Raw genomic sequence first — 140,521 nt, 5'->3', positions numbered from 1 at the left:
AGGTAAAACGTGCGGCGGGGGCTGCTTCGTTAAAAGTCACTTCCTGTTGCCAGCAGGTGGCGCTATGACTGTCTGTGAATGTCAGCATGTACATGTGTTCAGGGCGGGACTCTCATCCTACATGTACAGTTTGGTCCAGATGTGAGCATGTACATGAAGTTACGACAACTTCCGTGTCATGGCGAAGAGCTGATCTTTGACGCCACGCCACGGACACGCCCATTGACGAAAACTTGCAAATAGCACAACTTTTCATCTTCAATGCCTTTAGAAGGCACAGCACAAATTTGAGGTCGGTCGGACTAAATCCCTAGGAGGAGTTGTTTAAAGTACTATGGCTCCAAGAGGCTTTTTGTGCGTCTGGACAGATACACGTACCACAGAAAATTCGTGCACGTAGGTGAAACGTGCGGCGGGGGCTGCTTCGTTAAAGGTCACTTTCTGTTGCCAGCAGGTGGCGCTATGACTGTGGGTGAATGTCGGCATGTACATGTGTCAGGGCGGGACTCTCATCCTACATGTACAGTTTGGTCCAGATGTGAGCATGTACACTGAAGTTACAACAACTTCCTGTTTCATTGCGAATCATCGACGCCACGGACACGCCCATTGACGAAAACTCGCAAATAGCACAACTTTTCATCGTCAATGCCTTTAGAAGGCACAGCAGAAATTTGACGTGATCGACTAAATCCCTAGGAGGAGTTCGTTAAAGTACGAAGTGTGTAAATCATCCAAAAATGGCCATAAAATTCAAATGGCCGACTTCCTGTTGACTTTAGGCTATGGGTTCTTGAGGCTTTTTTGTGCGTCTTGATACGATACATGTCCCCAGAAAATTTCGTACATGTAGGTTGAACGTGAACGAGGGGCTAATCATTTCCAATTTTCAAGGTGGCGCTAGCGAGTCATTTTGCCACGCCCATGTGCGAAACTTGTAGAATACGAAATTTTTCACCGGTTCTGACATGTTTGCAAATTTTGGTGAGTTTTCGAGTATGTTTAGGCCATGTCATTTGGGCCTACTTTGCAGAAAAAAAAAAAAAAAAAAAAAAAAAAAATATATATATTAAAGCTGCAAGCAGCGTTGGGCGGGCCCTCGCACTTGTAAGCGCGTCGCGCGTGTGAACCGGCCGAGTTGCATATTCTGGAGCTCTGCCGGTGCGGCTGTGAATTTGCTACGCGGTTTGACGCCGCATGAAGGTGTTATATGTCACTTCCTGTGTCCCCTATGTGGAGCTACATAGCACTTGCCGCTATGAATATAAATCGGTATTGGCGTGTAGATGTCTGCGGGGTGGGAGAGTTATCAAGCACGTAAAGTTTGTTTCAGATGTGAGCATGTACACTGAACAATAATGTACCCAAAGAATAAAATAAATTCCTTTTATATTTCCCTGCCTTGTTGTTTATGTGTACATACAGAGGAAGAATGTGAGAACAGCACACATTTCATCGTTACTGTGTGCTGTACCGCAGTTCTGTGTCCATGCATGCAGCAAACTGAAAGCACGTCTGTCGGAGCGTCTACGTGAAAAGAGAAGGAAGACATTGCTGGTAGTATTGTCTTCAGAGTTGTTAAACACCTCAGCGCACTGAAGGAAGCCATCTGACTGTGTGAGGGGCAAGATCGTTGATGTCTGCAGGCAGAGTAGGAGCTCTCCTGTCTGACTGGTCCACCAATAGCAGAGAAGATGACCCCTTGAGACACAGCCCCTCCTCATTTGCATAATGAGGCAGAAATGCATACAAAAATTTAAAAAGACAGGCAGAAATAAATACCATGGGTGAAAATAAATAAGGTAAATAAATACAAAGGAAGAATAAAACAGACAAAAATATTAAAACACACACATAAATAAATACATTAAAAAAATTGTAATAAATAAAGTTGAATAAACAAATAAGGTAATTATAACAAAGGTGAATAGTAAAGGCACTAATTAAAAATATACATTTATGTCTCCTTGTATAATTTAATTACTACCTACATTTATTTATTTACTTTATTTTTTTGTGTATTTAATTGGATGCTTATTTATTTATTGAGCATTTATTTATTTCTGTATTTATTTCTGACTGTGTCAGGATCGGTCCTCCATAACGGGGTGGGAGAGTTATCAAGCACGTAAAGTTTGGTTCAGATGTGAGCATGTACACTGAAGTTACAACAACTTCCTGTGTCATGGCGAAGACTTGATCTCTGACGCCACGCCACGGACACACCCATTGACGAAAACTCGCAAATAGCACAACTTTTCATCTTCAATGCCTTTAGAAGGCACAGCACAAATTTGAAGTCGGTCGGACTAAATCCCTAGGAGGAGTTCGTTAAAGTACGAAGTGTGTAAATCATCCAAAATTTGACGTAAAATTCAAAATGGCCGACTTCCTGTTGATTTTAGGGCATCGCTCCAAGAGGCTTTTTTGTGCGTCTGGACAAGATACACGTACCACAGAAAATTCGTGCACGTAGGTAAAACGTGCGGCGGGGGCTGCTTCGTTAAAAGTCACTTCCTGTTGCCAGCAGGTGGCGCTATGACTGTCTGTGAATGTCAGCATGTACATGTGTTCAGGGCGGGACTCTCATCCTACATGTACAGTTTGGTCCAGATGTGAGCATGTACACTGAAGTTACGACAACTTCCGTGTCATGGCGAAGAGTTGATCTTTGACGCCACGCCACGGACACGCCCATTGACGAAAACTTGCAAATAGCACAACTTTTCATCTTCAATGCCTTTAGAAGGCACAGCACAAATTTGAGGTCGGTCGGACTAAATCCCTAGGAGGAGTTCGTTAAAGTACGAAGTGTGTAAATCATCCAAAATTTGACGTAAAATTCAAAATGGCCGACTTCCTGTTGTTTAGGCTATGGCTCCAAGAGACTTTTTTGTGCGTCTGGACAAGATACACGTACCACAGAAAATTCGTGCACGTAGGTAAAACGTGCGGCGGGGGCTGCTTCGTTAAAAGTCACTTCCTGTTGCCAGCAGGTGGCGCTATGACTGTGGGTGAATGTCAGCATGTACATGTGTTCAGGGCGGGACTCTCATCCTACATGTACAGTTTGGTCCAGATGTGAGCATGTACACTGAAGTTACGACAACTTCCGTGTCATGGCGAAGAGCTGATCTTTGACGCCACGCCACGGACACGCCCATTGACGAAAACTTGCAAATAGCACAACTTTTCATCTTCAATGCCTTTAGAAGGCACAGCACAAATTTGAGGTCGGTCGGACTAAATCCCTAGGAGGAGTTCGTTAAAGTACGAAGTGTGTAAATCATCCAAAATTTGACGTAAAATTCAAAATGGCCGACTTCCTGTTGTTTAGGCTATGGCTCCAAGAGGCTTTTTTGTGCGTCTGGACAAGATACACGTACCACAGAAAATTCGTGCACGTAGGTGAAACGTGCGGCGGGGGCTGCTTCGTTAAAGGTCACTTTCTGTTGCCAGCAGGTGGCGCTATGACTGTGGGTGAATGTCGGCATGTACATGTGTTCAGGGCGGGACTCTCATCCTACATGTACAGTTTGGTCCAGATGTGAGCATGTACACTGAAGTTACAACAACTTCCTGTTTCATTGCGAATCATCGACGCCACGGACACGCCCATTGACGAAAACTCGCAAATAGCACAACTTTTCATCGTCAATGCCTTTAGAAGGCACAGCAGAAATTTGACGTCGATCCGACTAAATCCCTAGGAGGAGTTCGTTAAAGTACGAAGTGTGTAAATCATCCAAAAATGGCCATAAAATTCAAAATGGCCGACTTCCTGTTGACTTTAGGCTATGGGTTCTTGAGGCTTTTTTGTGCGTCTTGATACGATACATGTCCCCAGAAAATTTCGTACATGTAGGTTGAACGTGAACGAGGGGCTAATCATTTCCAATTTTCTAGGTGGCGCTAGCGAGTCATTTTGCCACGCCCATGTGCGAAACTTGTAGAATACGAAATTTTTCACCGGTTCTGACATGTTTGCAAATTTTGGTGAGTTTTCGAGTATGTTTAGGCCATGTCATTTGGGCCTACTTTGCAGAAAAAAAAAAAAAAAAAAAAAAAAAAAAAAATTAAAGCTGCAAGCAGCGTTGGGCGGGCCCTCGCACTTGTAAGCGCGTCCGCGTGTGAGCCGGCCGAGTTGCACATTCTGGAGCTCTGCCGGTGCGGCTGTGAATTTCCTACGCGGTTATGTCGCCGCATGAAGGTGCTATATGTCACTTCCTGTGTCCCCTATGTGGAGCTACATAGCACTTGCCGCTATGAATATAATCGGTATTGACGTGTAGATGTCTGGGGGTCAGAGAGTTATCAAGCACGCAAAGTTTGTTCAGATGTGAGCATGTACACTGAACAATAATGTACCCAAACAATAAAATAAATTCCTTTTATATTTCCCTGCCTTGTTGTTTATGTGTACATACAGAGGAAGAATGTGAGAACAGCACACATTTCATCGTTACTGTGTGCTGTACCGCAGTTCTGTGTCCATGCATGCAGCAAACTGAAAGCACTGTCTGTCGGAGCGTCTACGTGAAAAGAGAAGGAAGACATGGCTGGTAGTGTCTTCAGAGTTGTTAAACACCTCAGCGCACTGAAGGAAGCCATCTGACTGTGTGAGGGGCAAGATCGTTGATGTCTGCAGGCAGAGTAGGAGCTCTCCTGTCTGACTGGTCCACCAATAGCAGAGAAGATGACCCCTTGAGACACAGCCCCTCCTCATTTGCATAGTGAGGCAGAAATGCATACAAAAATTTAAGACAGGCAGAAATAAATACCATGGGTGAAAATAAATAAGGTAAATAAATACAAAGGAAGAATAAAACAGACAAAAATATTAAAACACACACATAAATAAATACATTAAAAAAATTAGTAATAAATAAAGTTGAATAAACAAATAAGGTAATTATAACAAAGGTGAATAAGTAAAGGCACTAATTAAAATATATACATTTATGTCTCCTTGTATAATTTAATTACTACCTACATTTATTTATTTACTTAATTTTTTTGTGTATTTAATTGGATGCTTATTTATTTATTGAGCATTTATTTATTTCTGTATTTATTTCTGACTGTGTCAGGATCGGTCCTCCATAGCGGGGTGGGAGAGTTATCAAGCACGTAAAGTTTGGTTCAGATGTGAGCATGTACACTGAAGTTACAACAACTTCCTGTGTCATGGCGAAGACTTGATCTCTGACGCCACGCCACGGACACACCCATTGACGAAAACTCGCAAATAGCACAACTTTTCATCTTCAATGCCTTTAGAAGGCACAGCACAAATTTGAGGTCGGTCGGACTAAATCCCTAGGAGGAGTTCGTTAAAGTACGAAGTGTGTAAATCATCCAAAATTTGACGTAAAATTCAAAATGGCCGACTTCCTGTTGGGTTTAGCCTATGGCTCCAAGAGACTTTTTTGTGCGTCTGGACAAGATACACGTACCACAGAAAATTCGTGCACGTAGGTGAAACGTGCGGCGGGGGCTGCTTCGTTAAAAGTCACTTCCTGTTGCCAGCAGGTGGCGCTATGACTGTCTGTGAATGTCAGCATGTACATGTGTTCAGGGCGGGACTCTCATCCTAGATGTACAGTTTGGTCCAGATGTGAGCATGTACACTGAAGTTACGACAACTTCCGTGTCATGGCGAAGAGCTGATCTTTGACGCCACGCCACGGACACGCCCATTGACGAAAACTTGCAAATAGCACAACTTTTCATCTTCAATGCCTTTAGAAGGCACAGCCAAAATTTGAGGTCGGTCGGACTAAATCCCTAGGAGGAGTTCGTTAAAGTACGAAGTGTGTAAATCATCCAAAATTTGACGTAAAATTCAAAATGGCCGACTTCCTGTTGGGTTTAGGCTATGGCTCCAAAAGACTTTTTGTGCGTCTGGACAAGATACACGTACCACAGAAAATTCGTGCACGTAGGTGAAACGTGCGGTGGGGGCTGCTTCGTTAAAGGTCACTTTCTGTTGCCAGCAGGTGGCGCTATGACTGTGGGTGAATGTCGGCATGTACATGTGTTCAGGGCGGGACTCTCATCCTAGATGTACAGTTTGGTCCAGATGTGAGCATGTACACTGAAGTTACAACAACTTCCTGTTTCATTGCGAATCATCGACGCCACGGACACGCCCATTGACGAAAACGCGCAAATAGCACAACTTTTCATCGTCAATGCCTTTAGAAGGCACAGCAGAAATTTGACGTCGATCCGACTAAATCCCTAGGAGGAGTTAGTTAAAGTACGAAGTGTGTAAATCATCCAAAAATGGCCATAAAATTCAAAATGGCCGACTTCCTGTTGAGTTTAGGCTATGGGTTCTTGAGGCTTTTTTGTGCGTCTTGACATGATACATGTCCCCAGAAAATTTCGTACATGTAGGTTGAACGTGAACGAGGGGCTAATTTTTTCCAATTTTCTAGGTGGCGCTAGCGAGTCATTTTGCAACGCCCATGTGCGAAACTTGTAGAATACGAAATTTTTCACCGGTTCTGACATGTTTGCAAATTTTGGTGAGTTTTCGAGTATGTTTAGGCCATGTCATTTGGGCCTACTTTGCAGAAAAAAGAAAAAAAAAAAAAAAAAAAAAAAAAAAAAAAATAATCCGAGCAAATTCAATAGGGACCTCACACGGTCGTGCTCGGGCCCTAAAAAAAAAAAATAATCCGAGCAGATTCAATAGGGACCTCGCACGGTCGTGCTCGGGCCCTAATAATCCGAGCAGATTCAATAGGGACCTCGCACGGTCGTGCTCGGGCCCTAACTATGGATTAATACAGCCACTACGTGGAGCCCATCATGTACAAATCATTTCCAATTTGCTGAACATGGAGCAGACGGTATTGGGTTAGTGTTTGGAATTTATCCCCTTGATATGTTAAAGTTATCTAACATATTTCTCCCATTTTATTCATGCTATAATGCAACAATAAACAGTATACTGTATATAGTACAGTTAATTTATTGTATAATCCAGTTACAAAAAAAGCATTTCCAGGCAAAGGGGAAAACAGCTAAAAACCAAATATGCAAAAGCCCATTTGAAGTATTCTGACTCACTTATTCTGGAAAAGAGCATCAGCGATGCCTGAAATGTAAATGTAATGCCATGAAAATGACTGTCGTTTTGTGCAGCGATGTATAACAATGATTCTGGTTTACTCTAAAAGTTCATATCTGATTACTTTTTTAGTTGTGTTGCAGAAAACCTCCATACTAGATCCAATAAAAGGGCATCCTGGGATTCATCTGTACAGTGTCCCCAGCTGAGCATCTGATGGTTATGTAAGACTAAGTGTGACACATACACACACGTGAATACACAGGCACACACAAACCATGCTCATATGCACACACAAGTGCCACCGTGTTATAATGAGACTCAGACAGAAGACACAAACAAGCTGTGGCAGCAGACAAACAACACTTTTTCACACGTCCCTCATCTCCTGTTCTCTCACATCACTCCTTCTTTACTTCCTCTCGACACTCTGAAGGACGCATCAGACACGAACTCCCACAAAATAGAAGCTTCTTCTAATTTCAGCCATTTTATGCGTCAGTGTCTTTGTGTGGTGAGCTGGTGCACCTATGCGTAGGCTTCTTGCGATGTGAAGTCATTTTTGGCTTTTCCCTATTTGTTCTAGGGCTAATTTAGGAACATAGTCAAGGCTTGGATTTAGCATCAGTAAAAATGGATCCGGATGGACTTCATTAAACCCACCAGTGGGTCCTGGAAATGTCTGTGGTTCTGTGTGTGTGTTGGGAGTCTGCTGTGCAACCCAGATTTCCCAAAAAAGCACAGATGAATGTATACAATGGACAAAGGTAGGGCTGCAAGTAATAATTATTTTTGTTATTAACCTGGAAATTGTTTATTGATAAATAATTTAGTTGATGAAAATCAGAAACTGTCAAAAATACAAGTTCACAGAGCCCAAAGTGATGTCTTTAAACTGCAAAAAACAAAGCAAATCATCATTAGAGCAACTGAACAAGAAAATATTTGCATTATTTTAGTAGAGAATGAAGTGAATGAAGAAAATGGTGAATGAAAACAATTATTTAAATATGAAACTTGTTGACTTATTACCTGTCAGTGGAGTAACAGATTGATTAATCGACTGATTGTTTCAGCACTAGACAGAGACGCAGGACAGAAATAATGCAAACAAAAGACAAGATGAAAGACTGCTACTACTAAGACTCGGCTAAAAGTAATGGAGTCCAATGCAACAGTCCTGCAGTAAATGATCTGTGTTACGTTATACGGACAGGTGTTTCAAACAATGAAAATTATAACCTTCGTGAAAATAGGTTTTATTGCAGGAGTGTTGTATTAGACTGCAATTGTGTATGGGTGTGCCTAATAAATGGGCAATTGAGTGTATATGCAAATAGCTTTTTGTCTTGATAGTAACTAAGTTAAAAGTGGGCATAAAACTACAAAGCAGCTGCATTCAAGTTTCATTTTTATGGAGTATATCTCCTCTAAACAATGAAAATGTGCTCACTTGAGACAAACGATGGGGAAGCTTTACTCTATTTTCACCTGGTCAGTCTGCCTGTAAACAGTTCAGCTGGTCATGTGTGTTTTGTGCACTTGTATCAAGGGTGTATCATTTTAACAGCGCTCTAACTCCAAGTGTAAGCACCAGTCAGAGGCAGATGGGCTCGTTAATGCAGTGATGTAGTTATGTAAGACCTGCTACTGCTGCTCCTGTCTGTCTGTACTGCAGTACAGAGAGAGGGAAAGAAAATGTAAAAGAGTGCTTGTGAGTAAGTCAGTGTGTGTGTGTGTGTGTGTCTGCATGTGTCTGTATGAACAATTATGTATGTGGAGACACACACACGTTTAGGTGTGTGTATAGGAACACTGTGGGGACAGATGGGAGTGATGTGGTAAATCAGGAGGAATTGACTTGTTGTCCTGGGTTTGATGAACTCTTCTCCCTCTTTAACCCTTCTCCTTCAATTCCCCACATGCTGGGTAACAGCCAATACCGATTCTAAACACTTTCTGCACAAAGGTAGCAGGAAAGGAGACCGAGAAAGAAGTCCAGAGAGCCCCAGAAGCCATGGGAACAAATGAAGAAGAAAGGTTGTAAGGCAGTTTTTGTACATGCATTTGAGATTTGTTTCAAGGGTAGACACAACAGTGTAAATAATTAATGAACAATTACTTTTAACAATGAAGTAACTCAATCACAAACACTTCTTCAGTGTGAGTGCACCATGAGGTTGAATGTCAATGTAAACCATTTGACAAAATTAAAGAGCTATGATCTGAGCATTTTAAATGCAAAAGCAGGACAAAAGGGCTCCATGGAGGCAATTTTTTTCATAAAATAACAAAAATAACACTGCCAGATTATTTAATATTAATATTTAATATGTCAGTAAAACTGTCAAAAATCAAATCACCATGGTAAACACAGAGACTAACAAGTCCTCCAAACTGAATGTCAAAATGCATTTACTAAAGTTTTGGCGGATCAACAAAATGTCATATAAATCAGGTGTCAGATCAGAAGACATATGGATCTTTGTGGAAGGCAATGATAATGTATGGGTATACACAAAAAATAATTCAGTTAGGGTTTGGTTCTGACTGTTTTCATGGTCAAAGAAGAACCACATTCCTCAGCAAGGATTGCAGCCATGATTAAAAGAATTTTAAGATTATCTATTGGAGATTATCTCGAGATTATATCTAGATTATCTCAAAATAAAGTCACACACATTCATAACCTAGCCATCCAATGTAATCTTAAGCAATGTGTGCTTGATCTGTTTGACTGGCCAATGCAGTGCTTGGCATTCCCACAGAGGGATCCCACTCAAATGAATGAGGGAGAAAATGAGGAACACAGACCAATGCATTTGAACAGACAACTAATACTGTTGTTTTTTTTGTGAAGACAGTCTCAAGAAACTGTCTTATCTCAGGGGAACGACAGTGTCAGGTTGAAACTAACCAACAGGGATATGATGGAGAGTGTAGTGTGTTTGTAAATGCTAAGTGTCATCCAAACTAGCTTTCTGAAGTTCAAATTCTTTCGCATGGAGGGTTTCTGTTATATTGTCTGCCCCCTGCAAACACCAGGGTTGAAGCTCAGATCCCGACTCAGATCCCATGCAGCAACCTGCATGTGATAGCAGGGTTGCTGCAGTATGAAGTTTCGGGAGACATGTTAAATACCTTATCGTATTTACTTTTTCCCTCTACAAGTTCTGTTTCCATGGTAATATCCATGAATAATCCATTTATTTTTGTTTGCAGGGTTGTTTGTAATCAGGAGAAGAAGATGGACATCAAGAGCTTATCTAGAATAAAACCTGGAATAGGATTTGTACTGTTAAGTACACGCATGTAACATGTTACAGATAATGTGTGTGCACTTCAGATAAAGTGCCGCATTTCAGAATCACTGCATGTGGAATAAAAAATAATAAAAAAGACAAGATTAAAAAAAAGGAGAGCAGCAGAGTGAAGAAGGGGAAGAGAGAGGGAGTGAAAGGATGGACTCAGCCGTGTGATCTGCCGTGAGGAAAGCAGCAAGCCCATATTGCTAAGAGCTGTGGACCCCAAACGCCTTATCGGAAACCAAAACAGCTATCAATTATTCAGCAGGTACAGAGCGAACCAGCAACAGAGGAGAAGACATGGGAGGAGAGGAGATTTGAGGGAAGAGGGGGGATAGAGGAGCTATATCCCGCAGAGGAGTTAGACACAAAGGATTTGAATTATTGTTTTTGGTTTTATTTGGCAATGTGTTCAGTGCTATGTGGTTTGTGTTCATCGATAATGCAGCCATCACTTTTTGACAAATGCATTAGCAACAATGAACAAATATGTGACTTTAAGCCCAGTGCCAGTTAACTGACAGCCATGTGCAGGTTGATAATGATGGCTTTAGTTTAAAGGAATAGTTCAAAATTTGGGGGGAAATTCAAATCTCTTTCTGAGATTGAAGTGAAAATATCAATCTGTGGTTTAAGGTAGTAACATGGTAGTTACATGTTGGATTGTTCATTAAGAAATAGATCACGTAACTCCCCATACAGTCACATATTCTTTAGTGTCTGTAGTGTGACGTATATCCGTTTACCACCTACTTTAGCCTACGTTAGATTTTCACAGCTTAGCTAATGTTAGGTTGCTATTGCTCTTTTTTTACACTATGTGCTTGGAAGAGCTACTCACTTTCACAAGACGATTATCAGTCACTTTCATTTTTGGCAGCTCTTCCAAGCAGAGTGTAAAAAAGAGCCATAAGGACACGTTAGCTAAGCTGTGAAAATCAGGCAAATGCTGGTAATCATCAGAGCGTTCTCATCTCAGGGCTTCCAATACAGATGCTTAGCGTAGTTATTAGACGCTAAAGGTACCCTTCAGCGCTCTGGGGAGTCTCGTATAGACAGAAGTGCTAGCTACAGTTTTGTTAAAGGTGTTGACAGCCACCTGAAGCCCCCTACCCTTACTATAACCATCAGAAATGTTAGTGTCTAAACCTAAGTCACTGACTTTATGCATGTCGACCGGCTAACCCTACCTCCTAGCACTTCGGCCGTGAGGCTCCTTTTTGTTGCTGTGACGCAGCAAACGGTGGCATTTCATACGGACGCTGTCTGAAAGCGTCGGTAATGAATGTATGTAATGATACTTCACTGAGTGACTAGCTAAACTAAACATTAAATACAAAAACAAATGGTAAATGCAATCAACAATACATAAAAATCTAACTTAAAAGTGAATGGTAACATTACTGTAGAGCTGACGGGAAGTATATATGCAGTTTGTAAAACGGATTTCAGGAAAGCTTCATCATATTCTTTATTTGCTGGCAGTAGTTACGTTTGGTGTGATGGGACCCCCCTGTCTCTCCACGTGCCTACGTGGACAGCCTGAGGAAGAGAGAGCAGAAGCAAAGACCCCCCCCAAGGGTACAGAACAGAGCAGCACCAATAAATACAGAAATACACTGATTGGTCAGGAATAGCCTGAAAGGAGGAGCTGGGGTGGTAGTGGGTTACAAGTGGCTCACAGAGAAAGTAGTAAGAGTAGGCAAGCTAAAGCGACTTAAATGAGGCGCCTTGTATGGCTTTTTGAGTGAATGCTAAGACGGAAATCAGCTGAGCCATCATCTGGTGTGGACTTGACATGACATGGGCTCCCAACAGCTGAGGCACATTTTTTAACTGTGGACAGAGCCGGCTTGCCGGCCTCCAGCTTTAATGGTAAACTAAGCTACACTATAGCTCTGCACTTACTGCACAGACTTGAGATTTATGTCTGTCTTCTCAACTCACTCTCAGAGAGATAGCAAATACACCTATTATCAAAAATGTCTATTCCTTACATTTTAAGTTTATGGCTTATGAGATAAGACATGCCAGCATTTACATGAATGATAGTGGCTCATTCATATAAGTCAGCAAACAACGATGCTGCTGCAAACCACTGATATGACCAACTGTCTCTCCCTCTGAAAACAGTAAAATACCAAAGTTCTTGGGCCAGAGAGGGAGAAAATGAAAATCAGCCCGAAACACACACAATCAGCTTGAGTCAGATCAGTTTTCTTTATCTCATTCTTTCTCTGTGCATTCCTTTCTCCTGCAGGTGAAGTCTATTTCCAAATAATTGCTAATTTCCTGTGTCCATCCAGCCTTTACTCTCTTTCTACATGTCTGCATCAGCATCTGCTCGGTATACAGAAGAACTACTCTGGTCCTCCAACTCTGACATTAACACTAGACACACACACACACACACACAAAATCCTTATGATCAGCATGTTCTTGCTATGTGATCACATGCATTTGTATCCCTTTCATCAAAAAACCTCCTCACACTCATGTATGCAGACACACCCGTGCATCTCACTGTCACACACACACACACACACACACACACACACGTACAGTACATGCACAACTAACCCTAACTGTTGCTATGTAAACCTGCAATCAGAGGCCTCTGCAGGGCTCCTGTTAGAGAGTAATGTCTCATTTGATTGGGCACTCTATTCACACAGGACCTTCATGCTGTGTGTCCAGCCGGCTCTCAAGGTTAACCGCAGAGATTCATAAGCAAATTATTGCACCCTATTTACCAACAAATCAGCAGTAACTTTACTGCAGTGGCAATTAAACAAGTAGTATGTCTAATTAGAGTATAATTAGAGGAAATGGATGTAGATAATCCTGTTCCCCCCCCAAAGCCTCAAAGCCCACTGTCTTCTGATTGGCCAAGACCTGAAACATATTACCAGGCTGTTGTTGTCGCTGAGCGGTAAGACAAACTGAGCATAGCTGTGGAGAGCAAATGACCATATATGGAATAGGCTCCATCTAGCTCCCTGTTTCGTCAAACGGAGATGTTGGTAGAAAAAGCTGTTGAAAACAGACCATTCAGAACAGGAGGAAATCTGAGGTTTTGGCTCACAGGGGTTTATTTTAAATACTTTTACCTCATTATTTGAATCTTTGGTCATGTTTAACATGAACATCCAACATTGTAACATTGTAGATAAGTCAAAGCATAATAGGTTTTCTTTAACTTGCACTGTGCACCTAGTGACAAATATTGAAAGTGCAAAACATTATGTTTATACATAAAGATAAATGTGTGATAGAGTTTTTTTTGGCTAAAAGTAGGAATAAAACACCACAGGGCCATTGTGAAATGTCATTTTATGCTCTGTATTGCATAATTTGTAGCACTTGGTATTTGTTTACTTAACATCAAAACAATTCCTACTCATTAAGCGTTTCATTTTTTCTTTAGCATTGTGTTTGTGAAAGTTCACCAGTTTAGAAGCTCAGAGCTGTAAAACATCAGTCCCTGTAATTATGTTAACACATTTCAACACAGTGAATTAAATGCTACACACGTTCCAGAAAATTGTTGTGCAACTTAATGATAAAATAGAATTCAGCAGGCAGACCACACTGAGCTCAGGATACAGCGGAAGAAAGACGGAGTCTGTGAGTGACCTTGGAGTCAGGCAGGAGGAGCGGTTGCAGAGGTCATTGATATGCACAGCCATCGCACGGACGCTCACTGTGTGTGGTGGTGTGTGTGGTGATGCGTTTCATCCTGTTCTCCGCTGTGACTTGCATTAGAGATGTAATTGATTATCATATGAATTCCATTCCAGTCATCAAATCCCAAGATGATTTAGTTCTCTAATATTATATATCCACAAAATCCTCACAAAGTACCACATTCCCCATCTTGTGTCCCTCTGTCTAATCTGTAAAATCTGACTGCCTCAAGATAGCAGCACCGCAAGAGCAAATTTGGATCAATCTCAGGACTCAATTATCCCACCATTTGGTGCTTCACGACCCGAATAAACATTTTGTCACCAATCCATATGTTATTATCATCTACCAAGGCTATCATAGACGCAAGTAAACACACACATACACACACAGCAACACAAAACAGCAACAGCAGCTTCTAATTGTTCGACTGTAGACTTGACAATGGCCTGCAGGCAAAATGTACGCATGTGTGCCAACTGTCAGCTCAGAGAGAGAAAGTAAGGATGTGACAGTAGTCTCTGTCACGATGCCATCAGATACACTGTATGATGTTTATAACTGTGTTGATCAAATGAAATTCATCCTATGAGAAAGCACGTTTGAGGATGACAAAGTATTTCAACCTCAATAGCATGAATGACTTCTATACAGGTCAACATGTCTGCATGAACATGCAGTATGTACTGAAATCAGGACATAGGTTTCATTCGTTTGGGCTCAAATTGAGCAGGAACTCCATAATATCACTGGAAAGTTTCATAATCAGGCCAGACTTTATTCATATTTGGTCCCAGAGAAAGCCATTGGCCCTCGAGCGAGGTTGAGGCTATAGTCTGAATGAACAGTGACTTGCAATTTTACCATCATATATTGATATTGATCAATGAATTTCAGCACTGACATTAGTTATATATTATCATGGCTCAAGGAAATATAAGAGAACATCTCACTATTTCAGATATTGCAAATTGGATTACAGTATATTCTTTGGCGGGGACGAAGAGCAAAAGTGAGAGGATGAAATCATATTAAGAAGTAATGATAAGAAGAGAAGAAGAAACTACCTTGTACCTTCAAAAGTCCAAGTTCACAATTTAAACAGTAAGAGTTGGACTGAGTTGATGAATATTTAGACACATTTCATGTCATTAATCCCCAAAAAATATCAATCTACATGGTCAAACTTGCACTGCTTATACCATATTCAACTTAAAATCATGCTGTTTTCCATACAAATTTAAGTGTCTTGACAAACAAACACCAGCATTTCCACATACACGACATACTGTTAAGCAGTGACTGTAATCTTTATGAATTGTGTAAATCAGATTTTGAAGGAGGAGCATCGAGGGAGGGACATGAGGTAAAGATATTGGGGGAGGTGAAAGGGACAGGTGCGTCAAAAATTGTACTCCTTTTCAGACTGATAATTCTAAGTCTATGTGAATAAAGGTCGATAAAGCCTCTTAGAAATCAGAGAATTTCAACTCATAATTTGCTAGAACTTGCCTGTGAATTATCACGTTTCTACGTTTTCTTTAGGATCAAAGTAATCCAGTGATAGTTTTCTACACAACCATGGGTATATTGCAAACAGGAACTCCTAATAGCTTGGCATACTTTTAAAGTTGTGATCCTTAAGATTTTAGTCCTGGTTGATTTAGCAACTCCTGTGGTTACTGCTGGTAGGTCTAACAGCAAGTACGGTTTCATACTACAGGTTACAGAATTCTTGGGCCAGCAAAAGAACTACTGTCATAAAGGAGTCAGGCAATAATTGGCTTTTTTCCATCATTCTGTAAGCAACCATTATCTGATTTTATGCTGCACACGACATGAGTCTGCGAAACAGTTGGTTACCTCACTGAGAAGTTGAAGGTGTATAGTCCATCACCTGTAGCTCTTCATCTAACCCCTAAAATCCCCTGACTCCGGCTACGGCCCTTGCCGGAGCTAATTGTGGCCATTATAGTCAATGCTTTTGAGTAAGCCAGATGCAGCCGTAGCGCGTCCCAGAAATGTCCCAGAAGTGGCTCTCCACTTCGCTCCACAGAGAATAGGTAGCAGGACTACTTTTACCGCTAGCCACGTCAAGCAGCACAGAGCAGATCAAACCAGGCAGGAAGTCTGACACAGAATGGCATGGAGAATAAATTTTCAAAATAATTACCCTGTAGGGTGTATAAACACCTTGTGGAGACTCCCGATCGTAAAACAACAATAAACATGGTTAAAACACACACAAAAGGAAATCCTTTTACTACGTAGCCTACTTAATCACAGAAGCACAAAATGCAAATACTGATTACCAAATCAGCAAAATCTAAACATGTCAGCAAAATCAGGCAGGCATAATGCTCTGATTCTGAAATGCAGCCTGAAGTTGACAGAACGAAACAGGGTCACAGAGAGCTGTGAAGAAGGTAGTAGAAGCACAAAAATGTCAAATTAATAACAAGCAAATTATGTGGGGCAGGCTACACGGTCCACTGCTAAAACGCTTCTTAGACACCTCCAGTGGACTTTGACGCCGGGGTATGGACGCATCAAATCCGTGGCGCAGCCGTAATTCCTGGCGTAACAGTTCACTGTTGCTGCACCTTTTTGTTCCATTACTCCCTGGAAACTGGTCCGCTGTCAAAAAATGTTGACCGTTGTCTTGATTACTACATGCATTTTTTAACAACAAAATGCATTGTGTTTGTCAGTTCTAAGGTCACTAACAAACACGTTACATTTCCTCTGAATACTTCATAAGAAAGGTCAACGCCTGTTTTGCCAGTTAAATGCTTTTAATGTTAAGCTGCAGCAGTAGGAAATGTTTGGTTTGCATTAGCGGTAACTTGGTACAGCATTTTTTCCAGGAATGTCTCCATCGACACCCAGTTCGTAGTACTGTATAAAGTATGAAGATTGCAATACTTAACATATGTGTACATAATGCATTTAAATACATTAATTTAAATTAAAATATTTGTCTTAGTTTGAAAACACTTGGTGTAGATAGAACAACACATTATATTATGTTAAAATTTATTTAATTAACAAATCTGAATGTAGTGTGAAGTGATAATAAGTTTAATTAATCAAGTACAAATAATTGATAATTGCTCACAACCACTGTTCAATTTGTGTTCCCTTTTATAAAATTGTTGACACAGCAAAGCTCTGTGTAGACCAAACAATAGATTATATTGTCATTGCTTAAACTCAAAATGCATTTGACCAACAAAATAACTGTATCTATTCTATCTTCTATCTATCTATCTTGCTCCAGTTCAACCACCAGCAAAAAGGTATCTCCACAGCCCATTTTTTAAATGTTTGCATAGTCTTATCTTAGGTATCTTATGAATCTTTCTAAAAACCCTAACACACGAAATTCCAGATGATATCAGCTTGCTGATGAACAAATCCTCTCAGGAGTCTCCCCAGAAAGCCTCAAAATGTATATTATATGAGATTATGTAGCCACCTTGAAAGTAGAATGATGGGGCTGCAACACAGTATGATGGTGCAGTCAGTGCCATTAAAACACTGTCTATCAAACTGCTTTCAAAGCCCTATAAACTTTATATTCTTTGGGTTTGGGGCTGTAAGTAGGATAAAATATTATTTTAAAGATTTCAGCATGGGATTTAGGAAATTATAATGGACATTTTATTGACCAACTGATTAATAGAGAAAATATCTGCCAGATTAATCGCGAATAAAAATAATCCTAGCTGAAAACCTTAAAATGCAAGTGCAACTCTGAGTGTGTGCACTTCTACAGACTGTGACAGAGCATAATAAAGCCTTTCGTTTGTGCCTTTGTTAACAAAAGAGCTTTTCTTTTCATAGCTCATTTTAAGGTTTGGCATGTTTTTTGTTCACAAAGCGTCAAGTGTGTACGTGACTGTGAAAAACTAGATAAAACAAGAGACAAAAGAGTTGGAGACAGAGGCAAAGTCAAGTAAGGGAAACAAATCCAGCTTCAAACAAGCTGGGAAACAAAGCTTCGGCAGCTGCCCAAACCAGGCATCTAGTAGCCAATCAGCCTGCCAGGCCTCTCTCCTCTCAGTCTGAGGCTGGCAGCAGGAACTGGCCAAGCAGAGAGATAGAGAAAGAATGAGAGACAGACAAAGAGAGAAAGAGAGATGGAGTTTTCGTTACACAAAAACACTTCTCCTCCCTCTCTTGTTTTATCCCACCACAGAGCGATACTGTGGGTAAAGGTGACAGACATAGATAACTGTATCTCAGGCAGACTGCACAATTACTCTGAATTGTATTATTGCTACTGACAGCCACATATTTGTAGGAGGAGATACAAAGCAAACGCATCAGCTATCACCACTGTGTGTCGTGTGTGTGTGTATGTGTGTGTGTGTGTGTGTGTGTGTGTGTGTGTGTGTGTGTGTGCATGTAGGTGGGTGGGTGCTATCCATCTGAAATTACAGGAAGATTAAAATTAAAGCTTGTCTCCCTCTAGCCAGCAAGCTCTCTGTGTCTCTTTTATGCTCTGTCATACGCGCACACACACACACACACACACACACACAATGACAGCACTAATCAGCCCTCTGTCAAGCCCATTAGGTCCCACCCTTAATGGGGAGATTGCCCAGCTTGTGCCCTGAGTCGGGCCAACCAAGTGAGCTAATGGTGTGCATGGATGTTTGTGTGTAGTTTCCCTCCTCTGCGTTGTGCTGCATTGAAATGACAAATGTCAGACTTCCCAATGTCTCTACTTAAAAAATGTTTCTATTATGTTCTCAGGGTTCAGTCAGCTGTGCTCTACACTCATCAGAAAGCAGTGGGCTTCCCTGACAATCTGCTATTCACTGGAGCCCCACTGTATCTTTTTGGGGGGGATTGGCAGATGAGTCACCACTCCACAAACACTTCTCTTTAAAATGTCTGTGTGTGTGTGTGTGTGTGTGTGTGTGTGTGTGTGTGTGTGTGTGTGTGTGTGTGTGTGTGCGTGTGTGTGTACTTTCATATTAAACATTATATTCTCAATTATGACCGAATGAGTGGTATATTTAACTTGTGAAATTGCTTTTCAGGATTTCTTTAAAGTGATGTTAATTGGGCCTCCTCTCTGCCACGCACGTGCACGCACATGTGCGCATTTATGCACAGAAAGAAGAAGCTGCCAGTGAGATTGGCGCTCCCCTGTGAACACAAACAGGCAAGGTCATTGTAGTAAAACTTAATACCGTTTCTCACCACAAAACAGTGTCAGTGTGATAGTTAACAGCAAGGTGTTTGTTATTATCTTGTCTACTCCTCCACCGGGAGAGCCACCCTCTCCCTTAGTGCAGTCGAAATATCCTGCCATTGGCAGGCGTCTCATTCTATCACGCCAATGTGACCACGCACACAAGCGCGCGCGCTCAAGCTATATGTGCCCAATGGGGTGAAAGTTTTGTACCAAAAAAGCACAATTGTCAACTTTTCCCCTAACAATCACATTCTCACACGCTCTCTTTCTATTTCCCTCTCTCACACGCAAACTGGCACGCGCTCAGCAACAACACCACCCTCGCGCAGGTAAGTCCCACAAACTGCAGTGCGGCAGCGGTTCGCTATTTTAAGAATCATTTTTACATGAAGTGGATAAATATTTAATTCCCGTTCCTTTCCCGGCCCCCAGAGCGAATAAACGACGGATGGTAAGTTGTTAAAGCGGGACCAACAGTCTACTCAGCGACTCCATTTAGCAAAAAAAAAAAAAAAACACTCCAAGATTTTTTACCAACTCACATACACACACACGTCGACACCAATAAACAGCCCAGTCACACGCGCTCCATGCCATCAGCAACAAAAACAAGTGAATCCCTCTTTCTCTTACCTCGCCTAAACATATTGGCAGCGGCTGTTTGGACCGTCTAGTAGTGTCTGTGCTGAAGTAGCATCCTTGTGAGGATCCAATCCTGTGCTGCTGTTGACTAAATTGTTATTTTGATTCCCTTTGACCGCTGGCAGGCAAGCTGTCGTCTTGTCTCTTCGTCGGCTGTTGTTTTATCAAGTGAAGACGGCTGGAGGAGGAAAAGGAGGTGGTGGAGGAGGAAGAGGAGGAGGCGGAGGAGAAGGAGAAGGGGGTCGGATATGAGGATGAAAATAGAAGGTCCGCCACCGGTAGAAACGAAGTTTTCTCGTCCGCAGTTGTTAAGAAAAAGGTGAGGAAAAAACACCTTGTCCCGTCCCAACACACTCAGATGTGTTTCAGTGATATTTCAACTCACCGCCATCTGGCGTTGGTGAATAAATAACATGCATTCTGACTTTATCTGATGCCCAAATATTAAGAGAAATATGCTGCCAAGAGAGGATTCAAAACAACCAATAAACCAGTTGAAAGTTCCTTTATGTCTTCATCATCATCCTCCTGTCAGGTTGCAGGTCAGGGAGAGTCTAAAATGTGCTGTGTGTGGACCGTCAGTATGAGTCAGTGCCGTCTACTGTCTCTGTTACCGGAGAGCTCCGAGGCAGTCGCTTCAATCCCCCTCCCACAGCGAGATGTGACTGATGAAAGCAAAGCCAGAGCATCTCTCTCTCTCTCTCGCTTTCTCTCTCTCTCTCTCTCTCTCTCTCTTTTCAAAATCAAATAGGCTATGCTGTATTGGTATAACAGGCAATTCGCCTATATGTTGATGAAGCAGTTAAAGGTTCCCATTAAAATCCTCCTTGTTTCATTTCTGGCACCCTCTCGCTCTTCCACTCATGTCCAAGTCTCTACCGCTCTTTTATCTCCCTCATTCAATTTAACTTCAACAATTCAGCATGCCTTAGGAGCGTGAGTGTTGCATAAACAATATTACCAAAGCCTCAGTTACAATTCAATTACTCCCCTTCCATTCTGATCCCTCTTCTGCTCCCTCTTGCTTTCACTCATTTACCTTTACTCTCTCCCTCACTGGCTCTCAAATTGTAAATTGCTTTATTTGGCATGGCCATAATTAGATTAAGTACAGTATTTCCAAAGCATGTGTACAAGGTTTACAATGTAAGTATAATAGTTAAGAATTAGAGAGCAAGATGGTAGCTTTCACCATAATGAAAGAAAAGAAATTGCTGCAAAGAAATCATACCAAAAAAGGAGATTGAAGTATTTGAAAATATAATGGTGCCATCTCAGAATAAACGAGATATAAAAATCAAAACGAGGAATTTTGAAGAAGATCAGTATAGTATTGTGCGACATTAACTACATTTACAGCTATAGCTTGCAGATTAAGATTTTACATACAAAACCTTTATGATCATCTTAAAAAAATACTTTGTATTGTTATGGATTGAACTACAAGGCACAATATAAAATAGTTAAAATGAGCCCCACCTCTGCCAGATGCAACATTAAAATGTTACCGTAGTTGATGTTAAGCTAAAATGTTATATAGCTCTCTGAAAGGGCACATTCTTAATTTCACTTTTTGGGGTTTTAGTTTGGTAAACTCAGTAAAGTTATGTCTTTATTGGGTGTAGTAAAGCAAGAAAAGTTGCTTGGTCTCTACTTCTTATTGTTGACAGCACTGATGCCGGCTGTTGTCTCTTGGTTGCCAGGTTTGTCTGTGGCCACCAGTCTCAATGGCCAGGTTGTGGTCACTCATTCTGAATTTACTTCATGTCTTTCTCAGTTTCCGGTCGCTCACCGTGGGCAGATGGTATTGTCACTGCCATTCTGTATTGTCTATTTAGTGCTAAATAACACTGAAGTTTATTTTGAATTTCAGCAGGACTGGCTGATATACTTTTCTTTTATCTTTGGCTATAATTTGGTTGGTTCAGATTGTGCGAGGCTTGTGTTTTCTCATTCTATCATATCCAACGCTTCCATCTGTTCTCCAGTTTTCATCCTAAGTTTAAAATTTAATGAACTTTACTATGAAACTGCCACAGCAATTACCCGCTGTCAACTCATATTTCAGTGATGTTGACACCTTTTATCAGGGAGTGCTCCTGATTGTGTGTTTGTGTGCATTTGAATGTGTAACAGAACAGTATAACAAAATTGTTGCAATCATGTGAGGAGTCATGAAAACGAAAACAAACAGGTTGATGTTGATCAGAGTAATTAGAGTTTTTATGTGTTTCTCAAATGGTTTCCCCTTTGGTTGTGGCACGCACTGATAAATTTAGCTGTCTCTGGGGAGGCTTTTTTCTCCAAGGAGGCATGGCATTTTGAGTTGGTTGGAAGAGGGATCATTCTCTTTAAATTTCAATTTTATTTTTGTGAAGAATTTGGTCCCTTTCTGTATCATATTTGCTACACTGGAGCAGAAAATGTTTGTCATCTCATTTTGAGGGCAGAACTGACACATCCTGCCTCCTCTCAGCTGCCAGCTTTGTCTTTGTGTCGTCCAGTCTTTATGCCCCCTGTCTGCTTGCTCTCTCTCACTTTTTGTTTTGTCTCTTGATGAGTGGTTTTATTGTGTTTAAGTTGGGACAATAAAGGTTTTAGAGTCCAGCATCTATTCTGTTCTCTCCCTCTCTTTACTTCTATTGTCCCACTCTGTTTTCCCTTTTCTCTGTTTCTTCAAAAGTGTTCACATATTAATACTGATGTTTTAACTGATGTGCCGTTGCTGGAGTTCATCAGTTAATGTCCATTTCCTCATAAATTGACACTTTTACCTGGCTGTAATCCTGACGTTCATGCCTTCTTTGGACCATCCATCAAGTCTTCTTGACCACTTAATATTTATATATGTCTTTTCACAGAATGTATGCAGACATGAAACATGAAAGCAGAAAAGCAAGAACAATAATGAAAAACACACTGAGACTATTGGTCTAGGACATGTGTACCTTTTATGTACTGCCCAGACAAGGGGTTTAGGAGTAAAAGACACCTACAGTTACCTATATGATTCTCTTTGAATCATACCGTGTGTTCAGCATCAGATCTGAAGTGAACTGTAAGAGATGAGAGAAAATCTCACAAAATATGATGAAACTGTCCCCTCTACACATTGTATCTGTTTTTATGGAGCGAATAATTGAACTGAAATCAAATGTTTTCAAAGATTCATTATAGCTCATAGTGTTACTGGCTAATGTCAAATCAACCGCAACTTAAATTTAATGAAGCAGGCTGATAACATATATTCATCTATCAGACTGAGCCTTGAACCCTAGTACCTATAAACTATCTGGCTCCTCATCATGCAAACAAGCAGAGAGAGCATGCCTTGTAAACTCATGTTACAGCAGAGAGCTAACATAATAATAATAATAATAATAATAATGATATAATGCGAAGTTAGCAAGTTACCATTGTGACTAAAGTGTACTGGATAGTCAAATCTGTGATGTAAGGTGCTTTAGTGTCACATTCTGTCTCTCTGTCTCTCTCTCCAGCCAGACTCCCACTTCTATTCATGGCAGTTCTTTACCTGTCCCCCAGATGCCCTCAGACTTTTCCACCCGCCCCAGTCACCTGACTCCCTCATCCTCCTGCTAACCTGTTTTCACTTTCCCCTGTCAGCCCTGCAGTACATACAGCAACTGGTCTGGTTTTCACCAATTCCCTGCCAGGTTGTTCCCAGTCACACAAGTTTCCATGTTTCTCATGTTGCCTTCACCATACCTGCATGTACATATATATACTTCATTGTGGCAATAAATCACTGAACGGGGCCAGTCTGCCCGGTTGTCTGCATTTGGGTCCTCCTTACTTTGTTGCAGAATATCACTGCCCATGCCAAATGGTTCCTCAGTCTTTGGCTGTGGTCAAAAAGTAAAAAAAAACTTCCTTTCCTAACCACTTTTCCTTGACCTCGAAGAAAAACTTCACATATAGGGCACATAGGGTTCATTTAACCATCAATTACTGTATAGGAATAAACAACAAAATAGATGGTTGTTAAAAATGAAAACAAAACAAATAGGGTTGAAATGTTAAAAAGAATAATGAAAAAAATCAATATACAGGAAGAAGAAGTTGAGCCATTTAAATAATAATTAAATAAAAATAAGGAATTGAGCAAGGAGTTTCCTGGTATGGTTGCTTTGACCTTTTTTATACATTTGTGAAGTAGAGAAAAAAAAAAATTTCATTCCAAAACGTTGGGGGTTCAGTGAAACAACATTTATGTAGCCCTATATAGTAGTTTGTTATGATGCTGATATTGTTAACTAGAAATTCAATATTCTTTTTTTTTCATGATTCCTCCTAACTGGATGGATTTGACAGAGAAGAAATCTCTATTTGTGGTTTTGGAGCTCAGCTAATCATACAAGGATTTCCATACTTTATTGGATAGTGTCACATGTATAAAATAAGTGCTCTGTTATTTCTACATTTAAGTGGATCTGCTGTGGTGAAACTGCAATGGTGCGTTGCTTTAAATGTTGCTGCTGCAAGGAACTGTGGGATGGCCTTACCTCCTTTTCTTTGATAAAGGACAAGGGGGTAAGCCAGATATTGAACAGTGAAGCCAACCAAAGCCAAAAAAAACCCTGCGACACCCTGTCGTACATGAGAGATGTAACCGTATTGCTTAGATTATAGCTCTCTATGAATCTAAAAAAAACTATTCGGCCATCAGTGACAGAGCGTTGGTGTTTTGCAGGTGAGCCTTGTAGGTGGGCTGATTAAACAGTGATGATCCGTGTCAGATAAACACACTGAGCCAGAAGACTTTTGTTTGTGCAGCCGTGCAGCGACCAGGACTATGTTTTTTTTGCCTGTGCTCTACATCATTTAATGATGCATCATCATTTAATGATGTAGAGCACAGGCAAAAAAAACATAGTCCTGGTCGCTGCACGGCTAACCATGGTTAATAACCATGGTTAATAACCATTGTTACTAATATACTGTCTATGGTAAAGGATGGTCTAGTGTACCCTATGCTAAGTAAGAAAGACACATTGGAGAACCTTTCCTTAGCTTTTAGAGAATTCGACCAGCTCTTATCATGGCTGCCACTTAAATGCTTCCGAGTCACTTCACTCAGTTAGGAACCTTGCTAAGCAAAAAAACTCTTGGTCTGGTGATAGCTGTAAATGTATTTAAAAACAACAAAAAGGGCATGGTCCCCATGTAAAAACACTAATAACAACAATGTACTGGATCAAAAACTATAGATAAAGCATCTGCTTTCGTTCACCAGGACAAGAGAGAACTTGAATGAACCTTTACACTGACCAGTACTATTAAACTGTAGCTAACCATACAAATAATTGTTCAGAATACAAACATGTTATTATTAAAATCAGTACAATTGTTCCCTTGTAAATGTGAGTGGTTGATTTCTTAAAGGCTATGCACACATCCATCGACCCAGGTGTTTTCAGTTACCCTGAATGATTAGACCTCTAGTCAGGTGGAGGTTGGATGGAGCTTAAAGATCAAATAACGATAATTATATCTCAGATGGGAATTACGTGATGTCTGTCAACTTTGTGTCCCAATAAGAATGATAACAGCGTAGGCTGGTCTGCCTTAACAACCACTCCCTAGGTGCAACAAAACCAATTGGAAAGTGAGGGAGATGTCAATCAACCACACTCACACACAGTCTTGTGAAGAGAGCTAATCAGGCAACATGAAGAGTGTGACTGTGTGGGTGGGCGTGTGGGTGTGTGTCAGAGCCCCATACTCTCTATTCTACCCCTCCCATCCCCTCTTTCCCTTCTTTCTTTAAAGAATGATTTTGGTATTTTTAAACCTATGCACTATTTTCACATATTTTGGTGTCAAAATGGCTAGTAGGTACAAAATGTTCTGGAATTCGTGCAGTAGATAGTAGCAGTAGCATCTGCAAACCAGCTGAACTGGCTGCAACAAATTCCTTCAGGGCAATAGTGCCCATCAAAATTACGTCCACAAAAAGGACTTTTTGCCACTGAAAGGCTCAGACTGTTATACGAGATGTAAAACGTCACGGAAAGGATCCCTACGACTCTCAGTGACACCCTTTGTTTTTAACAAGAAACTGAAATCAGGTGAGTTGTGCCAGGAAGACACTGGTGGAGACATGAGGCAGAGTTGAAAAGAGGATTTTGTTGTGTCAGAGTAACGTTTTAAAGTCTTGCTAGCATCTCCTCTATGTACACAACAAACTCCTTCGAGCCATCTTCTGCAGGGATTCCAAAACTTTTTGTAGTATGCAGGTTAAAAAATGCAGAAATTATCCTTTCATCATTCATTTCATTCCTCTGTATCTCACCTGTTTCCCACCCCGCTCATTCTGAGACTGGAAATCATTTTTCTATGTGTGGGAAGAGTTGAGCTTCATTGGTAACAGCAGTTGGATGTTTGTGTCCCAAATACTTCATTCAGAGTGATTTGGCCTAAATGAACATAAAGTTTCTCAATATGGCAGCATGATACTATAGCCAATTTTAAACATACATCTTTATAAACTCAGTGTGAACTAGCATATGAAAACAGTCTGCTCCTAAATGGAAATCATGAATGTTAATTCAACTCTGAGATATAAAAATAAACACTTATGCTGTGCTTGTATCAGTCAATGCCATCAGATTTAATTTAACTTTGCCCTAGAGTCAAATCATCTCTAAATGGACAAACAACTCTGCAATCAACAAAAAAAATATTGTTACAGGAAGAAATTATACTAGCAAATTTACTGTTTTGGAGCATAACAGCGTTTTGTTTTATTCTCGTTTGAGCTCACCGCAGAGTTAATTGATTGTGTTTATTAAAACAACCTTAAAATTTTAGGGGAAATTAATCTTGAGTTTAGGTCAAGAGACCCTCAGCTTTTCATATTTTAAGATTAAAATATCAAGTATTTATTAGTGTAAGAAGAGGAATATACTTCATGTAATTTTTGTGTAGTGCTGCAGCCAATTCTCCAGTGCTCCAGTCAATTCTCAAACCTCATTAAGTCGGGGCTCTGTTTATTTTATAGCTCTCATGATTTGTTGTTTCTTTGGACATTTTAAATGTAACACTATTGTAAATGGCAAGTTAAAGCATGCAAGAGTATTATAAGCACTCTCGAATAAACATGGGTCAAACATGTAAAGCTAAGATCCATGTGATACATTTATTTTGATTTTGCTATAGTGAAATAAACATGTATATTGATTGTATAAGTGACCTAATAAAATATGTTCTGTGTTCCCCTAATTAAAAAATCATTTTCAGCATTATACAGCCATAAAAAGACTGACTGTGTGTAAAATCTAAATTCCATGTGTCCAGGTTATAATGTTATACAAGTTCGGCAGCTCATCATGAGCCAATGGGGAAGTGAAAGTGATTTGTATGGGTACTGAATACTTGGCTTAATACATCAATTTTATACTTGAAAGTAATGTGCTTTTGGGTCCTATTAGAATAAATATGCATATTTTAATGAAATTAAGATGATGACAGAATTGAATATTTACTTGAGTAATGTAATATCTAATGTCTGATATATAGTTTTCAATACTTTATTCATATAGTCCAGTACATTGATACTGATACTGATATTGCTTAAACACATTTCTTGAAATTATGCCTCTTTTTCTCGAAGCTCTAAACACAAATCCACAACTTTTCACCCAATTCCCCAAACATCCTATTCACAGGTCAAAATGAAGCTCTCCACTCAAAACCATTCAATCTTGCAGAAAAAACAAACCTTTCCCTCAGACAAAGTACACACTAGCCCTCAAAAACACACACTACAACACAGTCTTACACACTGGTGAGATAAATTCAAAACAATAGTACAAAAACTGGTTATTAGTAATGTTGCTTGTGATTCTCCCCCTCAAAAACCTTTTCACATGATGAACACAAAATAAATATGCAAATGCATACATTTGTATTATTTTTATTCCTTAGTGTTCTGTACAGTACAACACACTAAACAACAAATTATTCTTTGGTCTGGGACAGGCCAGAGATTCTTGTTCTCCACCTACTGCTCATCTTCCTCCTATCCCATCTCCTCCTCCAACTCCTACTGTTCATCTTCCTTCACCTCTTACTCCTCTCCATACTGCACTTCTTCCTCCTTCTCCTCTCTGGTATTCTCTGCTCTTCCTTCAGATTTCTCTGGATCCATTGTTTCAAAACGGAATGAACTGACTCTGGCCCTTTTATCTATCTATTGAACGTTCAGATTGGTGTGTTATCAATTTTGACTATTTGTGTTCCTACCTGGGTAGCTCTGTGCTAACTGAGCTCAAGATTACTGACTTGAGTGAACAATATTATTCTCAATGACCACATGGTGCAGGCAATGAGAAATGAAGGGATTTGTGTGTAGAGTTTATGGAAATAGCTGTGCAATTGGAAAAATGAAGTTTTGATAGTTTCGATATTTTAGTTCAAAAGTCAGGTTATAGTGTTTAAGTAATTCAGAAAAACTGTAATGAACTGTAATATACTATTAAAAAGTGTAATAATTGTTCAACAATGTTTTTAATTGTGTGAAAAGTTGTCCATGCACGTTTGAGATCGGGATAGGATACATTGGAGGACTGAAATATCAGAAATGTAGTCTGGGTTAGAGTTGCATAGTAAATTTATAAAACAAATGACTGAATTTGAAATGAACTATGAATATAGTAGAAAGAATTATTTGTTATGTAAATACCTATGAAGCACAGAATTTTACACTTAAAGGGGACTTTAAGTGTAAAATACTGCGCACTGAACATACACTAAACATATGAAAAAAGTTGCATAAAAACAGTATTCGGCTCCAGAGGGAGACGCATGAAATCTGAGATATTGTCTCAAGTCAGCATTGGTTGGGGCTGCAGACTACAAGTTTGAAAATGCAGTTTAGTTAGAAAGATGTGAGGTTTACCAGACCTCTGTAGCCTGATCCTCGTCTGTGAAAGGCTACATTAACTGCTACTAGCATAACAGACCCGAAACTCTCAAACTGTCAGCGGTCGAATTGCATTGTGGGTAATATATACGCCAGGTGTTCACAAGGAAGAAGAATGCATGGAATAAAAAATACTATATCCCTAGTTTAGCTGATTGAAGGTTTCTCTGTGCTCAGGTTAAATCTCAGTTTAACACATATGAGCATGTATTTGTAATTAGTTTTGAAGGCTATCCTTGTCCAATATGCAACTTACAGTGGTGGAAACTTGAAACCTCCACTGCACAAAGACTCAGAATAGACGTTTCAGTGAAGTAGGAGACAAAATTTGAAAAGAACAGTATTAGTGTTATTAATAGATTCTGGATTTTTAATGATGGAGAAAGGAGTAGATGTAATATTAAGAAGTTTCACCATATTACACACTAATTGTAATTCAAAGCATAGTGTTTTTAAATTTCTTAAAACATATCTGGAGGGGATCTTTAAACATCCACTTCTTGGTACCTGACAGTTAAGCATCAGTCTGTCGATAAAGTACTTCTCATATAAAAACAAACAGATCATCAACATCCACACCTCCTGTCGACAGCTATTTTCTATCAAAATCAAATCTGCAGTTATGCAACATTATAAAGTGAATAAATTATCTCTGAACCAGGTCTCACTCCTGTGTGTGAAATCTTCTGGCCAAATGTGGTCTTTTTCCTGGGTTTGATGTCAACACCGGTCACCCACCATCTGTCCATCCAGTTCAACTCATCTGCCAAATGTTGTTTAGTTTATCTACTTAGTGGTAACTCTGGCAGGTAACCAACCATTGTTTGGGGATTGTATCCATGATTAAAACGGGTTGGTGGATAGAACAATCAAAATCTTAAGTAAATACCAGGAAATATCATATCCTGATCATACAAGGCTTTTTATATATTCTCTGTCAGAGAAATGTGGCCTTTTGCTCATGAACTATAGCAGTTGCTTGTAGCGCTGTATTATAGAGGTGAAAAGGCTCATCTTGGATCCTGTTTCAGATTACAATCAAAGTCCACAAGCCTCTCAGTTTGTCAGTCTCATACACAGCTTCATCTTCAATCCAGTTCTACTAACAGGCAGTTTGTTATGCTCCTGTTCATCTTTCCTGAAAAAGTTAATATTAGATAATGTGTCTGTCTGAACTCAGATAACATGCTGGACAAAAAAGGACTGAACAGGGCAGTCATTTTTTCCCAGCATGTTATCTGAGTTCAGACTGTCTTCTTGATTTGTTTAATTGCAAACATATTTTCCTTTTGCCCTCCCATGCGTCTTTCCAGCATCCCTGCATTGCTGCTATAAATGACTTGATTCCCTTCTTGTTATCTGCTCTTGTGAGGCTAATTTCTTTCTTGACCAGATGAGCTGTGCCTATTTTTGGTAAGTGGAGTGTAAGTCTCTCCTAAGCGAAATGTATGCAACACAGAGACATTAATAACTCCTCTCTGTCTCTCTCTCTTACTCACCTTGCAAGGATAGGTCATTCGCAGAGATGATGGACAGGTGATCTGTGCAGGGCTGCTGTGACCTCTATAACCTTTTAGTGACCTTTCACGACCTTCTGACCAGCCGATTAGTGTCCACCCCGTCCCTCTCTGATTAGCCTGAAAATTGGAGCTATTTGGACGACCTTTTCAGCTGAAAGGTCCACTCCCTATTCTGCTTTCCCTCTACACTCGTAGTCCTTTTCCACTACCTTCATTTGCAGCAGTCCCCCCCCCGACACACACACACACAAACACACACTCCACCTCAAGCAGCCCATCTCCCATCTCCCCTTTTTGCTTTTGAAGGGTAACATGATGAGACTTATCGACCACCAAGTTGTTAACCACAGCAAATTTGTAGCTGCGTTCTCCTACATTTCACTGTGTCCTCACTGTGGACTCCATCCTGAGCATGTCCTGCAATTAATTTTCAGTTCCCGTTGCTGCTGTCACTTCATACAAACACCGTCATGTCTTTCTTTGTTTAAAAACCACAATTCCATCATAAAACCGTCACTAATTCCAGAGACCGCAAAGAGGCAGTGAGTCACTTTTGCTCACTAAATGACTCACTGCTAAAGGGGGGAAATAGAGTCTGATGATTTTTATCAAACAATGATGATTAGAAAGGGTGGTCAGACAATATTAAAAGACCACCAAGGGAGCTCACAATGCAGCTTAGTCCTCTGTGGTCAATCGACAGCTCAGTTGGACTTAATTTCAGGTGGGAACAATGCCGCAGCAGCAGACAGAAATGTTCAATAGATTATATAAAGCTGTTACTATAGGCTAGATTGTAAACCGTCAGCAGTGCCTGCCCACACACTGCATTTATTCCTCTGAGACTCACCCCAAATGAAGGAGTTATTTTATCTCCCCAATCCATATCTTTCACTTGTCCTATCGTTTATCTTTCTCTCCCTGTTGTATTTTATCTCTGTCTATCTTGTTTTACAGGGTTAGGGGAAATGAGATACAGAGAGAGAGAGTGTTAGAGGGAGAGAGGAAGACAAAGTGGTGTGTTTACTGTGGAGCTTCGCATATAGCCTCCACCTTGAGGTGTGCACATACAGACAAACATGCTGGTGCTTACACAGTAAGTGAAATACATGTGTATGTGCATGACTGATTTAAATTCAGTCATACACATTGTACACTTCAATCTAGAAGGGCTATTGTTACTTAAAGCGGGTGTAATCAATATTTATATAATGACAATGTGAAAACAATGTTACAATCTGAACAGGGTCCTCTGTAGTGATGAACCTACTGAGAATTATCACCTGAATCTGCAGCTCACCTCGTCTTTATGGACCTTTATTGCTAAGTTTCAGCTCATTGTTTAGCTGTCCGGCCCACACCTGTACTCTTATGGTTCGCTCTCACCGCACTCCATGTCACTTATGACACTAAGCAGACAACTTTTTTTAGAGAAAAAGTTATCCCTGACATTTGCTGTTACCACCAGTAACTAGGTGTCGCCAAATCAAATTGAGGACCGAAAATCTTAAGCATCACCACTTTAACTATGTGTCTACTTTTACAAAGTCACCTGAGAGTTATGAGTTAACATTTTAAAAGGATTGATGATGCAATCCAAAAATTTCCCATATAAAACCTTTATTACCTACAAAAGGAGGGTATGTTTTCAGTGCTGTTTGTTTGTTTGCTGTCTGTCAGCAGGATTACAGAAAAAACTATTGCTTGATTTTCATGAAACTTGGTGGAAGGCTGTAGCATGGGCCAATCCAGAACCCTTTAACTTTTGGAGTAGAATCACAGGGTGGATACACAAATTATTTTTCACATTCGTTAACGTTGTGAGATAGGTCAACTGTAACACCCCAGTCTATGACAAAAGTAACTGAATTTGTCATGTATGCGCAAACCCATCCTAATTAGAGTGAAGGTTGTGAAGCGACCAGACATACAACATCTCTCTCCTCAAACAACACTGTAGAAACAAATGCAGCCGGTATGTAAGAAATAACCTATAAGGGATGTGATTTTTGAAATCGGAATTCTGACAAAATACATAATAATTGCACCGCAGAGATGAGACATACTGTCATTCTAATAGTTTTGGAAATACATCCAATCCTACAAAGTGGCTGCGCTTATAGATTTGCATATCATAGAAGAATGCACTATTGGCTTCAGAGTGCCATTCTAGTTTAAGCTAAATTTAGCTTATTCCATTTGAATGTTACAATCATTTAAAGGGTAAGGCTGGCATATACTGTAATTTTGTTGTGTCACCAAATTATACAAGTCCATTTGTTCCTACTAAAAATGTTGGTTTTGAAAAAAGGGGTCACTAAGTTTAATTTAAAAAAAAAGTTTCCTAAAACAACCGGGCACTCTAGTGTTTTTGCAAATGTGACTCAAACAGGAGTAAATGCTGAATTTGTTGGGGACAATTTTTTCACCTGCAACATGAATATATGTACTGCCAAGGTGTGACTTACTGATATGTTTTTAATAGTTTTTGGACTATAACTTTGTTAGGGCTTGCTAGACATAATGTAGTCCCATGTATACATAATGGAATACGTTCTTTGTTGCCCTTGTTTTTTTTAATGGGAGTTGTTCACCAGACGTACCATTTGAATATTTTTTAGGATTTTTTTAAAGCTTCCTTTTATTAAATTGATTATATCTTATCCATTGTATTTTCATGTGTCTTGGAGCAACTTTGGAGGCAAAGATGAAGCTCATGCAGATTCATTTTGACTTTATATTTGTAATTTCACCACCCTTCCTCTTTTATGTGTACATTCTGTCTACTTTTGTTCTATCCTTTCTGGAGCACCTGGTAAAAACACTGCTTGAAGGCCAACAGTGTCACCATTAAAGAGGAAGCTGAAACCAGAGTGCTGGATGCAGTTATCTAACTGGTATTAAAACTGCAAGAAAACATTTGTGAGCTGAGTACATCACCTGTCACAGAGCGCAGGGCTTTCCTTGCCAAGCGAACATTCTGCTCCTCACTGCGCCACACATTTATTCTACTCATAAACAGAAAAATATCACAGACCAGAGCAAACAGCTATAATTCACATAACTCCCATCTCCCTCCAGTAATTAGCCATCCTCACCATTCCCTCCTCTGCAAGTACTCAATATTTCGAGAATGCAAGGCTGTCTCACAAATTGTTTTAAATAGTGCATCTCATCCTCAACATTTTGAGCTTTTAAATGTCATTTTCACGATTCCTAAATAATAAGATAATAGTCTTCACTCAAACATTTTAGTAATAATAAGCTTCATGAATAATTGAAAAGCAGAGAGATATATAAATAATGTTTAATTGAATCTCATGGGGAGAATTACAAACCAACAATACCAAACAAAACACATAATAATCTCCTTGATAATTTCTATGTTTTCATTGCACATTCTTTTGTTCTTTTGTCATAATTTTGTAAAACCAATGAACTGATACTTTTGATAAACAGTCATATACAGACATGGCCTTTTTAAAACAGAATAATTATACCAAAATGTATTCCCAAAATGTCAGTACATGTTTTGGTGGTGCACCAAATATGTTTGGTACAAGCATTAGCTAATCAAATTTGCATATTTCCTTGTGGATAAGCTGTTAAAATATCCCATGCTCTTTTTTGGTGTATTAAGCAGTGCTTTGTTCCAGCTTTGATCCATGTTATTTGTTTAAGGGGTAAGCGCTGGAGAGGGTGGTTGTTAGGAAAATCATTAGAGATCTGATAGTGATAGACAAGCGAACATGGAGCTATTCATGAGAGAGATCTGAAATGTTAACATAAATGTAATGTTCCATTCAGCCGTCAAAACAATAGTTTGACAGTTTTGTGTCAATTAGCTGAGCATAAAGACTGGAAATGTTTTGAGATTTTCTTATCTGTGGACAGAGCTAGCAGCCTCCCCCTGCATCCAGTCTTAATGTAAAACTAAGCTAACAATCTCCTGGCTGTACAGACAGAGTGGTATTGACTTTCTCATCTAACTGTTGGCCAGAAATCAAAGAATCATATTTCCTAAAATGTCTCAGCCATTTAATTTAACTTGATCCATCATATTCTTGACTGCTGAGGACATACTACGTTTGTCTGTCACTCTGATTGTCATTAAGGACATCAATATCAAGATGACCCTGTAAAGCGGTGAAAATGCAAAAGTCACATTTCTGGCAATTAATCAATAGGTGAAAGGACAATATGGAAAAGGGCACATATTAAAAGAGTCGCAGTGAGAAGTACAGTGGTAAGAGAAGTGTGGGGACTACATCAGGTGTAATAAGGTGTATGGAGACCCCAAGGAAGAGAGAAAAGTGCTGGGTAAGCTAAAAACGCAGTTGTATTGACCCAGTGGCACCGGCACCAGATCTGTATCAAATTCAATGTAATCAACACCGTGTTTTCTGTACAGTGCATTTTGAATACAGATAGACACCAAAATCACTCTGGTGGAACCCAGAGATGGTGGTGGAGTAGAGCTAAAACTTCCAGCAGCGAAACTATACAAGTCCCTCCTGGCTGAGGAGCGAGTCCTTTGTGTTTCATCTCCTCATTGTCATCCCATACTTTTACTTATTTATGTTTTAAAGTGAACTGCATTGGCCCTCGTGAAAGAATAAAGTTCACTCAGACCAGGGGAAGAGCCTGTGGGGAGCACTGCAAATGTTTTGACTCATGGCTTTCTGCCCAAAAATGCCATTGGACTGTCTTTAGGTTCAAAAATATACAAGAGATGGTTTTAAGTCTTCATTTCAAGGGTCAAGTAATTTGACACAAGTCCAAATTAAGTCACAAGCCAAGAATAACCATTTTTATTTTTATGAATGTGACATGTCGGAGGACTTGAAAGGCGCTATAAAAGTGCAGTCCATTTACCATTCACTATTTGTCTCACCCTGTCTAAATATGTTTTCTGCCCTGGATAAAGTGAAAATTAGTCATGAACACCAAGTCAGCAACATCTCCATTGTATGTAGTCATATAATGAATGGCCACTCCAAACTTTGCTGCAACAGCAGCGCTGGACAACACAATACAGGAAATATGAACATGTGAGCCCTCCTGTTTTCTAGAGTCAACCAACTTTAGAAAACACTTCTCTCGCCAAAAAATCAAATAAAACCTGAATCACCGTTCATTTTCTTTCTTGTCTGCTTTTGGATCCATTGAACTGAAACCTCACACTACCTCTTCAAGGGAATCAAATATGTCAATGCGTCTTACACATTACCACAGGGAATCAGCAAAACATTTGATGGAATATTAGAAGCTACTAGCTTCATCTTGCACATGCATGTTCAACATTTGGTAGTCAGTCAGTCAGCAGGGACATCTATTCTTCATGGCCCGGCTATTTGGTGGTCTGGCAAAAATTTTAAGAAAATTAAAAATATAAAATGATGTGTAATAGTAAAATGAGCAGTATGATGGTTAGGGAGCCTGTCTGGTTACTGAGGTTGTACTCGAATAATAACATTTTATGATAATGTATAATTAACTACAGTTATTAATAGTTTTGTGGTAACTGCGACAGTTGTGGCTTATTGGTTCAACCAGAGTGCTTACTACTTAACGGATATTTAAGGTTTATCTGATCTTATTTTCAGTGTTTTATCCACCATTACCTGCAAGAACAGCTCATCAACTTACTTACTGAAATCTGAGAACCCAGCGACATTGCTAAAAAGAAGTTAATTTACGGTTGTACTATGTATTTTTATTCAAGGAGCCCTCCCTGTAATGATTATTTTTACAGCCTGTTAACTCTACTTTTAGACATAAAAGCATCTGAGTACCTCTTCCAACACTTGATTTAACAGACACACTTGTCATTGTGTACTGTGTCTGTGTGTCTCTGGTATGAGCGGTGAAAGAAAAAGTAGGTAGGAATATGCTCTATGCATTTCTCTCAGTCTCTCTCTCTCTCTCTCTCTCTCTCTCTTGTTTTATAACCATCTAACCCAATCTGATAGCAACTAATGAGTGTGATTACTTTAGAAGCTGCTAATAGCTGTGGCTAATCCCCCCTCTGCCCCCTTTCATTTCATCTCACTCTGCTCCTCCTGCATCACTCCACACATCTCTCAGCTTTCTAACTTTGCATGCCAACATTATTAGATGTGTGGCCCCAGAATTTCCCCCCTCCTCATCATCACCTATTATTCATCACTAATGACAGGAGGTAATGTTGTAAATGTTCTACTTGAAGTTGAATTAGTTGGTGTGTGTGTGTGTGTGTGTGTGTGTGTGTGTGTGTGTTTGGGGGTGGGGGGGCAACAGGAAGCGCGTTAATGTCATCCTGTTCTGTAAATGGGAGTAGTACACATGAACCACACCTGAGTGGGAGTCCGAATGGCCAACCTGTAAATGACAATTTGTCCTGCCACCGCAGCACTGAAAGTGTAGTCTCACTCTGTGGGAACTATTTCACCTTTTTTGTCAAACTTGAGGAGAAGTCTGTCTTCCTTTTCATGGCTGGCATTTACATCCTCTCTCTTAACTGCAAACAAGCAAAATGGGTCTAGGACACAGAGTTGAAATCACATTGCCTACATTCCTTGCTACAAGTTTTCGATGAGGTTTTCAAAATGAAGGTGAAAAGGTGGTGCTGACAAGAGGTCCCCAGAGCAGCCCGTGTAAATGAGTTGCTATAGAGTTATGTACACTAAAAATGTAAATGTTCTGTCACAGTGGAAGATCGATTGATCTCATGGTTCTTGGTATTCTCATTAATTGAGATCAGTAGGAGAGTCCCATCTGTGTACACTGATACCAATATTTCTTTTTGAAATATAGTCTATATTATTTTGTGTTAATTAAAATCTTGGAAATGCCATAAGCTCTCATGGTGCAACATACTTGAAGCTTGAATATATATCAATCTACCCCATAGCAAACCAGTGGGTATACTGTACATAAATACATTAGTATGTATGTATGTGTGTGTTTGTTGGGGGAGTTAAATGAGACACATGTTGGTGTGTGAATGAATGTGATAAGGGTATGAGAGAGGGGATGCAGAGAAATACTTCAAATAGGAAAAGCACGGAGAGTCACATTAAGAAACCTTCCCTCAAGGTTATCACTCTTTCCACGCCTTCTTCCCTTTCTCTCAGTGCATGTTGCGCTGTGATAAGGTTAATTAAAGCCAAGAAATGAGCAACGGATACATGTGCACACAACTGTACTGATGCATGTAAAGCGCAGACTTAACCTGCACCTACTGTACTAGCTGAACTTGTCAGACAGGAAATACCACAAAGAAGAGCTGCAGCTCTCAATCTCAAATAAAAAAAAGTATGTCAAAGTGAGATGCTCAAATAAAGTTTCCATTTTTATTCTGGACCTTTATTCAGAATTATAAAGTGACTCGTTCTCAAATGCAAGACACAGAGTTTAGTCATCAATGCAAAAATCCATAAAGAAGACTATTTACAGCACAGAAGTAAAGCAAAGAAATCCCATGCATTTAAACATCCTGACGTGTTGTTACTTCATTTCCTTACGCATGGGTGCGTATATGCACAAGGACACACACTAATTGCAAATGCATACAGAAGTGGTGTGTAGGTGCATATTGTAGATCAGGAGCAGCATGTGTCCACTTCTTGTTTTGATATAGTTTCCTTTCTGGTGTTGGCTTGTATCAGTTTTGACCCTTTGCCTGACTTGTTTTTCTTAGACACACACATAGACACACTTTAAACCTCCCTACCTTCCTCCCTTCTTGCTGCCATTTCTCTGATTCGCGGCAGGAATATTATAATACCTTTGTTCCTCATAAATCACTCTGACAGGGAAGGGCCACATTACACATGAGTATAGGAACTCCCCACTTTCTTACTTCTTCCCTACCTTTTTATCATACCCCCTCTTATTTGCACTTGCTTCTTCTCTCTGCCTCCATTGGGGATCAGCACATGGCTCCTCATCAACGCAGGAGAGTGTCAACACAAGCCTTGTCCCCTGGGTGTGTTTTTTAACTCTTCCTAATTGGCATGTGCATCACGACGCAACAGTAGTAGACCTGTGTGCGCTTTCACAGCAACAAAAGAACTTTAGTAAGCCTAACTAGCACAGCCTATATGTGACACCTATCCAAAACTAGTGTCATATCCTTAAAGATAAAAAAAAAAAATTGAAATAGAAAAAACACTTAGAGAAACTGAGAGGAGACAGAGGAAGTGGGGAAAAAACTCTCATTTAGAGCTGCCTCCTCTTGAAGCAGGTCCATAGCTACCAGGTCCCAGTGGGGCTCTTTGATAACCTGTAGATGCTAACAAGCCTCTGGGTACCTGAAAGATGCACCTGGCTGGTCAGTGATGTATCTCTTACAACATACAAGCATTAATTAATCATTCTTACCATTTGAAGCCTGTTGACAATACATATAAACATATATACATTTGAATAATATAGAGACATACACTGAACAAAATTATAAACGCAACACTTTTGTTTTTTCCCCCATTCATCATGAGCTGAACTCAAAGATCTTAGACTTTCTCTATGTTCTCAAATATTGTTCACAAATCTGTCAAAATCTGTGTTAGTGAGCACTTCTCCTTTGCTGAGATAATCCATCCACCTCACAAGTGTGGCATATCAAGATGCTGATCAGACAGCATGGGTATTGCACAGGTGTGCCTTAGGCTGGTCACAATTAAAGGCCACTCGAAAACGTGAAGTTTCACTGTATTGAGGGGTTCCGGGGGGGTCCGGATACCAGTCAGTATCTGGTGTGACCAACATTTGCCTCACACAGTGCAACACATCTCCTTTGCATAGAGTTGATCAGGTTGTCGATTGTGGCCTGTGGAATGTTGGTCCACTCCTCTTCAATGGCTGTGCGAAGTTACAGTCAGGTCGAGACCCCGATGAGGACGACAAGCATGTAGATGAGCTTCCCTGAGATGGTTCCTCCATTGTTGCAGCAGCTGTCTGGGTGGCTGGTCTCAGACGATCTTGGAGGTGAAGCTGCTCGATGTGGAGGTCCTGGGCTGGTGTGGTTACACGTGGTCTGCAGTTGTGAGGCTGGTTGGATGTACTGCCAAATTCTTTGAAACGCCTTTGAAGACGCCTTATGGTAGAGGAATGAACATTCACTTCACAGGCAACAGCTCTGTGGCATTGTGCTGTGTGATGGAACTGCAGATTTTCGAGTGGCCTTTTATTGTGACCAGCCTAAGGCACACCTGTGCAATACCCATGCTGTCTGATCAGCAACTTGATATGCCACACCTGTGAGGATGGATTATCTCGGCAAAGGAGAAATGCTCACTAACACAGATTTTGACAGATTTGGGAGCAATATTTGAGAGATACTGTATATGCCTTTTGTGTACATAGAGAAAATCTTAGATCTTTGAGTTCAGCTCATGATGAAGAACACAAAACAAAAGTGTTATGTTTATAATTTTGTTCAGTATAGTATGTAATACAAACAGCGTTGAAAATCATTGCAACAGCGTTGAAAATCATTGCAACAGTAGTGTTACAGACTTTTCCCCTCTATATGCTGTATTTACAAAACACATTCTCTAAGTAGGCCTAAATAAGTACATATCAGGTGCTAAGTTATAATATTGTTTGAGTTCTGATTCTATTTCTGTGAAGACGGTAGAAATCATTTTAGAAATTAATGTTTTGCTCTGGAAAATGGTGGTCTACAGTTGTTTAAAATATATGTGGTTTGTAGTTAATGGGCTATGACTGTAAAATCACAGGTCCTTCAGTTCTGTGAATCTACAAGTGGGATTCAAGTTGACATTTGCCTTTTCTTTCTAACTCAGAGCTGCCGAAGGTAAAAAACTCTGTGGGTTGTTAAGGAGCTCTGATAAGGTTCCAAGACAATGTGAGAAAGTATGTAACATTTTAACAGTGCCTCTTCTGTGAGCCTCCATTAAGTTTCCCATTTACTCGAGGCAATTGAAATACCAGAAGACCTTCCACCAGAAGTTAGACGGGGATGTCTTTCTCCATTGTCTCGCTGAGAGCACTGATACAGTACCTCTGTGTTCATCTTTTCAATCTTCATCTTCAGTGTCCACCGTGTCTACCCGTCTTCCTCCCACAGGACACTTACCCTGCTGCAGGCTCTGTTACAAAATAGGGAAAATTCTCTGCACAACCCAAATGATCTAAAATACAATTCTGTCATTTGTCTCTCTGAATGTTGGGGCCTTTGTCCAAAAACAACAGATACATTTTTTTTTTTCGAGAAGATCAGCAACACTGTGCTCAAATCATTCCTTTTTTGCTGACAGAGGAGTGGTACTGGGTTAATGTTTTATAATATATGCAGTGGTTGGATTTCAATTACTTGATCTTGAAATGTGTAACATAAAATTAAATAATTAAGCCGCATGTGAAGCAGATGATGGTGTGAGGGTAAAGAGTGGGATTTCCTATGTTCAGTGTTTGATTCCCACGCGTCTGATCATAAAATTTAATTTCTGGTGGCGACATGGTTTATTCCCTACTTCTAGACTTTTATCAATTTGATCTCTTTGATCTATTTCTTAATGAAAGCCTGCAGCCAAAAGCATCGGGACCATTTGCAATGCACTGAAGTTCTGCTAGCTCTGAAGCAGGCAATGGACTGTAAATTTGAACAGTGATGCATCAGTGCATCATTTTGAAACGCACACCAGAGAATATTGCCAGACAACTTTGTACAAGGGAAAAAAAAATAGAGAAGAAAAAAGCTAGAGATTTTCTAGCTCCCACATGTGAGGAAGAATAATGTGAGGCTCAAGTTTTTCTTTTTTCTGACTCTCTTAAAGCATAAGTTAACATGTTCTCAAGTCTTTCTTAATTCAATACTCGTATGCCCGAATGTACATATGCCCAAATGTACATGAAAATTGTCAGTCGAGAACAATTCCTTTACATGCATGATTCCTATGTTAAAGTAACGCAAAATCCAATGTTGTCATTCGCTATAAAAATGTTTTCTAAAGTATAGTGTGGTGGTAAAACTGCTTAGATCCTTTACTTTAAGGGAGAGTCTTCATGATCCTGGCCTGAGTTGTTCTGTGCATTGAATGTTGTTTCAGTGGGATTCCTGTCTTGTTTCGTATTGGTCTGCTTGTAATTAGTTTTGCTTGTCTGTGTGTCTGTGTTTTGGGTTTATATCCTGTTTGTTTCTTGTCTTGTGTTCAGTCTGCCTGTTTGTTGTTCTCTGTTTCTCTCTAGCGTATTTTAGTCATGCCTGCTGATTGTTCGTTACTTCTGCCTGCCTTATTGTATTTTTGGTTATGGTCTGTGTCTGCTTGTGTTTATGATTATTTTGGTATATTCATTAGTCTGACCTGTTCCATTTTAGTTTCACGGTTTTTCTTGCTGTTCCAGTTTTGTTGGACTTGTTTGAACTCTGCCAATCTCAGTAAGTGTGTATGCTTTTTGTTGTTAATAAATATCTGGAACTGTTCCTGCTCATCTCCTGTGTCCTGCATTTGGGTCCTCAACCTTTCATCCCCCCAATTCTGACAAGAGTAAGTGATTGTACAGGATTCTTAAGTTTTTTTAATTAACTGACAAACAAATACACCCCTACCTTCAGTGCTCCCTCAGAATCTCTGCCCCCCAGACTCCAAATTTTGGATTGAAACGTCTTCACACTTGCCTGGTCATATAACTTTTGTCTATATTTATAATCTTCAGACCTTTTCCTCTTTGTTTCTCGTCCATCTCTACTTCTTCACAGTGCCTGGAGTCCAGCACGTTCAAATGCACATAAGTATTATTAGTAAAACATACTAAAAGTATCACAAAAATACTTATAATGCAGAAAATTGCCCCTTTAAGTATTATATTACATTATTTTGGGATTCTTAATACGGAGCAGTATTTTACTGTTTATTTATTATTATTTGTTTAAAATTAAGCTAAATTAAACTTTGCATGCACTGTTGGTAACTGGTAAGCTTAATATATAACAATGCATCATCTTTTAGAAGCTAAGCAAATTTTTAATAGGCTAAGCTAATTTATAGAAACATGTTTATTCTGAAGGTTGGAACTATAGCTATCAAATGTATAATGAGCAAAACCTATCCTTTAACTTGACCAGCTCTTTCGCTCTTACTGAGTGAAATATGTGCCTGTGATTCCTACTAGTTGAGTCATATAGTCCAATTTGTTCCGAGATATTACCATCTGAGCTCACAAGAAGTCCCTCCTGTATGAGTCAATCAGAATCATACTCAATGCTTAAAATAAACACTAGTAGCTCTTAGATTTCAAGGCTGCTAAGACGAAATAGTCAGTGGGTAAACTCAAGTATCATCTTGTATCAGCAAGGTGTGAGCTTGCTCATTCAGAGCACTGAACACATCATCTACTGGAAAGGATAAGAGGCTCTGTAACAGACCGTACTGTGACTCAATGGAGCTGAGAGCAACATCAAATATTCCAGAGATACTGGAAGGCACTACAGATCAGCTCTAGTCCATCCATTATCTCGCATTGACCTGGGCAGATTTAATGAAACCTAAGGAAATGATGCGTCCTCTCTGCATTTTTGACTTGCAATTTCCTTTGAAAATTGCACCCAATTAGCCTAAGTGGAGCACTACAATAACCGTTTACTTGCATTTTGCCAAAACTATAGTCTCATGCCGATGAGCCCAGCTGGAAAGCCCAGTGTCGTTTTGTTGCTCACATGTGTCATGCCGGATATCCCAGACACCAGCAATTCAACAAAAGGTGAATTCATGAATGGGAACGTGTGGTCAAAGTACATGGATCAAAATGTGTTTGATTTTGACAAAGGAAGGGAAATAAGGTTTCCACAAACAGGATTCTGCCTCAGAAACACATAATAACAAATTAAACTTTTCAGGAGGGATGGAAAGATTGCTGTACAATGGACGCACAAATTAAAATAATGCTTTCACACATTGTGTAACACTGACATTTTTGGTTACAAGTCTCCAACTTCTGCTGCCTCACCTGTCATCAGTGTCCCACCCCGTGATAACATCTGTCAGCTGTCAAAAATATAATAACAGCAACAGCCTTTTATCAAATGTTTTTGCACTACGATCTTCTTGATAAGAATCATAGTGGTGTCTCCCTGAATAAAACGTAACACTTCAAGAGACACACTCTCAATAAGAATAAAGATGCATTTTCCCCTTGTCTATCTGCTTTTCTTCGAGGGCACTCACATTGTGTATGGCCTACATTGCCAACCCCAGCGAGGATCCAGAGCAGACAAGACATTCGTCATACTCTTCTCTGTCCTCCTTTAAGTGCACACAGACTTCACAGATTGTATGGCAGAATGACAGGGTCTCTAATAATGTTGCTGCAGAGGACTGCAGCACAGATCTTGCACCTGAGGATGCAACCTGCAGGCCATTCTGACCTCTCTAAACATGACCTCTCTAAACATGACCGCTCCCACTATTTTGGTTCTTGGCTCTGGCTGTGAAGCTTAACCTGTGTGTCCTCATAACCAGTGCAGATCCTGCTGTGCCATCACAGTCAGCAGCTGGCTTTATAGTGAGAATAACTATAAGATTGTTTTGTAATAGATCTTGTAAATCTCAATCTGTAGGTTGGATTTGCTGTTTTTAATTTGTATGGTTTCATTTTGAATCGCAGTGTTTTCTGAATTTCATAATTACAATATTATGCATGACTCCACTCTTGATCATTATTCTGTGCAATTACTTGCTGTGGATTTGCTTTCTCGTAAACTCAGGTATGTTCAGCTTGCTAGTAGTATTTTGCTGCCTGCTCTTTTACAACAACAAATCTTGAGCTTATGGTGCACCACTGCCCCCTTGTGGACTGCAGTAAAACTTTCATCCTACAGCCATATACTACCTACCTACTATACTATATTATATACTATATATATATATATAAAACTAAGCAAATGTTTGTAAAGATTTAGAATAATCAAAGCAACCACATTGATTTGATTTATGTGTTTGACAAGTGATGTATTTTTTTTAACTCAGAACTTGATGAAAATATTCCTAACAAAACTGATATCAAAATAGAATACTTTACAGTTATTTAAACAGCTATTACAATTGTGCAAGACTCAACATTCATTCATTTTACAAGTTGTCTTCTGGTTTCAGTATCTTGACATACATTATGGCCTCATGTTATATTACTATGACTATGACGTTATGATAATATGTTTATTATGTTACCATTAATGGTTGTTTATTATATCATGCTACAATAAGATAATTAACATCATGGATGGTTCATGATTAGATGCTCATTTTGATATGTTAGTTATTTTTATATATATTATGATTTGAAGCTGCAAATTATGATATGTTTTATGATCCACATGAGTGCTCAGGATACTATTTATTGGAGCATTGGATAACAGGAAATGTCTAAGTGTGGAGCTGGGAGTGCAAGGGATAATAAACTGCAGTAGCCAATTCTAGAAGGAAGTTCTGGAAGGAAAAATGAAACGGGATCAGTTTGCCTACACCAGCAAAGGTGTCTCTCTCTGTCTCTGTCTCTGTCTCTCTCTCTCTCTCTCTCTCTCTCTCTCTCTCTGCCTCCATTAGGATCGACACATGGCTCCTCACCAGTGCTGGAGAGCATCAACAGCAGCCTTGTCCCATGGGTGTTTTTTTTTCTTTCAGTCTCCCTAATTAGCATGTGCGTCATGGCAAGGCAACACATGCGCTTTCTCAGCAACAAAAGACCTGAACTAAATCCAGTTGACAGAGCCTGTATGAGACCAATCTAAAAACTAGAGTAACATCATCACATAATTGACAGAGACCCTGAGGGGAGACAGAAGTAGTAGAAACCTTGCCTTGAGGCCACACCTGTGAAACAGTCAGTGTCCTCCTTGCTGAATTACAAAGTCTCATCTGGGTAAACCCTGACACAGAGCTCATATATAACACATAAATGCTCATAAGACATCTCAGTAAAAATCTAAGTAGGTAAGCCACATGAAGTATTTTTTTTAATCAGTGAAAATTAAATATGTTCAAGATGAGAACAGAAAAATGACATGCTAATACTAAACACACTACGTGTGCATATTGGATGCACAGGGATTATAGAAAAGGATGGCCAGTGTAATAATGTGTTCATAGAACGCAAACCTGGTTAAACTTTTTACCTTTTGTCCCCATCCTTAATTTTCCCTTTTTTGAGCACTAGGCTTTTATGGCTGTCACTCCTTTGGGCCATCCCCACACCCTTAGGAGCACTGGTTAAATGCCAACTCCTGCACATCACTCTGAAGTGAGAATATGGTGTTTGGGATATTGCCTTCATATGTTCGTCAAAAGAGAATCTCGATCAAAGATAATGTCTATATTTTTGACAGAGTCTTTTGGGAGAACTGTGCTTCTACTGAAGTTGAAAGAGAGTCTGATAAGTGAGTTCCTGTGGCCTAGAATTAGCATTTAACTTTTATCTGTAGTGAAAATAAAGTTCTTTGTTGGGTTTGTGTGTGTGTGTGTGTGCGCGCGTGTGTGTGTGTGTGTGTGTGTGTTGTGCACAGAGATGAAAGATTTGGGTACTCAATGATTTCATGATCACCTGGCTTGTCTGAGGTGTCACAGCAAGAGACATTCTCATCAGTGTCTTTAGGAGTCAGCCTCCCACCAGCTAGCAATGATTCCATTGTTGTGGCCCAGAAATGCAAGCTCACACTGTAACCATTAGTACAGCATCAGACAGTGAAATTAATCTGCTATAAATGGAAGGGAATTTGTTGTTGTTTGCTCATTATTTTCCCATTTCGCAGAAACATATGTTAGAGATCACTAGAGCCAACTAAGTTTTGGCTCTATTAATCAACAGGGAACCATTAAACTGGGTATTACTATGAGTGCTGATAAATGCAGGTGAGTTCTGTCTAGCTCTGGGCTTTCTGTACGTTTAGCTCATTTTTTCTAGGAAATGCATGTTGCAAAAAGCTTTCTGATGTCTTCAAATGAAGTATCAAAACGTCCAAAAATAAAACGTTAAAAATGCGTTCTGCAAGTGTTTATTTACTGTATATTCTCCTTTAAATGTATTCTTTATTGTTACATTGGTACATAAAGAGAAATATTACAGTCTTCAAGGATTTTACTTTGAAAAGAATAAACGGAACGGAAGTAGTTTTCATTCATTCCGGCTGACCTCAAGAGTATAATTCGTCTGTCTCCTACATTTGCTGAATTTTCGTTATATTAATAGCAAAGTAACTCTTTCTCGTCGTCCAGATATCCGGCTGTGTATTTAATCTGACCCATTAAAGTGGTGTTCTATTTGACAACGACCTGTTATTCTTACATATTAACGTTAACGTTAATATCCTCCGATCTGTAAGTGAAACTAACGTTAACTTCTCTGGCTAATTTTGCTAGGCTAACTTCTGCATGGCACCTCTCCGGGTCCTGTGCATTCATGGTTACCGTCAAAACGGCAACTCGTTCCGTGACAAGACGGGAGCTCTGCGGAAACTGTTGAAGAAACAAGTGGAGCTTGTTTACCTCAGTGCACCGCTCAGTGTGCAGCAAGCCAGCAGTGAAGGTGGGTCACCGTCCACGCCTGCCTCCGAACACAACACACCGACGGGGAGATCAACAAGTTTCATGTTATTGAAAGTATGAGGCGGAAATGAGAAGCTTGCTTTCACTTTGTAGATGGCTTTGGCTTTATTCTACAATGACTTCTCAATAAGGAATATGGATGTTGTTACACATGCACAATAAAACTAGATGAAGTAAAGAAAGTAAATAGGCTAGCTAATTGACTACTTGAATGGATAAAAACAAATTTAGTAAAGTTGGTAAAAGAAAACTCAAATATGATATTTTTCTAATTCTTTAGTGTCTTTTAATTAAACTTATATGACACAACAGTATTGTATTCTTCAACTTGATCACCTGTCATACATTAAGTACATGACATGAAAAATAATGATGCAGATATATATAAAATTATGACTACCACAATTACTGTAATGTGTCCTTACATGAGTAGGCTGCATTATAACATGGGAGGCACAAAAGGTGAAAATTACTATTTGGGCTCAACCTGTCAACTTAAAGATACTAATGTAACATATTATAGTTTGATATAATTTTGTTTCCATAGCAGCTAAACTTTTTTAACCTTAAAAGTTTATGGGAACAGCAAGATAATTTATTAACTGAATATCAATTTCCTTACCTTAAATTGTCTGTGGTCTGAAAAGTCATTAGGTTGAAACAGGAAACTGCACTTGCACAGATTTACATTCTACGAAATATTAAGAATACTGAATATTAAAACTACAAAAACATTATGGGAAAAAAATTGACCTGCTTTCATGCACTATTAAAAAAATCCAGATTGTAATATATACAGTAAATATTTGTATTTATGTCCTAATGTAAATATTAATTTTCAGAGTCCTCCCTTTTGAATTTAGCACAGTAGAATTACCACTTTCTTTTTCTGTCTGTTCAGAAGCTCTAGAGAAGGAGAATGGTTCAGGTCCTGGACCTGGAGGCGACGAGGAGCCCAAGGGTTGGTGGTTTTCTGACGTCCAAGCTCGGAGTTTCAGCGCTCACCAGCAGTGTGAGGAAAGCCTGGGGCTCAGCGAGAGCGTGACAGTTGTGAGAGAAGCAGTGAAGGTTCAAGGTCCGTTTGACGGGATTCTGGGCTTTAGTCAGGGAGCAGCTTTTGTGGCCATGCTGTGCTGGCTTCAGGAGCAAAAACTGGAGCCAGAGTTCAGCTTCCGCTTTGCCATCCTTGTTGCTGGTTTCCGCAGCGCGTGTAAAGAACATGAAAAATTCTACAGTGCTCCCCTCCAGATCCCCTCTCTGCATGTGTTTGGACTGGAGGACAGAGTCATCCCTGACAACATGAGCCGGGAGCTCCTGCCCTCCTTCCAAGACCCTCAGGTCCTGATGCATCCTGGTGGCCATTTTGTTCCTGCCGCGTCTGCTCACAGACAAACCTACCAGGACTTTCTCAAGAGGTTCCAGTGAGAACGAATGTCAGGTACTGGATAAGTGAAGAGATACAATCCGTGAATAAGGCTCACGTGCTGAAATATGGCCTGGGAATTATGTTTATTTAATGTTCAAAAAAATATTGTGGTAACATCATTGATTCCAGAGTCATGGCCTTTGTGCTCTGGAAGATGTTTTTTTTCCCATCCAAAACAGTACAGTGACTGCTGTCCTTCTCAGGGAAGATGTCTTGTAAAAGACAATAAATCAAGTGACAGTTGTTTATTTAATGTGTTCTGGTCTCTGTTTCTTTTCTTTTTTGAGCTGTGTAATAGCTTTAACGCTACTATAATGTGTAATTAATAACATTCTTTAGTGGCAGAACAAGATGGGTTTTTCAATGTTCGAGGCCAATGCCAATATTTAAAGAGCAGGGCGGCCGATGTTCAATAAATAATGCTGATATTGTCTATGAAGATTCTCAGTCATCCAGGTCATAGTTATCCAACGAAGGTTAAAATCAAGGGCAACTGGTCTTGGTTGAAGATACTGGAAGACGTTTCGTCCCTCATCCAAAGGACTTCTTCAGTTCTGACTGACTGGCAGGGAAACTCAGCTATTTAACCTCAGTGGGGTCGTTATCCCAGGTCATCGTGGACGACACCTGGGTCAAAATTAAAAGCCAGGAAGTGCAAGCCTTCACAGAACACATCAACTCTGTGGACAGTAACATCAAGTTCACACGAGAAGATGTTCACAACAACAGTTTGGCCTTCCTGGACTGCGCTGTACACATTGAAGAGGACAGGAGCCTGCAGATTGGTGTTTACAGAAAACACACACACACAGACCAATACCTACTCTTCGATTCACACCACCCACTGGAGCACAAGCTAGGGGTCATCAGAACACTGCACCACAGAGCAGAAAACATACCAACAAGCGCCCAAGCCAGAGAGAAGGAACAGAACCACCTGAAGGGGGCACTTACAGCCTGTGGAGACCCTAAATGGACCTTTGTGAAAACAGCTACAAGATCCAAGAAGAACAAAACTACAGGGCAGGAGGAAAAGAAGGTCAAACGCAACAACATTGTGATTCCATACGTGTCTGGAGTATCAGAGAAACAAAGGAGGATTTTCAACAAACACAACATCCCTGTGTTTTTTAAACCCAAGAACACACTAAGACAGATGCTGGTCCGCCCCAAAGACCGCACACCCAAACACAAGAAAAGCAATCTAGTGTATGCGGTCCAATGCAGTGAGGAATGCACAGACCAGTATATTGGGGAGACTAAACAACCACTACACAAACGCATGGCTCAACACAGAAGGGCCAACTCCTCAGGTCAAGACTCTGCTGTCTACTTACATTTGAAGGACAGAGGACACTCGTTTGAGGACCACCAGGTGCACATTATAGACAGAGAAGATGGATGGTTTGAAAGAGGTGTCAAGGAAGCCATCTACACCAGGGTCGAGAAGCCGTCATTGAACAGAGGAGGGGGTCTACGCCACCACTTATCACAATGCTGTCCTTTCATCACTTCCCAGGAAACTCAACAAACGTAACCTATTGGCCTCAGGTGAAGATACCAACGATGGTCGTTCAGTCTTGGCCACAGGTAGTCTTAACGACTGTAACGACTGTCGTCACAGCAACAAGGAACACTAACGAACCAGCGGTATCGATGACCCGGGATAACGACCCCACTGAGGTTAAATAGCTGAGTTTCCCTGCCAGTCAGTCAGAACTGAAGAAGTCCTTTGGATGACGGACGAAACGTCTTCCAGTATCTTCAACCAAGTCCAGTTGCCCTTGATTTTAACCTTTGTTGGATAATGCTGATGTTAAAACAAAGAAGTCAAGTATAATTCCATTATTCGATGCAGAGTACAATCTAATATACATTAACAGTAATGTGTTGCTTTAGATATAATTTTATTAATTAATGAAAAGGAAAAATACACTGGGTTATGTTGTAGATCTCACTGACTGGTGGTCAGTAAAGTGTTATTTACATCTGTGCTTTTCCCACACATCTGTTGTGAAAATGACAAATTTAAACCAAACCTTTTAACCCTTGCATCTTCTCCCACATGGGCTTGGGGATTAATAACTAAATAACCGATAGTGTCATGAAGGTTTCAGCTCCAGCTGGTATATGAAAAATATATATGGAATTTTTTTCTGAACAGAGAATCGATCGAGATAATGAGATAAAGGCCTCAGTATGCTTCCAACAAAGTGTCTCTACCTGTGTCTGAACGCTCCCGCTGGAAGGCAGGACTGAAAGCCTGCTGTCATAGCCTCCTCCCGGCTGCATCCCTCTGTAACTCGCTCTCTCTTTCTTTTGCGTTCCTCTCTGCCCTCGCACAAGAAATCGTACAAATCTCCTCGAAGGCATTCATGGTGTTTCACACAATTGTTCTGCCCTGTGTGAAGATACGGAAAAGGAGAGCTGCCTAAAGTTATCCTCCTGTCAGAAAGGGCATTTCAGACACTGTAATACGATCCAACCAGCGCTTTGTTTGAAGTGTACTGAGGCCTTAAGACAGACTGGCAGATGGGAACAATCAGGATATTTGTTTCATTTGTTTGGAAAGTAGATGAACATTAAGAATGATCATAAATCGCCATTTTACAGGATGCAAATGTATTTACAGTTCTATCCCTGCAGTAATCTCAGTAGTCAAAGCTAGTAAGTGTTGTCCCTTTTATAAAAACAACACTATGCCAGGCGCAGACTGACATTTTTAGGTTCTGGGAACATTCCGCCATGATTGTGGAATGTTATGACAAAAATTTTATATCAGAGCCACAGTGGAAACCTTGATCTAATAAGTTTTTTAGTAACAAAGAGTTACTCAAATTGTCTGCCCCAAAGTGTATACAAATGAAGGTACATGAGGAGGGGGGGAAACAAACTTAAACATGATAATAATAATGATAATAAACAATAGTTGAGTCATCTTTACCATCATTATGTGGTTGCTGAGTTATTTTTCGCCATTATATTTGCGTTTGAAATTATGGCAGCATCAGCTGTGAGGAGTAATGAAGGGTTGCTCTGCCCTTCTGAGGTGGTGTATCTCAGTGACCGGTTTAATGTGTTCCCTCATATGCGGTTTGCATAGACAGGTTTACACACGCTCAAATGCACAGGGTTCAAGGACATGTTGTTCTTTTATAGTTGAAAGCATGTGCACCTCGGACTGCACTCTTTCGATTGTTTCCAGATGTGGGCTCTCTCCTCTCTACCTCTCTCTCTCCCTTTTTGCTTTCATCTCCCACTGGCCTCTACCATCCTCCTCCCTTCCACATCCTGTGTGTCATCAGCTTTTGGGTGCAACATACCCTATCAAATGTCTGCTACATTAATGACATGGACAAGAGTAGTTTTGTTTATCTGCACATCTCAAAATCCAAACTACATACATGCATACATACTGTGTGCTGTTGTGGGTGGTTATTTGCCCTGCTGAGATGAAATTCCACAGTGAAACAGCTTCTATTCAGCTTATATCAATTTCCTGTCTTGTAAACGCACAGTCTCGCTTACCTAAACAATCCTGTCATAATGTTTATAACATGTCACCTGTTTCGACGTCTAAGTGAGCTGCAGCTGCCGCTCACATATCATGGCTATGTGGCCTCGTTTCGCCATGATGGGCTCTCAAATTCATTCTCTCCTGTGCTCCCCCGTGGCCCTTGTGTCCCTCCAAGACCTCACAGCAGACACACACAACACATGGTTTTGATAACGACTAGAGACAAACGGAGCAAGTGAGTGAGCGAGGGAAACAGTGAAAGAAAAACACAGAGGGTCACTCTTGCCAGTAAGTTTTACAACAGAGCCGTGACTCTCTTCTCAGGAATCCGTTCCCCCTGTTGCACAACAACCGGGAAATAATGGAATCAGAGACAGGGACAGATGAGGGTGGAGTTATCTTCCCACCCTCCCTCACTCGCTGCCTCTCTCCCACCCTGCCTCTCTCTGGCTGCTGCAGTTAAAGAGGGAGAGTGAGGGCACATTGAAGTTTTTGCCGCGTTTGAATGATCACTTTTTCCCTCCCCCTCCCCCCCCGGTGGAGTGTGGGGAATGGAGCAGGGGGCAGAAGGGTGTGTCGGAGCACAGATGGACTCTATTTTGATTATGGAGCGTTTGTTGTTATGGGAGACAGAAGGAGGGGAGGGGCCACGTGGTGCTGTGTCTATATAAGACTTGCACTTAAACTCCAAAGAGCCTGGTCATCCCATGGCCCGGGCTCGTCCAGACACTGACAAACTTGACCAACCCTGCCTTGTTACTCCAGCTTCCACTGCTGAGAGCTCTCACTGGAATACTTGGAAGACTTGAGATTACCTGGCCTTCAACTTTTGGATTAACATACTTCTTTTGTTGTTGCAACTATTCACCATTATTTCGATGTTTGCCATCATTGTAACCTGCAATGTTCTGATCCCAACAAAGAGGCGATGCTGAAGACAGAGGGGCTGTTGCGTAGTTTGGATTTTTAACCTGATCTTTCACAATTCTGTGAAAAGATGGCTACTGACCTGATATTATCAATTAATTTAAGCCTGCGCATGTCTGTATGTGTTCATGTGTACTTGCACTGTTAAACTGGTGTGCTGGTGCGGGTGGATGTGATGTAACTTCACAGTGGATGTTTTCCAGAGGTATGGCCTGTGTCCAGTGTATCATGGGATTTAGCCATGCCTCTCTGCTTCCTGTGTTTGTTTGTGTGCGTGTTTGTGGGTTGGTTTGTGTCTGTGACTAGGTGTGAACGTGCGCTTGCATACTTTGCATAGAAAAAGACAGCAACCTCATGTTGCAAGAGCTGGTAATCTACACAGTGTGTTTGACGCGTGTGTGATGTGTGTTGACATGTCAGCGAGGGAACAGAGGGAGTATATTTAGAGTTGTCAGTCAAATTGCTATTTAAAGAAACGGAAAAGGCAGGGAAAGTGAGTTGATGTCAGATAATGACATGAAACCACACAGTGAAGAGCTCTATTCTGCAGTTTAAGCGTGGCATCCAGGCCCAAACATCGGGCTGTGGGTGTGCATGTGTGTGCTGTGCGTGGGTATGTGTCTGCATATTTTTTCCTCCATATGGGTGTGATTTGGTCATTTCTTATTCCATGCTTGCGGACTAACACACTTCTGATTTTCTTCTACCCTACTTTGTGGTTTTCTTGTTTGTGTGGACTAAGTGTACTTTGGCTGGGGCCAAAACCTGGTCTGTTTTTTTCCCCCGCCCAGCCATCAAATGTAGCATTCTTTCAATCTATCCCTCTCACTGTTTTCAGATATGCGACATATTGTCATTTATTTGTTTAATGGCTAGATGCCGTAAACAAACTGTAACAGATTTGGTCATCTTGTCTGTGTTTGGCCACTCAACCTGTTCAGTGTAGGAGTGCCTGCTTAAAACTGTCCCTTTAATACCAAATGTAAATATGTCCAAAGGTTGTGTGGATTGTTGACTGAGGAGGTACAAAGGTGAACTGAGGACAGAGCTGAAGCAGTCTGAAGTTGATGTCATCTGCAGTCGCTGGTCTGTGCTTTACTGGACTGTTTTAGAGGCCGTGCCTGGGCCCTGGCAAGCAGAGCTGTGGTTTGGCTGTCCTTATAGGTGCCTTACTGACACTACTGGGGTAAATATTAGTCATCGTGACTTTGGAGGAGGACTGTGGTAGAGTGTGGATGAAACAGGCCGAGAGAGAGAGAGAGAGAGGCATGTCTTGGCTAACATATCTAAAAAAATGTGAACACTGTTGCACAATCTTGTTTGGTTTCAGACAGTTATTAAGAGGTTTGGAGGGTGAAAAACAGGCTTTGCAGTAATTCCATCAAGAGCCTTTGCCGTGTATCTGTAGCTCAATGATCATTCAAAATTTTATTAACAATAGCAAAATAACTACTGAAAGTAATGACCATAATAAAAGTCAAGCAGCTTTGATGGGTGTTCAGTAACCCCACTGGGACCTAATGTGGGAAGGTGGTGTGGTAGGACTCGAGACCGGTGTTAACAGCTTTACTTTGATTGGATGTAAAACTTATTGGTTTAAATGCAACCAATAACGCTATTTTAAAATGTGTTATTCCCGTTAACAACTGACACCCCTCCCCACAAAGCTTACGTGGATTGTATGTGGGTGTTTTAATGGGAATGTGGATCTTTCAGATCAGTTTGAGAAGTACCTATGATCTCGTTCCACATTTTATTTTGTGTCATGTAATGTGGGGAACTGGTTTTGGTCTTGACTCGGTCTCGCCCTCCATCGGTCTTGGTCTGAGTTTGGGTGATCTAGACTACAGCACTATGGGAAGGTTTATTTAAGTTAATTTTGATAAATAGTAGAGCTCTACAGTGGCTAATCAGTGGAATGGTCTCTTAAATTGTACTGGACCTGTTGTGATACTTGTGCTTTACTTCTCAGCCCTGAACAGTAAGAGTTTATGTGCTGCTGTTTTTCTGTCAGCACATGAGCTTTTACGGTGCAGGGAGGAAGAGGATAAACAACTGTTCATCCAGCTGATCTTAGAGTAAAATACTTTTCTCTCCATAAACTTCTGTAAATCCTCAGTTAGCATGCTTTGTAAAAAGTAAGGTGACAAAGTTATGTGCCTCAAAGGATTGTCATCTTAGGGATTAAAAAAAATGCATGCAGTCCACATGGTAAAGCAGTTTACATAGATTTTTTTAAGTTAAAAATTAAACTAATTTCTCCATGGTGCAGCCACACTCTATGTGCTGTGCACTCTTTTTGCCTGCATCACTATACTTTTTACTCTACTTCTTTTTACTAACTTTGAAAAACTCCAATCATCTATGATATCTGAGAGTTTGAACAGCTGCCACGCATGAGAAGTCTACCTTTTTTGTCATGCTGGAATCTCGAGTTGCTCCAATAGGTATTTGTCTTGTTTTAAAACATGTTTTCTACTCAGACCTCAAATAACACCCCTATCTGTTGTGTCAGTTACAAACTGTAACTACAAACAAAAGGCAGCTATCTTAGCAAGGATCCACAAAACACTATGGCACATGTTTTCATTTATTTAATTTATTTGATTAAATCAGGCAGGTTTTGCTCCAAAATGTTTCAGCTTTGAAAAAGTTTACTACCTCTGTTATAAGCAATTCTCACCTGTAGAGGGCAGAATAACTATGGTTATGATTGAGTGCTAGAGGACGCATGGCACAAGGACTAGTCCATTCCGTGTGTGTGTGTGTGTGTGTGTGTGTGTGTGTGTGTGTGTGTGTGTGTGTGTGTGTGTGTGTGTGTGTGTGTGTGTGTGTGTGTGTGTGTGTGTGTTGTGTGTGTGTGTGTGTGTGTGTGTGTGTTGTGAGCATACTGTACGTGTATATCTGTGCATGCATACATGTGGATTAGCTCACCTCTGTAGGTCCCAGTGTGTGGTTTGTGTTTGTGCCTGCAGGTTATAGCGCTACCTACTGGGAATTCCTGGCTGTGCTGCTTTGAAGTGAGGCCGCTCTTGTCTGATAAACAGAGAGCGGAACAGGTGTTGGAGCTGGCTGACTCATCCGTTCAGCATGTGCTATTTGCATTCATTACCGTAGTCAGTGCTCAAACCATAAAGAAACACATTACACCTAATAAAATGAAAGAAAGTGAAAAGCAACATGTGTCTGAATGTGTCATTGCATTCTTGATTGCTAAACTTTGGGTGGCTCATCAGATAAATTACGTTATGTGTGTTATTGTAATATTACAAAGAAATACAACACTATATAAAATACATTTTAGTATCTTATAAAGGAACTCACACAGATATTTGCAGCCATGAAAAAGTCAAACTGACAACTCTGCCAGTATACAGGTAGAGTGTACAACCTCTGACCTACTTTCCAAGAGAATTTCAACAGATACATCTAATGCACACTTAATTATGAGCTACAACTCAACTTTTCCCTTTCTTTTTTTCTTTTCCTAGTGACACCTGCCCCTAACGACCATGGCTGTAGACTGTTACCATGGTGCTGCTGCTAGAGTAACAATCTAAAGCCACGGTCGCCATGGAGACAGCAGGGGGGATGAGGAGGAGCTGGAGTTGGCATGGGAACAGGAATTGGCGAGGTCTCATTGGTGTTAGTGTGGATGTTACGCACATACAAGGTGTGGGACTCCCCCAATGCAAGCCCACACAGGTCCTTTCTGAGTAGGAGAAAAGAGACAGAGAGAGAGAAAAAGAGACATCTCTAACATACATCATCACATCAACTATTTCAAAAGCACCGAACAGTATTTCCATGGTGTTTTTGTTTCCTTGACATCGACACGGCATGGTCTCTTCATGTCCATGTTGCCTTCACTGTAGTGTGTTTGGTGCATTGCCAGGCTTCAGTAGCCATGACTGTAGACTGTTACTGTACTGTGACACTGTATAAGCAGTAAGCAGTCTAAAGCCAAGGTGCTGATGCTCTGGCCAGGTTAGGAGGATAGGGAAGAGATGGTAAGAAGGACAACCAACACCTCTTTTGGAGACCTGCATCAGCAAAAAAAAAAAAAAAAAAGAGGGGATATAGATATTAAATTACTGGAAACACAATTTCCAGGAGGAGGATGCTGATTAGTGCAGTGCTTGTTGACTAGGGGCATCCCAGTGACTTAAAAAGTTCTCATGGGAAAACTTTGCTGCAACGATAAGATGCTGCTACTACTTTAACCATCATGGTAATGTTTTCTTCAGTTAGGGCTTTAGGTGTAGTTCTAGCACCATCTCTGCACCATTATCTGTGACAACATCGTGTTGCTGACTTGTCCAGAAATGTTTGACTACAAACTGACTTTTTTTTATAAAAAAGAAACAATGTATCCAGGTGATCAATTAATCATCTATGCATTTGACTGATCAGCCAGTCAATCAGTCAAGCGAATTTTAAAAACTGTAAGGTAAAATTAATGAAATGTCTACAGATATTCTCAGTCATCCAGCTCATATTTTTATCTGAGAGCTTAGAAAACTTTTTACAAAAAAAATAATCTTGGCAAGATTGGCACAAGGCATCATCCACCCACTGTTTTTCCTGCCCCTGACCTAGTTAGTGTTTATATGCATGCAAGTGTGTGCGAGATAGTGAGAGAGAGCATAGAGCAAGTGAGGCAGAGGGACAACTAGAGAGAAGGAGAGACAGATCTAGTAAGCTGTGTTTGACTATTTTGATGTAATGAAACTGTCACATCTCCCAGAGGAGAATAAGAATCTTTTGGGGGGATATCCTCCAATACTGTAAACCAACAACTCTTCCATCAGGTTGTTGGTTTATTGAATATCTGAATGATTATTGCTTTGGCTGCCATATCTTTATGCAGTCCCAAACAAGGCATTGTTGAATATTTCATTTTTCAGGATATTGACCATTTAGCACCTAATTTGCTAGAACTTTAAACAACTTCAAAACTAGAAAAATAAACTTTCTCTCCCCTTCTTACCCTCAAAAACCTTAAGCTGTTGTGCTTTTGGCCCTTTAACTTGGACATTTAAGTTGGACAAATTCAGGGGAAATTTAACAGCTATGCAACCATGTTAGTATGCTATAGGCGACTAAAACCAGTCAAACTTTAAGAACTATGAAAATGATACAACAACTGCAAAGCCTGTGTAGCAAGGTGATATATATAGTGTATTTCTTTGCATAAGCAAAGCCGCTCTTGTTAGTGAGTTTGTCTCTGCAACAGGTTCCGTTTCATCCCGGTTTCAGCACTAAGGCGCTGGGACAGCGACACAGCAGCGCTGTGGCTCGGCGCTGTCCGCGGTGCTGAACTGGACGACGGCGACAGCAGAGAGGACACATTGTAAAGAGTCAAACGTCCAGAATCTTAGTCTACTGAGACATCATAAGGATACTTTAAAAATCTAACTCTAAACGTCTATCTAGCTTCCTTTATGCCTACTTTACTATAGCACCCTAGTTTCAACGTAACCATGTCTGACGTGGACCACAGTCTCTGCAGTCTCCGCTCTCATTAGCGAATAGATGTTGGTCAGGTGACGAGCACCGTCACGCCTCTCAGTGCTCTACAAGTCACATGCCCGAGGGTACGGCCATGTGACGTCACGTCGCGAGCCAACCAATAGGCTCTCGCTTCATTCTGCCGCCTGGCTTATCAGAGCGCGTGGGCAGTGGCTTGGTCTGGCTCGGTTTCCATGGCACCGGGGAGAAACTGCTTCGACCGTGTAGGTTGACTTGACGTGCACGCGGGTCCCTCCAGTGACATATGCACGGAATCATAAAAAGTGAGCCGTGAACCTGAGCTTGGACTTCACTCTTGACTTTGTATGACTTTTAAGCAAGGCATTTAAGCATTAGACTGCTGCACCACAGCATTCAGTACAATGGTTAACTAGATTGATTGCTTTATCATACACAATTAAGTTGTAGCCTACATAGGCTATATCTACATATCTATGATAATATTACAAGGTAGTGTAATAATATTTCAGGTGGCTTTGCTTTACTAACTCATTAACATTGTCTGATCATGACAAGTTGTGAATGAACAAGGGGTTTCATTGACTCCATACACCCACTCCTCCCTCGTGTTGCCCGTGCACGAGCCTCTCACATTGCGCATTCACGCCCCCGCACGCCAGAGGATCACACTGCAGTGTGCGCGCGCGTGTGCTCGCGATGCCTTTAAAAGGGTTATAGTAGGTGAATGCGTATCATCTGCAATGTGCGCAAGAATGACGCATGTCTGACTTCACTGGCTGACGACGTCACAAAACTGAGAAAGGGGGGGAGAAAAAAGTTAAAGGAAACGCCGGCCGGAAGTGCATAGAGGGAGGAGGAGGAGGGGGAGAGGCGGAGGCGAGGAGTGTATCGCCACACCGGAAGAAAGTGATGCCTATAATGTCATCACTATCACCGGAAACCTCCCGGTGCCACGCGCTCCCGAGAATGTAGAGGGGTTCGTGAGGAACACACCCACACCTCCACACTCCCTGTCTCCCCCTCGACACGCACACACACTCATACAAAAATCTGCGTACACACACACACACACACACACACGCACACACACACACACACACACACACATACACACACACAGGAGACGTGTCTGTGCACCTGTCAGTGTACATTGCACGGTGGCATTTGCACATTTTAGATGGACAACACAGAATCCGGTGCTGCCTGAGTGGCAACCAAAACAGCGTCTACCTGTTTCCTTCTGAAGCAGTTGCGACCTGCCTGACAGGTGAACATAAATAACTAACATGGTGATTTGTAGCCTATGTGTTTAAATTGATAATTGGAATAGAGTGACCCAGACTCTGAAAGAAAAGACACATTTCGAAGGCGATTTGTGTCTGCAGTTTGTATTTATCTGTGACATATCAGAGCTTCAGGTTGCAGGCTGAATGCTGCCCACATGGGATAGAAAATGAGTCACACTGCAGCAACTTCCAACCGGAGAGTCAAGATGAGAATAGTGTCAGTTAAAGCAGACTACGGGGCTTCTTAAGGGGGGTGGCCCGCCCAATACACACCAGGTTGGATTTCTTTTCTCTCGCGATTCAGATAAAATAACACAAAATCTGGTATGTAGAGATAGCAGTTTAACTTACCTCAGTCAAAGTCCCCCTGTGCGACCATGGCTGCGGCTCCTTGCGGTAGAAATATGTCTTTCATATCTCTAAACTCGCTGTCTTCGTCAACATGAAACTGTCAGGGCAAATCTGTGCCATGCTGTCTTCGATCACAGACGCTGTCGTCCCTCTTCTCCAAAGTCGCTTCCCATACAGACCGGGCTCTCCCATCAACCGTAGGCTTTTTATAGAGATCCCGTAGTAACTAGTAGAGGGGAGGGGGTGAGGGAGGAAAAGGGAGAGCTCATTCAAAGATTCACCTACACATGTACGTGCGTATCCCACGTCATTGAACGGAGTGCAGCTATTTATAAAGGGGAGGAAAAGTATAGCCTGAATCACTGTGCACGAGGATGAAAATAGCATGCTTGTTGTTTGTGCGCTCTTTACACCGAGACGTCAAATATTAAAAGCTCTAGCGGGACAATTCCTGTAATATAAAGACATTTAGATTCTCCGAGGTACTCATTAGTGAGTTGTATCATATTTCCATCTCAACATATTCCTATAATAGCCCATTTACTATACATAGGCCTAATTATCTGTTGTTAAATTTCGCAAAGTATGCATTTTTTTGGCAAGAAAACATGATGTCAGAGGATTTAGCCTATTGTTGCTTCAGTGATAATATTGTGTTTAGTTCAAGTGGACACTTTGAGGCATCAATAAATATGTAAGTATGTATGTACGAAAGTATGTTCAAAAATCAATCTGATCATCCTAAAACGAGTCTACAGTTTCAGCTCTCTCGATGCAGTATATTTATTGGAGAATATTAAAAGCGACTTATTGTTTCGAGAGAGAAAAAAATAGCTGAACGCAAGCATCCAAATCTGACACCTGTAGTCGCATATGTTCAAAAAGTGTTTTACCAAGTGATCATAGCGATGAGCAAATCGCGATGTATAGATTAGGTGATGAATCACTGCAGCTGCCTGCATGGAGTGACTGAGAATGTTTGCTGCAGTGCACTGCTTTTTGTGGCTTATATTGATGTAATTTAAAAATATAAAGGCTATATAAAATGATCCAAATATTGAACAACATATCTGTAGAAACCTCAGGAGAGATGTGACAGGAGTCGTGCGTAGATCCATCTCGACACTGTTGAACTCATTCGGGGAGATTTGGGGGGAGACCCTCGTGCGTAAAGAAGTGTGTCAGACATACGTGGGCGTGCGCGGTGAGAGACTCCTGTATATTAGACGCACTGTGGACACCAGACAATGCCCGTTTGTCTGTTTTTTTGTAAAGTTTTTTTTTATGTTCTCTTAAGTTGAGAAAGCACTGATTCACGCCACACAACAGTGGAAGAGAGAAACGTGTATGCCCCTGCACTCTCCCGAACACTGGAGGATAGGCCAGGTGTGGATTATGATCTGTCGCTTCCACAACCCACCTCCATTTTTCAGCAGCGACTGAATACACTGGAGATGATTCCCGGCTGACCAACTGTGGATTACAAAAGAAAATTCTCTTCAATGATAATTCTACTCACAATTTAAAGTAAAGTCCAAAACAAATCAATATATATTTTAAATGTAGCCACTGCAATCTGGAGGGAAACTTTCTGCTGTGCCTCTTTTCATGCTTTATGATTCAAATGTAGCCAGATGCTACAGGTGAAGGTACAGACCTACAGCAACAAATGTAGAATAATAAAGGTGTAATTTTAAACATTTTCAAATGAATACCCCTGTTATTACATTCATAGTGTAATTCTTTAATATTTCTGAACTTTCCATTGAATAACACAAACCCATTGCAGCACTCATAAAGGGAAGATACACCCTAAAATCAAATTGTGTCAGTTTGTGAATTTGAATGAACTCCCAATTGAGCTGAACAGCAGGGGGACAGCCTGTAGTGGTGATGTGCTGTTTGAGATCATCCTCCTTTGATCACCACCGCTACTTTGTCCTCTCCCTCTCTCTGTTTCTCAAGGTCTCAACTGTACTTGCCAGTACTCCAAATCCAAAGAATTCCCTGTGCATGGAGATTGATTTTTAACATTGAGAACAAACATATGTATTAAAATATTAAAAACTCAAGGTCCATTTAGTTCTAGTTTTACCAGAATTTCAAGCGTATCACACAGCATTTCTTTAGTGAATGTACGCAGATGAATACAGGTGTCAAAGTCATCAACCAGGTGTCAATGAAAGGCTGGAAAAAAAGGTCAAGGAGGCCATCTCAACACCAGAGATCATCCTCCACCAGACCAGCGTTACAATCTCCTCCCATGCACCTGTTATTATGTTCTGTATTTAAGTCACGTGGTGACAGTTGAGCAGGTTTCTTTCACTTAAGATGATCATGGTCTATGGTCAAAAGCTAAACTTTGAGAATGTATTTCACCACAGAGTTTCTGATTTCAATCGGCTCTGCTGCTGATTTTCCTGAAATTTTTTGATTCATGCGGGGAACCTTGCAATCAAATAAAAGAGAAGTAATATCTTAATCAAAATCTATAAGCCCACAAGGTAAGTCTGTAAATTAAATATCAGTGAACTTACCCCAAAAAGGTGCACCTAATGACAGGAGACAGTGGTCTGTGTTTGTCATTGTGGTTCAAGGACAAAGTGTTGCAGCATGAAGACATATAATCGTAACGTCCCCCATTTCATTTCTACCAGTGACCTTTGTTGTATGTCTTACCCCTCTTTCTTCGATTGTTTCCTCGCTGTATGTTGAGAAAGAAAACACCAGACACACAGCCATCTGTGGATAGGTCCAACCTTTTTGAGGGTTATTTTCTTTAATGGCTTGGTTTAGATGTTTCAAACGTTTGAGAATTGGTTGGAAATGTCACATAACTGACACCTGGTTCACTTTGTAATGCAAAGTATCACACGGATGAGGTCAAGAATACAGCGGTTTGTCCAAAGTAATGACATATAATAGGCTTGTTTGTTATAAAGCATATGAAGTGTGCCTCTAACCGAGTAGATCTATGATCCCTTTGCTTGTATTGATGTTTGAAGGATGTCACAATATGAATAGATGTGTCGACTGTTGCTCATGCCAACAATGACTTTAAAATCCACATTCATATCCCCACTAGAAGCAGCCCACTGGGACGTATGCTTATCAGCTAACAGGCAGCATGATAAGAAATCAGTACAACAGTACGCCCACCAAGGCAAGTACAACTTTTGATTTTGTTCACTCTGTTTTGGTCAGGGCCTGTGCTTTTTCTTCTTCTTTTAGTTTGAATAATGTGAATGAGGTTGTTCCACTTACTCCCTCCTTAATCTTCTTAATCTTACACTCCCTCTCATTACTGGGCCATAAACACACACATGAAATCACACACGTGCACACACACGTGCACACACACACACACACACACACACACACTGCTACAGTGTAATGTTCTTTTTTTAACATTTTCTTTTTTTTAATTTGATGATTCTGGATGATATATTCAGTTTGTAAACCTTTTGCGTCTTGCTTTGACACCAAGTCATCAGCCTGCAGGCAGTCCGCCTTCGACTTACATTCAACATTCACCTTGCATACAGTATATACATCGAGGTTTGATTGTGAATCAGGATGCAGATTTATTTCCTGTTCATATCTCTTATCTGTCTGTCATGCCCAGTTGTTGGCTCTCTTTTTATCTCCTCATCTGTATTCCAAACAGAGAATGCAGTCAGACAGTCAGAGAGAAAGAAAGAGAGGGAAAAAAAGAAACACATCCCTCCCATACACTCTCCTCTCTCCTCACAACCGCCTACCTTGCCTTCCCACCTCCCCTTCTCCCATTCTGACTCATACTGAAATCCCAGTGAGCCCCCACCCTACCCCCACCCCTTCACGCTCATTTGTGTTTTTTCTCTCCCTTTGATTGCCAAGCTGGCTCGAACACAACGAGCAGGGCAAGAGAGAATGTGCAAATGAAAAAGACAGAAAGGGAGAGAGGAGCAGAGGGATGGAGACCAGGAGGGAGAGGAGGAGGAGGAGGAGGAGGAGGATGAAGACTCAGTGCTGCCAAACGTGCCCATAATGAGGATTCTGTCAAAGGAGAGCCGAGGAGGAGAGAGAAGTGTGTGTGTGTGTGTGTGTGTGTGTGTGTGTGTCGGAATGAGATGGAAAGAGTGGGTGTATATTAGTGAAAACCCTCTTGCCCCCACGTCGTTCCCTCCACTGACTCTGTGCTCTTCTTGCCTACAAGATTTGTGATGTCGCAAACCCACACTCACACACAGTAGCGACTCCACATCCACCCCCACACACACACGCACATACCTAAGCAGAGACAGTTATTGTGAACCCATCTCTTCAGAAACTTTGAATATGTGTGTTTTTAATGTTGTGTGGTGAGGGGGGGAGGAGGAGGAGGAGGAGGAGGAAGAAGAAGAAACGTGTGTAATGGAGCATGTACTTTCTCTGTGACATGTGTTTCTCGGCCAATTAAATGGCTCCAGCAAAAATGGACTCACCTGAGATGGCATGACAAGATTATTCCTGTGATGTCATTACATTTAAAGAGCATCTGTGGCAGAGGATGCCTAGACGGGCTGTCCTTTTGCAAAGTCATATGCCGTCTCTGCTGTAACTCCAACAGTGAGTCACCCAAAACTTCACAACATTATGCCAAAGTCATATGCTGAATGTAATTAACGTGCAATGCCAGCTGTATGTGTGTGTGTGTTTGTGTTTATACAAGCGTGGGCAATCGTTTGTGCATGTGCGCATGTGTTGGATAGGGGGGTGTCAGTGTCGGAGTGAGTGAGTGCATCTGTTTGTACGAGTTCAGCATGGGGAATGTTGGAATTTCCAGTGCGGCTCACCAGGAATATTTTAATATTAATATATTAATTTAATATCATGTATACTGCACATCCATCTGGTGGACATGAAGCAGGCGTTTCCAAGTATGTCTCAAAATCAGCTGTAAAGAGTTAACTCATTTAAACTCACTGACATGCCAGTGTTCCAGTCATTATGAACTCATGCTGTGCAATCAATTTCAATTTAGTATATTTTGGTGTTAACACTGCTTTCCAGGGAGTCTTTGGATATATATATATTAAAGTATTGTCAGTTAAAACACAACAATTACATTCTTGTAGACTAGATTGTTCCCATACAGGCCAACTGGTTCCAGATAGTGGCACCATGATCCTGAATGCAGCATTCTTAGCTTAGCCAAACATTGTTCAAAGTTTCCTAAAGGCACTAAATGTGTCAGGTTGAATTCTAGCACAAGAAATACATGATGTATCTGTTTGAGGGAAAAGTGCAACTCTTCAGCTTCACTGAAGAGTTGGAAGCTAATACAAAGGATACTGTACTGGATACTGTCAGACAGTGTGGAATAAAATGATATTAACAATCCTGATGCTACTTAAGGGGAAACTGTATAAGTTTAAGAAGTGACATTGTTTGCGCACTGCATATTCAGTAGTAATGTCGATATAGTTTTGGTCTTTGATTCATGTCTTTAATGAAACTTTAATCGGATGAGGTCTTGAAATGCAGTCAATAGCTTCCACTGCTACAATCTGTGTTACATTCTGCCTTGGACTTCTTTGTTTAAAATTCTCTATCTTCTGTTTGGCTCCTCTGCATTGACACATCACTCCATGTACTCCATCTCATATTGTCTTTTCGCTCACTCCTCCCTTGTCACTCCCTCCATCTCTTTTTGTGAATTATACATTAAAGCCAGTTGCAATGGATAAATTCCAAACATTGAGTGCCAGCAAATATGCGTCACACAAGCCTCTGGCCTCAGTCTCTCTTTCTCTGTGTCTTTCTGTCTGTCTCTCCTACACACACACACGTTTGTTCATTTCTGCCTCTGTCATACTTGCGGTGTGGATCCCATTTCAGTAATCTCACTTTTATCTCCCTGCCATTTTCGTTTTCTTTCATTTGTTACCAATTTTTGGTTTCAACCCCAGCAGTATTTTCATTCGGCTCCATCCTCAACCACAGTGTCCCACTCTTGTCTCATCTCTTTCTCTGCTGACTGTATTCTCCCATCTGTCCTCCTCCTCCACTCCAGTTATCTCTAAAAGTCATCTCCTCCCACCTCCCGGTGTCCCAGTGGGGGGAGACAGAGAGAGATAGACAGAAAGAGAGAGGGAAAATAAGATGGGGGCAGGAGAGATCAGGATTTGATTGGGCTGGAGAAACCCCCTGGTGTCAAAAATTCACCTGCAAAAGCTCCCTGCTTCCCCCGCTTTTCTCATCTGTATTCATACTCTCTCCTCGTGTTCTCTCCACTCCTCCTGCATCATGTCTCCTCACCTCTCTCCCTCGCCTCCTCTTTCTCTCCGTCTCCCTCCTTCCCTGCCTACCTCCCTCTGTCCTTCGGTGTCTCTTATCATCCTGCATTGCTCCACCTGCACTGTGGTGCAGCACTGACAATCAGAACTCTGCACACATACACACGCGCACGGAGGCACACAAGCACACACGCTTACAGACTCACACACACCCACACACACACACAGGGAGACACACGCCCACCACTTCCGGCAGCCCCCCTCCCTCTCTCACACTTCTCCACTGCAGACACAAAACATTCTACAACCTCTGGTGTGCCAGTGTTTCATCAAGAGACACTGCCAGCACTACATCAAAACAGTATTCTGCATTCACACACAATGTGGCTTATTGTTTATACAACGAAAAATAACTGCAATAACAAAATGAAAAACAGAGAGTGAGTTAATGACTGGAATAAGAGGATAATAATCATCATCAGCATGTCATATTAATTTAACTTTAAAAGAAATTTTTACAAACATGCTAAAAGACAACAATAATGAAATAAGACAGTCCCATGAAAGTAAAACTGTAACAAATTAATAAATGGTCTATGAAAATGTGTATTTGTGTATATTAGCTTTATTCTTGCTGCTTGTATTTTCTCTTTTTCTGTCTGCCTGATTTGTGATTTGGGCATGTACTGTAGCAACTAAGTTAGACAAAAGTAACTTCTATAACAATAAGAAGTAGCCTTATTTCTTCACACACATAAGTTTGTGTGGACATTCCTGATTATATGCCAAAGGAGTGAGCCAAGCACCTTGGATAAATAATTTAGTGACATAATCAAGGAAAGTGAACAAAAAAAGAGTGTGTGGGAGATTAATAGGAAGGACAGGAGACTCTGGCCCTTTAATTTGGTGTTGCTAGGGAAATGAAGCTGTTTACTCTAGTATCAGCCACACCGATGATGTCTGCAGGAACTCTCCACATACACCAACTCATATGTGCATACACGCACTACCCAGTCTTTCTGTGTGCCATTTTTTTCTGCAGTCCCACAATTCCCCTCCACACTTTGTCAGTGCACATTAAAGTCATAAGTGCAAGACAGGAGAGAAATTATGTGTCAAAGAGTAGATGTTGCAGTATATTAATATAAATTAGATGGGAAACAAAAGTAGATGGGGGGGGGGGGGGGGGGGGGGGGGGGTTTGTTGATGGGGCCAACCCAAAGGGTTGGACAATGGGCAGATAGGCTAAAAATGAGAATAAGTAATCAATCCTGACATCTAGTGGAAATTGTCTGGAATTGAGGGTGTGTTTATATGTAGGATATCTGTCTATTTCTTTATATAATGTGCAGACCTTTTCAGCCCCCTTCCCCCCATGTAGGTCAAGGCCTACATAAGAATTACATCACTACACATTTTAGAATGAGACACATTTTGTAAAATTGTAACAGAAAATGAAAAAATACAATTATATAATTATCAAACACCCTTTTATCAAGTAATATGTCTGCATAAGCAGAAGTAGGGAAAAGCTGTTGTGCCTATTTGTTAATCAGAGATCTATAATAATGAAGGGATTTTGATTTAAAAACGTTAAATTATATTGAATGCACTAGGCTGATACATAGGATACGAATAACTAGATCTTCACATAACACAAAACCAGGAATTACTACAAAAGACCATATAGTTGAATGACGTAAAAGAAAATACACATTAAAAGGCACAATAAGTATACATACATGTATAAATATAAATAAAATAAAACTGCCTATGGAAATATTAGCCTAGATATATTAAGGGTTAACATGAGAATTTTATGTGTATCAAGGCAGAAATAATAAATGAAAAATTAATAATATTAATACATTCGTGGTTCTTCATTTGGCTTAAAAAGTGAATTTAGTAGTAGTAATATAGTAATAAAAAGATCTGATAAACCGTGAGCAGAGACTAAAATGTGAGGGGACCATAGGAAGTCGGTTTGCAGGTATGCGAAGGCTGCTTTCGCTTAAACGTCAGCTGGTGAACATGTTTGATCCCGCTTGGCCACCATACTTGTTGTGTTTGTTTTCAAGTATATCAACCAAAGATGGCGAACGAGCTGGACCGAGTGAGAATCTCAGCTGCGGAACTCCGAGCTCAAACTTCGAATTCAATCAATATTTCTGACTGTCAGAAAGGCGAGAGGAATCGAACTGGATACATGGAAGGTATGCATTCGTGAAAAAGTCGATACATTCAAGCGAAGAAAGTTGAAACAAAAGCTGAAAGTTAGTCTACGGAGTTGCTAAGTTTGTAACAAGCTAATGTTGTTAGCTAGTGTTAGCTAGCTGTTCTGCCTGACCATTATTTGGTCCCGCGCGGTCAGTCTTGAACGCCCCTTTCAACCACAGTTACACCAGATAATTTATGGCACAAATGAACCCCATAGTAATTGTCTTTGTACCGTTTCTTATATTTACTCCCTATATTTAAGTAACGTTAATGTCACATTTGTAGAAGAAATGTGTCCTCAGTATTTGAATGTAACGTTAAGGTTAACGTTTGACCTTATTAAACGTTAGTTAACGTTAGAGAGTTAGCTAACGTCTACTAAACTATCCTCCAACAGTTACATTTTCTGTAGAAGAGACCGAAAGGTTTATGTCATTACTGAATATAATAATTAGTCAGTAACGTGTGTTTCTCATATTGTGGGACGTGTTGCAAATTAAGTTAGCACGCTGTGAATATGTAACTTTCCCATTCGTAATTACTTTAGTGTTTAGTGGGTAGCATTAGTTGGTGAAAATGCACACGTGTAAAATGTTGAATCTCCAGTGACTTGGTTCCGAGCAGGCAGAACTTCAGCTGTTGTGTCTTTAGAGGATATGGCTGGTGTGAGACACTATTTGTGTTCTTATCAACAAATCCCATAAAAAGAGCGTGATGTAGCTTATCCCTCCAGTTGTCCAAAACCTGGCACATCAATGAGACACTACATTGACTGGGTGACATGTTTCTTTACTATGATGAACAGGAGGACTGTAATTTATTTTTAGTCAATCCAACATACACCATTTGGCTGCCATCAGTACTTACTAGAGTAAATGGTCCCCAGCAGTTTTTACTCCTATTCAAGTATCGTTTGCTAAAAACTACAGTTCACATCTGATTAAGTAAATTACTGAGCCCTTTTTAGAAATTAAACTATGCATTTGAAACCTATTCTAAATATTTAGGTCTTTAGTGGGAATGAATGGGCTTGGAGCTAAGCACAAAACAGAATATACTAATCACGTTCTTTTATACCTGTAGTCCATCTGCTGTGATAATTGATGACTGACTTTGTCTTTCAGCATCTTAATTTCTTCTGTCTGTGTGTTTTTATTTCTGCAGAAGAACATGAGCATCACGTACACAAGCAGCAAAGGAGGCGGGAAGGAAAGCGTCCGGATCAGCAGCGCTTCCAGACGGTAGCTGGACATGTACGCCGTCCCCATGACAGTGAGGAAGGAGAAAGTGGTCAAGGTGATCCCCTGGCCGCTGATTCACATAAGCATGATCAGCCATCACAGAGTGAGACAAAGGGTGTCTCTGAAAAAGTTTTAGAGAGACATGGGTGCACAGACGGTGGGACGATTACCGACAAAAGGGACTTAGACGTGATGAAAGGTGACTGCAGTAACACTCCGAACTGTAGAAAGAGCAGCCACTTACATGCTAAAACGGAAGCAAGTCAAGCAAAAGGCTTTGTTGAAAATGACAGAGAACACCAGGAACCGTCTGGAGCTGCTAAGCCGACAAGGAAAGCCCGCAAACCAGACAGAGAATTTTATCAACCTGGGAGCCGGAGGAACATTCAGGGAAAGGACTGTGGAGTTGGAAGAGAGCTGGATAAGCCTCCCCCTAAGAAGCATGAACAGAAAACTGAATCTGAATCCCAGTTAAGTACAGGGGGAAAAGAGGGGAACAAAAAAGCATATACACAGAAGCAAGGTGGGAAAGATAAAGAAGTAAAAGGTATACAGGAAAATTTAAAACTGTCTAAATCTAGTGAGCCAGACAGAAAGCAACAAAACCGCGAGGTGGAAAATCCTCCATTACTCTCTGATGCTTCGGTGGAGAAAATTACTTGCAAAGTAGAAAAGCTCAGTGTGAAAGAAAAGAGTAAATTGGGATGTGAAGGCCAAGATGTTGAAGAGTTAAGTTGCAAGAGAGGGGAAACGACTGAAAGGAGAGGCCAAGGGGGAGGAACAAAAGAGGAGGAAGAAAAGGTACAGAAGAAGAGGGAAAAGGGAAATCGCAGAAGAAGAGGTGGGGAGAAGGAAAAAGAGAGGAATCCAGATTCCAGAAGAGGAGGTGATGAAGTCGGTGGTGGAGGAAAGAGCGACCGGGGGAAAGCTGAGAAGGGTAGAGATAGGAGAGCTGCAGAATCAGATAGGGATAACAAACCAGTTAAGACAGGAGAGACACACCAAAGCAAAGGAAGAGAGAATCGTGCAGAAAGCAGAAAAGGTGACAACAACAACAACCGGTCCAGAGATACTGAGAAAGATGCCAACACACAAAGAAATGGAGAGAGGGCTATTGAAAGAAGCGATAGAAACAAATACAATGCAAACGTCACAACACCGACCTCAAAACGCTATTCCAAATCAGATATTCGGCGCTCAAGGAATCGGACTTACAGCAGTAGCTCAGCCAGCAGTGTGACCAGCCTGGATGGTCCTGGACTAAGAATGGATATGGAGAGTACCAAGTGGTCCCGCTTGGAGCCTAGGCACAATAACAAAGGGGGGATTGCTAATAGTGGAGAAGGACGAAGGAGTCATTTACAAAGCTGGACAACCAATGGGGAATCATCAACAGAATCACTGGAAGGGAGTGAGATGAGTGACATAGCAGAAGATAGAGGTAGGAGAAGAAGAGGTGGGGAGGAAGAGCTCAGTACAGAGAGGCAGAGGGAAGAAAGGAACAGATCAAAGGGAAACAAGGGTGGAGGTCGGGGAATCCTAAAGGTTTCTCTAGAACAGTCAGGTATCTTGTCACCTAGTGGGGTTGCACAATATCACAAGCAAGGCATGGTTCCTCGTGGCAGAGGTGGAGGTATTTTGGTGCTTCCCGCCCGTACAGAGATCTCCAATTCACCTGAGGTTGGGCAAAGGCTTCTTTTTGGTGGAATTAGGGGAGGAGCAGCTTGCAGGAGTAGAGGGGGCAGAGGAGGAGGAATGAGACGACTCTGGGATCCAAATAACCCAGACCAGAAACCTGCTCTTACCAGCACCCAATCCTCACAGCATTCATCTCTTCAACAGCCTATATATCTTCAGACGGGGACTGGATATGGACAACTTCACTTTCTGGACACAGATGATGAGGTAGCAGGCAGTCCTCCAGTCCCGCAGGGTGAGCACTTTCGATCCAAGCAGGCTGCTGCCATGGCCTACTACAAATTCCAAAACTCTGACAACCCCTACAGTTACCCCATGTCCACCAGCAACCCTCATAATCCTGGCACCACCACAAGCCAGCGCTATCCATATCCCTATCATATGGGGCCCTACCAAATGGGTCCTCCTAATGGAATATACCCCAGCCCTGGTGTGGGTCAGTTCTGTGGGAATTACCGGGGAGCAGGTTATTCCCAGCCAGGTGCAGGCGGTGGTTTGACATATGAAGAGGTGGAGCAACAAGCTAGAGGGGAGCTGGGGAGGTTGCTGAGGGCTGCAGATGCACAGGAGCTCCAGCTCAGTAACCTGCTGTCGAGGGATAGAGTGAGTGCTGATGGACTGGATCGCATGGCCCAGCTCAGGTGAGGATTTGGGGAGGGAAAGATGGAAGTGTCTTACACTTTTTTTTTTTTTTTTTTCTTTTTTTTTCTCAAACTACTTGTTGGGCTGTTGGTTTCCCTTGGGACTATATTTACTTATTAATAATAACAGAAGTGAGCCATGTGGCATATTGAAAAAGTACTATCCTGTTTATGCTCTTGTGTTTTCTAGAGCTGACCTTTTGGGGCTATATGAGCAGGTCATCCTGACAGACATCGAGTTCTCAGACTCTCAGAGCGCAGATCAGGCTTTGTGGAAGAACGTCTTTTACCAGGTCATTGAGCGCTTCCGGCAGTTACTCAAAGACCCCACCTACGACAACGCACCTCATATCAGAAACATGCTGCTCACGCTACTTGACGAGGTAAGGAATGTGTGGGAACAGGGCACAGCTCCACCAAAAATAGGTTATTGCATTGGCGATGCGTGTCAAGCATCGGAGATCTGTGTGCCCGACTCATATTGCTTGTGGATATATCAAGACATATACCTAGTAACAGTGTCTTTAGGCAGTCTGTTGGATATGCAGTTGTGACCTTGCTTAGTATTTGGGTAAGCACTGGGATAAATAAACCCAAAGCATTTATATGTTGCCTATAAATCTTGGAAATATTTGTGTCTAAAACCATTTTAAAACTTTTATTTCTTGTAGTGGTAACATAATAAATTCTGAATTCTTATTACTCACTCACTTAATTAATAGTAAAGCCTGTAAAGTTTGTATGTGTGCAGGCATACATTAAAGATGACTACTGAGAAAAAAATCTGTCTTTTTTTCACCGTAACTTCACTTGTCTGTTGTGGTCATTGTGTTTTACAGGGAACACTATTCTTTGATGCGCTGCTTCAGAAGCTGCAGGCAGTGTACCAGTTCAAGTTAGAGGATTACATGGATGGCATGGCTATCAGGGCTCGGCCATTACGAAAAACGGTACAGCAATACTCACTTTAGTCTGTTTGTGTGTGCAATTTTAATGTGTTCAAATATTCATCAAATAATAAATCTTACAGATAATTGGAAATATATATACGATATATATCCTTGCATTAAGCAATAAAAATGCAACTTGTAGCTTTGATATAGTGGCAGACCACTTCTGTTTAGAGATGAAACCGTATGAAAATTTCATATCACGATTATAGTGACCAAAATTATCACGGTTATCAGTATTATCACGGTACTGTAAAAATGTCCCAAAAAATATTAAAATGTACTGATGCACACACTGAAACCATTTCAACAAGTTTTATACTGAAAACTACAAATACAATTGCCATTTTGTTTGCATAAAAAATAAAATAACAGCAAATACCTTTTGTAAACAAATGAAAATTATGCGTGCATTATCAAGATTTTATATTTTTTATAGGTAATAAGATGACCCTGTGGACAATTACATGAAAACAAATAACTCTTTAGAAGACAGTGATAGTAACTGCAATGAGAACAAAAACTGACATAAATACAGAGGAGTCTGTAGTGTTTCTAGATATGCTGGTTGGTTGACTAAACAGCATAATGTGTTATCATGTGCAGTGGACGAATAGACTCTGCCGACACACGACCCACACAGCAACAGAACAACGTGTAGTGTTTTTACAAGAGCAGCTAACACTGAGAACTTCAGTTTACACGCTGTTAGCAAGTCAGAGAGACAAACTAAAGCTAAAAGTTAACTCACCCTGTGTTCACTATAAGGTTATTTTCTTCAATCAAGTTTCCCTCAGCACTCTCAAAAAAACAAAAATACAACCGGACTTCAGAGTGACTGAAAAATCTCTGCAGTGTTGTCTTCCGCCCTGTTGTCATTGACCAAACAAACCGATGTTGCATTCTGCGCATGTGCGCCTGCTTCTGGGAGACACTGGACAGTGTTTGCCGTGAGATTATAACAGCACGGTTAACTGTACCCAGTTATCATGGTAATTAAAATTAAAACGGTAATAATAACCATCGGGAATTTTACCATGGTTTACCATTAAACCGGTAATCGTTTCATCCCTACTTAAATTTAAGGAGCCTGTCAATTATCAGATTACCATGTTACTAGCAATATACTATCAATGTTTAACCAAGGATTTCTTTCAGGGGTGGGTGGTAGACACTACTAATGTCGCGTAGCGGGCGTGTTACAGGTACTAGGGGTGGAACTCTCCGGGCACCTCACGATTCGATTTCGATTCAGAGGGCTGCGATGTAATTATTGAACAATTATCGATTAATTTTTTTCTATGCAGGATCTCTGGATAATTACTAAGCATTTAATTTGCGCATTAAAATAATAATAAAAAAAACATCTCCTAATTAGTTTAAAAGGGCTAATTTGCATCCTTAATTTACATCATTAACCTCAGCTACATGGTCACCACCTTCATTTCTTTAACAACCAGTTGTCAGATAAATATTATAAAAATAATTATCAGGATGTACAGTATGTACACAGGACAGAGCTGTAAACCAGTTTAGTCTAAGCTTTTTTTACCTGATGTTCTCAACCCAAGTAGGTAAGTTACTACTAATGGCATACAACTGTGCTAATTAATATTACTTTGTTACTAATTTAACTAATGTTATAAACGGCCAAAAACTTGCTGTACAGGGGAGATGTTAGCTATTCCTAACAGCCTTCACTTTTCCACCAGTTGAGGAAACTACTGACTTTTATTAACGGACACAAAGTGACCTACACTGCACATTTACTGCCAGGCTGAAACTTACTGCTAATATTTTTCATCGCAAACTGTCACCGTCTCCCTCTCTCTCATTCGCTCGGCCTCACTCTTAGGATAAACAGAGATCTGCCAAGCGTTGAGTGTCACCATGCCTGCACACTGTAATTTGCATTTGCAAAAATTCTTTAAGAAATATCACTTATTGATTCAATATTAATGAATTTTAAGTATCATGCAACATGGAAATAGTCAGTTGTATGTGCAATTATTTATGGGGACAATTCACATTAAATGTATTGCAACAGTAGGATATTAAAATACTATTATACTATTTAATAGGGACAATTCACAATGAATGCATTGCTGCAACACCTGTATTGTGAATTGTCCAATATCAAACATTACTTGAAAGCCTCCACATGCTGCTGAACACAGTTGGTGTGGTTTGGAGGCTACTCTCACTACTCTCAGGGCATCGCTCCTCCTTGTTTAACGCCTGACCGCTATTAATTTTTTCTAACAGAATATCTCCAGTGGTAGGGGAAACACTGACTGCAGTTGCTTACTACTTGTTAACTGGGTTTAAAATTATGTCCTAACTCAACTTTTTATGTAGTGAATTGTTAAAAATGTTTCTGTCTTTTTTTAGGTAAAGTATGCACTTATCAGTGCTCAGCGCTGTATGATTTGTCAGGGAGATATAGCACGTTACCGGGAACAAGCCAGTGACTCGGCCAACTACGGCAAGGCTCGCAGGTAGGCTGAGCGTTCTCTGGGTATCGTATAATGTCTTTCATACTTCCAAGAGCACGTGTATTGGCATTAAACACTTGATTTTCCAAGAACAACTAGACGTGGGATGATTTTTACACCTGTTTAATTTCTCACAGACAACTGTGTTTCATTTTGTCCTGATTATTTATGAGAATTGCTTAACAATCATACTAGGTTTCGAGCAGCTTGTAATTTGAAATGCTTAATCTTCCACAAAGTTTCTCTGATAGTATCTCATGACTACATATTTCTGCCTTTTTCTTAGCTGGTACCTGAAAGCCCAACAGATTGCCCCCAAAAATGGACGACCATATAACCAGCTGGCCTTGCTGGCAGTCTATACAGTAAGTCATATGTTGTTTAGGTAGGGATGGAAGGTTGGAGTTGGATATTCAGCTGAAAAAGGTCTGTGCCAGTATAAATAGATAATTTGCATTAAGTTACTGGATTTTGACTCTCTTGGCACTGGCACTGGCATGTCAAGGAGATGAAAAATGCAACTGTATTTTGAGTAATGGTGCGTTTGCACACACATAGTTGCGTTCTTTTGTAGATATGTCCCTCCGCTTACTCTCTTCCCGACTCTCACACTTACAGAAGCGGAAGTTGGATGCTGTGTATTATTACATGCGCAGCTTGGCAGCTTCCAACCCCATCCTGACTGCAAAGGAAAGCCTGATGAGTCTGTTTGAGGAAGCCAAGCGTAAGGTGAGACACACACTTCGCTCATTCCCCTGATGTCAGATGATTGACGTTTTTATGATGATAAACGATTGGCTAATATGAGTACACTGCCTTGACTTCTGGAACTTTGGAAATGAACCGTCATGGTTTGTTAGCAGTAATTTTAGAGGATGTTGATTGTATTACTATGGCAATGTTGATTCATACCTGCACAAGATACAATAACCTATTTTATCATATAGATATTAACATGTATTATATAAAACAATTATAATGACTTGGGTATATTAGTGTGTTAATTCAATAATTAGCTTATTAGAAGTAATTACCATATTATCATAACTGGTCAAGTTTCCTATAATCTGGTGATAATGCTGAGACTTTACAGACTCTGTTCTTGAAGGCAGAGCAGCTTGAGCGAAGGAGGAGACAGGAGCATGAGGGAGGCTCCAGGGGTCCAGCAGTAAGAGGAAGAGGAAGAGGGGAAGATGGAGCACGTGTGGAGATTTGGATTCGCCCCAGCGGACAAGCAGCAAACTCATCCTCACAGAGAGGAGGCAGTGAATCCAGCAGAGACTCTGAACAGGATGGAGAGCTGGGCAGTCTCAGCGCTAGTGATGTAAGATCCTATTCATTCTTTTGCTGTCTCTCATACACACACGCACATTCGAGTCCTGTGCGTCATAAGCCTTTACATGTCTCCACTCAAAGATGATGGTCTGTGTGCGCATATTTTTTACCAGGTATTTTTGATGTTGGTTCTAGAGAGATTTTTTTATTCTTTTCAAAACACTAAGAGACACTTGTGCCTGCAGACGTCTCCCACACGGATTTATAGAGTTTCATTTCCCCTCTCTTTTTTGTAATCTAACTTATTATTTCCTTTTTGGTCTTGTTTTTCCTCTCATTCAGTATGTCCTCTGTCATCATTTCATTTTTATTTTTATATTTCCTGCGCCTTCATTTCTGTTTACTAATGTTTTTAAGGCTGTTCTGTGTTCAAAGATGTTTCTAACCCTCTCTTTACCCCTTCATTCATCTGTTGTTATTGGCAGTTTTTCAGGTTATCATTTTTGCTTGAATGATTCATCAGTGGAACGGTGGTATTCTCAAGTATGTTACAGAGTAGTTGGGCATCCATCCATCCATCCATTTGTCTGCCGTGTATTCTGTCAGTTGTCACAGTGACATTTGGGTGAACAGGATGCATTATATATATTTTCCTGGTAATCATCTGTCAGTAGCTTCTAAGTGATGTTGATGCAGATAGAGATCTGAGAGCAGAAAGCTGGCAGATGTCCTAGGTCCTTCCGGGGATGTCTTCCCAGGTGTGTGCGTCTAGTACCCCACCAATGGGAGGTACTCAGGTCAAACATGCATCCAACCATATCAGCCGGTTTGGTTTCTGTGCTAGAGTTATAGTTTAAGATGTGGTTGCTGTGATCTGATTCATGATTGAACACTGAATAATGTGTTACTCTCAGGAGGGTTTTTTTTCTAGTGAAAGATCACAGTTTTTCACACCGCTGTCTGTCCTTCCTGATTACTGTTTGACTTTATTTCTTATGCTGTGTGCTTTAAAAATGGTACCAGTTTTTTTACATACTGTATCTCAGTCCCAATGATTTTACTAATAGTCACTTTAAATATCCTATTACAATGTGATAAGCAGCTTTGTGCCATTTCCATTTTACTTTCTTTACTTTGGTCTCTCTCCAAAGTACTCTTGTCAACTATTTGTCAGTGTATCCTGTTGGAAGAGGGATCTGTATGTGTATCCTCTTTGTTCTGTACGGCTACAGTAGCCTTTCAGTCTATTTCCTTCCACCGCTATTGTTCAAATTCCCAGGTGCATTGAAATGGTGACATCAGCTCCTATCCTCTCCTTGTGCTTTATCACTGGATGAAGACATGTGTTTTCTTGTCATGTGGTGTGCTGAAGGGTTAATAGCTAAGTGAAACGGGTGCCCAAAGAGTTTTTCCTGGATTTATTTGAGACAAAGTTGCCAAGCTCTATGGCACATATACATATATTTATGGCACTATCAACCGATAATGTTCCGTTTGTAACTTCAATCACAATATTTTAGAAATGTGTCTAAATATGAAATATGTAGTCTGTATTTTAAGAAGTCAGAAACTATCTGTAGTGTTATAAAGAACACTGTAAATTAATTTATTAGCTTTTGTTAATGTTCAAGTCCAGTGTCTAGTGCGCTTTATTATGAGGAGTGAATTATGACTATACCTTCTTACTGTAACTTAAAAATACATGCTTTTTTTGCTATCTATTTAAAAATATAAATATTTAAAAAACATTGTATAGCCACCTTCTCATTGTCTAAAATCGAATGGATTAAATGGGGATGTAATCCTTCTTTCCTTCATGTCCTTCCCATCCTTCACTTTTACATTTTAAGATGGTAAAAGACATAAATTAATCGACAGAGATCAATTCATCAAACATGCTGTTGTTGGTGATGCTTCATTTAAAAGGAATCTTTTAGCAAAAGTCTACCAATGACCCTACCCTTCCAGAGATTAGTAATACTTTCCTTTTGTTCTTTCGACCTTATTGTTTTTTCTTCAGCTAAATAAGAGGTTCATCTTGAGTTTCCTGCATGCACATGGAAAGCTCTTCACTAAAGTGGGGTGAGTGATGTCTCATGTATTCCAGCTCATAAATTCATTAGTTTAAAGCGGGGAAAATATCATCTAAAAAATTTATTTTTGAGGGTGCTTTTGTGTCTGTTTTTTTGTGTTGATGTTATCAATGTGTGTGTCTTGTCTACACAGCATGGAATCCTTCCCAGGAGTGGCTAGTCGTGTGTTGCAGGAGTTCAGGACGCTGCTCCAGCATGGCCCTTCCTTACTGGGCAGCACGCACTTGCTGCAGATCATTACCATCAACATGTTCACCATTCACAATGCTCACAACCGAGGTAATACTGCACCACACCATATTAACATCAAACAACAAATATTGCTTTAAAGCTACATACATTGTGTTTATCAGCAAAATCCATAAAAATCCATATCCTTTGAAAAACTTTTTTTATTATTAGGCAGGTGATTAACATGGATTTTATTTAAGATGTTGTGTAAACTGTGATTCAGTTTATTGCAGAATTGATAATTGCTCTTTGACACATGTTTAATCTCATCTTCTAACATGTAAGTTCTTTATTATGCAATTGAGCATGTAGTTCTTTTCCCAACATGACTACAATTAGAAAATTAACATGCATGCTGGGGCTGCGCACAATTGGTAATATTGATACAAAGAAATGCTTGTCTCTATTTGTCAGGTGAAGAAGGAGAAGTGCGGCACGTTTTACAAGAGCAAAGCACTGCCCTGGGTATCGGCATGTTTGCACTGCTGGTGCAGCGCTGCACAGAGCTGCTCAGGGACACTCCTGCAGGTACACACTCAGCAAGTATTTGAAGAATTTATTTAAGATAAATTTCTGGAAAAATCTTAAGATATTTTGTTATGATTAGGGGTGTGACGAGACGAGACATGTAGAGATTTTTAGATTATTATTAAGAAATCTTCAATTATGTGAAATCCATTTTCTGCATTATGCTAATTATTTCTGCACCAATTTATGGTGGAATTTTTTTTATTAATGTAAAGAGAAACAAAGTGTATGTGAAAATTCAACATATAAAGATATAATAGAATATAATACTTTTAGATGTGTTTTCTCCTGTTCAACTTTTCTCATTAAATATCATGTCCTGCTGAGTCAGGACACATGCAGGCATGATTTAGCCTCCTCTTTTGTGTCTTTGTTTGGGAAAGTAACCTCATGTAACCTAAATGTGCACGTGCCACCTTTTCACCTCAATGAGAAATTTATTAACTTTAGTAAAAATAATTATAGTTATAAACTCCTGGGCTTTAATAGCTCCTGTGTTTCAGCACATTTTCTGCTCATATTCAAAACTTTCTGCACATTCAAAACCACATATCTGTGTTCTCTGACATGTTGAGGGAAAAAAAGATGTAATATCACAAGACTAACGTTATCATTTATTGAGAATTCACAATATTTTTTAAGTCTTCCTGCCCTATACTCTGCTGTGCATTATGTTATTGCTCTGCTGGCACCGAAATAAAAAGTCTTGGCTGAATCCGAAACCGAATATAATGAAAAATGTTCCCAAATACTGAACAAGGTTTTTCACATTTTTTTATTTTGCCTTTTATTACCATTGCACTTACTCAGTGAATAAATTGCATTTACTCAGTATTCAGTCGACGTTATCAGTTATACATTTGTTTTTCACAGCGTGAGGAAATGTTGATTTCGTGAGTTTCACGAGACATCTTTTGACCTGACGAGAATTCTCCTCACATTTTAATTTCACAAGATCTCATGGCACAAGATCTTGTCACTCCCCTAGTTATGAATAAAATAATTTTAAAAATAGCCATTACAATTTCTGTATGCAAAGGGAAGTGTAACTTCAGTTGAACTTGACATCTTGTATTATAAACTTATCCTTCTTTATTTAGAGAGCTGTGATAACATACTGTGAATTTTATGCCAGACTCAAAACATCCTTTGTTAGAATTGTTAGCTTGTTTAGTATGAAGTGTGGTGTTATAAAAATGTCTCATTTTTTTTCAGAACCAGTCCCCGTGGCAGATGGAGAGGAGAGGGGTAAAGGGGAGGAGCTGGAGGGTATGGTGAGGGTCTCTGCCTTCCCATTGGACCTTAGAGAACTACTGCCAAGCATCAAGGTCTGGTCTGACTGGATGTTAGGTCATCCCGACCTGTGGAACCCACCACCATGCAATATAGAGTGAGTACTTGAAACCTGCAGTAACAGATAATTTTGGCCGCTTGTGGGCAGTGGAAACAAGTTGAGAACACAACATTGGCATATCATCACTTTTTAAGTTGATATGGTAAACTTGTTGTCAAACAGTTGCTTATTTACATATCGAGCAGTTATGGAGCAAAATTGCATTCATTTTGAACCGTGTGTGACCACCTGGAAACGGTTAGTCCAGTATTCACTCTCTTGTAATTCCAGAGGGAAATATCTAGCTATTTTTAACTGATAAATGCTTCTTCAGTTCTGACTGACTAGTAGGGAATAGTTGAGTTTCCCCACTAGTCAGTCAGAACTGAAGAAATGTTTTGGATGAGGGACAAAACGTCTTCTAGGATATGCAACCAAGTCCAGTTGCCCTTGACTTTAACCTCCTTTGGATAACTATGACCTGGATGACTAAGAACCTTCACATAAAAGCTTCACTATGTTCACCAACTGTGTCTGTCTGCTCTTTGGTGCTCAGCAGGTAGTGTGCAGTGGGTTTTTAACTGCAAACAACTGCCTGCTCTAGCTGAAAGTAAGGCTGCAGTGGTTATTTTAGTAGTCGACTAATCTGTTGATTATATTTTTGATTAGTCAACAATTATTTTTGTACTTATACCCTTTGTATCAATACGAGGAAAAAATAAGAAGATGAAACAGGGTAGGCTACTGCTTTAATACGCTGATTTGCTATTGCACTTAACGTGTTTGCTAACACAACTGAAATAGCATTCTTTTAGCCAGCACCATCCATGAGACCTTGTTTTCCAACAGGTAAACTAACAAACATTATGACACTAACATTATAGCCAGTTGGCTAAAGCCCAAAACGGTTGCTAAAACTTACCCATCCGGAGAAGCTCCAGGGTGCTTGCGTTTAAGATGCCAATGCCGTAGTGCTGCTGTGAAATGTCAACTCTGCTTTACAATGTTTGCACTGAACTTAATTTGCTGGTTTGTTTTCGGTGAAATGCTCCCATACTGCTTAAAGCTTTGGTCTCTTTCTCTGTGGCTCCATCATTCATAGTTCTCATTCTTCATGAGTAGCCTTACAGTCATGCCATCATGGCAGAAAATGGAAGCGATACTGCTCCCAGCACTTCCTGTAGTGCATTGCAGTTACAAATGAACAACCAGAAAAGCGCTAAGATTGCTGTCTCCCCATCTCTGGAACGATGTGTCAACATTAAAATTCCACGTTGACGAATTATTATAATCCACATAATCGTTGAAGCCCAGCTGAAAGCAACACAATGAGCAGCTAAACAATGAACTGAGACTCTATAAAGCTTCAGAAAGTAGTTCTTTATTATATTCATCTCTTACCATCACTTGTGGCTTTTCCTCTCTATCAAGTTGCTGCCCTGATGTCTGGCAGTGCCTTGCAGACCTGTGTAATATGCTGGCACGCGTGGACCATGAGGAAGTGCCGCTGTACAAAGCTGACACTGAAGAAAGCGAGGGAGATGAGGAGTTGACTGTGCTGCAGTTGAAGGAGGACAAGCTTCTTGCTGGCTTTGTACCACTGCTGGCTGCACCACAGGAGCCCTGTTACACAGACAGGCACACTGACATGGTGAGTGGAAAGTAAAGGTGTATTTCATTATACACTGCTCAAAAAAATAAAGGGAACACTTAAACAACACAATATAACTCAAAGTCAATCACACTCCTGTGAAATCAAACTGTCCATTTAGGAAGCAACACTGATGGACAATCAATTTCACATGCTGTTGTGCAAATGGAATATACAACAGCTGGAAATTATAGGCAATTAGCAAGACACCCCCAATAAAGGAGTGGTTCTGCAGGTGGTGACCACAGACCACTTCTCAGTTCCTATGCTTCCTGGCTGATGTTATGGTCACTTGTGAATGTTGGCGGTGCTTTCACTCTAGTGGTAGCATGAGACGGAGTCTACAACCCACACAAGTGGCTCAGGTAGTGCAGCTCATCCAGGATGGCACATCAATGCGAGCTGTGGCAAGAAGGTTTGCTGTTTCTGTCAGCATAGTGTCCAGAGCATTGAGGCGCTACCAGGAGACAGGCCAGTACATCAGGAGACGTGGAGGAGGCCGCAGGAGCAGGAGGAGCACTGCCAGAGCCCTGCAAAATGACCTCCAGCAGGCCACAAATGTGCATGTGTCTGCTCAAACGGTTAGAAATAGACTCCATGAGGGTGGTACGAGGGCCCGATGTTCACAGGTGGGGGTTGTGCTTACAGCCCAACACCATGCAGGACGTTTGGCATTTGCCAGAGAACACCAAGATTGGCAAATTCGCCACTGGCGCCCTGTGCTCTTCACAGATGAAAGCAGGTTCACACTGAGCACATGTGACAGACGTGACAGAGTCTGGAGACGCCGTGGAGAACATTCTGCTGCCTGCAACATCCTCCAGCATGACCGGTTTGGCGGTGGGTCAGTAATGGTGTGGGGTGGCATTTCTTTGGGGGGCCGCACAGCCCTCCATGTGCTCGCCAGAGGTAGCCTGACTGCCATTAGGTACCGAGATGAGATCCTCAGACCCCTTGTGAGACCATATGCTGGTGCGGTTGGCCCTGGGTTCCTCCTAATGCAAGACAATGCTAGACCTCATGTGGCTGGAGTGTGTCAGCAGTTCCTGCAAGAGGAAGGCATTGATGCTATGGACTGGCCCGCCCGTTCTCCAGACCTGAATCCAATTGAGCACATATGGGACATCATGTCTCGCTCCATCCACCAACGCCACGTTGCACCACAGACTGTCCGGGAGTTGGCGGATGCTTTAGTCCAGGTCTGGGAGGAGATCCCTCAGGAGACCATCCGCCACCTCATCAGGAGCATGCCCAGGCGTTGTAGGGAGGTCATACAGGCACATGGAGGCCACACACACTACTGAGCCTCATTTTGACTTGTTTTAAGGACATTACATCAAAGTTGGATCGGCCTGTAGTGTGGTTTTCCACTTTGATTTTGAGTGTGACTCCAAATCCAGACCTCTGTGGGTTGATAAATTTGATTTCCATTGATGATTTTTGTGTGATTTTGTTGTCAGCACATTCAACTATGTAAAGAAATGAATATTTAATGAGATTATTTCATTCATTCAGATCTAGAATGTGTTATTTAGGTGTTCCCTTTATTTGAGCAGTGTATTTTAACATTGCAGCCCTGGTACATACATCCACTCCTGTAGAATTACTGAATGTTCTACTGATTATTCTTCTGTCACCTGGATTTTACATGCAACCCTAATCACCCTCTCATGCACATATACCTTCATCCTCTTTCCTCAGGCAATAGCAGCAGATTGTAAGAGAGTGACAGTACTCAAGTACTTTCTGGAGGCTTTGTGTGGACAGGAAGAGCCTCTGTTGGCCTTCAAGGGAGGCAAATACATCTCTGTGGCAACTTCTCCTCCACCTAGCTGCTCAATGGATACAAGGAGCAGGCAGGATTCTCTAACAGAGAAAGAGGTGAATGTCTTTCTCTTACTTTCCCTCTAATAACCTCTTGTCTTCACTTATCCCACTCTGTTCTTTTCATCTCTGAATGCATTCCTTTCTTTCAAACTATGAGCCACACAAAATTATGGAAATGTTAAAATTACATTTTTATTGCAACTGAGGCTGTCAATAGAAGTAGAAGCCAAATTGCTAAAAAAATTGGTCTTATCCTTGTCTGTGTATGTATGGCAGGCTGATGATGTCATAGTCGAGGCAGAGTCCTCTCTCTCCGCATCAGAAGAGGAGGAGGATCCCGAGGAGGCGGGAGAGAGTGAGAATGACATCAGACAGCTGAAGGCGCGCCGCCACGCCCTCACCAACAAACTGGCACAGCAGCAAAAGCGAAGGGATAAAATACAGGTAAAACAGGCATATACATGCATAACAATAAATATATTGAAATTGGGAATTGCATTTAGGTTGGCATATATGTCTGTACATCTGACACCTAGTTTTATATATATATAAAATCATTCATTGTCTGTTCAAATGAAAGTCACTTTGGATAAAAGCGTCTGCTAAATGAGTAAATGTAAAAGTAAAATTGCATTAAGAAAAAGTTACACTCAGATCCTGCATTGTGTGAAGGCAAAAGCATTCCAGGTGATGCGGAAATAATTGGTTTTATTTCTGGTCATGCCTGTGTCTAATAGTACAGTAAAGGCCTTTTCTGGCACAACTGGACAACGGCACCACTGCATTCTGAAAGCCATTATTTCCACTGACTGGCAGAGTGCACTGTGCCCAGCCGTGAGCTCAGGTCAAAGCGTGTTGTGTCTGAAAGGGCCTTAATTGAAAAGGGCAGGTGTGTGCAGTTATACCATGTTGTGGCAGAGTTGAATTTCACATCAAATTTCATGTGTGTGTTGCAGGCGGTGCTGCAGACAGGCGGGCAGTTGGAGCTGGAAGTGAGGCCTCTCTTTTTGGTTCCAGATACCAATGGATTCATTGATCACTTGGGAGGGCTGAAGAAACTCCTTCAGTGTGGGACATACATAATAGTTGTGCCACTCATCGGTAAGACAAGAAACAAAGTTAAAGGATGACCACGCTCTGTAGTAAGAGGGATGAAGGAGCATTTAATTGTGGTGTTGTGACATGTTTAAAATTATTAGAATACCCCATGTGTCTGATTTTTAGCGTTTAAAAGGAAATACCCATGGTGTGATGTGTGTTCTGTTTCTCAGTGATTACAGAGTTAGACGGCTTGGCTAAAGGCCAGGACAACTTTGGTGGCGGAGTGGGGTCAGGAGGGCGCGGCACCGGCAGTCGTGGCAACTATAATGTTACTGCGGCCCATGTGCGGGCCGTGCAGGAGAAGGCCCGGTTGGCAGTGGCTTTCCTAGAAAAAGGATTCGAAGCCAGGGAACCGTACCTCAGAGCACTGACAAGCAGAGGAAATCAGCTAGAGTCTATTGCCTTCCGCAGTGAAGACACCTCTGGACAGCAGGTGATAGCCCAAATATTTCTTTGGTTTCAGCAATGAAATAAGGATGTTTCATTTTGCTGAGAAGCAGCTTTTGATGAAACATGACTACTTATATCAAATCTTTGTACTGTTTTTCATTGACTTGGTTTTCTATTCTTCGTCAGGGTAACAATGATGATGTGATTCTGTCCTGCTGTCTCCACTACTGCAAAGACAAGGCAAAAGATTTCATGCCCGATCAGAGAAGTATGTAATATTGACCGTCATTAATTGTCATTGTCAGTGTTCATATTTCCTCACACGTGCAAACACTTTGCATAATTTAATGTGAATAAAGTCTTATTTACTACTCATTGGCTCTTCCCCAACACACAGATGGGACAGTGAAGCTCCAGAGGGAGGTGGTACTCCTTACAGATGACCGTAACCTGCGCGTCAAAGCTTTGACCCGCAACGTCCCAGTCCGAGACATCCCTGCTTTCCTCAGCTGGGCCAAAGTGGGCTGAACCAGACTAAGCTGGAATCAAAGGAACCCAACTGCTGAAGCCTGCTTGCCACTCAGCCAGGAGAGGAGACACACTTAAGCAGAGGAAGAAGAGGAGGAGAAAACAGGGGCGAGGAAATGATTAAGAAAGCAAAGCACCACTTCTTATGAATTACAAGCAAATGTAGTGAGAGCAGGGTGGTTTCAGTGAGCTTTTTCCCCCTTGTGATGGTGTGTGTGTGTGTGTGTGTGTGTGTGTGTGTGGGGGTGTGGGTGTTAAGATCAGCGAGCTTCCCCAGAAAGAGACAGGGAGACATGAAAAGTCTCAGGAAGGCTGGACTGGAAGGGAGTAAGGAGGTTCAAATGGAGCAATTTGATTTGTAAGTTGTCTGGTCCAGCCTTGAGCCTCTGCGCCTAGTCAGTGAGTGTGTACTCTGCAAGCAGTATTCAAATATGAAGCTAATTGTAGAATGAGGCAGAGCAAGGGAGAGTGTTTATGGTCATTTAATTGATTAAAGACAGCAGTAATGAAGGCCATAACTGGCACTTCCACACTGCTCTGAGGGCCCAGTCATATAGACTGCTTTGGCCTCTGCAGTAAAGCAGAAAGAAAGGTAGGCGGAGAGAGGCACAGCTGGAGAGTCATTGTGACTACATTAAAAAGTGGCTAATTATAGTAAGGGTTAATTAAGACCCCTCATCCAACCTCAACACCTCCAAGGAATCGCGGAAGTGATCGATGCCTGTTTGGTAACTTGGGTTGTTCTTCCAGCTTGATGCTGAGATTAAGTTTTGGTATTGAAGGAAAATGTCGTCAACAACAACAACAACAACAACATTGGTTTATTATTTATTTTCCTAGTTTTAACGCAACTTTTTGAGCTCATACCAGTAAAAAGTTTCCTTTCCTTCTTACAGAACATTTCTCCATTTTGTAGACTGATCACTCTTAAAGTTTTCCCCAAAACGGTGTCAACAATAATCTTTTGAATCCATTATTTATCAGATCTGGTGGCAAATGTATTTGTGAATTACTAATTTCTGTTCATGAGCAGCATAAAAAATCTGAGATTTATTATATTAAGACTACTTAATTGGTTTGTGGTGATGGATTTCACCTCCAGAAATTGATGTTGAATTTTATGGGATTTTGATTTTGAAATTCTACCAATCTGTCACTTAAAAAATGAAACTAAAACAGACAAACAAACTTACACCCAGGTCTGCTTCAGACAACCACCATGTTAGGATATGGTTTGTTCCTTAACAGTGACTTTGCATATACCTTGTTATTGAGTACCTTTGCTGACTATTTCATTTTATTTTCTATTCACACTCATATCAGTCTTTTTGTGCTTTTCAGTTAATACCACCATAGCAGTTTACACTTTCATAAAATGTTTGTTTGAAATATTTAATATCTGTTTTCCTCTTCAGTGTGACCTTTTCAAGGTCGCATATCCCCTTTTTTTTAATTGAAAAAATATACATGAAGTATAACAATTACATAAATGAAAATATAGCCTATAAAATTTCCATTGAATTTGAGCTTTTGACTGTCAACATTTAACAAAAAGTTGGTATTTGTGTTTTTGTTGCTCTACGTTTTTTTGGAGACTGTATGTTTCTGTGTGTGTTTCAGCCAGTAGCTGGATGCTCAAAATAGATGTAATATATACCTATGTCCTCTGTTATGTTACATGATACATAATTAATTCACTCATCACAGTTTGGGTATATGGATTTAAAGTAATATGGTGTGTAGATGTGGCTTGCTTCCTATTTGTCTTGTACTTTTTCAGCTAGGCTCGTACAGCGTCCACCAGCAGTTGATATTTCTGTATTTGTGTGAAACGTCTGACAGGTTTATGCATTTTTTCCAGCCCCTCTGTTCTGGTGCTACTGTAGTGTTCAGTGCAGTCTACTGTGTTAAGTGTTTAAATTTCGGCGCAAATGTTGTAAATACATAATCAGTTTAACTCAAATTCCCATTTCATCTTCCATCATTAAAATGTTTTGAAGGCAGTGTTCTTTACCTTATTAATGTGCAAATGAAGAATGATATTGTAAGAATAGGCCTTTTTCATAGCAGACATTTTGACTTGTCAAACAGTTAAGGCACAGGTGATACTAATAACATTAACTATACCTCTGTTATATTCAGGTGTTACAGTAACTTGTGACAGTGAGCCAGCATGCACAATACCAGGATCTGGAATCTGAAGTAGAAACGAACAGAGCCAGACCATCAAAACTTGCCATTTTCACTTAAAAAAACAAAAACAAAAAAAACTGGATATATAGTTTTTGTGTACATTTAGATCACTAAATGAAAAATTGTGTTAAAACAATAATAATTAAACCCAGATAATCAAAATTATTACAAGAAACAACATGCATCTATAAATTAGCAAATGATCTGCTGAAAGTTATATCTAAGTCACTGACATACCAACACCTTCACATGTGTGCCCCTCTTTATATACAGTCTATGATGTGCCCTCATGTGGTAGCTGAAGATAGCACAGCGATGAAACCAAGGAGCTAGTAAAGAGTTTTGGGGTGTAGGACTTCAATAGAGGGAATGTCTTCATAAATTTATGACATGGACAAACGGAAATATATAGGTCAACTAAACTAGTTTAAAGGTTTAATGACTTCCTGAAATTCTTTTCTCAGAGCTGATACATTGTCGGTGCACTCCTACCAACGGCTTAAGACCCGTGCTTAGAGGCTTCCTACCACTCATTGTTACAAGAAATACACTTCAATAACAAGCAGGAGTGGAACAATATGCTCCTTCAGCATGTTAACAACTGCAGACAAGCACAACCATTACAAATGTGTTATTCTAGTTTGAATACACATCTATGGTTATACTCAAGGGGATTAATTTATCTACATTATATATACACACATAAATGTGTGTGTTACAGGGACGGAAAGTTCAACAGCCTATCCATCCATATCATTTGCTTCAGTATACTTCTGTGCCTGGATACAGACCACACAGGCAGGACCTGATTCCCATCATCATGACAACAGGGCTACCAAACAACCAATCAAAGCCCTCTGAGCCTCGTTCTGCAAGCTGATTGGTCTCTCAGCCTGCAGCCTGTTGTGGAATGCCCATCTTTAACCTCTCTGCTGCCTTGCACATTGCATACGTGCTTTATTTTCTAGATTGAGATTACAGCCACATAATTTAATCCTATGAGATTTGGTGTCACGTTTCTACTGACGCGATAAGATGTCTTTTTCATGCCAGAGCAACAACATCTTAATGAAATGTATTTCTGTGAATGTAGAAATAACAGAGGCTTCAGCTACATAAATGGCCACTTTTATGCTTCCCTGATGTAAACATAACGTGACGTAAAAAGTGACACTGTCAGAAATGGAAACGTCAATGCACTGGTGTCAATTTGCCAAGCTCTTTGGGGACAGAGTTCAGAGGTTTTGAGATCCATTGAAAGAACAGGGAAGCTCACCTGGCATCTGTAGTTGTTCATTTTACTGTTAAACCGTATTCATATTATATAACAATGTAATACCTAGTCATATCACTCCATGTCATGGACACATGCTTTCATAGGTTTCACCTTACAGGTCGGATGACTTAATCATAGTTTTATAGTTATATTTTAGTACACAATTAGACTATTGTTTAGTCTGCACAATATCTGTTTACCAGAATAAATGATGGACTTTTAATGTAAAACATCTGTCATCATTTTAGAAACAAGGTCTGATGCGCAGTGGGGTCCTTGGACAGCCAAATGTTGGTTGGGCCATCTTTCCTGAGATGATCTGTTATTGTTCTAGGATATATAAAACAGTTTTTTTTTTAACATTGTCTGTGCATTAACAACAAGCTTTTTGTAGTAGAAGCCACATTAACACTGAAACAGTTAATCAGGTTAGAAGCTCAGTGACTGAAAGTGCATGAGACCAAATATACACACACGGGGAATAAATGTCCAGTACTTGGTTATCGCCCCTGCATTCATATGAAGTAGGATGTTGTGTTGACAGTCATGTAACGTTAAATGGCTTTCTCCACGCAGACCACACACCTACACTTACAGTTGCTGGATGGCACAGCAGTATCAAACTCAGGGAGGGGGCAACATATACTCTGTAGGGGTAACGTTACTGCTGGACAGCATCAACAAGACTCTTCAAAACCGCCACACAGGTTCAGTTAAAGCAGACTGTAAGTTACCACTCCGACTCTGTGATTTCGATTTATTTGCTCCCTGATTCCTTCACGATGACGAAGGGAGGTGATTCTCCTCGCCGCCATTTTTAGGGAACTGCCTATCGATGAGAGGAGAAACTTTGCTAGCTACTGCCTAACAGCTAGCTAGTTGGCCAGTGCTGCCTGTCTGTACGTTATGACAGTTAACGCTTGACAGTCGTTAGCCAGGTCAGCTTGCCTCACGTTGATGTAAATTACTCCTGCAGCCGGGGCCAGTGTACCTGACAAAAACAACGGTTATTCCTATGAACAATTTAGCTCGACTTAAGTCAGCGTGACAGTAACGTTAGATATTGGTAAGGCAATTGTGCGGCTAGATTAGCGAGTTAGCTTGGCTAACTTATTAGCTAGCGAATTCACACTTTGATTTCCCTGGACTGCATTGCCTCGTCTGTGATTTGGCGTTGGCCACTCACTCTGCCGTGTTCAGGGTGACTGGATTAATCAGCCGTTTATAACGTTACCCCACTCAACCTTTGTGGATTAATTTTGACCAGGTGAGTTGGTCGCTAACTTTAGCTTTCTACTAACTAACAATGTGTAACGTATATATGCTAGATTTGTTCTCCAGCGCTACATGCTGCAGTGGAGCTTGATTTAAACATTGGTTAGCTCACGAGTTAGCCACCTAGATAGGTAGCTATTCGCCAGCTAACCAAAAGTTGCTGTCACAAACTTGGTCTGTCGCATCGACAGATTTTAGTCTGCTTTACTGGGCAACTTCAGTGATCCCTTGTTAGCACAGGGGCGTTTGTTTTGAATCCCAATGTAGCACATCAGCAAACAATGTAAATGTACATAGATCAGTGCTAGCAAGCTAAATTGTGAGTGGTTTGGTTTGTTGTAAATAATGGTAACGAATTGCTTTACCTAAGAAGCATTAACGTTAGCTAGCTGCATTAGCTTGCTAATCCGCTTTATGCATCTATGGTTGCAAGCAGTGCCACTCCCTCGTTTTTGTTTTTGTCCACTGTGGCTGTAACTCCCGTTAAGTGAAACTCGGTTTTGAATGTGTCTGTTTTGGAAGTTTGCTCATCTGTAAGGGACATCATGAGTCACATAACGTTACTGTCTGAATCGCTAGCGGTGTGTGACTGTAGGTGACATTGGTCAAAGCTCCTTCCATGTCTCTCGCACGTAAGTTATACTGCATGTCCCGGTATTGTGTTTACAAGCAGCATGAGCCAGGGGAGTCTAACAAATCATTGTGATTGTCATTGTGTAAGTGACAAGCAGAGCTCGCATCCATCTGCCGCCGATGCCTTGTTTTTGTGCACTGACGTGAGTCGCATTCCTCCGTTTTCTGTGTTGATATTGCGTAACACTGGCGATCACTCAGCAAGCTGCTCTTCTGCTTATCTGCGACTTCGCCGCTTAACCTCTGCACGACACACAGATTTGACATAATACTTTGAATATGCTCAAATCACGCATAACGTCAGTGGTTGTGACAGTGAAAGTTTACCATTCGCCTAACCAAGACGTTGCGCTCTGTTGGATCTGTCAAAGCTGATGTCCAGGGTTTGATGTCTGAAATACCCAAACACCCACGCATGCTTTATGTTTTGTGTGCTGTCTATTGTTACTGGCTTTGTCTGTCAAATAAGCACTGCAGTAGGAGCAGCCAACCTATCTTTGTTGGTGTCTTAAGGCTGTCCATGCTAGGCAGGTACCACTTGTCCTCTGACTCTTTTATCACAGATTTCAGCTAGGCTTGTTGTTCCCTGCTTTCCTATGTTCTCTGTAACCTGTGCTGACCTGCACACCTGTCATTTAGTCACTGATGTATCTGCACGCTTGTCAGAACAGCAGTGCTTTCACAGGCTGGTACTGCTCCCCTTCTTTACTTTCAAAGACTTTGCTGCTGGCCGCTGGTGAGAGGTACGCAGCTGTTATTGACAATGAACATCTCAAGGCATGAGAAGCCTTTGCAAAGTTGTGTTGTCTTGTGTGTCAGTGTTTGTATCAGGGGGCTCTGAATATGGGTGCACTGCAAAATAGATTTAAGTGTCTCCCAGGAAAAATGTATTGGACACTGGAACAAAGCCTACCCTGCTTTATAAAGTCTGGATCTAAGTCAGTCACTGACAGTAAGCCACTGCAGAACTAGTACTGGTCCCACAGTATGATCCACTGCAGTACTGCCACCATAATGTCATTTGTAAATATGTAATCTACATATGAATGACATAGTATGAGCCTTATTTAGCTTATTGATTGTAATGCTACAGTGACTTTATTCTGCTGCTGAACAGTTGGAAACCAATTGTGGATGAGTCAGACTGAGAGCCACCACATCCACTGAGATGACTTTGTAAACTCGGGTGTTTTTGGATGCCTGTTGGTCTTGTTGCTAAAGGCGCCACAGGGAGATTGTCTTCTTTTTCCTTGAGTGTCTCTTGTTTAGAGGAAACTTGGTGTGTTGTTGATGTTCATGACATTTACATTTATTCATTTAGCTGACGCTTTTATCCAAAGGCGACTTACAATTGCTATACACGTCAGAGGTGGCACGCCTCTGGAGCAACTAGGGGTGTCTTTCTCAGGGACACAATGGTGGATATCTCACAGTGAGAATTGAACCCTCCCACACCAAAGGCAAGCATCTTGTCTATGCGCCATCACCACCCCCATTTATCCCTACAGGACGAGTGTAAATGGAGCTCTGTGAGTGAAAAGGGATGGGTCAAATCCTCTTAGTGTTTGCTCACTCCATTCCTCTCCTCTGTCACCATCATCTCTCTAGCACCACAAATCGGGATGTGTTGTTGTTGATATTGGGTAACTAGAGAGCTTTCACTTCCTCCACTCAGTGAAAGCCACAATCTGTAATCAGTCTGGGAAGCAGGAGCATGGACACCCCACCCTCCATCTTTGAGAAATGTAGTGTGTAATGCGGCGTTCAGACCAAACACTGATTCTGACGTACCTAAAAAAACAAACAAAACAAAACAAAACAAAACCCAACATGGTGTAAATTGTCCTGCCTTAACAGGTGCAACAAAAACTAGGAGAGTGCGGGGGATGTCAGTCAAGCACAGTATGCACAGGAGAGGCATAATCAGTCAAAATAGCTATAAAAACCCCCACATATGTAGGTATACCATGGAAGTTTAGGGGTTCTAAGTAATGTAATCTGACAATCTGTTAAATGTGGTGGCTGCAGAACTCTGTAATTTGACAGGAATGATGATGAATGAGGATAACCTTTCAAATATATCTCAAGATTGCGTTTAACCTAATATTATGATTGTATTGGAAATCATTATCGGCGTAATTGTAGCTAGCCAAAATAAGACCTGGGACAATCAGTGTTACATTGGACTCATGACATGACAGTAATTGAAATGAGTGTGTGTTTAACATTACATGTACTTGTTATGGATTTTAAACAGCACAAAATGTGCTGTACTACTAATTGATATTTTAGGCTGGGCTTTAATCAGTGTTTCATGAAATTCTTTTGTATCTTTCCCATCCTGTCCATGTTTTCTCCACATTTTAGCAGAATGCAGGATTACACCTCTGTAGCTGACCCTGTGCAGCTAAGAGAATTTTGCTATCGGGATCAATGATGTATTTGATTATTTATTAGCCTTCTCCATTTCTTTCTCTCTCTCTCTCTCTCTCTCTCCCTCCGTCTTTGTGACACCCCTTGCTCCGCGGCTTTGAGTATTGGTTGCCTCTTCATTAGGTGTCTTGGTGATTTTACAGTGCAGAGGAAATCAATTCACATAATACAGTCAGAGAGAATCCATTTTCCCGATCGGTAAAGCCAAACAACTTTGGGTGCATTTCTTGAACACGCTGTTCTTTGTGATACAGTGTGTGTGCATGTCTTGCAGTCCAGTCCATCTCCTCCAGATTCAGTTTGTGTGTGTGTGTGAGAGTGTGTGAGAGAGAGATACAGATTCCTGATTGTGTATTTGCTTTTCTTTCTTCATACTATATTATCTAGTCTGTTAGAATGTAAAATATATAGTAGGATTTCCAATAATATCTTCCTCTCCATGTGTGTACCATTGACTCATCCAGTTTCAACAGAAATATCAAATTTAAGCTGGGGTAGTCGATGCTTATTTCAGAAGCATTTTTAGTTATATTTGTTGAAATTCTCTTTACATCCCGACAGCAATCAATAAATGAAATGCGCGGACACAAAGATGTGACACCTCTTGCTACTCAGCGTTGTGAACTGATAGGAGATGTCAGATGACATTTACCTTCCGCAGATTCTTACCTGCTTGCACTCTGCCTGTGCACCCCCAATGCAGGAAAATGTGTTATGGGGAAGTGGCTTTGGGAGGGAGGCTTGAAGGGTTGGGGAGTTTTTTTTGTTTGTTTGTTTGTTTGTTTTTCCTCTTCGGTTTAATATTATCAATATCTAGCTGTCTCGTCCTGGCTCTCCAGTGTTGCTTTCCCCAGCTTTAAGGAACCAAGATGCTCTAACATACAGTTTCCTTGTTCCTAAGGAAGTGTGGCCATCTTTTTGGGCTGGACACACCCAGGACTAAAGGTCCACAGGGCACGCTTTCCAGTCCACCAAGCCACCAATGGATTGTTTACACTGGTGTGACTTAATCCAACCTAAAAAAATGTAAATATTCATAATTACTATTGGTTTAAAAAACAGTGAAGATTGGCCAACAATGTCTAAAAAATCACACGGTAGAAACAAGAATAATCAATGAATGAAGGTGTGAGTGCCGAATCATTGTAAATAAAGTAATCAACCATGGTTCTTTTTTGTTGTTGTTGTTGTTGTTTTTTGTGATGCAGTGGTTGCTGGGTGCAGAGCCATTACAGGGGCAACACATGACCGGGGGGGGGGGGGGGGGACAGAGTCAAAGTAGAGTTGGACAAATCTTTTTCAAACACGGGTGTAAATAATGTTATTATTTATTGTTGAAATTGCTGGAAGTGAGCCATTGTTTATGTTCGTTCCACCTGTGCATTTCTTGCTATGACAGGTCAAGAAAAAGGTCTATGAAGATTACACTATTTGGGAACAATAAAGAAACGAGCACTTTGATGCTCATGAGGCTACCAAGATTTGGGTTGGCGAGATTTATTAAGAAAACAAAACGGTGTGTGCGGTATAAGATGGAAGACTTTTGACAGTCAAAGAAAAACAGGTTGTTTTTGTTAAGATAACACATTGAATCCAAATGATGCTTATCTTGATCTCAAGATACTTTTGTGTGCAGAGTTAAACCGGAAATGCAAAACATTCTTTAAAAGAAACCCACACTGTCAGCATACTGTTATTTCACTGAAATTAAATGTGGGTCCTTTTTATTGCCAGTTTCCCCCTGTATTATTGATCACTAAACTGTCTCCACACTGGAAAAGCCCTCACAGCTGTCTTAGAAGCACAGATGTCCAACAATACACGGAACATTTTTGCATCAGAAAAGCATTACTATTAGAACAATAGAAAATAGTCCAGTTTTTGGGAAATAAAATTCTTATGGATCGAGGACCAGAATGTCTTAATTAAGAGTAATTAATTATACCATTGTCATAAGAAGGATAGCAGTTATCGCTACACACCTTTCATCTGTTAAATGTAATTGCACTTAAGCGTCACATTTTAATTGATTTATGATGATTCTGTGTATGACTGTCTTAATACTGCCTACAGTAGAAAAATGATACCTGTTTGCAATGTAGCTTGTGATTTTATGTTCTCCTGTTGTGGCCACGAGTGAAATCAGTGTGCACTGAATCAAGCAAAGTGTTCATGGGGAAGTACAATCACATGTTGTGGGAAAAATGTTTCTAGTTCTTAAAAAAAGACAAGACAGCTTAGACAGCAGAGTGTTAATAACATTGTTTTGTTGTTGCTGCTTTTTTCAGTATGCCACGCTTATTTGGTGGGTGAGAGGGGGAGAGGCAGTCAGTATTGTCAATGCTAGGAAATTAATCACTTGGAGTGCAGCAGTGATTTTACTTTGTCAACAGAGCTTCTAAGCCTTTCTGCTATTCACCAAAAATCTAACAAAACATCAGCTCATTTTACAATTAGGCTACTATCCTCTCTCTCTTACACATAGACACAGGTCTGTCTGTTAATATACTACTGTCAAATGTCTTTTAATATTGTATCTTAAATCTCATCTGCAGGGTTTAGGATGGAAAAGGTAGCACATTTGTGTAGTAGTACTGTGTAGATCAAAGTCTGTTGCTGCTGAGAAATATCAATTGGCTTGTCGTGTTTCTCTCGTGTATTCCCGACACTGGAGCACAGTTCACTGCAACACAAACAGTTTGATTGTTTATATGTGTGATTTTTGCACACAGTACATTTTTGTGTAGTTTCACTTTTTCTTTTTTTCAAATGTTCTCAAAGATGTTCAGTGTATTTGTAGCCTACTAACTGTGGAGGGAAAGCCATGCAAACCAGCACTCCTTGCTTCTCCTTTTGATTTTCTATAAATCCAACATATTCACAGTGCATACTTAAGTGCATTGGCATTGCTAGAAAATGAATAAATGAAAATCATTTCGCCCATCGTCATTTCAGGTGTAGCACCCCTAAACCTGAATATTCAGCGTTTTATGCACAGTTGCATTAACATGTTCAGCTTCCTGAATTTAAATGAATAATAAACTTTTTGATTTACTTTCAGCCTTTAACAGTCAAAGTGTTGGTGGCGTTGGGACACATTTAGCAGCCAAGCAATATATATTACAATGTTTGTCTATAGTGCTGCAAGCAGAATGACAGGATTAGACAAAATGTGAATGTTTCGTGTTACTAAAGTTTGTTCCCAGCAACAGTTTTTAGCTTCTCTCCACTAAGATATCTATCCTTAAGGGCTGTGTGTCTTGCTATAAGAATTTCACTCTTGTTTTCTTCTGTCAGCTGGATTCAGCAGGACAAACCTTGTGACTTGGTTTTGGTACAGCAGGTTGTGCTGACAACTCTAGCTGGCTAGGGTTAGCGGTGCTGCCAACTCAAAGTCAAACCAAAAGGGTAAAAATAGCAGTTTTCCCACTGAGTGTTTCTGTAATGATATATGTGTGGTGTTTGGGTATGCAGGGGGTTGTTGCCAGTTTTGGATTGGCTCAAGACAAGACAAGGGGTTGAGGTTGAAAAGTTGGAGGGATTCTTTAAGGCTCCCCCCTGCTCCATTTTCTAAATCAGCAGTATGTTTTATAAAAGACTGAAAACTTATCTGTTTTCCGTATATTTCCACCCGCTATCTGTTATCACGGCAACAGGTGAGCCGCACGTTCGGCTTATTAATGACGCAGCCTATCAAACAACTGAAACCAACATCTGCACCCTGTGTGTTCACCGTTGCTTTACCTGGTCCGTGCGTAAAATATCCACCGCGACTTGTAACATAAGTTAATAGTCTACCAATATTTTTATACTGTGAAGTCTGTGCGAGAACACAAGGATACTGCTGCCCCCTGCGCGGGTGTGCGAGCCCATGCACCCGATGACATCATCAATCCCGATGTTTCATTGTAGACATCGCCCAACCCTAGTGGTCAATATTATAAACCCTGGAACAAAGTGCTGGGCAATAATTCAGTATTATCGTTTAGTGACTTTCAGTGAGAATGTATATTCATTAAATATTCATTAGGGGTCATATCGTTCATTAAATATATCTCAATATATTTAAAATCGCAATAAAATGGAATCGCAACATTAATATTGTGATAATATCGTATCGTGGGGCCTCTGGTGATTCCCACCCCCAATATTCATGTTTAAATTATTCAATTTAAATAAATATTAAAACAAAGTGTAATATTAAAAACGAATCAAATGTCCCTTAACCCCCAACTTGTCGTGGAGCTGCTCGGTAACAAACAGATCAGACTGGTTACACTGGGCAGCGTACATGCATAAATGTGCACAATCTGTATGTGATAAACAACAGATGAGTTTATATGTAAGGTAGGGATGGACAATAAAACAATAATGGTAATTATTGTGATATAATTTTCCTCAATAACATTTTTAAATGTTTTATTTAATTAATTTGAATCACAAATAAATTGGCACTTAATTTTTCTATTATGATATTTATTTGGTTTGGGAAAAGGGACCGATAAAAGATTTTACTTAATTTTAATCATGCATATTTATCTGTGAAGTGATCCACTGTTTGACCGTAAAGAATAAAACCACAATAATCATCTGGTTTCTTCAACTTTCACTCAGCCTTTATACTTGAAAGAAATAATGATTTGCATTTATTGTGATAATTATCAATATCGAATGGTATGACATTTTTATTGTGATACCTAGTGCTGGGAAACAATTAAAAATTTTAATCACAATTAATCATTTTTATGCTCAAAATTGAATAATGAATTCTAAAGTAGTGTATTGCACACTTTTAATTTAATGTACTGCTATATACACAAGTGCAATAACATGGTTTGCAAACACTTTAAACAAATAAATAAAATTTTACCAGCGGTATTCCCTTTATACAGTAGCAATAAAATATTTCTTGAACCTCTCAACTTAAACATTACTTAAACATTAATGTAATCAAAAAAAATTTAATCATTGCCCAGCACTACTAAATAGTTATCAGGACATCAACAGGAGGGAATTCGTATGGCAGAGCATCCCTGCAAAACTAGATGTAGGCCTATCAGGTAAAGTTATGTAGCCTATAATTTTAACTTATGTTAAATAGGCTACAGCTATGGAGCGCACAGAAGCCATCGCCATGGTTTACTATTCATACAGTGGCTGCCGTTTACTCACAATGCGCTTGTCTTACTTCTCCCACACGCTGTATCCAACGTAGTTTGCCGAAGCCTCCCTCCGCTGCTTCTTTTGATTTGCAGACCCACCCCTCCTGTGACCCATGGTGACCCACGGACTGTATGTGTATTCAGAGCCAGTGAGCAACGGACTTTCAAAATAATAATAATAAAAACTGCGTTAACATGAGAGAAAATAATTGTCAGTGTTAATAAATTAATGCATTAATGCGATAATAACGCGTTAACCTGCCCTGCCCTTGTGATAACTTTGTTGGCCATATCTAACTTAAGAAACGCTTAACATCAAGTCATAATTTCACATAAGTCAAATTCCAGTTTATGAAGCAGATAGATACTGTTTGAGACAAAGGGTAGAAGTATATTAACCTCGTCCTGGACCTGATATATCTCTTCCTGTTAAGGCAAAAGTGTTTATTCAGAGAATACAGTATGCTTTGGCCTGCAAGCTTAATTATGTAACTGTCAGTCACTTTTAGACGTTGAACATTAAAAGTCACAACCTGGAAATAATATCCGAAATAATCTTTTGTATCTTTAAAAAAGCTGATGTGACAAAAAAAGTACAAAACCCCCAATCAAAAGCCTTTAAACAAAACACTGACAACAAACAGCACATGTACTGTACATCAGAGCAGTGTTACAACAGTATGTAGGGCATGAAAGCTAACCCTGTCGGTTTCTTAGTTTTTGGTGTTTTCTGCTCTATATCCTAAGGAAAGACCTTTTTTAGAAGTTTGCAACACTTATTAAAGCCATATGAACTTGCACCAATGATGAAATTATGACACACACAAACACAGTAGAATTTGCAAGATACAAAATACACAATATGCATATACATTCACTGAGCATTATGAGTATGTGGTACAAAACATGAGCACACAATTGTGATCTTACAGGCATGGTACTTGAATTAACTAGAGCAAAATTGATGCGTCCAGTTTAGAGTACACAGTAAGAATTTGACCCCAGGTCCTCTAATTGATCACCGATGCTGCTCACCCCTCATTACAGTTAGGCCACCTCCATAGCCAGTGGACATGAAATCAATCCTTGAGCTGGGATATTTGTGTTGCCCAGTCGTTCCAGTAGCTTACAGATGTACAATAACTGCTGAAGCAATCTGAACTGATGCACTGTTGATGACTCTGCAGTTAGTAGATTATATTCGGGTCAGCACTTGAAGGTGTGACCAGCGGCTAAAATCACTGTGTTTTAAAGTTCTTACCCTGACCTTTCTGAAGAAACTGTGTGTGCGCTGTTTAGCCAGTGTTGTGTTGAATGCCACCAAGTGAGGCATGAGATGTATGGAGCCCTGCCCGTGTCTTTTTACCAATTGTTTCATATCCGTGGGATAGGGATACTTATGTGCCAGTCACAATTCGGGATGTTTGCTGGGCAGGTTTGTGTAATGAATAAGGGACATAAGATATTGTTACCAGACCTGGGTCACCCTTAAGTTAACATTTATAAAATCCCCTCATACACCATACAAAGTTAGTTCAGAAGTGATTTCATGAAAACTGGCAGCGTTATGTAGCCCAATACCTTTTTTGTGTGTGTGTGTGTGTGTGTGTGTGTGTGTGTGTGTGTGTGTTTTGGATATGGCTACGTTTTGTGCATGAACACATGAAATCACTGAAGTAAAAAATTACAGGCTGGCTCAGGTCCTGCCAATGCAGAGTTACTGTGAAGCATTGCAGCCTTTTTCCAAGCTACGTATCAAAGCATTTTATTTTTAGCTCCTTTTGTAATTTATATTTGGTGTGTTGCAGTTGAAATAAAGAGCAGACTTTGATAAAATGTGACTCTAATTGTCTATACTATAATAAAACATGATAGATTATTTTCATTGTCGATTTAATCTGTTGAGATTCTCAATTAATCAATTAGTTGTTTGGTCTGTAAAATGGTGGAAAATCCAAGTCCGAGATGACGTCCTCAAATGTCTTGTTTTCTTCAACACAAAAAGATATTCTGTTTATTGTCATAGAGGAGCAAAGAAACCAGCAAATATTCACATTTTAGAAGCTTAAAAAATGACTCATTGATTATCAGAATATTTGGTGATTAATTTAATAGCTGACAAATAATCGTTGCAGCTGTATTTAAGATTTGAATTTGTGTCGCAAGCTCAAAGCTGTGCTGAGATTTCCTCTTCTCTTCTCAAAGTCTGACCATGAATGTTTACTGGTATTTTCAAACTCACATCAGCTGAGCAGATAGACTCTTCCTCATACCTTGATGGATCACGCTGTTTCATCTTGTCCTTGCTAACACCTCTGTCTTTCTCTTTGTCTTCGCCTCACCCCTTCTGTTCATCTAGGTGCCCATGTGCTGGTTCCTTAGGCCCATCCATTACTGCAGATGAATCTTCAGCTGCTTTGGCGTAGCTCAGCACCCAGATAGTCCCGTCCCCTTTGCGTGGGCGATAAGGGACTACATTAACCAGGATGCCCTCCTCTGTAAGGGCAGGCAGCCTGAAGGATCCGGAGGTGGCTGAGCTTTTCTTCAAAGAAGACCCGGAGAAGCTGTTCTCTGACCTTCGAGAGATTGGCCATGGCAGCTTTGGCGCTGTCTACTTTGTACGGCAACTACATCTTTAAACTAACTCATACAGAAGAGAAATGCACTTAACAGAAATTATAGTTAATCAGAGATATGATATCAGTTTAACACAGGGAAACAGTAAGTTCAGAGTCAACTTTGTTCAGTATATAGATTCATTAGCTGCTTTATTCCTTTCTGTAAATAATACAGTAACTCAAGGCTTACGATGTGCCATAGTTTGTCGGACAATTATAAAAAGTGAAGCTATTTGATTCTCCATAAAGCACAGAAACAATTTGAACAAAGTTAGTTTTTTACCAGGGGTTTAATAGCGCCAAGGTACAGCAGTGATGTGATGTGACTCCCAGCTTTCTGATCTGACTTTTTGTTCTTGAATGCTGCACCAGCGTGGTTAAAAAGAGAGAATGAGAGAAAATGTACAGATAATTAAATGCACTGTATGTTATGGTTAAAATTTGCGCTGAAAATGTTCTGTTACTGACATTTTGTGTTTCCCAGGCACGGGATGTGCGCACGAATGAGGTGGTGGCGATAAAAAAGATGTCCTACAGCGGCAAACAGTCTAATGAGGTGAGACAGGATTGATTATATTTGTGTAATAGTTCAGACCTTGACCATAAACATTTTCACACTACACAGGAAGGATTCTACTTTAAATCAGTCACTGTTAACTTCTTACGCTTGTGCTCACGGTCATGTGACGTGACCTTGAGCACAAATAAATGGAAATGTGAAATATGGATTACTTAATATTAGTTTGGCTTGTTTGATCAATGTAGAGAATAAAGAACCGGCCATGAAGTAGGAAATTTAGAGAACCGACTATGTTTACTCAGCAGCACTGCAGCAGACTGTGGTAAAAACAAAAAAACAACTTCTATTATGACACGCTCACATGTTTTTAAAGAAACATTTAATAAATGATTTGATTTATTTTGATTTGTATCAAACCATGGCTTCTGTGCACTTCAGTACGCCTCTTGGCGTAGTCGTTTCTGTGCCACATTCTAACAGTACAAGATCTTGATATCTTCATATGATGTTTGCAACAAATCCTAAACGCAGATATCATCAATGATTATTATGTTACCAGTTATCTTTTATCAGTGAGTGAACTACTTTGCTAAATGTGAATCCCTCATGGTTCATCCCTCCATCCTTTGGTTATCTTCTAAGTATTTTCAGGTAGCCCAAGGCCAGATCACAAGCTGCAGGACTACAGTATTCATGTTGGTATCATTGTGATTCTGATATAAAATCACTGAACCTTACTGTCTCACCAAAGTCACTCCTGTAGAGCTGCACCTAACCATTATTTTAAACTTTATTACAGGTTCAGCACCCAGATCTTACCCTCAAAAATACACTGTTTACAATGTTTTTGGATCAGTCCATTAATCCAATGACTAATTTATCGACTATGCCAAAGATTTTTCATTACTTGGTTAATATAACAATTAATTTATCTAGAATTAATTTTTATGTTATTAAATATCAAAAACATTAATTTTTAATATTTCAATCATCATCCTGAAAAAGAGACACAAAGCCAATTAGAATAATGATAATAGTAGCATATTTTAAAATCAGCCTTTCTTATATAGCATGCTTGTGTAGGGACATATAATAAACAGGATATGTCGGGCTGTCTTGCTGCTGTCTTGACAGAGTGCCCGGGGATGCTTTTTCTTCAGATGTTCGTGCCACTTACAGTTTACAGAGCTGCAGGGTACCACATTTTTTTGCCTCTGTCTAAAATACTCCCTAACTTTAGATGATCATACTCGTAGGTGAATTTTTTTAAACTGCAGCTTGTTCTCCGGGGGGATGCCCTGCTGAATCGCCCCAGCCCTACACTCCTGTGTGCTTCCTTTTCAGTGTTGTCGACCCAGATACAGTTCATTCTGTTCATGATTTCTGATTAGCTATAATCAAATTAATCTGTGAAGAGAACCACTTTACCCCAATTTGCACTGAAAGACAATCTTATGCAAATACAGATCTAGTCAATTCTAGTGCAGAAAGCCAACCAATGCATTGCCTGTTTTATTTTGAAAACCTTCTTTACACCCAACAGAAATGGCAAGACATTATAAAGGAGGTGAAGTTTCTTCAGAGGATCCGGCACCCTAACAGTATAGAATACAAAGGTTGTTACCTCCGTGAGCACACAGCATGGGTAAGTCACCTGTTTACATGCAATATATGAGGGCCTGTATGTCTATACATTGTTATTCTTGACTTTATCTCTTGTTTCTAGCTGGTGATGGAGTACTGTCTTGGCTCAGCCTCTGATCTGCTGGAAGGTGAGCAGGTGTTCTGTGTAATTTTATTTTATTTTTTTGTATGTGTGTCACAGCAATGATGTGTCTAAATCAGCTGGTGTTGCTCTGTTTTCCCTCCTTCAGTTCATAAAAAACCTTTACAGGAAGTAGAGATTGCTGCCATTACACATGGTGCTCTGCAGGGGCTTGCCTACCTTCATTCCCACAATATGATCCACAGGTGAGTGAGTTTTACATTTTTACATTTTTGTTTTTTTAAGAAGCTTCTGTAAACACTTTACACCTCTCATATCCCCCAGCTTTCAGTCACACATATGTGTTTCTCTCTCTCAGGGATGTGAAGGCAGGTAACATTCTGCTGACTGAGCCTGGGCTGGTCAAACTGGCAGACTTTGGCTCTGCCTCCATTGCCTCACCTGCCAACTCCTTTGTGGGAACGCCATATTGGTAAATGGGAAACTGAAAGAAAAGTACTTGTCTGTGTATTTGTTAAATGTGGTGCTGACTAAAATATTGACTCTGTGAGCAGTATCTAACAGAGTGTGTGCTTAAGAAAGCATTGATTCATGAAATGGGTTTGACTGTGAAAAGTATTTGCCTCTATTTGCATGTATAAATATATAAGTGAAAAGCTTCCTGCTGATTGAAATGATTTCGTGCTGTGATTTATGGGGATAATCTATGCTCAGGATTTAGACTTCACCTCAACATGATATACTCCTCTTACAGAAAATGGAAGAAGATATAGCTAGGGGTGTGGCGCTAGATTTTATTTAGGGCTGCACAATTAATTTAATCACAATCGCGATGTCGTCATGTGCAATTACATATCCGCAAAAAGTATGCGATTTAATAAAACAGTAAAAGTGTGTGTGACGCTCTGTTCTTTGTGAAGTCACTGACTTCTCATTATCTCTGCCTACACCGGGCTCTCCTCATGTGCCCCTAAAAACAGATAAGCCAATGTACAATGAGAAAAATTATTTATGAGCAGTTAAGATACTACTTTACTTTTTTTAAGGATTTAATGAATAAAAACAACCCACAGAAATGTAACTGCTGAAACTGGATTTAATATTTGTATAGTGGTAAAATAGTATACTACTATTATATGAAATTATAATTTAGTATATTATTTGTTATACCGTATACAATTCCTCCTCCAGGTTGTGGATAGAGACTCTGCATTAGACAGATGTACGTTGAGCCGGTGCCAGTGTCCCAATATGTGCTACTTCAAGCTGCCTTCTCTGTAGAGCAACACGCTCCCCATGTTCTGTTTTGTTATAAATATTGTTTAACTTTGTTCAAGTTGAGAAATACACATTTCAAAATGTCAGTGTTTCACACATTCTTTGATAATTAAGCAAGTAGACTCATAGTACCATTTGTTCCAATATAAACAAATGGCAATATTGTTCACAATAATCGCAACATGACTTTTACTCCAAATCGTACAGCCCTAATTTTATTTTAGTATTTATTACGAGCGTCAACGCAATATGCGCAATCAATCACCATTTGTCTTGTAAAGTGATTGAACAGTGCAGTGCTGTGGTTGATGAGTTCACCTGCCATCTGTTTTGTCACTACATCTTTGCTATTTATGCCGCTGAGAAACTTAGATGAGTAATGAAAAACACCATTATTTAATTCCTAAGAATAAAGTGGCAGTGCCTTTTAGATTGGAGATTTGTAGTAAAACAAAGGTACTTTTTTTTTGTTTTTTTTTTAATTACTTTTAACCTCCTTTTTATTTGTCCACCCACTTTATCCTTCTCCACCACTTCATCCAGGATGGCACCGGAGGTGATTCTAGCTATGGACGAGGGCCAGTATGATGGGAAGGTGGATATCTGGTCCTTAGGGATCACCTGTATAGAATTAGGTAGGTGACAGTATGTGTGTGTTGTCTATATTTAAATTACCTGCAGCAGAAACAACAGTTTTTCCTAAAAACGACTGTAAACTTAGCGGTCACTGACAAAATGATTGACAGGTTGTTGAGTATAAGGACTACAGCAGTAACAACATCTACTTTAGAAATGTTGTCTAAAATTTGTTTGATGGATATGATTTAAGGTTCGGTTAAATCAGTTGTGTGTGAACTCGGCAGTAAAACAAATTTAAAACTTTAATCCATTGCTATTTTCTGTTCCAGCGGAGAGGAAGCCTCCCTTGTTTAACATGAATGCAATGAGTGCCTTATATCACATAGCACAGAATGAGAGCCCAACACTGCAATCAAGTGAATGGTGAGGAGCCACATGCACACACACGACATGGGGAAGCTTGTGCAGTAGCTAGTTGTTTAAAACCTAGAAAAAGCACTCTCTACAAGTGGGATACATCTATAGTATCTCACAAAAGTGAGTACACCCCTCACAATTTTGTAAATATTTGATTATATCTTTTCATGTGACAACACTGAAGAAATGACACTTTGCTACAAGGTAAAGTAGTGAGTGTACAGCTTATATAACAGAGTAAATTTGCTGTCCCCTCAAAATAACACATCACACAACCATTAATATGTAAACCGCTGGCAACAAAAGTGAGTACACCCTAAGTGAAAATGTCCAAATTGGGGCCAAGTGTCAATATTTTGTTTGACCACCATTCATTTCCAGGACTGCCTTAACCCTCATGGGCATAGAATTCCCCAGAGCTTCACAGGTTGGCACTGGAGTCCTCTTCCACTCCTTCATGATGACATCACAAAGCTGGTGGATGTTAGAGACCTTGCCCTGCTCCACCTTCCGTTTGAGGATGCCCCACAGATGCTCAATAGGGTTTACAGTGGGTACGGAAAGTATTCAGACCCCTTTAAATTTTTCACTCTTTGTTTCATTGCAGCCATTTTCCAAAAATCTAAAAAGTTCATTTTATTTCTCAGTAATGTACACTCAGCACCCCATCTTGACAGAAAAAAACAGAAATGTAGAAATTTTTGCAAATTTATTAAAAAAGAAAAGTATTCAGACCCTTTGCCGTGACACTCATATTTAACTCAGGTGCTGTCTATTTCTTCTGATCATCCTTGAGATGGTTCTACACCTTCATTTGAGTCCAGCTGTGTTTGATTATACTGATTGGACTTGATTAGGAAAGCCACACACCTGTCTATATAAGACCTTACAGCTCACAGTGCATGTCAGAGCAAATGAGAATCATGAGGTCAAAGGAACTGCCTGAAGAGCTCAGAGACAGAATCGTGGCAAGGCACAGATCTGGCCAAGGTTACAAAAAAATTTCTGCTGCACTTAAGGTTCCTAAGAGCACAGTGGCCTCCATAATCCTCAAATGGAAGACGTTTGGGACGACCAGAACCCTTCCTAGAGCTGGCCGTCCGGCCAAACTGAGCTATCGGGGGAGAAGAGCCTTGGTGAGAGAGGTAAAGAAGAACCCAAAGGTCACTGTGGCTGAGCTCCAGAGATGCAGTCGGGAGATGGGAGAAAGTTGTAGTAAGTCAACCATCACTGCAGCAATCCACCAGTCGGGGCTTTATGGCAGAGTGGCCCGACGGAAGCCTCTCCTCAGTGCAAGACACATGAAAGCCCGCATGGAGTTTGCTAAAAAACACCTGAAGGACTCCAAGATGGTGATAAATAAGATCCTCTGGTCTGATGAGACCAAGATAGAACTTTTTGGCCTTAATTCTAAGCGATATGTGTGGAGAAAACCAGGCACTGCTCATCACCTGTCCAACACAGTCTCAACAGTGAAGCATGGTGGTGGCAGCATCATGCTGTGGGGGTGTTTTTCAGCTGCAGGGACAGGACAACTGGTTGCAATCGAGGGAAAGATGAATGCGGCCAAGTACAGGGATATCCTGGACGAAAACCTTTTCCAGAGTGCTCTGGACCTCAGACTGGGCCGAAGGTTTACCTTCCAACAAGACAATGACCCTAAGCACACCGCTAAAATAACGAAGGAGTGGCTTCACAACAACTCCGTGGCTGTTCTTGAATGGCCCAGCCAGAGCCCTGACTTAAACCCAATTGAGCATCTCTGGAGAGACCTGAAAATGGCTGTCCACCAACGTTTACCATCCAACCTGACAGAACTGGAGAGGATCTGCAAGGAGGAATGGCAGAGGATACCCAAATCCAGATGTGAAAAACTTGTTGCATCTTTCCCAAAACGACTCATGGCTGTATTAGATCAAAAGGGTGCTTCTACTAAATACTGAGCAAAGGGTCTGAATACTTATGACCATGTGATATTTCAGTTTTTCTTTTTTAATAAATTTGCTAAAATTTCTACATTTCTGTTTTTTTTTCTGTCAAGATGGGGTGCTGAGTGTACATTACTGAGAAATAAAATGAACTTTTTTTGGTTTTTGGAAAATGGCTGCAATGAAACAAAGTGTGAAAAATTTAAAGGGGTCTGAATACTTTCCGTACCCACTGTAGGTCTGGAGGCATGCTTGGCCAGTCCGTCACCTTTACCCTCAGCTTCTTTAGCAAGGCAGTGGTAGTTTTGGAGGTTTACTTGGGGTCGTTATCATATTGGAATATTGCCCTGCGGCCCAGTCTCCGAGGGGAGGGGATCATTCTCTGCTTCAGTATGTCACAGTACATGTTGGCATTCATGGTTCCTCAATGAACTGTAGCTCCCCAGTGCCGGCAGCACTCATGCAGCCCCAAACTATGACACTCCCACCACCATGCTTAAATGTAGGCAAGACACACTTGTCTCTGTACCACTCACCTGGTTGCCGCCACACACGGTTGACACCATCTGAACCAAATAAGTTTGTTTTGGTCTCATCAGACCACAAAACATGGTTCCAGTAATCCATGGCCTTAGTCTGCTTGTCTTCACCAAACTGTTTGCGGGCTTTCTTGTGCAACATCTTTAGAAGAAGCTTCCTTCTGGGACGACAGCCATGCAGACCAATTTGATGCAGTGTGCAGCGTATGGACACTTTTGTTGCCAGCAGTTTAGACATTAATGGCTGTGTGATGTGAAAAGATATAATTAAATATTTACAAAAATGTGAGGGGTGTACTCACTTTTGTGAGATACTGTATGTTGATTTCTGCATGTGGAAATACAAACATGGTCTGAAAGACTTTGCATCCAGAAGAATTGATAAGAATTTGGTTATAAGGGGTCAAGGTCACTGTGACCTCACGCCAGTCCCATTCTTGTGAACGTGATATCTCAGGAACACTTTAAGGCAAATTCTTCAAATTTAGCACAAACGTCCATTTGAATGTTGGATGAACTGTTTAGAATTGTAAGTGCATGTGTACGTGTATAATTCTTCATTAATCAGTTCAACAATGTATGTTCACTGAAATCGTCATTATGATCATCATCATCATTATAGTGCCAAAAAATACACTTTTTTTATTTAGTTCCTTCAAAGTTTTCACTACATGTATTATCAGTCTGGACAGACGTGGCTGTAAACTGCAACTTGACTGGTTGGGGGAGGCATACAACTGCGGGGCGGTAATTCTAGTTTTGTGTGGCCATTATTGTAATTATGATGTACAGTATGTTTTGTAGCTAAAAGGATGATGCTTACTTTTTGTTAAATCAGTATAGGTGTCTGTTTTTGTACTGACTCTCTATCTTGTCATCTTTGTTGCAGGACGGAATATTTTAGAAACTTTATCGATTCTTGCCTTCAGAAAATCCCCCAGGACAGACCACACTCTGACGACATGCTGGGTGTAAGTGCGCGCACATTCTGTACAGTACTACACAAAAACAGACAGCAGGCTCAGTGTGTTCAGATTGGAGATTGAAAAAGCCCCGTGGTGATAAATCTCTGTTGTTTGAGCTCTTTTCTGTCTCCCATAAGCTTCTATTTTAATTCACTAATCCTCTACTTCCGGATTCACACACACACACACACACACACACACAACCAAAACATGTACAGAAACACACTTGGTTTTGTGGAAAGAACACAGATGCAATTACTGTAGAAATGTGACTTCTGCATCCATCATTAAGTAACTGAGCAGCTGTCACTTAGACCACTAATGGACTCACTACTGCTAATGGAAGTTGTCCTTGGGGTATGTGAGCACAGCACACACTGCCTTTCTTTTTTAAATGTTTAAAAGTTCCGAAAAACCGCACTTGTTCTTACACGAAATGAAAAGTTTAAACTTCTTCTTAATGTGATCATCTTCAGTTGGACTTCTGACCCCAGCGTTATCTTCTGTGTGGAGAATGAAAGTAACCTTTGTGTTTTATTCGCATATTTTTGTCGCTAATCTCAACAACCCAGTATATTCTAATTTTGGACAGGTTTGTACAGCGGTGTTCATGAGAGGGGGAGAGAAAGAGGGAGCGAGCTAGCGAGAGGAGGTGCTGCACGAATATATGCTCCTCAATACAACTCAATCAAATACGATTTTAAATGCACTTGGTATAAAAAAACTAATTAATATTTTATATTTAACTAATATATTCATAACAGCCGCAAGGAGTGTGTTTTTTACAAAGCATATAGCCTAGGCCTAACGTTTCTTAACTCCACCGGCTGAAAAAAAAAAATAAAGCAAGAAAATCCCGACTTTTGAACAGCTGTTTTTCTGCACATGTAGACTATTTATAAGAGCAGTATTCAGGATTTTTACAAAACGTTACATTAACGCCAATCTCACCAGACGAGTCCAGGCATCAGTGGCAGCAGCTGCCAAAGTTTCTTTATGTAAGTTTCACATTGCTGCGCTGCTTCTGCAGATGCTTCCATAAATTAAATGTAGAATTGTTCGTGGTTGAAAGCTTTTTGCCGGTCACAGAAAGTTTACAATAGACGGCAATATTGTTTGCATCTTAGACTGTGACACAATAATGGCAGTAGCTACTTACAGCTGTGGAAAGAACGCCTCTCTCCTCGTTCTCCTTTCTTCCTTTAGTTTTTGGCTATCAGCTGACATGAACAACAAAGTCCAGTGCTGCTGAGCTGCCGCACAGTCGTGCATTCACGTCAAGGATGTTACGTGCAGTAACGCAGCGTTACTTGGATTAGTTTTAGAAAAGTAACTGGTTACACTACTCTTTACTGGGAAAAGTAATAATATTACAGTAATGCGTTACTGCCCAACACTGAATTAGACCCATGTTGACAAAAAAGGAATTTCCTGTTTACAAACAAAGAATGAAGGATGTGTGCGCAGCAGGTCTGATGATAGCTTTTATAGCTGAAACTAGTTATTTTTCTTGTCTATTAATCGATTAGTTGTTTGGTCTATAAAATGTCAGAATGTCTTGTTTTGTTCACAACCCAAAGATATTCAGTTTACTGTCATAGAGGAGTAAAGAAACCAGAAAAAGTCAGATAATTTAGACTTTTTATTGTATATTACTCCAACAGATTAATCAAATATTAAAATAGTTGCCGATTAATTTAAAGGAGACCTATTATGCTTTTCCATATTTTATCACTAATCTACAATGTTACAATGTTGGAAGGTCATGTTAAACACGGTCAAAGCTTCAAATAATGAGGTAAAAGTTTTTAAAAGAAATCCCTGTGAGCCAAAACCTCAGATTTCCTCTTGTTCTGAACACTCTGTTTTGAACACCTTTTTCTACCAACGGCTCCATTCTATGACACGGAGATAGACGGAGCCGGTATTCCATATATGGTCATTTGCTCTGCACAGCTACGCAGGGGTAGAAGAAGTACTCAATTTTCATACTTAAGTAAAAGTACAGATACCACATGAAACATGTTACTGAAGTAAAAGTCATCCAGTATAAACCTACTCTAGTAAAAGTAAGAAAGTACCTGGTTTTAAAAATACTTAGTAAGTAGTCAAATCAAAAATAAATGTACTACACATCAAAATCTATTGATCTTACAAAACGCAATCTATCATTTTAATTTCACTCAAGACAGGTTTGAATACAGCATTATAAGTTATAGTGAATCACAATAAGGAAAACTGAGTCGCAAGAGGACAAGTGGATATTTCCTATATGTGGGGAGGATAAGTCTGCATTATTGCTCTGCTGGTGTGGTAGGGGATCCCCTTCAGACCGTTTGACAGACACAGAACCCCATTTGGGACTTTGGGTGAGATGTTAAGATGAGACGAGGAGGCGGAAACCAAAACTAACTCAAACACTATGAACTACAGTTCATAATCTCACCAAAAATCCACACACATGTTAACTTCAGCACCTCTCATAAAGTGCAGCTCACAGTCCCAAACAGAGCAAAGCTGGCTTCAGTTTTCAGATGTTTATATTGCAAAACTCTACCAGCTACGTTACCACTCGGTCACAAACTGGCTACAACTGGCCGGTATGCTGCACAGTCACGCCTGACACCACAATGCTCTCACTACAATCCTCCCTCTGTAAGAAGCCTGAATGGGAACCTCTTCTAGAAAAGTCCAGTGCTGGTTTGAACAGACCTCTGCGCACTAACTCAGACCTAATGAAATCAGATAAGACTGGGGGCCAATCTGCTGGGTCATTTGGTGGAGCAGCAACTGTTCCATTGGGGTCTGAGGTGCTCGTATCTGATGCTGGCTGTACATCTGTGGCTGTGCTCGTACTGGCTGAGGCTGGGTCTATGTGACCTGCTAAAGACGTCTGGACTGGGTCTGTGTGACCTTCTTAAGAATTCTGGACTGGGTCTGTGCTGGTACTGGATGTGGATCAACTGTCAGCACAGCTCCTGTGAATTCTAGATATTTTCTATATATTATGTTATCTACTGCAGCAGGCCCATTCAAACTGGCTCCTCCAGGTTTCCTGCAATACATTTTCAAATGTAAAATACTATTTATAGAATGACTGGGCTGGATATTTGATGCTTTTTATTTACTGAGATGTGCATCCATATTGCCCAGTCTGACCCGCTAATCAACATTTTAATATTCAATGTGAATCCACTGCTTCCCATCTTGAATTAGTCCAGAGTTGTAACTAAACTTCACTGTCTTGTTTTAAAATGATGCATGAGCAGTGCCCTCACATCCTGTCTGGACTGGTCCCACAGATGTTTCTTGCTCGAATGCGTGAGTTTTAAGACACGACAGACGAGCTCTGCTGCTTAGCTGGTTGGCAATACAGGCATACAGACGGACAGACAGATTCACTTCAGCTGCACATTAGGCTAAGTGTGATCTGCTGACATCAGACTTGGAGAGGAGAGAACACAAGTAGTTTACCCTACTGCTGTTCCCGCTCTTCACTCTCATTGAGTTTCTCTTCTCGTGCCTAGAAGGATAGACCCTCTTCATCCTCTCATGAAAGTTTTAAACCTTTCACCTTTGATAGGAATATGAGGCGGAGCCATCCAGCTCTGCCGGTGTCATCAGCTGGCTGAAGTTCATTTGAGCCAAGTCGGCTTTATCAGTTTTACATTTGTTTTTCAGTGCTGGTCCACTCAGGTGCGCTGCATAGGCTAATAATACCAATGTAACGAGGTCTTGTACAGAATGTAACAGAGTAAAAAGTCGATATTTGGCTTTGACATATAGCGAAGTGAAAGTAAAAGGTTGCAACAACTACAAATACTCAAGTAAAGTACAGTATTTGTACTTTGTTACTTTCCACCACTGCAGCTATGCTCAGTCTGTCTGTACCGCACAACAGCCTGGTAACATGCTTCAGGTCTTGGCCAATCTGAATACAGTGGGCTTTGAGAGGGGGGGCCTTAAAGACACAGGAGCATCTACAGCTTGTTTCATACAGGTTGGCTGAAATGAAGGCCTACATGACGAGCAAGTATAAGATAGAACTTTTTGAACTTTGACTCATGCAAAGCTGCCATACAGGAGTCACAGAACTACAATATAGGACTGGAAAAGCAGTATATACGTCTCCTTTAATAGTTGACAACTAACCGGGTTGTCATTGCAGCTCTACTTATGTAAGGACATTTTCAGTGTTTAGAAATAGACCAACAAACTGGAAACCAGTAAAATTACTGTTTAGAGTTAAATGTGTATATGGCACTTGTTTTTACTACACGCCACATGTTAATATGCATCTGTTTGATCTGGAGTAATAGGGCTAACCAGACTACATGACGTTAGCTATTTTCAGGTAGTGAGAAGTGACTGCGTATGCCCCAAACCATCAATTCAATTCAATTTTATTTATATAGCACCAAATCACAACAACAGTTATCTCACAGCGCTTTTCATAAAAGAGGAGGTCTAGACCGTACTCTGTGATGCTATTTACAGGAGCCCAACAATTCCCACCAAGAGCAAGCACTAGGCGACAGAGGCAAGGAAAAACTTCCTTTTAAGAGGCAGAAACCTCGAGCAGAACCATGGCTCAGGGTGGGCGGCCATCTGCCTCGACCGGTTGGGGGTGAAGGAGAGAGAGAGAGAGAGAGAGAGCGAGAGAGAGAGAGAGAGAGAGAGACGACGGGAGAGGGAGAGGGCAAGAGAGGAACAGAGAGAAAAAGAGAGGGGAGGGAGGCGGCCTACACAATATACACAGAGGTACAGACAGTAAAGGTGATGTTGCTATCAACAGTAGCATATGTTAAGAGCACAGAAGCTCCCTCATTCTGAATATTGTTAGTAACAGCATGTACCAGACCAAATATACTAGACACTAGATACAGTATACTGTATACAAGATATGTTACCTTAACTTCATATTAGAGGACTGTAGTGGAAAACATCATCAAGAAAAGAGAATCTGCTCGCTTGTTTGGTGTTTCCTCGAAAAAATTATATGTGATAGGTTTTCCGTCCAAAGCCGTCAGTCTGCACCTTTTATCAGCTGCCACCAAATCACACTCTGAAACTCTAAACATTGGTCATAGAGTCTGACAAATGTTAGCAATATTAAATAAATGGCCATGGACATTAAGTAACAGTGAGAGGTGTCCTACCTCAAATCAGGCCATTTTTCTGCAGTTTTGGTGCACAACCGTACACTGCCTCCATGGCTCTGGACAGATAGCAGATGCTAAAAGCTAATTCAGCACTCTGAGCTAAGTGGGAGGGTTCCTTGTGATTTTGTGTAGTTTATGCCACAAAGACAACTTCACATGTTGATGCAGAAACCGGTCTATTAAAGCCTTATATTTCAGTAACACTAGTTAATTTGATTGTGTTTTCCTCATGGTCAGTCCCCTTCGCCGTTTGACTTCTCGATTCATGATCTTTTTGTGTTTCCTTCCCTGTCTCCCTCCCCTCCAGCATGCGTTTCTGCAGCGTGAACGTCCAGACTCTGTGCTGATGGATCTTATTCAGAGGACCAAGGATGCAGTGCGGGAGCTGGACAACTTGCAGTACCGTAAGATGAAGAAGATCCTCCTTCAGGAGGCCCACAACGGACCCACAGCAGAAGCCCAGGATGGAGACGAGGTGTGTGGAAACTAAAGCAATGGTGGTAGAATAAGTGTTTGTGTGGCGGGTGGTTTGAGCACAGAAGTACATTTGCCACATTCATGGTGTTCCACCGTGCAGAGAAAATAACCAAGCATGCGTCGTTTTGTATGCTTGTCTGTCTGTCTGTGTATTTCTCGTTTTCCCTCTCTGGCTCTTTCTCTCTGCCTTGCTGTCTCTCTCTCTGTCTTTGCACTGTTTTGTCTCCAGGAGCTGGAGCCGGGTGGTGGTCGGACAGGAACGGTGAACAGTGTCGGCAGTAATCAGTCCATCCCCAGCATGTCCATCAGCGCCAGCTCCCAGAGCAGCTCTGTCAACAGTCTGAACGAAGCGGCCCAGGACAGCCGCAGTGAGCTGGACCTGATGGAGGGAGACCACACAGTCATGTCCAACAGCTCCGTCATACACCTCAAACCGGTGGGTAAAGTGACACAGACACAGAGGAAGTACGTATTTAATTATTGAGTAAAGAGGTCAAGTTATGCTTTCGGCTTTTTCCCTTTACGTTATTGTGTTCTATATCTTTTTTGTGCATGTAATAGGTTTGCAAAGTGAAAAAGTCCACCCCAAAGGGAGGTACCATCTCCCACAGAAAACACTGCTCCTGAACTGCCTGAAAACGGCTCGTTTGTAGTCCAGCCTTTGCTTCTATAAACTATCTGCCTCTCTATGTAACACACGTCATAGTGCTTGCCTAGCAGCCAGTGTGGCACACCCCCAAAAACACTGGTGGAGAAACATGTCAGTTAATGAGGAGCTTTTTCACAGCAGTCTGAGACGATTCAGAGTTAGACAACACTTTGTGATAAAAATGTTTATGTGACACTTGTGTACAAATTTGTTTCTGAATCTCTTCTGTTCTGTCTTGATCTCTTTCTCGCTTTATCCCAAACCTTCCCATGCCCCTAATGCCTCCTATTCTCTGTGTGTGTACTGTTAAATACAATAACAGCTAATATTTATTCCGCTGCCTTATGTCTCCAGGAAGAAGAGGAGAGTTTCTCTGGGGAGCAGGCAGCCACCAGTCAACCCTCTGAGCCGCAGCCAACAGCAGCTCAGGCCCCAAGGAAGCACTACCGCAACAGGGAGCACTTTGCTACCATACGCACAGCGTCACTCGTGAGAACACACTTGCTTTCTCCTCCATGCATCTCACTCACTAAAGTCATTTATCAGTGTCTGTGTAGCAGAAAGAGGCAGGTATTTTCTGGTTTATGTTTGACAAAAGGGACTCTGTTAAATGTAGAGCACTTATAGTTTTAACATTGCTGTTATACCTACACACTTGAGTAAGATGTGTTTATCCCTCTCTACAAACACCAAGTCACATTTCTGTATTTTATCATACTTTTTAAATAAGCTAAATCTAAATGGACTCTGCTGAATCTCTCCTGCATCCACGTCTTGTAGGTGACCCGTGAGATGCAGGAGCATGAGCAGGACTCGGAGCTACGGGAGCAGATGTCGGGATACAAACGCATGAGACGGCAACATCAGAAGCACCTGATGGCCCTGGAGAACAAGCTGAAAGGGGAGATGGATGAGCACAGGCTGAGGCTGGACAAAGAGCTGGAGAGTCAGAGGAACAACTTCACCCAGGAGATGGAGAAGCTGCTCAAAAAACACCAGGCAGCCCTGGACAAAGACGTATGTGGACAAACGATTCAAGAAAAACACACCTGCTGATACTTTACATGCTTTATGTCTGTGCTGAAAACTATTCCTGTTCTCAAAGCATGTTCCTGCAAGCTGAAGCAAGTAATTTTTTGTCTCACACTCAACGTTTTTGTTTGGTGTAGCTAAAGACGTTTACCAACGATGAGAAGAAGTTTCAGCAGCACATCCAGGTGCAGCAGAAGAAGGAGCTCAGCAGCTTCCTGGAGTCACAGAAGCGGGAGTATAAACTACGCAAGGAGCAGCTCAAAGAGGTAACACTGATCTGTGAGCCATGTAATCCATGCCATTACCACACAGTCACACCTGACACAGTGCTTCAGCTACAATCCTTCAAAACTTTTGGCTCCATCTGTCGGTCTATGAATAAGTCGACCTCTACAGAATAGAACATACAGGATAGTTTTCCGAGCTGAAGTTTATAAACACTGTTGCCGGTAATCAAACGTAAAAAAAGTGGTTGAATTTCACTCTCACTTTTGTCAGGCACAAAGTCAGAGGACGCAGCCCTGGAAGTCAGACAAGCAAGACAGACAATGGATGTGCTGCCCAGCTAACAGACTAGATTTTCTAGTCTGTGTGTCTTGCAAGCTAGCACATCAACTTAACGTTACTGTTTGCTGACATCAAACTTGGAGAGGAGAGAACACACGTTTACCTGATTGTTGTTGTAACTCATTGTGGGTTTTATTTCTTCTTTCATGACCAGAGGGATTGTTGAGGTTCAGTGAGGGACACACAAAAATGGTTGCAAAATCAGACTAAATTGCCCTGGTATGTTTAGTAAATTGTGAAAATATTCATCTCTGTTTCTCAAAGCCCACATTAATGTCGTCTCGTATGACAATCAGTCAAAAACCTAATTATATTGAGTTTATTAGAACCCAAGATAAATAAATGCTGAAACACTCACAACTGAGTGGCTAGAACCAGATCATTTTTGATTGAAAAATGAATAATTAAATTATTATCAAATTAGTTGCAGCAACACCAACACCAATTAGTTTCCAACACACACTGAGGAATACAGAGCTTGAAGCATCTGTTTGTTTATTTGGACTGTTGAAAAAAATCCATCAAGAACATTTGTGGGCGCGCTCTCTGCCCGTTGCTAAATGATGACAAACTGTAATAGCCATAAAGCCCACTAGTGACAATGCCTTGACATACTGAAAACAAACCAAATAACACCTGTGTGGCAGGAACTGAGCGAGAACCAGTCGACTCCCAAGAAAGAGAAGCAGGAGTGGCTGTCCAAGCAGAAAGAGAACATCCAGCACTTCCAGGTCAGGATCTCTCAGACATCATGTACACTTGCCAAGCCAAAGACCAGATGATGATTTTACACAGGCCTGGCAATGAATTTACAGTCAATATAATCTGTGACATTAACAAAATGTGATTTACCAGCCAAGTACTAACGCTGCCTGACCCTGCTTAGCTTTCAAGATCAGTGTCCCATAACTTTATTACCCATATACATTTACTTTTAATTTGTATACATTACAGTACAGCATTGTAATGCTTATGTCACTTCCCAGGCCGAGGAGGAGGCCAACCTGCTGAGGAGACAGAGGCAGTACCTGGAGCTAGAGTGTCGGCGGTTCAAACGCAGGATCCTCATTGCCAGACACAATGTGGAGCAGGATCTGGCCAGAGAGGTATTTAGTTGCACAGAGAGAATCAGCAACCACCCCCTCCACTCTTCCTATTTTGTTTGATTTTTATTTATTTGACTTCTGTCACCCACACTTTTCTCCTATTTGTTTTTTTTTTTCTTTTTTTTTCCAGGAGCTGAACAAACGGCAGACACAGAAGGACCTGGAGCACGCCATGCTGCTCAGGCATCACGAGTCAATGCAGGAGCTGGAGTTCAGGCACCTGGGTTCAATCCAAAAGGCACGGGCAGAGCTGATCCGGACCCAGCACCAGACAGAGCTCACCAACCAGCTGGAATACAATAAGAGGAGGGAGAGAGAGCTGAGGCGCAAGCATGTCATGGAGGTCCGACAGCAGCCCAAGAGCCTCAAGGTAGAAACTCTCATGGTTGCAGCTCTGTTACTGAAACTACAGCAAACCAAACGCACTCACTCAACATCATCATTTCTTTCCCTTCTGTCGACTTTAGTCTAAGGAGCTTCAGATTAAGAAGCAGTTCCAGGAGACTTGTAAAACCCAGACCAGGCAGTACAAGGCTCTCAGGAACCATCTTTTGGAGACCACGCCCAAGTGTGACCACAAGGCCGTGCTCAAGAGGCTGAAGGAGGAGCAGACCAGGAAGCTGGCCATCCTGGCCGAGCAGTACGACCACTCCATCAATGAAATGCTCTCTACGCAGGCTGTGAGTACCCGAAGAGGAGGCCTAAAAACTTTATGAAACATAAATACGAAAATGTCCTCATTTAGTCACGTTGTTTTAAACTCAGTTTTTATCTGGGCTGGGAATCGTTTGATATTCTCAGTACCAGTTCCAATACTACAACCAATACCAAAACATACATTGTCAATACCTCATATCAACAAACTGAAAAATGTTTTTCTACTAGGGATGAAAGGATATGAAAATTTCTTATCATGATTATAGTAACCCAAATTATCAAGGTTATCAGTATTATCACGGTACACACACTGAAACCATTTCAACAACTCTTATTTTGAAAACTACAAATAAAATTGCCATTTAGTGCATAAACATTAAAATAACAGCAAATACCTTTTGTAAACATATGAAAATCATCTAAGTGTGCATTATCATTATCAAGATTTTATATTATATAGGTAATGCAATGACCCCATGCACCATTACATGAAAACAAAAGTCTTTAGAAGACAGTGATAGTTAAGTGCAATGAGCCCAACAGCTGCCATAAATACAGAGGAGTCTATAGCGTTTCTGCTGTTCTGACACTTTTATAACTAATTTGATAGCTGCTGGATTAAAAATGAACAGGATATGCTGGTTGGTTGACTAAACTGCATTATGTGTTATCATAAGCAGTGGGCAAATAGAGTCTGCAGACACACAACGGCCGCACACAGTCAGAGTCAAATCAAAGCTAAAAGTTAACTTACCCTGCTTCACTATAAGGTCATTTTCTTCAATCAAGTTTCCCTTAGCGCTGTCATAAAAACTAATATACGACCAGACTTCAGAGTGACTGAAAAATCTCCGCAGTGCTGTCTTCCACCGTGTTGTCATTGACCCAACACAGTAACCGAGCCCAGTTATCATGGTAATTACAATGTGTGCAGTAATAATAAATCTCGGGAAGTTGACCATGGTTTATCGTTAAACTAGTAATCGTTTCATCCCTGTTTTCTACAAAATGTTTTTTTTTTTTTTTTCTAAAAAAAAATACAATACAACACTTCTCAAAACTTATCAACACCTGAGCAGTTGTGCGAGAACATTATAAAATGTCTAAATGAGCAAAATAGTTATTTAAATCTGGAAGTATCTAATTTAAGAACATTTTAAACAAGACTAAGAACCATACAATGCATTTGATGGCAACTAGCGACGCCCGACATTTTTCAAAACCCTGTGCTCAACACATTGTGGTCCATATACGGGTACGGTAAGTATCTGTCCTGTCTTGCTTCAGCACATCCCAAAGTAAAGTCATTGAATTTAACAAAATGAGTCCTGAAAAGTCACTAAAATCCTTAAATTTGAGAGAGAGCCTTTTAAATGTATGAATTTGTTACTTGTTGTCAGTAGGTCCTACATGACAATCAAATTATTAGTATTTATGGCTTCCTCAAAGATCTCTCTTCCTGTAGGTCACTGAAGTTTGGTCTAAAACATATATCATGGTGCATCATCTTTCTCTCTGTATAATGGCTTTCTTTCTTGTTCCCTTTCCTGCCCTCAGCTGCGGTTAGACGAGGCTCAAGAGGGGGAGTGTCAGGTCCTAAGGATGCAGCTGCAGCAGGAGCTAGAGCTGCTCAACGCCTACCAGAGCAAGATCAAGATGCAAACAGACGCTCAGCACGACAAGGAGAGGAGGGAGCTGGAGCAGAGGGTCTCTCTGCGGAGGGCTCTGCTGGAGCAGAAAGTACGAGAGGCCCCTGACTTTGTGTTGTGGTGTTTGGTGTCAGAATGTGTGTCAATACATTTGGGAGTAACAGTAGACACTAATTCTATGTTTTGGGCTGCACGATTATAGCAAAAATGATAATCACAATTATTTTGATCTATATTGAGATCACGATTATTCATTGATTGTAGGGACAACAATTTTTTTTGCACTTTCAAAAGTCCACTGAGTCCGGCTACTGCTGAGCCACGGCTTTATCCCGTTAACTTCCACTGGAAGCGTCTCAGACGCATTTCAGGAGCTGAGCACATTGTTGTCTTGTTGTTATTTTGTCCTATTTGTGTTTCTACCTATGGCTTCTACTCTGCTTACCAGTAACGGCTCTCTGCGACTCATTTTTTTTTCCCGGTTGTCTGCAAGGCTGCATATCCCACAGGGAGCATTTCAGAATCAGAGCGTTTTGCCTGCCTGATTTGGCTGACTTTTAGATTTTGTTGATTTGGTAATCGGTGCTTGATTTTTGTGCTTCTTCTATGATTAAGTAGGCTGTGTTTTATTTTGAAAATTGACCGGATTCTCTATACCATTCGTGTCAGATTTCCTGCCCATTAGTAACTGCTCTGTGCAGCTTGACATGGCTTCTGTCAAAAATAAACTTTTTCGTTGCGTAGCCGAGAGCTGCATCTGATGGACTCCCAAGCATTGACCGCGACCAGCTCAGGCAGCCGCGGCACAGCGGACATATGCAAACTAGTGGACTACTCTGGACTGTAGCAGCAGGAGAGTGCACACACAGCCAAATCGGCCCCTTGGCTAATAGTTAAGGAAGCACTCTCCGATTTGATATGCAGCAGAGTTTTCCATGAGTGGAGCACGCTTTTTAAACGGTGATATTGCCATCGATCATGTTCATTTAATTATGGGAAGCTAAAATCGTAATCGTGATCAGTATTTGATTAATTGTGCAACCCTACTAGGGGCAGGGGTGGGCAATGTGGCCCAGAAATAGTGTCACGATATTTCAGGGTATTTCTGCGATCATGATATTCTTGATGATGTGACAAAATACTGATAAATGTGTTTTGTTTAGAACTCACAATAGCTGTTAGTCTTTTCCCTTGAGTGATTTTAAGAGTGGTTATAAATAGTACAGTATCAAGTGTGAATTGTTTTTGTTATTTGTTTTGCTATATTGTGTTTTCTAATTATACTTTTATTATTCTGGGAGAAAATGTTCCTTTTATTTCTCAATAATATGAAGAAAGTAGTATTCTTCATATTATTAGTTTTTATTCAAACAAAACCTTAACTTGTTGTCCTTTCAAATCAGAAAAATTTGTCTCTGTGCACTATTAATTATAATTTATTTTGAACTCATTTGTTCACTGTATTTATCTCCCTAGATTGAGGAAGAAATGCTTGCCCTGCAGAACGAGCGTCTGGAGCGAATCCGCTCCCTGCTGGAGCGCCAGGCCCGAGAGATCGAGGCTTTTGACTCGGAGTCCATGAGGCTGGGCTTCAGCAACATGGTGCTCACTAACCTGGCTCCCGATTCCCAGGGGGGCTGGGGGGGGGGAGGTGGAGGAAGCCAGGGGGCTCAGGGGGGAGGCCACTGGCCTGGAGGAGGTGGAGGAGGCAGCCACCATAGTCATCATCACCAGGGGGGCTCCAGCTCACAGCAGCCCTGGGGTCACCCCATGCTGGCTGGGGGCCCGCCGCCCTGGAGCCTCCACCACCCCGGAGGAGGGAGTCAGAGGGGGGAGCGGGGGAGGCGCAGGAGGGGTGAGGAACAGCCCGCAGGCTATGAGGAGGACGTCATCAGGGGGGAGGAATGAACAGGGCATGAGCAGGAGCGCGAGCATCACCTCTCAGATCTCCAACGGATCCCACCTGTCGTACACCTAGAACACAAGCAACACAATAATTGTCTTAAAGTGAAATCCTTGTACACCGAGGTAACACTGTACACAGCCACACTCCATGCATGCACCACACATGCTTCACATACACTTCATCTGTACGTCTGAAACACACACAGACTGCAGTACTGAGACTGGGTTTACCTCAGCCCAGTTCCTCTCTCATCACCACTTCTCGCTTACATCAGTGTACTGCTAGCAGCAGTCTGTGGAAACCCAAAAGTCTCGAGACTAAATGACGTGACTAAATGAGGCCATATACAGTACGCCACATTGCAATAGTGTGATTTTCACTGTAGCTCACAGTGCTGTTTTATATGTTTATATTTGCCATGTTAGTCTCTATTGCCATAGACGCAAAGTAGTATATTCATATTGTCTACCATGGAGTTTATTATCGTATAGTCGTTTGCAGTATGCTGTTTTATACATGTGGGGTTAATCTAATACTCCCAGATGTTGTGGTAGCACAATAAGGTGCTTTATGGGAAAATTTGCAGTCAGTGTGCAATTGTGACAATTTTATTTAAAAATGTGTTCTTTTTTTCCTTCAAACCACACACAGCTGAAGATTTCAGCACATACATCTTACTGATAAGTTAAATGAGATTATTGTTAATGTGCAATGTTGCAAGCAAATGAGAAGGCAGGAGGTAATGTAGGGGTCTGAATTCAGAGTTATTACAGAACAGACAGTTTCATAACAGACAGGACTAGAGTGGAAAATGAAAAGAGTTGTAAGTGAGCACCAGTGGGTATCTGACTTTATATTAGTGTCACAGGGATGGCTAAGATGTGATAGCTAAAAAAGTAAGCAATATTTCATTCCAGCCTGAGTGACTATTGAGAAGTTTATCCTCCACCAGAGTGCAAATCTGATCACCTGTGCAGTGTTTGATTAAAATGAAAAATCGCATACTCGCAGATCTTAATGCCACATGGCTTCGAAGTTCCCTGGAGTTTGGTGTTATTGTGTTCTGTGAGCAGAGCTGCAAAGATGCCAAAGGGTGAGAGTGTGGAGTCAGATTTGTCATTAGAATAATTCATGCCAACATACTGTTATGTATTTAACTGGGTTTGTGCCAGAGATGTCAGTGTAAGATCAGTATAATACTATGTGGCCAAGTAGACGCATGTGTTGCTGGACTGCAGGAGAGAGAAGCGAGTGCTCGGCCTCATTGGCTCGGGCTCTTGGGTTTCCACAGACCGTCACTCACACCTGCCCAGTGGGCTGCCGGGATGCAGGGGATGCTGCAGCTGTGTAAGTGCACAGCCCTCATGACAGGGATGGGTTTTCAGCAGCACCTTACCTCCTGCTTTATTGGTTTCAAAACTGGTGTTCAGTCTTCGCTTGTTTGCAGTAATTTTCTGATCTAATTTGACAAATGTGTATGTCACTGAAAATGATGCGCTACGCAGTTTAAAAGGAAAAAAAAAAAACTTTCTTTGACAAGTCGAACCGTGCCTGTTGACCTACCTCAAGTACAGCTTCACCACAAGGTGTCGTGACTTGACAATGATTTGCACTTTGGCACAGGCCTTCTACCCCACACTTATGTTAATCAGACATATTTACACACACATACATACAAAAGAAATTGATTTTTTTTTTCTCCCCCCATCAATATCAGTATGTCCCTTTGCACACTGATATCTGCTGAATGCATGTACAGGGGGACATTTTGTGAAAATGGGATTCGGACATTTATGTGTTAAAAAACAGAAGTTTTGAAAACTAACGGCTAACTTATCAGTTGGCCGTGTATCAGGGCAACTCTGGGCAACTATATCCATCTCAGTTGCCTAAGAACATCCCTGTGTGTTGTTTTTGACTTTTAAAATAAGATCACTTTAAGGAGCTGGAGTTCTAGTGAACGAGCAGGGAGCGTGAAAGAGGAGCTTCAGTAGCCCTCTGCTGGTTAGTGACTGCTGAATGTCTCTCTGGGTTGATGGGCGGTGATGCTGTGATCTCCGCTGCCATGCCCCTGCAACCTTCCCCAGTCTGACACCCCGCTCTGTCTCACCCCTGGTGACCCTGATGTCATGTTCTGACCACCGATGTCCCCTCCTTCCCTCCACCTCTGTTTCCTCTGCTCCTGAGCCCAGTGTGGTCTTCACCCCCTCCCTGATCTACTTGGGAAGAGCTCTTCAAGTGAAAGAAAAGAAGAAGAAGGCGGGAAAAAATACATCTAAATAAATCTAGAAAAAAGAAGGATTATAGACAAATTGAGATGAAGGTGGATGTCTTATTGTGAAATGCAGAGATTATGCATTGTATGTATTTCAGAGGTGGAATGTACAGGAAACCTGTTAATATTGTATATTTTGAATTTGAAAATATGGAAATCTAATTGACAAATCAAAGACAAATTTGTGAGGCGGACACAGCAATGTGTTTAGAGAGCAGCAGCTTACAGTTGCAGAATTTTCACTGTCCTACATGCAGCTGCGAGTTCTGAGACATGTTACAGATATTCTGTTGTGAATGATAACCACACAACTCTTGGTCAGTACATGGCAACAGTTTGTTTAATGCTAAATGAGGATGATTTTGCACATAATTTGAAATCTACTTAGTATAGCAATGGCTATATTTTACTGAAAATTCTTTTTAGGTTTGGATTTTTAGAAAAAGAAAGAATTGTCTTTCAGAGATCTATACAATCTGAGGAGAAACTGCTGAATTCTAAAACAGTTGGCTGCCTAAACAACTTTTAGTGAACACGACAACTTGAAATTGTTTCCATATTCCTGCACAAGTCAGTGAAAATATATCTGTTTGAGATCTCCAAAGGGGATTTGTGGGGTCCACTGATATTATTTGGACTTTCATTTCTGATTTGTGAAACACCCACCCTCTTTAGTTTGGTTTATACTCAAAGCATTTTCATAATCCATTTAAGTATTTGCCTTTTTTTAAATTGTTGCCACTGTGGATTCAGAATTTAAAACCCTGCTGTTTTCTAAAAAGAGAAAAAAGACCCAGAAGTGGTGGCCCCACTTCTCTTTTCAGCCAGGATGCCATGTACTCAACATATTTTATCATTTTACCATTTTTTCTCAGTTCCATGCAGATTTATTTCCTTTTTATGCCAGAAAGGGTAGTTTTATTTTCCAGATGATGTCCGCAGAGGGTCAAATGAGTGACAGACTTTTAGACCTTGGCTTGTGTTTACCAGAACTCCCAGGTGTTTTGCGAGGCAGTCGGGGCAGAGTTTAGCTTTAGACCTTGGTCACTCTGAACTGGATCAGTTGCACTGATTGCACAAGTGATTTACCAGATCAAAGAGTCTACTGTGATGCAGCTGCCATTGGCTGAAAGTAGGCGGGAGGCAGGGTTGCGTCTCTGTACAGTCTGTTTATCAGTATTCCCTTTATTTCTCCTGTCATTTGGTGGATCTTGCTGTTTTATTCTCCGTAGTCCAGAGACCTGTATTAAACTGTATTAAATTGTATAGATTGTGCAAAAAGCTGAATGTTGCATAGCAGAAGAGAAAAGCTATTCCATACAAGAGATAAAGTGATTTAAAATGTATAAAAGAAATTCAGAAACAAAGTTTAGGGGATAAATGTAATATTTTGTTTGTAATTACTATTTTTTGTTGGAAGAGGGCTACTGGATAAAGAATCATCTGTAATAAAGTAATTTTAATATTTCTTTGTCCCATAGTGTTTTTATGTGGGAGGAGTGTGACCTTGAATGTCAGCGTACATATTTGAATTATGTATATTGTTTTTATAAATGCCTGCGGTCTTGTAATACAATTTTAATTCATACTACACTTATCTCTAAAGCCCAGCCAAAAAAAGACTTCAAAATCCTTGATTGATTACAAAATGATTATTATTTTTTTTCTTCTTTTTTTTTTTTTTTTTTTTTTACATTTTCAAAGAATTATTGTTGGAGTTTCAAACAAGGGAAGCCATGTTGTTTTTACCAATTGTCATGTGACATCTTGATCAGTTTTACTCATTTCACTCAGTAAAGAAAAATTGATATTTTAATTTTGTTTCAGAAATCAAAAAATGATGTCCAGTCCAAAAACAGTTGTCCACTGCCCCTGTTTTCTTCTTGTCTAAAGGACTGTCCTATCATTATTTTAAAACTCCAGCTAAATAAAACATTTCTCTGTAGAGCTCATCCTTCACCATCTCCTCCTCAGCGTGTGTAGGACCTCTTCCAGGTGAAGTTATCTTCCTCTGCATACACACTGATCTGCTCAGGTGCCTGCAGTCTTGGTCTCCTCACCATGTTGGCTCTCCTCCTGCGAGTTGGAGCCATGTTGCTGCTCCTGCTCCTCTGCCCTGCCTGACTGTATTCTCCCTGTGGACCAGCACAGCTCACCCTGTCCCTCTCCTCGCCTTTCAGGAAATCGGCCACTACTCTGAAGTACTCCAGAACTGCAATGTGACTCCAGTTGCCCTCCTCTACCTCCTCGTTTCCAGTCCTTCCTCCCTTCATCTCTTCTCGGCCCTCCAGAGTGAAGCCACAGTGCCCTCCTCTGTTTGTCAATGCCAGGAGGAAGTAAGGATTGCTCTGGAAAAGAGAGAGGGGTAGAGTGGAAGCTGGTGGAAGGAGAGGGTCGTCGCGGCTGCAGATACAGAGCACAGGGACCGCCACCTCATCTGCATCTCTTAGTGGTTCATTTCGCTCCCAGTAGCTGTCCCAGTTCTTGGATGGGAAAGCCCTCTCGCCCAGTGCCCAGAGGACTGAAGGTGCCAGACCCTGCGGGGAATGAGATCCTGAGCCCAGTCCTGAATTTTGAGAGCTTACAGGAGGTCTAGGGTCCCTCTGCTGAAGCTGGGCGGAAGAGCAGGAAATAGTTTCCTCAAAGTCTCTGAGGGATGAACAGCTGAGGGCCCGATCCACATCCAGGACTGCTCTAAAGGAACTCAAGTATCTTATGACAGTACCATGTGAATAAACAAAAACAAGATTTTTTTTTTATGATCTTAGTGATCATTTATACGTATTGATTTCATGTTGTAACTGCTATTAATACATTTTGATTTTGATTTTTCTCACCTGCTGAGCTGCCGTTTCCGGTGAAACAAAATCCCCCAGCGATAAATGGGAGGCATGGCGGTTTCAAACCACAGTTGGCCCAGGAGTACAGGTGAGATGGCAGCAGCCGCTGTGAGGTATGAACTCGATCCACACTCCCCCAAGTAGGAAAGAAGAATACCTGAGCCTGAACCCTCACTCACTGCAACCAGCACAGAGGACGGGTGTCGGCTGTGGATATAAGCCACTGCCTGAAAATGGAAAATGTCAAAGATTTCTTTAGGCCTACTGTCAGGTAAAGAAGACAAAAACAAATTGAATGAACAACATGTCAGTTTTAGCCATGCTCACACTGAAATAGATAATAGAAGTAAGTAAATAAATCAAACTATCTGATGGATTGCAATGAAATTGTTTACAGACATTCATGGTCCCCAGAGGATGAACCCTAAAAACTTTGGTGACCCCTTGAATATTCATGTAGTGCCATCATGAGGTCAAAATTGACTAAATAAACTTATATGAGCAAATACCTGCAATACTAATTACATTTTCATCACCCTCAGCTGTACTTAACTATCCATCGTCAACCGCTTATCCTACATACAGGGTTGCGGTGGGCTGGAGCCAATCCCAGCTGGCATCGGGCGAAAGGCGGGGTACACCACACCAATCCATCGCAGGGCCACACATTGACAAACAACCAGTCATACTCATACCTAAGGACAGTGCTGTCCTTCAATTAATCGGCTACTTGTTGGATTTTTAATTTATTTATTTTATTATTGGACAGTAACACAAATAAATGCATTAAAAAAATGTAAATTATGGTGATAATATACATTCATCAGAACAGACAAGGATAAAAAGTTAAAAACTTATTTCAATTGTGGTCTTCGTTGTCGTCTGATAAAGATAGCATGGCAAGCTATGGATGACTGGAGGTATCCTGTACAATCAACCCTTACAATATTCAAATAAAAAAAACCCTTACACATCCTGATACAAATAAAACAACAACAACAAACAAATACATTCATTTACACCTGGGGTTCTCACACAAGGAGCAACACATTATTACATTAATAAAAAATACTCCATCTAATTTAACAACCATTCATCACATGCGGGATTAAAACAGCAAACTGACTGACTTGTTTTTCTTTCGTCTGGACGTTTGTTCCATTCCAGTGCTGCCGTGTACAAAAAGGTGTTTTACCCGGAACAGGCACTGCCTCCAGTTGAGTAGCTATGGGTGTTCCTAACAGCTTAAAATATTCTATAAAATACCTTGGCTCATTCCTCTGCAAAATCTTTTGTCTCAGTTTCAGCTGCCTCACCCTGTTTTCAACCATCAAGCATTTTAATTCCTTGAGTTCAAAAGAGCATGCATGAGTCCTGTTGTTGAGATAAGACAGATAAGACTATGCCTTTGGTGTGAGAGGCCTGGGTTCAACTCCACGTTGTAACCCATCCACCATTGTGTCCCTGAGCAAGACACTTAACCTCTTGTTGCTCTAGAGGCATGCGACCTCTGACATATGTAGCAATTGTAAGTTGCTTTGGATAAAAGCGTCAGGTAAATTAGTTGAGTTTTTACTGTATGATGAAGTACAGTACGGGCATAGTCAAAGTGAGGCTGAATTAAAGCTATTATTTCTCTGGCCTCAGACAGAGTGCTTTTTAAACTCTTTCAAAACTCATAGACGCCTCCCAGTCAAGTATGATTGAATCCATTCACGCGCCATACTATTAAAACCTAGGGATTTTAGTTTAATTAGCAAAATCTGATGGTCAGAGGTATCAAAGGCTTTCTGGAGGGTCTATCAGTACCATGCCACAAAATTTACCCAAGTTGATCTCTTTTCTGATAAAGTCTGATAGAAATGATAAACACGTAGCTGTTGAGTACACTCCAAAACCAGATTCATAAAAAAAAAAGTCTGAATTGCTCATTTAGTTATTTATTTATTAATTAATTTGCTCTCCTTTTTTTATATAGCGGAATAACCCTTGCAAGCTTCAGATCTTTTGGAACTCTACATGATTATAAGATTAAAAATATGAGATATGGAGTAATGTATTCTGCAGCATCTTCTAGAAATCTGGCAGGTATTTCATCTTGACCAGTTGCTTTAGAACACTTAAGATCATTCAATAACCTTAAGACATTATCCTGTGTTAGGCCAAAAGAGTCTACAACAACTCCAAGCTGAGAATAATACATAAGCATGATATCACTGTCATATAACCCAGGTTTTATTGGCAGTTTTTCAACTAAATTTACAGCTACCGATGTAAAAAATGTGTTAAATTTATCTGCAACCTTTAGTTGATCAAAGGAAAGTTTCTCATTGAGGTTAAGGGAGATATGAAATATCACCATTCATCCATGGATCAGATCTCGGTCACCAATAATTTTTCATAGGAGCAACTTTTTCTACTGCCTTTAGGAACATATATTTAAACTGCTCCCATGCTTCTTCATCCAAACGTAGCACTTCTGACCAATTTATTGAATTTTAACATTCAATAAAGACCATAGGACTATAATTTTGTAATGACCTGATCTTGATAGTATTTTACATTTATTTATTCAGATGACGCTTTTATCCAAAGCAACTTACAATTGCTATATATGTCAGAGGTTGCACACCTCTGGAGCAACTAGGAGTTAAGTGTCTTGCTCAGGGACACATTGGATGTGTCACAGTGGAGAATGGAAACCGGGTCTCTTACATCAAAGGCATGTGTCTTATCCACTGTACCATCACCACCCCATTTTGTTCCTTAAAGGCAACTTTCTGCTTTTTCCTTGTACAATAGACTAATGATTCATGGTACAATTTACAACAACTCTGAGAAATCATTGAGAGATCAGACACCAAGATGAGATCAATGACAGTTTGACTCATGTTAGCCACTCGTGTGGGCTCTTGTACTGATTGCTGTAAATCCAAAACATGGCAAAACATTTTTAACACCTTGTACATCCAATGATCCATATTTGAAACATCTGTATTTGTATTTAAGTCGCCGATTATTATAACCTCACCCTTACAATCAGGAGACAAAAGATTATTCCACCAACTGATCAAATTTACTTTGATCAGGGGATCTATACTAAGCACCAATTAGTAAAGGCTTGCTTCTGGTTTCACCACAAATTTACAATGGTCTCACCATTGTACCAAAACCACTATCTCAAAAAAAAATCTACTTTCCCCTTAACAATATAATAAAGCTGTGCACACCATCTGATGTAAGTAACTGACATTTTCTTCCTATACCTGCTCAAAATCAGCTGGGTCTCCAAACTCCGTTAGACGTGCTGTGGTCAGCGGGCACCCCGCTGTGCCTCGAGCATGAAACACCACCACGTAAAAGCCCTGATGCACTGCCTGATGGCACAGCGCCTTTAGGTGGGGGGTCATCCCTCCCCAGGACTGAGGAATGAGGAGAAGGACAGGAGGTGTTGTGGTGAAGCAGCCTAGCGCCTTTCCCCCTGGCTGATGCTCCTTCCTCCCCTCCCACCTCTTCCTCCTTACTGCCTCTCCCAGTCTTGTTCTCACAGCCCAGTCCAGAGCTACAAGACCCCCGTCTCTCAATAACAGATGGTCTCTAGTAAACTGTAACGTGTCCTCATGTTTTCCACACAGCAGGCTGGACAGAGTCTGGAGGTGGGGGTCTCCCATGGGCCAGGAGGGAAGTCTCGGCCTGGCAAGAGAGCCACAGTGCTGAAGCAGATATTTGGCCAGCGCAGTGGGTTTGTAGATGAGCATGGGACCATCTGAGGCTTGACCTGACCCAGACAAAACATCTGTCCCTGGTGATCCAGCTTCCTTGGTCCATGTTCTTGTATTCCTGTCAAATGGCAACTCCAGGATCAGGCAAATAATGACCCAGAGTCTCCAACCTGCAGCCGTGACACTCAGCCTTGCCCAATAACTTACCCTGGGCCAGCGGAGAGCCAGAGACAGCAGCAGAAGTAGCAGGGAAGGCAGCAAACAGAACAAACAATCCCATACAAATGATGCCATTGACAAATACAGGAGGTTGTAGTTTAAATCAAAATCCAGTGATTTCTCCCGGAAGTTTTGCTGTTTCAATTAGTAACATCTGACCTCCATATTTTACAAACTGCTGCGTTGTTGCTTCATACACCAGTGTGAAAGTCTCCTCTAAGTTCACTGACGTTCTGAATAGTGGTCTCCTTTCTCTAGTTTGCTAAAACGAGTAAAGGAAAGTAAAAAAAATAAAAAAAACTGTCTCATAACTCCTGCTGCATGTCCTCCCCCCGCCCTTTCTGCTTCCTCCATAAATCATTTACTGCAAGCAAACACTGGCCACACAAATCTGTTCCATTAATGTTAACATGATTATAGTCGCTGACCTTGAGTTTGCAGTAGCCTAACTTCTTTTGCATTCTTACCCCAGTTTTCCTGTGAATATTTGGGGGATTGTTGATACAGCAGTCCTTGTAAATTTTCCTTTGATGATTTTATTCTAACTCTAAGTTAATAAAGAGAGAGAGAAATACATAATTACTGAGAAATAGTACAATGACACTGAGGGAAGCAGTGATGTGGTTTATCAGCATAGCCTCATTGTGTGGCCTCATACTGGACAAAAACATCTTTAACCCTTTCTGGGTATCCTGGTCAGTCCCTGGTTTGCGTCTGGTCAGGGATCATCGGCGTGTCAGGTCATTTTCTTTAGCCCCGTATGTTTTGACTGTAGCCCCGAATGTAACTCAACAACATCAAAAATATTTTAATATGCATTAATCCTCACGACGCAGGCCTTGGAAGAACGGAGTCTACTCGTAATAATATTGCTACATATTATACAAGTTCATGTGACGTGATCCCCCACCGTTACTCGACAGGCCTGCATTTAGAGAGAGAGTAAGAGGGAGAGAGAGACACGTTTATTGTTTGTTTTTTTATGTAACACACGTGTTTACTTATTTATTTAATTGCATGAATTGAACTTTTGTATTTTCATTGAAGCTTGGGCAATACTGTTCTATTAACATTGAAGAGAGAGAGAGAGAGAGAGAGAGAGAGAGAGAGAGAAGAAATTGGTTACAGCTTCAGGGCTTCAGTCAGCAACTAATGAATTACAACCAGCAACATTGTAATCAAAACATTTTGAAATAAGTGTTGTCAGTCAGTGTAGTCAATTTGCTACACAAACACCTGACCTCGACACAGACACCTGTTGGCGAGAGGTCCTGTATTAATTGCAGTGGCGGTTCTAGACCAATTGTTTGGGGGCCAGGCTGGGGCCAGTTGTTTTGTCAGAGGGGCCCATTCAATCCAGGACAAAAGAGACAAAGGCAATGTTCAAGCTTTCAAAATGTCTTGTTTAGTATATAATGTAATGTTTTAGTAACTTAGTTATTTGTTTCAGTAACAGGATCTTTTCAGTAACTTAGTTATAGTTTTATTAAATTATATTATACAAAAAAAAAACATTCCTTTTAACTTTAGCTCAAGCTACAGTACATTCTTTGATGCAACATTTCTTTGTAAGGCTTAATGAACAGTGGAAGCTCTAGTGTACTAGATATTCTTCGGATCCCAGTTTGTATTTTGTATCCCACTATAACTTTTGTTAAGAAACAACAAACTTCTCCATATTCACCCATTATTAGTCCTGATGTGAAATATACACAAAATGAAATACTTAGGCCATCATCTGTGCTTTATAAAGGGGGATACATTTTTAGGCCGACTGCATGTCCAGCCTGGTAGGACCTGTAGACTACTGTATCGCTTTTTGTGTATGAAAAGTTCTATTTAAATGCAATGCATTATTGAATTGTTATGATAATAATTTACCCTTTAAGGAGGGGGACTCCTTAATTTTCAATTTCCAGCAATATCCAAAGGCTATCCATGCAATGGAAACATGGATTACAAGGACAAAATATTGTCTACAATGCTGCATACAGTTTAATTTCATCGCAAGGAAGATATATTACTATGATCACTGTAGACCAGGGCTATTCAATTACAGATTCGATTGGGCCAGATTTTAAAACCAGGACACAGAGATGGGCCGGACATTTTCTCACGAGTTGGGATCATTAGGATTTTATTGACTCACTTGTATTGGTAATCCTTATGGGTTCAGTTCTTTATTGATGCTCTTTCCAGTCCTATTTATTACTAAATAATTGCATATATTCTATAATTTATCATTTTTATTAACTAAATGTTGTTTCTAGAGCAGCAACATGATTTACTACAGCAAAGTCACTAATAGCTCACTGGAAACAAATCTAACATGTCAGTAAAATAAATCATATTCCTGACATCAACAATGACTGAAGTTTAGAATGAACAGCTCAGTCCCTCCTCTCTCCTCCTCTCTGCTGCTGCTGGCAGAGAGGAGGGTCTGTCTCAGGCACCAGCTGAGTTCATAATGTGCCATATTTTAATGTAAGTGGCAAAGTAAGTTGAATAGTTACTAAAGACAGAGAGCTTTCACTTTAGCTTGTTTGTAACAATAAGGTATTAGCTGAACTAGCGCTCTGTTTATGTAAAACCTGTGGCGGTTTTGCACTGTAAAACCTGATGAGTTAGTTCAACTCAAACCGTTTGAGGAAACGGATTGCCTTAAATCATTTAAATTTATTAACAAACAATTTAAGCATAAAAAAATATTTGATTTGTGTCCAAGTAACTCAATTATTTATTGTTAAGGTAACTTGGGTAAATAAAGCTAATAGGACCAGTCCCATTCAGTTCATATAACTTAAATCTATGAAGAATATTTCACTCAAATGTTGCGTTTCTCCAAATGTATTAAAAATGTGTTACTATAATTTATCTGATTTAAGTAAGAGTAACTTAAATCCATCTTCTTTACACAAATGTTAACACTTAAACTTAATTTACTCAGTTTATTTCCACTAAAGAAAATTATTAAGTATTAGTTGTGACAACTTTAAACTCTGTTGTGGCTACTCAATTAATTTGAGGAAACTGATTGCCTTAAACCTTTTAAGTGGCAGTAACACGTTATAAACACACGTCTGACACAACTCCAACTATTTATTTAGTTGAATGTTGAATAACATATCACTGTTAAAACATTTCATTGCCCACAGCTCTCAAAAACACTATGATAAAGTGTCAGAAACAGTATGAAATTAAGATTTGCATAAAAATAATATAATATATAATGAATGCTATTCCCATGTGGCAATGAAGAGTGTGAAGACACCACAGAGACAATGCAGACACACATTGTAGTGAAAAGAAAAAAAGAAAACTTGAACCCAGGCTCTTTCAAGTTATAACTATCAAGTTATTTGCAACTGTATGGACAGTTTGGCACATATTGAGAGCTACAGTATACTAATATGTTTCAATTCAATCAAAAAGTTTGAGTTTATCATTAACAAAAAATTACAACTCAAGATTGTTAAAGAAAAAAGAATATTTTATCTCAGTGATGACCATCTTACCATATTTCAAACAACTGGAATACACTCTTCTTGCAAAGGGTTTGTACCAAATACTGTCATTTGTGAGGCAACATTTAAAAGAAAGAACATTTACCTCACAATATTTAAAAGGAATATAGAGAAACTCTTTAGAGCATTTTTGTTGTTACTAAAAGCAGATGAAAACTTGTGTACAGTGAGATTTAATTCTCAGATTTTGACAGACATTTACACAGCTTGACTCAAAATGTTCTGTAGTGTAAAAATGTGTATGTCAAACCAATTGATCATAATTTTAGTACTGGCACAAAAATACCTTTAAACTTAACATTATTAATTAGTGCCCGTGTTTCTCACTACAAGTAGAAACCAACCCAGTTGTAATTATATGAACAAGCATCTGTTTCAACACACAGAAATCTTAACAGAAACAGTTTTGACATGCAAGGCAAAAGATCATTTTCAGAACCCCACTGACTTTTAACAAAAGAATGTTAACACCTTTATTCTAGCTCATTTCTCAAGGCTTGTAGGTTTGAACTGCTTTCTTCCATCATCAAGGTTTAAGAGGATAACCTGGATGGCCTCAAAGAAGCCACTTAGCTTCTCAGGATAGCTCAAATGAAGAGCATAGATCAGTCCAAACAAAATCACCAGTGAATCAGTCCGAGATCTGTGAGACATTACAACCTGATCCTCAAGGACAATTGACACGTGGTGACTTTCAAAGGGAACTCCAGCAGGCACCTCCTCTTCATTCACCACTGCCACCAGAGCCACTGCTCCATCCTGGATTGCCTCAAACACATCCTGAAAAAGGAATACATGTTCAGTACAAAATGTACAAATCATTAAGAAAATCATTACAAAAAGCCTAATGGTGTAAAAGAAAACATCATTATTACACCATTGCTTTCACATTTTTACATGCAGGTAGAAGCAATATCAAAAAAAGGCCAACATGCAAATTTAACCAAAAATATTTCGGATCCATAATTCCATGTATTATTTCACAGGGTACCCCCAGGATCCTCAAAGATAAATTTAAGACCTTTATAATACCACCTAGGATGAAATTTAATACCAACTTCACGGCTGTATAATGGAAAATTTGCATGAATTTTAAGCCTGAGAAAATGATTTACAAAGTTACATGAATTTAATAAAACATTTTATTATAATACATTCATTTTTAACACACTATAGCTTTTTGGGGTGTGTTTGTACTTTGATATGAATCAAGGACGTCACTTTGTGTTGAAAAGTGGTGGGGACATAAGGGTTCAAATTAGGAGTGTGACGATACACTTAGCTCACATGCATGATATACAATATTGGGTTTACGAGAACAAGACAAGATATTTTGACACTATTTGATGAAATGTTTAATGCTGAAATATATAAATGGGGGTCCCCTAGAAAATTCTGAGTACTAAACACTTAATTTCCTGCATTCTGGAGACATTTTCTGCACCAATTTATGGTAGAATTGTCTTTATATAAAGTGATTCAGATGACAATTCAAACAGAATATAATGCAGTACCTAGCAGCTTCTTTTTTTGGTTTAAACTTTTTGAACAATGCACATTTGTTTCTTCTATATTTAAATGGCATTGCATGTTTTCTTATTATGCAAATAAACCTTTCTCAAAGTATTTTCATTTTTTTTTTTTTTTACGTTTATTGTTGCAAGCCATTTTTCAGAACATATTTAACAAATGCTTTAACAAAAAGCGATGGAGACATGTCAGTAAATGACACCTATGAAATTAAACCAATATTTGTGCACTAAGAACTCTTAAGGGGGGAAATCAAAAATACAACAAATTGTATATTTTAAACATTTGTTTTACCTGAACACCACTTAAAGTATAGTCTTTAAAAATCCAAAATTGACCAACTTTTATAGAAGACTCACATGTGTGTATATAACTGACTTGGCTGTAAATTATCTAGTGTTGATGAACAACTTTGGCCAGCTTTAATAAAACAGAGCCATCCACAATAAAACCAGAGGGCTCATATAAACTAAACTTAACTATTTAATTAATTCTTTTGTCCCATCTCATTCTTATAGTTTACTTAAGGCTACTTCGGAATAAAGACAAGCACCATTTCATTAAGTGGAAGACCCTAGCATCTTTTTAATGCTCTGTCGCACTACACCGCAAAAATTAAGTAATGCTGAGAATTTCTCTGAAGGCAGCCAACAGGGTACACAACGCAGCAGAAGGCGGTTTCTAATTTTTATGTTCAATGATTTCTCTTGCAAAATAGATGAAGGTATTGAGCTATGAAAACAGGAAAAGGAGAATACAAAAATACCTTGCAGGTTTTGAAGACCTCTGATGAATCCTCCTTTAAGTACAACGGTAGGCCGGCCAGTTACTGGCCAGCTGTTGTTCGAGCTGCTTTGATGTTGTTCTTGTCCTGTTGCACAAAGACAAGGTATGCATGTTAGGGTCTGCAGTTCTGTTCACTTTCAACATCAATGTAATGCTGTAAAAATGTTTTTACCTGTTCCTCATATGCCATCAAAGCGTCCTCCATCCTCACAACAAAACTTCCAGTCTTCCTCTTTTTGTAGAGCTTCAACAGCTGAGGTGTGTACTTGTCAAGTGCAGCAAAGAAGGAATACGGTAGGTTTTGATTGGTGATCCTGTGGAATTCACTGTAGAGCAAGTAAGTTTTTAAATCAACTCGCATCATTCATTAACTTTAAGCCATATAAGACTGTATGGGAAAATACTTTGGAAATATAGACAAAACCATATTAACACTAATCATTTTTAAGCTCTTTATCCAGATCAAACAGTGCTGCAATCATGATTTTGACAATGTGTGTCTTGTCAATTTTTTAAGTTTTTACTCACTTGGGCTTCACAAAAGAGTGCAGGCCATCATTCTTTCAGTTCAGCAATGGGAGGAGTTGAATTCACAATTTCTTCACGCCTGAGAGCAAAGGTGCGCTGCGTATATTGATGGATGATAATCATATATCTATCAGTCACGGTCTTCTTGAACTGCTCCACCATCTCAAGCCTCTGGTTCTCCAGTGTGTCCTTAAGATTCTCCTTGGGGATAATTGGGCAGGAAGGTTATTTTTCCTTCCTTTTGATGTTGGCCCTGGATGCTGCACCTTCTGGATAGGTCCTGCTGCACTTTCCCGCATTCACAGCCACGACCTTTATGCCAGTCACACCAAATGGGGAAAATTGCTCAGTTTGGTCCTGTAGTTGCCCATCTTGAAGCACAGGCTGTTCTTCCAACTCTCATACCCTGTTTTGGAACCTTTTTCTTTTAGACAGGGGTGTTTGCTCACCAGAGCCTCTGCAGCCATGGCAATATTTTTGGTACTGGGATATGCTTTATGCTTATATATTTTAGCAGCCATTCCTTCCAGTATGTTGTATTTTTGATCCCTAGTCAAGCTTACAGTTTTCCCCTCTTTGACAAATGCAGAGTTGCCCTCTCTTAGAGCATGCTCCACCTCGTAGGAGAATGTTGGAATAACAAAAACCTCTGGCTATCGGCAAAGACGCTCTGGTGAATCTGTGTTATCAGACAGTAGCACTGTATCGTGTGTGCTGGTTGAACTAAGATCTGGCTCAAGATATGTAACTATCTTAATGGTTGCCTTGGATGGTAGGTCCTCGATGTTGACTAAATTGCATAGGGCATTGTGAAATTCTGGGTCTTGAAACTGAAGACGAAGGTCATAATCAAGGTTCATCTTATTTTTTTTCTCAATTATGAGGGCATTTACACTCTCAGCACGAGAGGGCAAAATAAGCCTCTCAGCGTTGATATCATCAAGGATGACCCTTAGTTTCAGGACATCAGTCGCTTCCATTTACACTGTGTTAGGGAAACCTGTAACATAAAACAGACACCGCTACTCTAGGTGCTGCTGCTATTTTTCACTAGCTGCCTGGACCAACCACACTCTGTAGCTTCATTAACCATTCAGACAAGAGAGTGGTAACAATCTAAACATCACGCTCTCCCAAAGTAAGTATTGATTAAACATTTTAAAACAGAATATGGTATAATTGGGATATCCCAAGTGTACTCACAGACAGTTAACCACTACATTGCATGTATTTACCTTTGTGATGACACATGGGTCATAGTGGAAAATAGAAATTACCTTTAATTATGTTGTCCAGTGTGTCCATTAGGTGATCACTAGTGTTCATTGAAGGTCCAGACAGATCTTTAACCTCCCTCAGGTCCCTGAGAAGAAGGCTGGGGATGTGCTGCTCTCTTACTCGGACACTGGAATGAAATGCTTAGTTGTGAGAATTAGCTTGCTTGAAACCCTGTAGGCAAACAGCGGCATTCGGTCAGTTAGCTGACATACAGATTTCACTGTATGGCCCTTGCTTTTATGATCTGTTAGCTCATATGACCGCAAATGCTCAACATACCAGGCCTCATAGTCCTTAAGTAGAAAGAAGATGTCTCCACTTTTGAAGTCTGTACTGGTGGCTTGGAAAATCTTGGTGATGACAAATAGAATGCCATCATGTTTTGGTGTCTCTGTCAAAGTTTTCAACACATTTTTGTTTATGAGTGCCACGAGCAACTGCCTTGAAGACTTTGTGCCCATGGGCAGCAAGGTTATCAGCCGCAACAGAGTACACTGTGCCTTTGAGACAGTGACCAAATGTCTGTAGTTAAAGGTGAAATTGTGGAATACTGGCCATGATAGAATCTGTAATGTCTCAATAACTATTTTTAAGGCACTAGAAAAAACACACAATTTACATTTCCACATAATTTATACCAGTCACTAACAACAAAAAATACAACAGTTTGCCCAG

At 40.5% G+C, this 140,521-nt stretch overlaps 5 protein-coding genes and 2 long non-coding RNA genes across 8 annotated transcripts in view; 5 read left to right on the top strand and 2 right to left on the bottom strand.

The window, feature by feature from the left end:
* Positions 1–21,257, bottom strand: part of LOC119896211 (reticulon-4 receptor-like 1) — a 108,489-nt gene extending 87,232 nt beyond the window's left edge. Inside the window, exon 1 of the mRNA XM_038709719.1 lies at positions 19,919–21,257. Within this exon, the coding sequence (XP_038565647.1) occupies positions 19,919–19,931 (13 nt within the window). The 5' untranslated portion in view covers positions 19,932–21,257. The remainder of the gene's footprint in view (positions 1–19,918) is intronic.
* On the top strand, positions 20,182–23,728 carry LOC119896212. Its single transcript, XR_005443181.1, has 2 exons — positions 20,182–20,246; positions 23,428–23,728. It is a non-coding gene; the product is annotated as an uncharacterized LOC119896212 (long non-coding RNA).
* Positions 23,729–46,504: 22,776 nt separating this feature from the next.
* On the top strand, positions 46,505–48,617 carry ovca2 (OVCA2 serine hydrolase domain containing). The gene is made up of 2 exons (XM_038709492.1): positions 46,505–46,918; positions 47,840–48,617. The coding sequence occupies exons 1-2, from the start codon at positions 46,765–46,767 to the stop codon at positions 48,361–48,363; spliced, it is 678 nt and encodes a 225-aa protein (XP_038565420.1). The 5' UTR covers positions 46,505–46,764; the 3' UTR covers positions 48,364–48,617.
* A 3,768-nt stretch (positions 48,618–52,385) lies between these two features.
* On the top strand, positions 52,386–55,987 carry LOC119896012. Its single transcript, XR_005443151.1, has 2 exons — positions 52,386–53,994; positions 55,784–55,987. It is a non-coding gene; the product is annotated as an uncharacterized LOC119896012 (long non-coding RNA).
* A 12,282-nt stretch (positions 55,988–68,269) lies between these two features.
* smg6 (SMG6 nonsense mediated mRNA decay factor) lies at positions 68,270–88,400 on the top strand. 2 transcript variants are annotated; one of them, XM_038708410.1, is made up of 19 exons: positions 68,270–68,411; positions 69,580–71,995; positions 72,186–72,378; positions 72,835–72,945; positions 75,337–75,443; positions 75,727–75,805; positions 76,059–76,169; positions 76,549–76,764; positions 78,736–78,797; positions 78,942–79,087; positions 79,454–79,567; positions 80,783–80,957; positions 82,332–82,551; positions 84,253–84,432; positions 84,655–84,822; positions 85,335–85,479; positions 85,650–85,912; positions 86,056–86,137; positions 86,267–88,400. In XM_038708410.1, exons 1-19 carry the CDS (start codon positions 68,291–68,293, stop codon positions 86,395–86,397), a joined length of 5,040 nt encoding a protein of 1,679 aa, XP_038564338.1. In that variant the 5' UTR covers positions 68,270–68,290; the 3' UTR covers positions 86,398–88,400. The 2 variants fall into 2 exon arrangements, with proteins under 2 accessions (XP_038564338.1, XP_038564337.1); XM_038708409.1 differs by having other exon boundaries at positions 76,534–76,764.
* Positions 88,401–90,664: 2,264 nt separating this feature from the next.
* On the top strand, positions 90,665–126,887 carry taok1b (TAO kinase 1b). Its single transcript, XM_038707637.1, is given in 22 exon segments — positions 90,665–91,133; positions 101,729–101,987; positions 102,472–102,543; positions 104,051–104,152; positions 104,234–104,279; positions 104,382–104,478; positions 104,592–104,705; positions 106,055–106,146; positions 106,420–106,513; positions 109,864–109,945; positions 115,409–115,576; positions 115,808–116,014; positions 116,582–116,716; positions 117,008–117,244; positions 117,397–117,525; positions 118,474–118,557; positions 118,813–118,932; positions 119,063–119,302; positions 119,400–119,612; positions 121,147–121,329; positions 122,715–123,056; positions 123,058–126,887. Coding segments are annotated over 21 exon segments (3,048 nt in total). The 5' UTR covers positions 90,665–91,133; positions 101,729–101,855; the 3' UTR covers positions 123,217–126,887.
* A 169-nt stretch (positions 126,888–127,056) lies between these two features.
* Positions 127,057–132,304, bottom strand: LOC119894924 (protein ABHD15). Its single transcript, XM_038707638.1, has 3 exons — positions 131,526–132,304; positions 128,257–128,486; positions 127,057–128,131 (listed from the first exon to the last, which is right to left on the bottom strand). Exons 1-3 carry the CDS (start codon positions 132,273–132,275, stop codon positions 127,390–127,392), a joined length of 1,722 nt encoding a protein of 573 aa, XP_038563566.1. The 5' UTR covers positions 132,276–132,304; the 3' UTR covers positions 127,057–127,389.
* Positions 132,305–140,521: the final 8,217 nt, after the last annotated feature.

This window comes from Micropterus salmoides, unplaced genomic scaffold, assembly GCF_014851395.1.
Source record: "Micropterus salmoides isolate LMB-PRFRI ecotype aquatic unplaced genomic scaffold, ASM1485139v1 Ms_hic_scaffold_9, whole genome shotgun sequence".
NCBI lineage: Eukaryota > Metazoa > Chordata > Actinopteri > Centrarchiformes > Centrarchidae > Micropterus > Micropterus salmoides.
This window is presented reverse-complemented; position numbering and strand designations above follow the sequence as displayed.

Excerpts from the sequence above, each read along its gene's own strand:
- LOC119894924 (XM_038707638.1), bottom strand. The coding sequence starts at position 132,275 with ATGGCATCATTTGTATGGGATTGTTTGTTCTGTTTGCTGCCTTCCCTG. Across the intron at positions 128,487-131,525 it reads ACCCAGCTGATTTTGAGCAG|GCAGTGGCTTATATCCACAG; the intron begins GTATAGGAAGAA and ends TTCCATTTTCAG. Across the intron at positions 128,132-128,256 it reads CGGAAACGGCAGCTCAGCAG|ATACTTGAGTTCCTTTAGAG; the intron begins GTGAGAAAAATC and ends TACTGTCATAAG.
- ovca2 (XM_038709492.1), top strand. The coding sequence starts at position 46,765 with ATGGCACCTCTCCGGGTCCTGTGCATTCATGGTTACCGTCAAAACGGC. Across the intron at positions 46,919-47,839 it reads GCAGCAAGCCAGCAGTGAAG|AAGCTCTAGAGAAGGAGAAT; the intron begins GTGGGTCACCGT and ends CTGTCTGTTCAG.
- smg6 (XM_038708409.1), top strand. The coding sequence starts at position 68,291 with ATGGCGAACGAGCTGGACCGAGTGAGAATCTCAGCTGCGGAACTCCGA. Across the intron at positions 79,568-80,782 it reads GCTCAGGGACACTCCTGCAG|AACCAGTCCCCGTGGCAGAT; the intron begins GTACACACTCAG and ends ATTTTTTTTCAG. Across the intron at positions 85,913-86,055 it reads AAGACACCTCTGGACAGCAG|GGTAACAATGATGATGTGAT; the intron begins GTGATAGCCCAA and ends ATTCTTCGTCAG.